This window comes from Strix uralensis, chromosome 12 (assembly GCF_047716275.1).
Source record: "Strix uralensis isolate ZFMK-TIS-50842 chromosome 12, bStrUra1, whole genome shotgun sequence".
Lineage (NCBI taxonomy): Eukaryota > Metazoa > Chordata > Aves > Strigiformes > Strigidae > Strix > Strix uralensis.
This window is the reverse complement of record NC_133983.1, coordinates 10261464-10369554: the sequence shown is the minus strand read 5'-3', so window position 1 is coordinate 10369554 and position 108091 is coordinate 10261464. Positions and strand designations below refer to the sequence as shown.

Here is a 108091-nt window from a genome sequence, read left to right as displayed (position 1 = left end):
CACCTGTATTTCCAAAGTTAAAAGGCAGTAATACTGTTTCCTCAGCTACCCTTCTGCCCTTTGCAGTTACTGACTGAAGTATGACCACCTTGAGCACAATTTTACATTGCATTGATTTAAGTGTTTGAAAGGTAAAACACACAAGCATCTGAAATCATGTCAGATTGCACTGGAATTAAGTGAACGAAGCGTTCATGGACAAGGGGCAGCCTCCAGCCACTCACAAACATCTGAGAGGACTTGAGCATGCCTTGGCTACCGACACACACTCTTGGAAACTTTTCCCAAGTAATTGCAAAAGCAGTTAGTGCCATCATTCTGAGCCTCATGCAAGCTGGAGTCTCAGTTATTGATTTTTTTTTCCTCTTCCTCACATTTCCATCTAACAGTTGCCATTGTGGTACAACAAATAGCAAGTACTTGTGCTCAGTGTTCCTTGCTAATAATGGTCTTTACAGGAACCTAACAACGAGGGGATTTTTTATTTTATGTAAGAACAGTCCTTAACATTGCTATTCCCCACTAATAACCAGAACACCACGTTAAGGAAATTCTAGATCGAGTAAATGGTCATCTGTCCTATAATGAAGTCTGCTATGTGCTATATTCACCTGCTGATTTAGATCTCTGACATTTTGCTTTGACGTCATTCACAAACACAGGAATAACTTCATCAGTTCAGGCTTAGTCTCAACACAAACTCTGCTTTGAAAAGGATTCAGAGTAAATGAGTTTGTGTACAAAAGCTGGCAGTTTTGCAAACTCTCCTCAGTAATTACTCACAGAGAAGCCACTTGCACTCCTTTAGGTGAATGTCTAAACATCTGGCAAAACCACAGAAAATGCTGCACCCATTTCAGACGTGCAAGATATATCCACCTAGATTTATAATGGTTTTCATCAAGTTGGAAGAAAGATACAGGAAACAAACAAAACAATGTCATCTACAGAAAAGCTTGTCTAAAATAAAATTATACCACAGGCCAGTGAAATTGAAAATCAACAGGTATCAAGCTTTCCAGAGCAAGGAATGAGAAGGCAATTTTTTAAGTTTATCTCTCTAAAGCATACAGTGTAAGAACAGTTGGGTATGAATTAGAAACCTTGAGTTAGGGCCCCAGTGATCCATTTTTCCACCTGAAGTCGGTATCTCAGTACAAATATCTAGTAAAAACAGAAATCCAGAGCACATTTGGTGCAGCCATTTCCACTTCCAGAACAGTAACTATCCCCTAGTGTTTCTCTGCAAGGCTTCTATCAGAACTCAAGAAGTTTTGCTTCTGAACCACCTTGCTACCTTAAATCAACAGTCAACAGATTCCAGAGTATTAATTTTAAGCAACCACACAGAAGGTTCCCCGCACTCATAAGAAGCTCCTGAATTAAAACTACTAAACTATCCATTTTGCAATTCTGCTATTAGATCAGTGACAAATTAATCTCCAGACACACTACAGAGACAGCTGTACACTGATTATCAACGCTACACTTAAAAAAAATAGCACCAAGTCCTGGCACCATAAAGCAAAAATCACTCAGAGAAAAACAAGCAAATAACACTGTTCTTAACAAAATCCAGGATATAAATGGTTTGGATTTCACATCAGTTGGTATCAGGAGTATTCATCACTAAAGCATAGTAGGGCAGTGCCAGCCACACATCTAGTAACAGCACATCAAGATCTTCTCAGTGTGAGAAAATAGGAGAGTAGATAAAATGCTGGGCTGGATGCTGGAAAAGACTGCAGTAATATTCTGCAAAGAGGTGAGCAAGTTACACCTGGCAAGAGCCTCTACATACAGTCCATGAAAATGGTGCAATACAGAGTTCCCTGGCTCTTTTTCAGCCACAAGAAGGACAGAAAAATTTTGCAAAAGTTTCTCTAAACAGAATTTAGTGAAGAGTGGATCTTACGAACTTCTGTACTGACAACAACCCCATTCAAAAGTGTACTGAGACACGTTCAATGCCCCACAGCAACGACTGGCAGCTTTCTACCTGGCTTACCAAGACAAACGACCACCAACAGCCATGGTAAGAACTGCCTCACAGAGCAGGATGACCCAGTCAGTCATTTGATAACTTGTGTCAATATCGTCTGGCCCTAAGACTGATAAATTTGTATAAAGCAAAACCCAGAAACAAGAAGGTCAGTCAATCACCAAATTTGTAGCAAACTATTTTCTTTTTACAGCAAGAGAGGTCAAGGAAGATGTAATTCAAACTGTGCCAAGTCCTAAAGAGGTGCTGATTATTAACCAGGACCTTGAAGCTGAAGCTTCCCACACTGGGTTTCTGGGAGACTTCAGCTGAAACTGGGAACAGAAGCCCACCAAGAAAATATCCACAACAGAGCTATTTATAGTAAAAGGGCATTTCTTTTTAGTTCTACCCAGCCCCATACAATACCAGTGATCATGCAATGACAGTTCTGGAAGTAGTCAGGTCTCTGAAAAGAAGCATTCAGGACAGTATGTATACCTGAACTTGGAGGCATGCATAAATAAGTTGGATGCGCCAGCAAGTACACGTACTGCTCAAGCCTGAACACCAAAATGAGGACAAAAATGAGAGAGTAAAAGGTGAGTCACAAATATAGAAGACAACAGCAGGAGGACCTGCTAACTCCTGATATCTCAATTCAGCCATGGGAGAAGGTGAAAACAAACCTGTTTTGTAATGTCAGAGACTATATATAGTTTACTACTCTAGTTTCTGGGATATGAACTGTCTGAAAGAATACTCAATAGAGTATATTTAGACTGCAAACCACTATACACTGGTGCAAAATTTAAATTGGAGCATATGACATTCTTCTCTTGAGTTCCCACAAAGCCTGGGAAGACAGTGTTAGCAACTGAGATGCTCAGAAATTTTCTGGCCATATATTTTTCTAAAAATCCCAATCCTTCAAAATGGCTTAATACTTTCATCGATTTTTTTTTTCCCAGTCTGTCTGCCTTCCTACTAGTTCTCCACAGCGTTCTGCACATAACCTGACAAGACTCTGGACCCAAGGATGGTAGTTCAGGCCCCCCTGCAGTATGCAGACTGTCCCAGAGCCTGGGATCCCAGATCTGGTCTGATGAGTAGAGGAACGACTCTCCAGGTAAACAGGAGCCTGAACTGCAGGTGTCAAGGCCTGGTCTCCATCAGGCCTACCCTAGCAGCTCTGTAATTCAAGCATCAAATAGCTACACAACTGTACACTACTGAGACAACTGTTCAAAGAGAGATTAAAAGAAAGGTAACTGTTGTTCAGTGCAAGACATTAAAAAAATGAATACACAAAGATCAATATGTGAACCAAGAGTACCTGAGGAGTTCCAAATAACCCTTCTCAGGACTCCCAGAAGTAATCAGTCTGAGTAGCAAAATCAGCAAGATGTTACCCAAAAAAATGAGTGGAATGCACACCCCCTACCACAAACAAGAGGTAGCAGAGGAACACCAAGATTAGCTTATGTGAAGGACTAGGGGACTTCAGATAACTCATTAAGTGGCCACGTCCTAAATAAAGAGTCAGCTCTAGCAAGCCAGCAGAAGAGAGCAGCACCACCAAGTTAAAAGGATTGATGCAGCTGAACACGAGAACTGTTCAGCTTATCAAAAGGAAAGGTCTGAAGGAAGTATAGGCAACTTGATCTTCAGGCACATGCTAGAACACTCCTATCAATTTTGGAAACACAAAATGCCTCATCTTATTGCATGAGCATGAACTACACCCTCTATTGTACATCTGAGCAATAACACAAACTTCCAAGCAATCTGTAAACACACTCAGGTCACTGTTTACAGAGCTGCTAGTGTTATGAGTCCCTCCATAACACCAGGAGCAGCTGAGGCCAGCCACTTACTTGAGTACAAGCAGGCAGATCATCAAGTACTATGCCAGAAAGAGACTATAGTCAACAAACATGCAAACAACAGGTTCCACACTGCAACCACTGAAATCAGAAGTGTACATACACTCCAGCTCCTACCGGAACAGGCTCAAGCCCAATTTACAGGCGGCCATTCTGCATGGGAGACGAGAGCTCTCACTAAGGTTGACATTAAATTTACAGATTAGAGCAGTTCTCGCCAACTTTAAGAACCGCATGCATAGTCCAAGACAGTATTTATCCTTACATGCTTCTCTGCTGGTCATATCCTCCAAAAGCATCCTTCCCTTTATAATGTTCCATGAATTTGAGTGCTAGCTTTGTGAACAAAACAAAGAATGATTTTCCAAAAGATAATGAGTTTGGTAAACTGGTTGGAGTGTTGTAATCCCATGCAAGACATCCAAAACAAAGTTATTTTTGATTCTTAGCTCACTGAGGACTAGGAAAGCTAATAAATCAAACTAAATCTAAAATAGCTTTTACCTGTGGGCCTTAACATGTTTTCAGAAAAGAAGAACCATTATCACTAGTTTTACAGAAAGAGAAATTGAAGTAATAAATATGAAATAATTACTCAAGTCACCCAACAGGTCAATTACAGAGAAACAAGATATTCTCAATTTCATTACAGCCTTTGTACTACTGCAAAATACTAACTCTGATCTGCGCAGAGCCAAGCCACAGAATGCCTTGTAGACAGATAACTGCAGTACTGACTTTTTTTCCCCACGAGGCATGGCTAGTCCAAAAAACCCTGGATCATTTGCTTCGATGGTTCTAACGCCGCCTTCTGTAGTCTTTCCTGAAATATTTTTCATTGGTAGTCCTCCATCAATAGTCAAAAGAAAGCTACATGTATTTCAGGCTGTTCAGTATCTTTCTTTAAGAAAAAACTGAACATCAACAATTTAAACACAACATTATCTGTGCAGCATGAAGAACAGTTTAGTATATCCAAATTAACAGACCAAAATGTTTTCCTTCCAAGGATTATTGCCATAAATAAGACAATAAATCATGTGGCCACAGGGTTATGAAACATATCTAGTCTTCTGAGCCATTCTGTTTCTTATGTAACAAATGATAACCAAAAAAAAAATCATATTGTACTCTTGGCTATATTAAATCCATTACATTATATGAATTTAAGGCTTTGGAACAATAGCCCACTTGTTGAAATTAGTAGAAATTTTGTCCTTTTATTCAACTGGGCCAGAATTTGGTTTATTACTGTTGATTTAGTTCATTTACTCTATTGGCTCTTTAAAGAACAAAGATGATTACCAATATAAACTCTTCAAGAAAACCCATTAGAGCTATTATTGAACAAAGTATATGAAGAAATCCTTTCTTCAAAACTTTGAAGAATGGTCTTAAAAACCCCACAACAATCTGATCCATTCTCATTTAAAATGCAACCTCCTACATTTATTTTTTTTAATTACTTGTACGTTACTATATATACATAACATTCTTTTCAGGGTTGCTTAAGTCCATTTTCTCCTTCTCTCTGGATGGTAATGGTCTTTTCAGCAACTCAAAAAGTAGGCAAATGCAAACAAGCTAAACAGAAATAGTGTTTCCCTAGACTTCGTACTATTGTAACAGCTGAAACTTAACTCCACAGATAGCTTTAAAACACAGTGTGGTTTGATGAATAGCTCACAACGGTAGAAAAGCAGATTCCTGTTCTCTTTTCCACCAGCGGTGTCTCTGTCTCCCTCCTCTTGCAGGGTTTGTGGTCTGTCCATGGGTCATTTAAGCTTTCAAAGACAGACTCTGTTTCACTTTGTTTCCTCAGACCCTTGAGCAATGGGGTTCTGATCTCACACCTACTACCACAGAGCACACCTTTGAGGCATTGAGTGCCCACTGCTCAAGCTGATTGAGCTGCTCTTACCACAGGTCAAATGGGCTCATGCAGAATTTGGCTCCTCACTGCATCTCCTCAGTGTGAGCCTGCCTGACAGATTCATTGTCTTAAAACTCTCAGACTACGACAACTAAAGTGGAAAGCTGTAACAACCAACCTCCACATAATTTGAATGGCAGTCTGTCATCCTATACTGCAAATACACCACTGAGAACAAAAGTTTTACTGTGCCAAGGCTCTCACAAAAAATAAATTTATTTACCAAGGCAAAGCCTGCACTCATCATTTCAGAAACACCTCCTTGACATTGGCAGGTGTTTTGCAAGCCAACAGACTGCACAACCTGGCCAAGAATGTCAAACATACAGCACTTTACAAAAGGCACAGCAACCAATACTGCATTTAGAAAATTTTTACTTTCAAACTAGGCTCACAATAAAACACTAAGGAGTCCCTTACCGTAAATCTCTTTATGTAATCCGAAACACAAAATCCTCCCATGCTCAAACGAAGAGATCTGTGCAGGGAAGATTCTTGATATAAAGTTCCCATCCTGTCTGGCTTGTATGGTGGTCACCCAGGTAGCCTGCAGCCTTTTACTGAATAAAGCTGCACAGCCTCCCTGGATCTTGCTAGAATTCTGCTTGTGTGATAAACTAGGCATTTCATCTTATCTAACACTACACCAGGCATTTCAATCATTTCACTTCCTTATCAGCAGTACTAAGTTCTATCCGTATCCCAGCAGCTCACTTCCTGAATTACTGATAACAGCTACTGTAAGGCACGGAAACAACAGAAGATGACAGCCAAATCTCTCAAGTCACTAAAGAGTCCCTTCTTATTTCTCTGTTCTTTATTTTCGCCCAATTTAGCTTTGCTTTAGCTGTAACTTAAGGACAGCATGCTTGCTTCAGCCAAACAGTGACAAGGCTGTCATTTATCTGACTGCTGTTTTTTTTCCAGTGACACTGATTACTGCTGCAGGCTATTTGCTTTAACATAACATGATTATTATACATGTGGGCATTTATTTTATTTCCAGTTTCTTAAGCATAGGAACAGACAGAACAAAAGAATGGACAAAAACAGACAAATATTCATCCTCCATCAGAATTCACATACCTATTTATGCCTTCAAGACTGTTTCTACAGCCTGGTGCTATGCACACAGAGCCATTCACTTCAGTCTGTAAAACACCTTACAGTAAAACAAAAGTACTCACACAAGTGTATGTTGCCATGAAGTCCATGGAGGCATATTTTGAGAGCCCTTTGATTTAGAATCTTTTAATTTTTTTCTACCTACACAGTTAGATTAATAAGCAGCCATAATGCACCTAAATGATGTTCCTCCTCACACATTTGTTCCTCAACTAATGAATTCCTTTTTATTTTGCCCTGTGTAAAATACACATTTTTTAAATTGAGTTCTTACCCGTAAAACTGCATCAGTGGAGTACAAATATGCAAAGACAGCAGGTACCAAGATGCTGGATGACCTAAGAAGGAAGTTAAGTTCTGGAGAAGTAGAAACAAGTCTACTTTCAGTTTTTATCTGTGCTGTGTCTTCCCTTCTCACTCTGCCAACAAGCTGCAGTAGAATTAGCTCTGTTTGGTTACTAGCTTCAAGTGATCTAACATTAACCTGACTCACATCAGGCATGGATATACTAAATGACAGCCACTCACTATGGACCAGCAGGCTTTGAGCAGATGGACAAGCATCTCAGACAGCAGTATCTGGGCTTAGCATGGGCCATGTCCTCACTGCTTAAATCAAAATAGAAGTGTGTTTTACCACAGGATGAGTGCACATGTACTCTCAAGAAAGCAATGGAGATAAGACACTGTACCTTTATCATTACGATTTAAGAGACGTCAGGTCCAGAAGTGTGGGTATAGATCTGGCTACCCCTCTCACAGCAAAAATACGTGCTTCGTTTCCACTTGAGTTTGTACAGCAAGATAACAAATATGCTGTTAAAAAACAAAACCAATGTGAGTACATTCAAAACCAGTGAATTAAGGTGAATGAGAAATTCTCGCAGGGCAAAAGCCAGGCAGGAGATGGCCATGCTTGCTGTGCTGCAAGTATTTTTTACTGCCTGACAGAATGTTTTTCAGGCCGTTCAACAAACAAGTGAAAAGGCCAGGGGTTGCCTGGGGTAAAGGATGATGTGACCACAGCTCATATAGATGAGATAGTTCTACCAAGAGGTTAGTAGTCCAACATCCTGATAGAGGGACACAGACTGCCTGAGATGCTGGACTTAGACCTCCAGAAATCTGAGATCAGTCTCAACTTCCAGATTCTTGTGTAATTTGTGACTCAAACTCTGTGCCTTGGCTTTTCCACCTGTAAAACTGAGTTAAACTCTTCCTAGCTCACAGAATCTCTTATTACTATTTCCCTTTTAAAAGGCAAAACCAACTAATAAATCCTAGGTCAAAATTGCCCCCCAATTTTTTATGTCCATCAGCTAGTTCCATGTCGTGGCACAGGAAAACTGGTGTTGAGCAGTTAGTAGTGAGACTGCTGCTGAGCCATTTTGCCTGGACAGGGTGAGACTGTTGCAGGCTTTGTGGCAGCACCTCAAGCATCATTCCTGGCATTCGCCCAAGGAACACTACCCAGCCATTCTCAATGGGAGAGGAGACTGTCCACATGGGCATCAAGCTCTTGAACATGGCCTTAAGCTTTTTTATTAACATGTAACCGATTATATGAATTAAAGACCCCTACTCCAGATCTCAAGAAAACAACAAATACTACAGCTATTCAAAAGATATAGTGCTTAATAGATGAGTCAGGAGACCCCCGGACCCAGGGGAGGAAAAAAAGTATTTTTAATACATTTGTGACTTACTCTAATAGCACAAATCATCATGTTGTTACTCCAGATTTAATAAAGAGGCACTATTACTTAATGTGGCAGCAGAGGCATGTACAGCATGTAAGCACCATGCCACGGGGAAAAGCTTGCATGACAAAGAGAATCCTTTAGGAAATTTGGCAAGCACTCCGGAACAAGCAATGCTCAGCCTGCAACCTTCTATTAGCAGATCTAAATACAGAACTGTAGTGTAAAACAACACCTTCCTGCAGTATTTTCATTAATTAATACTAAGAATATAATTATTATGATGATGAGCTTCACCAACTTTGCTTTTTCTCCATTTTAGCTTCTGAAAAGAATAAATTTGGAGTTTTTCCTCTCCCCCATTTTCATTTCAGATCTTATGATGTCAATGCTGGACTGTGTTTTCAGAAGAGTATTAAAAGCAACAAATCAGTAGCAACTATGTAACATTCAATCCACAAGGAAACAGTCCACTTTTCACAAAGTTACATGTATTGCTATGGATAGAAAACAGGCAATGGACACAGGACTACATTTTCTTTAGCACTAGGGAAAAGTATAGTGGATTTTACACACAAGGAAAAAGAGTTAGGTGCCTTGCCCTAAAATATTAAGATCTAGAGACAAGGAAAGTGCTCACTTTGAGTACAGGTATTCCAGTATAGGCTTTGTAGATGTCACAAGACATCAGTTACTTATAGAGTAAATACAAGGCTTTTCCAAAAGTCATGCAAGTAATAGCCAAGATCAAGGTTGGCATTTTAGCTTTTAGAGCAACTCTTTGAATATGCTATACTTAGACTTCAAAACTCTTTCAAACCAAGAGAAGTTTTAATAACTAAACCAGTACATTTGGAGTAAAGACCAAGAAAAGGAAAAAGGTAATGTTAAGAGGCTATTAATTATCACTAGCTTCCCCATCCAGCTGCTGACAGATACGCCAATTCCTGCACTAACTACAGAGTAAAATGAAAGGGCTCAGCATTTTTGAGGTGACCCCTCTCATCTCCCAGCATCTGCCTCTGGGAATTAGGAGGAGGTGCACTGCTCCACAAACACTTTCCATTTTGAGGGAATTTATAATCTAAACAACATCCTTAGTTGAAACTGTTAACATGGCAGTTAATACAGATTACCTTCCTTCCTGAAAACAAATAAGGAGAAGTTTTAGTCCCTTGGCACATTTTTTTCACGCACACTTAAGAGTTACTAAATTACTAAAGTATCTCAGAGCCCTTCTGGCATTAATACTAATATTGATGTCACCCAGTTTAACTTATCACGACTATGCCCAAAACACCTAATTGAAGGTTCACAGTTCTCTTCCAAAAGGGATTTCCAAACTCTACCAATAACTTACCCTTTCATTACGCTTCCATCCATGCAACAAGCTAGAACTGAATGCCAGCATACAGGAGTGTTCCCAGGGAAATGCACGCAGAATCAGCAGGCAGAGTATTGATACCAGAAATGTTCAAGTCCCCTTCTGTACTTGATCAGGAGTCTGTGAAGACTTTGACTGATGAGGTGTTTTCTAAGAGCAGTCAATTCCTCGTTGTCTCTGTGCCAGTATCAGCACATTTCTAGAGCTGCTCCACTCACAATGGATTAGTATTAAAGGCCAGGTCTGAAAGCCTCCCCACCTCATTAATATTAATTTTATATTTTAAAACCCATTTACACAAGGACTCACCCCCAAGGCTAGAAGCCATAAATTATATCCCATCTTTAAACCTGCAGTATTCACTCTTATTGTTTCAGAAGGAAAACACCAGAAGACACAGCTTTAGGCAGGTTACTTTTGTTTAAAAGAACAGTATCATTAGCCCACAAAGATTTGCACTACCAGGAGCCCTGCCTGCAAAGCACAAACACAACTGTCAGCAGATTTTCATTCTTTCTTTATTCTGCTTTTGTTCCAGCTGCCAAAGCTGGTGGGTATAATGTCTGCAGCTGACCAAACTCATGAAAGGCAACTTACCTGGTTAACACTTCGGAAATAGGTACAATCACCATGAAAACAAATTAAAAGACACTAAGTGACTCAGTATTTACTTTGTCTCCTGGAAAGCATGGGTAGATGATTTTGCATTCAAAGCATACCACATTACAAAGCAACCTGGCTTTGATGGTCATAAAAAAGGTCCAAAGGAGAACAGATTCATGCCTTCTCTGTAAGGATGAGGACAAATTTTCAGGTAGCAGTCTTTATGTCTGTATAGTACAGAGACTTGTTACACACGTCAAGCCTACAGCCAGCAACAAACTAGTTTGGGATGCTGAGGCAGACAGCATCTGCACCCTTCTAGTCTCCACTAGTGAAAGAATGAACAGCAGAAGGAAAAAGAAAGATGAATTTTTCTAGTTTTACCTTATTCTCCTACACAAAGCATTTGTTGTAACACAGATTTACTGTTCAACAGCCTGTTGGTTTTTAACACGGAGAGGTAACCTTTTGCAAAAACCTGAAACCAGAAGAATTTGACAGCATTCCTCCACTTGCCCTCAAAAAAGCCTACAGCAATAAGAACAGATCAGGCGTGTTTCCCAGAAGATGGGATAAGTAGGCTATCACTTGTATTGGATGATAGATTTTTATCAAGCTCCTATTTTGCACAAGCACTATTCTGTACTTTTTATAAAGAACTAACACATACTCTCTTGCTCACCCTGAGGCAGCCACAAAGCATAGTTGGTAATTACTACCTCCCATTTCAGTGGTCCATTAACTAGAAAAGATATCATTTCTGTAAGCCCCATAAAGTACACATGCAGCACAAAAATTGTATGTCCAATGAATATACACGTGGAAATCAGATTTATAGGATCCTTTACAATTGAGTTTGAAATTCAGAGGTATTTTAGATGCATTTTAACTTTGGCAATCTGGATTGATGACTTTTTTCTCTCTTTTAATCAGTGTGCACTAACTAGGTTCATTCTGGTACTCAAAAACCTTCTTTACAAGATATCTCCTCATTTTGAATCAGCTCTGAAAAACAAAGATTAACACTCTCAATCCCACTTCCAGTGGTGGCAGGGGACCTTGTTCATCTTCCACATTGTGTCTGCATCAGTTTCCCACAAGAAAAGCCCAGTAAACTCACAACTAAGGATACAGATGGGGAAACCCAAACAACACAAGGAAAGAAAAAAAAAGAATATAGCCTCTGGAGAACCCCTTTCTCAAACCACTGTAAAAGGAACTGCTCAACTCTGAGAACAGCTTGAGTAGCAGTATCTTTACTCCTCCTACAAATACAGCACCTCTCCAGTCACCTCTCCCTCATTCTCCAAATTGCCCTGCTCCTCCTCACATCTCCAGAAATCCGAAACACATGCACTGTTTTCTCCACCATGACATCCTACAGAAGGTCTCCATGTCTCTCTCCCAACAGCCTTAACATTCATCTTTAATTCTCGTCATTATACCCTTCTCCATTGTCTAGCTAAGTCTAGATTTTCTTTTTTCTACCCTCACCATTCCTAGCTTGGTCACTCTGGTCCCTGCCTCCTTCTCATGTCTGGAGTGAGTGCAGTTACCTTACTCCCTTTGCTACATAAGAAAACTCCACTGCAGCTGTAATGCTGGCTAATAATGAGAACTGCGTGCCTGAAATCCCAGAAATTGAGATTAATGTAATCATCACATAATAACAATCTACCAATGGCCTTTCAGGTCATTTTGCTTTTGAGTATTACTGCAGTCAGAGAGTGCAAGCTGTCAAAACCCCCTTAAGATATCACAGCTTGATCAGCGAAGAGGCAGCAGTAAACTGACAAACAGCAAACAACAATCTCAGAAATAATTAATAGAATATAATCTCAACCCATCTGTTAGTATCACAAAATATCTATATATCATTTTTGGGACTTTCTAATATTCCCCATGTTCAAATAATGAATCTTCTTGTTTCCCAGGAATGCATTTGTAACATAGGCATTCAAAACAGAATGCGTCCCTTGCTCTCTTCTATTTGCTGTATTTTTATTTTTGATCTTTCTACACTGGTAGGAGTAGGGTTCTGTTAATTTTGTTTTCAAGTTCTTGAAATACATTAACAACCTTATAAAGATTTTAAAAGACAAAACATTTTATGAGACACATTTTCCTATACACTATTGCCATCAGTCTCAAAATCAGAATTGCTGAACAGTATCTGTTTCCTCTTCCAAACTCTGTACTCCTTTAACCTTCCCCCCCCCCCCCCCCCAGAACTACATTTAGATGCATACACGAGCTGTACATAAATGTGAGCTTCACTGTTGCTAAGTAACTCTGTGCCAGCAGATAGCACTGCAAATGTTGCAAGCAACATCATACAAGTTGACAAGTTCGCAATTGGGTCAGTGCCAAGAAACGTAAGCTAAATATTTTGGATGAGACTCTCAGTCTTAAAAACAGGCATGAGTAACAATGAAAGAAAAATACATTGAGAAATCACTGGACTCATGAGTAATCCTACATGCTGTGGGACACTTTTTCCCTATCAGGACAGTTCAGCTATTCTTCAGAATGCAGCTATTCGCATTTATATAAATTAGGCTGCTTTCTCAATTTCCATTCAGCCCATTATTTACTGCTTTGAAGTACTATTTTCAAAACATTCCTCTATATAAGTGTTAGAAAGACATTACATAATTTTAATCATTCAGTTAAATAAATTGTTTTAAAAGCACCTTCTTGGAAACCTTTCATTGGATGTCAACACCTGTCGTGAAAAAAAATACTAAGAGCAAATTCTAATGCTAATTTTCAAATCTTAAGCTGGATTTGTTTGCTCAGTTTGGTAGGAAATTCTACTTGTACAGTTTTTATGGATTTTTTAAAGTTTTTAATTTAGTTTCTTCTTTTTCAGCAGAGGTAAGAGGTAAAACTACAGGATCAGACTCTGAATCAGTACTTGGCCAAGACTCAGTATCTCAAGCATTTCATAGCTTACTGTATTATTTTTCATTCTTTGGAATTGCTGTCTTAAAGAACAGAGAGATTTGCTACTTTTTCAAGATGACAGGAAGTAATCATTACCCTCCACTGTTTCAGAAAGCTGAAGTAAAAAGCAACTATACCTTAATTCTACATTCTAAAGTAACACAGGTTCCTTAGTGAATTTTAAAAAATTGAGCCTTGCATTTCTAACTTCATTTGAGATTACACATCAATTTACCATAGTTTTAATGCAGTCCTCCAGCTGACAGTCTCATGCAAAATGAACAGCTATTGTTTTCAAGAGTTTCTTACACTCATGCCTTTTCTCTGACTTCTGTCTTGTGTTCAAGACAAAACCCTCTGTGTAGTTTCAATAGACTTAATACCTAGTGCACCTCTTAGACGTTATGACAACACTAGATCATTCATGAACTATGCTGTTAAACTGTATCCCTTTACTTAAAGAAAACTGTCCTTTAATACATGAGAATTATTTTAATTTATTTGCCAAAGAAGTAAACTCCATCAATAAACATTACTTTCAAATACATTACAGACTATCATGCAGTGCCAGCCAAATCAGGTGTTAGGACTCAGTATCATTTATTCATTTTACTGAAAACCAGGACTTCTGGTTCACCTCTTGCTCCAGCTAGATCAGCAGCCTTCGATGAAACACTTCTTTGCTGTCGTTGAGGTTCAGGACCTGGGGCCCAGACCACCCACATAGCAGACTCCAACCGTGCACCTCATCATTACGCATGCTCACATGCACATGTACACAGACACACACATTCTGACCCACAACTTCTCCAAATAAAGCAACTCTGATCTCAGTCTGAAGATTTTTCTTTATTAGCAAGATATTTTCAGTAAAATACTCAAAAGCTGTTTATTCCAAGACAAAACAAAAACCACTGAGACTTGGAAAACTGCCAGACTATTCATGTTTGTACTCCTGTTATCTGGAACAGTCTCTGTTCCTAACAGCATTTTATGATCTTCAACACTGTCCAGGATTAAAAATAAAATTTATTTCTTAACCCTTACGGCAAAAATTAAAGACTAATTTATGTTTGACAGAAATAATGCATAGTAGGAGACAAAGGCAGCAAACTAACCTTTATAAGCTGGAGTTTGGGTTCCATGTACAAAGCTAAGAAGCACCAAGAAAAACACCATGCAGGGGTGGGGGGAAGATGAGGGAGGGGTACCTGACCTTTTCCTGGGGGATATGCTGCATGATGACACCAAATGATTCATAAGAACTGTGCTCTGAGCTTGAAATTAAACAACTTTGGTGAAAGCAGGTTTAAGTTTTCTTCTGAAGGAAAAAAAAAAATACACAGTTTTATTGATTTCCAGTGCCTTCTGCCTAATCAATTTCTTGCTTTTTACTTAGATTGCACATCCCAATCCACAGCTAGCAGCTATGAGCAATGCTTTTTAAAGTAAGAGCAGAAAAAACCCTAAACCATGCCAATACATTGATTTACAGATACTTTCCGTTCAAATAAGAGAAAAAAAAAAACCCAAACCACGCCAATAGATTGATTTACAGAGACTTTCCATTCATTATGAACTCACAGTATCTACTGAAATCATGCAGTGTATTTCTGCAGCATCTGATCAGCCACAAGGCAGCAAAATTGACCATCTTAATCTCAAAAGAAAAACTGCTTAAGCAGATATAACTGTAGGGCAGTCAGACTGTTAGAATTCTCTAACTACTAGTGAGTTTTGAAAGTGACAGCCTAAAAAAAGAGGAAAAAAATTATTATTCTACTACTTATTAGAGCTGTCCTACCACCACTGCTACCTAAATGGCAACCTCCAAAAAGGGTGGGCAAATAACTGTGAAAAGTAACATCCTGAAATCCTACTGTAGATTCACTAGAGGTTATTTGCCAGAATCTACACTGAAGTAAAAAAGTAGGAAGTCTACTACAAAACACTGATGACATTGTTAATACTTTGAAGGATAACTTGCTTTTAGAGTCACCTGAAAGCATTGGCTAAACTTATTAACATTTGCTCTGCTGTATTTTCATAATAAGCAAGAAGCGAGGCACAACAGAAAATCTGTAGAGTGAAACAGTTGGTGCTGAAAGCCCAACACCTGCCACAGGTAGTCCTAGTCCTGCAGACCAAGCACCCACTAACAGCTGAAGGATGTCTTCAGGGTCAAAGGAATCTACTTCCTGCTCCCCAAGACCATTCCATGATGCAAACATAAGCGCTGGAAGTAGAGACTATCATGAGATTTGCTTGAAACACATACTCCTAACCCAAACAAAACCACTTGCGTAGATGCACCCAGAGGTACATAGGACACCAGCAGTAGCTGCACGTGTTCATGCATGCAGAGGAACAGTGTTCTGGAGAACAGCAACTCAAAAAGGCTTAAGCTAAACAGCGGCTTAAGACAGCTTTCTGATTACACTGTTTAATTACAGGTTATCAACACCTTAAAGGTTATCAGTATCTTAAAGAACAAAAGTCAAGCACCACGTCCAGTTAGGCAATAAGATGCTAAGCATCCTTGACAGTACAGTCCAAGATACATGGAACAGACACAGTGCTGCCAGCAGCCATGTCAATCACTGTTCCACTCTAAAAACCCTAGAAAAACTCAAAAAAATTAAAAAGCACCAAGTAAAAACAACCCAAAGACCTTGTCTGGGACCTGCTATCTGAAGCAAATAATTCTAGTTTCCCTCTCTGTAAATCCTGCTGCCCAACCACAGGGTGATGATAATTTGTGAAGTATTCCCCAATACTTTTGCCCCATTTTCAACCATAACAGTATTAGAGTAAAAATAACAGGATAATTAGAGATGTCTGTAAAATTTGCTCAAAGAAAACTTACTTATATAGGACTTCCAGGGGAGGTGAAGAAAAGTTTCCTTAAACCATTTTTTATTAAATTACCAACTGAAAGTTCAGATTTCTTTGGTCTTGACAAATTATTCATCTTTACCAATTTTCACAGCTCAAGAGCTAACATCCCACACAACTGATGAAGCTATCTACTTTCAGTGCAGATAGCCAGCAACACCCATTAGCAGGATTTTAAGCTCCCAGTTAGATATGAATGAGTGATGTTCTAAAGAAAAATAATCTTTCAGTGTACTTTCGCTGAAAACTGAATACTATGCTCTTCCTAGTTTGAACAGTAAGAATGCCTGCATAGACAGCAGCTGTCTTTAGAATAAGGCTGCCATCTAGTAGCAGAATAGAGTAAATGCAGAGCAATCTCAAGCCAGAATTTTAACTGTGAACCCGCTTGATGGTCTGACACGCTATTACACAGAACTACAAACACTGGAAGCATTGTTCTTCAGGAAAAAAAGGGAAAAGAAGTGGCAGGAAGCAGAACTTGCTAGATGGTGGTTTATAAACAGAAGTTCTCCAGTACAATCCTAACCTATTCAGTTCACAACAAAGTTTATCTAGTCAGGTAAGTCAACATGGAAACGCAGTATAGAGGTGGAGTGGTATTTTTTTGGTGGTGATATACTTCATCGTCTTTCAAGTTAATTAGAAAACCTGCAGCCTAATTCACTTTTTCTGAAGGACTTTTTCTGTGTGAGGTCTCATGCTACAACGTGCAATGAAACAAATTAAGTTAGACTGAACCACGAAGACATTCAAAGGCAGGGCCTAACATCTTATACTGGAACTAGAGTCACACACAAAAAATTTTGCATAAGCAACTTCCTGAAGCGTTACCATATTTATTCTCGCTTCTTGGCAACTATGCAGTTTCCAAGTCAGAGTTGCAGTACATAAAAATTTTACTCCCTCATCATTTAGCTGTCACTGGCTTTATTTTAGTTTTGTAGACTGAGAGCCAATACATTCTACAGCTATACTGCACAATGACTTGACACAGCATTTCATCCATTGATCATCTCTAACAACACAAAGGAAGAGCTCTTGAGATGTCATCACACTGATGCCCATTTCATACAATGCAGATGCTTTCCAGTTCAGTCACTGAATATATTCCAAGAAATCTATGTCTTAGCATACCACAGCCAGAGTTACCAGGGTTTTTGGAAGATGCTGAAGTGTCCTGTCTATATAGGAAAGACTGATTTGTTTCTGGTTTGTGAGAAGAGAAAGCCAGGACTCTTGTTTTGCAAGATCCACTGGCAAAGAACCACTCTCTCCCTAGGACATTTTCAAGGCCACCTGCTTCCACTGCAGCTTTCTCAAAGAAACTGGAAGTCAGCAGGAGAAGAAAAATAACATGATGGCAAGGGGGGAAAAAAGCTGACAGCAGAGACCTGACGAAGACAAAGGGAAGAACCACAGAAATAGAATTCAACCGCTGTTTCAAGTGTCTCCACCAATGAAGGAGAAAAAACAGCCTTGCACTTCTGAGAGGTATGAACATATTTTTCAGTACTTATCAGAGAAGGCACCAATCTAGATGTAAAATAAATCGTAAAGTTAAATTTGGTCACATCTAACAACATTAACGTCAGTCCTCTGAAGATAATTTTAATTCCATGTACAGGAGCAGAAAGAAGTAGATACCTGTAGGAACACAGGTTAGAGTGTTGAACAAACTGCATGAGTAGTTCCCTTTGTCCCTCCTTAACACAGTAGATCTTGTTCTAGCAACAGAAGCCACATAAGCCTGCTCACATCCTTAAGTTTTCAAAATTAGAACTTCCCTTTTTTCATTCTGACTTTAATAACTTACCATGCAAACATATCCTCTATCCTTAAGAGTTACTCATCTGTCCTTACTACTGGTATCTGTGACAGGCTACAGTTCTGGAAAGCAGAAGTCTACATGACGTAGGGAAGTAGGTCTTGTGTTTGCAATTCCTCATTTACTGGAACAAAGACAAATGTATATTAGTGGTTCAAGCGCATTTCCAAGCCCATCCCTCTCATCCAGTGTGAAAAAGGACCCCAATTACTCTTTAGCAGTTAAGAATTCAAAATCACTTCCCACGTTTCCTGCTTCTGCTTACAAAGTTTGCATTTGATTAGTCCCTTGTGGATTAACTCAAAACTGTCACAGCTTCTTCCTTGAACCAGTAACTAGTAAACATTCAAAGCCAGACTAACAAATAACAGTATTTGTTAGTCTAGCTTTACTAATAAAATATCTGCTTCCACCCGGAGATCAGTTCTGTAGCAGAATCTCATTAGGTAACTCTATTAAAGTAACGTGATACTGAAAAGCACGACTAATATTGAAGAAAACACAAGACATTTAGTTGCATTTCCCTTCTTAGAAAACAGTGAATGAAAAGTGACAAAAAGCTAGTATGTCAGATTTTATGAATTACCTCCTACACCGCCTTCCTCAGAACTTTACAGGGCTGGAGGTTTTTTTTTCTTGGTAAGACAAAACCTGCATGTATTTGCTAAAGTAATAGTGCAATTTGAGCCAAAACTCTATCACTTTAACAAAGACTACTGTGTTGAATGTCTTCCCCAAACCTATTTCTACAAAACCAGTTCATTCTTGCACTCTCAGGTAGACTTTTGCTTTGGTATTTACAGTCAACAGTTCAAAGACTTTTAAAAGACAGACAATAAAACTATTGAGAGTAAAAGGAACTAGTATATCCTCATCTTTTGGAAATACCAGTAAGATGTTAGCTGCAGATCTACATCTCTGACGCCTGCTTCTCCCCCTCTCCAGTAAACAAGGGGCCAAGAAAGAGTATGGGAGAAGTACTTACCAGCTGGACAAGGCAGACACCCAACAAATAGTTGTGACAAAACAAGTATTCAGCTCTCAAACTTCAGGAATCTGACCCCAAGAAGTATATGTGATTTTTAAAAAAACCAACTCTATCTAACAGGGAATAATTTTCTAGAGAGAATTCATAAACAAAGTTGTCAAGCAGAGTAATCCCCTAAAATGAAACCCCTTGAATTTTCTTCCTATCAGAATTATAATCACACCTATTAAAAAAATGCAAATTTAAAGTCATCCCTAGGATGAATACCAGATTTCTAAGTGGATTAAAACCAACATACCCAAAGTATCATAAATGTACTTCATTCCCAGTTCAATAAAATATTGGAATATCAATTTATTAAAAAGTTATGTGAACTGTACATACGTAAACTGCAATATAGCTGAAAAATCTGAAATATATAATTTTAAAGGAAAATCATTTATTTCTGAAAATATTTAAAATATTGCATTTCTGGCAGCAAATTTAAAAGAAGTGCTCTGGAATGGGTGCAGTCTCTCTGTGCATTTGTCTAGCATTTGTCTTCAAGGCGTAAAACATATCTGCTTTCTGATTTTTCATAGCACAATCCTGTGAACACTTCCTTTCTCACTTGTGGAGACAGAATTCGATTTCCAAGAACAGCAGCAGAATTTTAAGAGGAAATACTACGGTCCTTTGATGGTGCAGACAACACGCTTTCCGAGTCCACGACACCTTGGAAATATGCTAGCCATTCTGCATATAAATGCATCAGATTGTGCTCACAAGTTACAAAATAAGTCTTTGATTGATAATTTTTCTGTTTATTTCCGCCAAGGCCACTGAAAATACGAAGGCCTTTTCATCTGAAAGGTTAGCATACATGTCAACTTCCTTTTCTTGTTTCTCTGTAGAAGAAAAAAAAGTCACTATTAGAAGCTTTTTCCATTATCCGAAGTTAATGCAAGTTACATAGTAGTTAATAAATTATGTGAATGGAGTACTGGAATTGAAAAGAAGTTAGACAATCAACTCCTATTCATGGAAGGATTGAGAAAGAGGAGGAAGAAATGGAGGCACACAAAGGTGCTAGAAGAGTCACATGATTAGTCATTCAAAAGCATGACTGATTTTCTGTTCTTTAACGATGAAGAAAGAATGAGTCATTAACATTATATTGATGCCTGACACAAACGAGTATTCAAGTGTACCTCCATTTTTTTTTTGCTTTTACATAAACAGCTCCCATCCTAGAAAACAAAGTTATTTTACAATATCCTCATTAAATAAGACATTTCTCCCCTTATTTTACATCTAAATAACAGAAATCCAATAGTTTAATTACAGTGTCCAAGACCAAAGAGCAAATACATGGCAGAAGTCAGGTTCCAAATTTGTCACCATGAACATTTCTGGACCTTCTATACTGCAGACTTTCAATCTTATCCCAGATAATGAACAGTGCTAACACCTCAGTAAGCAAGTGAAAGCCTCTGAATTCCCTCTGCTGGCATTGGCTTGTTTCAATGCTACAGACACACAACAGCAAGCCATCAAAAATTTCCATACTGCAGTGCTGAAGTACACTGTTAACACTCTAGCATGTGACAAAACTCATAGAATAGTACAATTTCATAAATACCACTTACTCCAGATCATGACTATTTATATCCCAGTTTAGCTAGCCACAGGTAGCTGACACAACTCATTAAGAAACAACAAACAAACAAACCCCCCCAAAACAGCTTTGTCAGCAGAAGACCAGGCTTGTAGACACAAAGAAGAGAGAAATACATATAGAGCTTTAATGTTGTTGTCTAGCTGTGGAACTGCATCTCTAATCCCAGTTCCACAGTGGCCTGTACTAATTTACAATCACAACACAACGCTCACCTGACAGAGCCCTCTGTCTCATTAACACACAGACACATGGTGCACACTCATTTTGCCCACAGCACGCTCTGGCAGACTGCTCCACCAAGACACCTAATTCAGCAATGGTTAAGTGAAAGACAAAGCAGCATTGGAACATAATGGAAAGCACCATGTGGAAAAATCCCAGCATCTCCTATCTCCATCTACTCACACGGTTATTCCTTCAATGGGTCCACATTCATAACAACATTTTTAGATTTGGTTTCACATCTGTGTTACAGCTCACAGACGCTATTCCAACAGACTGCCTTCCCTGTGAAGTCAAGTGCATGTGGTAAACAACTAAGTGGGAGAAACTGAAAAATCACTTTGTTCTGACTTAACACTGATAGAGACACACAGCAACAAAACCCTCTACTTAAAAACTTCTAGAGAACTGAAATCACATACAAGCTCACCCTTCCCTGCAAGTAAAATTGCTTAGTGAGGAGCCTGGACACAGAAAGATGTATCAGTTTTTAATCTGAAAACAGAAACTTGCTTAGCAAACTAAGCCTAATCAAAGCACATTTGATATTTAGAGTGTGATTTCTGCTGGTTCCCTGGCTATGCAAGACAATATCCTCTAGTGTATTGAGTTTGAAATGAAAGCTAAGAAACAGAGTTTCACTTCAAGTCCTACCCTGTAGTTCAAGACAAATCAGTTTCTATATGTACACTCAGTCTGGGTTGCTCCACTTCCTCCCTCCCACCATTTACAAATTAACAATGCTGGGAGTTGTTCTGAGCAGAGACACTACACACACTGGTTATTCCACATTAACCTTTTCTATTTTCATATCTAAACCTCTCCCCTTTTTTTCATACTTCCCAATTCAAACAAACCCAGCCATCACCTGAATATGTCAGCACCCAGCAGATTTTTTTTTCTCCCCCCTGCTTACTGTTAACAGATTGTAGACCTAAAAAAAAAAATTCTCAAGTTTCCCTTCCCCCTGTCCTCCAAAGGACTGGCTTGTTTTGAAAGACTTCAGCTTTAAAGAATTTAAATCTTGATATCAAACAGTATCAAGGATTAACACAGGTTTGGGAGCTTTATGCATTCTTAAAACAATTCCAGTTCTCACCGTAACTACTGAGGAGCTTGCCCTGCATGATGCTTTATCATATGCTACTCATAGGATATCATGGTTTCTACAGACACTATCAAAACTTTCCGCTTCAGTCTTATCTGAAAGTAGTTTTGACTCATTTCTCTATTATTAGCAAAAGACTGTCTTGCAGAATCACAATAGTATTTTTAACATCTTACAAAAATGGTAAGTCTTTTGCTATACAACTGAAGGGCTATTTAGGTGAAAATCTTCAGTCTTTCTGGAGAAGGTATCTCACAACCCCAGATCTCCAGCAACACACTAGACCCACAGCCCTTAAAATTGTGATTATGTATAAATCAGATATGGACCCTACCCCTCAAAAAATTTGTATCGATTCAAAATCCAAAGTTCTGAGATTTACTATCCAGGACAATAAGTTAATTCCAATGTGCACTCTGGGAAAGCAAATGTATGAGTGATACACCCTGAAATTACTGAAAAAAGAAAACTTCCATCAAGAAATTTAATTCAGCTTAAATTTTATCAGGACACTGAGATGTAGGTTATCTTTATAAAGATTCATACCTTGTTAAGTATCAAGTATGCTTTAGTAAGGCTCCAGCCACTTTTACTGGGTCTCACTTGATGGTAACCTCTTTCAGAACAAACAATACCACTTCCTCCAGCATATGAGGGTTTTTGTGTTTGTTTTAATATAATCAGAGTTGTTACCTAGATAATAAGGCAGCCTGGGAACTGGTTTAGCTGTGTATCACAGTCCCACACAGTAAAACAAAAAACATACCACCACCACCACAAAAGCAGAATCAAATGATTATGAAGTGTTTCTATTTTTAAAATATATTGTAGCATTTCTGACAAAGAAATTGACAATTTTGACAAGCCAAGCCTGCAGGGACAAGGTCCTGTTTTCCAGGGTCATCACATGGCTCTGAAACATGTGACAGGAGTATTGTCTGGGTCCCAGCACTCTGCCATATCCCCTCAATCCACGTCAGCTTCCTCTTTCCTCCCCCTCCATTTCTTCTTACTAAATCTGCAGGGAAAATAGCTTATTTTAAAAAGCCCTTTTGCTTCTCCTATTCTCCTTAATTGCTGTTCAATCCTGCTGCTCTTTGTTCTAATGTGAGCCAGTCACAAGGATACAAAAGAACTAGTCAAAGGCACAGACATAACTGAGAACAAGCAGCTATGTATGAAAAGAGCACAACAAGCTACGAAGCAAAGTTGCAGATGTCATGGGTGTCCTCAGGAAGAAAATTTTCACAGCTGGATGGTCTTCAAATGGACAGTTTATCTGCTCTGGAATGATATTATAATACAGGTGTTCTCTGTCCTAATTTTCCATCTACAAATGCAGTAGGCATTGCAGAGGCACCAAATATTTAACAGCTTTGCAAGCAGCAGCCTCTTTTCAAGTCTTTTGGGGGAAGAAGAAAGCACAATCTCTAGTGGCAAGTAATGTGTACCGAAAATATCCTAGAAATATACAAGAGGCAAGAAAATAAGATAAAGTCTAACACTAAACCAATGTCTTGCATTCCAGAGCTGACTTTCAACACTATGTAGACTGATACAAGGATATCACACAAGCAACGTGTCACACAAAAATCACTTTAACTGTAGTAGAAGAATTAAAGCTGCTTAACATTCTTTTACACAAACAAGACTATCAAGCAGCAGTTTTGGTAAAGGAATAATATGTTTAGAATTCCCACTGATTACACATAGTAGTTATGTCAATTTTATAAGCCACTTGAAAAGGGAGAAGTCAGTGTTAACTTGTTTTATAGTAATTACTTACAAAATGATGGGTTCTCTGCTGAATTTGGTTTTATAGCCTTGACAGCCATATATATCAACTTTTTGTTTGTTTTGTTTTTTTTTTAAATCTGCCCAATAATCACCACAGTGGTCTACACCCATTACAGTCTGACATAACCAGAAATAAGAAGTAAGAGAATATCCTAAGCCCACTTATTCCTAGCAGCAAAGTGTGCTGTACTGATGAGGAGCAAAGATAATTACAAATGGGCATGAACCCAAGCTCTGTACCAGCTCTGCAGAAGAATTCAAGGAAGAAATAGTAACAGTAGTCACAATACCAAGTAAAGGGGATGGTAGGACAGGACAAGAAGATGAACGCAATCTTCTCAAGTGAGATTCAACTTTAAAAAAACAAAAAACAAAAAGCAAACCACAACACCAAACACCACACAGGCACTCTTACTCAAAAATCTCACTGCATCTGTACTTCTAGTTTTCTGCCTCAGAGCACTGGTATATTGTCACACTTTGGCATATGCAGCAAGAGCTTAAAAACATTCAGCCTAGTTTTAAATATGAAAACATGTTCTCTAAATATCCCTCACGCTTTCAAATTCTTGCTTTTTGGAGACTATAAAACATGCATTAAGAGAATGGATCTTTTCTTTTGATTGCTTTCCTCTTTTTCCAGGGGACAGGAAAGAAGATTTACCAGGAAACCCAACTAGCTTACAGGAATTTTCTAACCAAAGCTGTGTGCAAACTAGACTGGTGGTAAAATGCCTAGAAATGATCCTGTAGGTGCTAGACAAAGTCTAGCTTGGATCAGTAACAAATAGGGAAACTGTATTCTGTGAAGCTACGTACATCATTAAGCCATATGCAACAGTGAAGAGATAAGTGTATCCCTGTTACAGTAAAGCAACTGCCGCCCAGAAAACATACAGAAATCAAATTCTATCTCCTCTTTCCACAGCCAAAGCACTAAACCAACAACAAACCCCGATTTATTCTTTGGTTTTATAGGAAAGAAACTTTAAGAACAGATTTACATTAAACAGCAGAGACAACAAAATTGGTTTGAAAACTTAGATGTTAAAAGGAACTCACTTTGCAATATGGATTCACACCCGTTTGTTAACAAATAAGGTGGCAGGGAAAAAAAAATTGCATTTCTGAGTTGTGCCACAAGGTACGCTTGAAGGTTTCAGTAGTTTTAAGAACAAGATCTTCTAAATATTTATATGAAGCCTTGATCTTCCCCTCCTACCTGCCTTCCAGACTTTTAAGTCCATGATAAGTTCTGGATTCATAATTCAGGCCTAAAATTACTATCTCCAAAACCATAGATAGCAAATGCACTGTCAATAGGCTCTGAAAAAAATAGGAATCATAAGCAACAGTCACATACTTGAAGGGCTCCAAAATTACCCTAGAACATGTAACAGTCTCTTTATTGTATAAAGATTAAAAACAGCAGGTCACCAAGGAACCTTAATAAGCAAGGAAGAATTCTTTCCTCTACAGTACTATTCTGTAGAAACATGGGACAAAAATTCAGGTCATAGTACTGACTCAAAATGCCCTTTTTACTTTGACCCTTTGAAAGGTTTCAAGGAACTTAAGCAATCCAGTCATCCTAATCACTCTGACAACAGGCATCATTATATTGTTTGTCCTTGTGATATGGAGCAGCGGTACCTCCAAAAAAAAAAAACCCAAACCAAAAAACTACTAAGCACTACAGTGCAATGGCTTTCAATGTAAATGTTGAAACTTGATATGGCGGCTAAAAACACAGACTTAGTTCTTTGCAGTCAGTTCTAACCAGACACTGAAACATAAAACCAGAGGTCTCTATAGATGTGAAACAGTCCCTTCCCCATATTAAGATATCAGGTATTGGGTGAGCTAGCCTAGTTACTTAAATGATTTGAATGGTATAAAGGTTTATTGATACAAAAAGAAAACCCAATGAACATTATTTCTCCAGTTCTCATACCTCTTTCTTCCTCGTGCTTTTTGGCTGAGGCACTCTTAGGTCTTCCTCTTCCTCGTCTGCTATGATCTGAATGGCTGTTAGACCTGGATCTTTTTCGGTTTTCTAAGTCTTTATTTACTGCAGAATTTATCTTCTCTCGCTTAACTCTCTCTGTCCGTCTCCTTTTGGCCTCACTCTTGTTTTCTGTGCAAATGAATAGAGATGGTATGATCTAGGGTTGTTTTCATCTTTGTTCTCAATTTATTCTTAGTGCTTACCCTACCCAATCACCTTTTTTTCTTTAAATATCTTAGCAAAAGTGGTTAGATGTCTGTACCCTTACACAGCAATTACATCTGCATGATATCCATGCAAAAATTAAGGTGTCAGATCTAGAATGACACTTCACTTCTTGATTACAAGGATCAAGCCTTTACGTAACTACTTCAAATGCATTTTGCAACACGAGACATCTGCTAGTGTACAGGAAGTTCACTGTTTCCCATGCAAAGATGGAAAAAACTATCAAGACAGCCCATTGCATTTGTTTCCACTAGCCAAAAAAAAAAAAATTATCATATAGGTAAACAGCAAAGTACTTCATCTTTTAACACTAACAATGAAAACATTCCCACTGCTCACAGAAATCAAAATGCTGAGTCAACAATGCTGTCAGTAAATGCCACATTACACAGCATACATGTCCCACCAAATCTAGCCTATGACAAGGCCTCAGAATACTTAATGCTGAACAGGTGTATTGTTTTCCTACACACCAGGGTAAAAAAAAAAAAGTATTTACACAAGTGTTAATCAGCTTGGGTACTGAAAATAGTACAGTCACCACAGAACATTATTCAACACAGGCTAGTTGCACAGTTGCAAGGCTGCAGCACCGTTCTGCAGTAGCTATATTGTTGAAAATAGTGGAATATCGTTTTCTAAAGAAGTTGCAGTTACCTTATGAGCACAATATAGACATACATGGTCTCCCACTATACAGTCCTGGGGAACTGGTTTCCTTTTGCTGCAGTTGTCCCATTAATCTTGTATAGACAAAGGATACAAATTGGACAGTAGGATAACTTCTCACTAACTGTAATACAAATGCTGTATTTCACAGTATCACAAAAAGCTTGAGGTAGCAAAGGACCCCTGGAGACCAACCTGTTCAAGCCTGCTGCTCAAGCCAGGCCACCAAGAGTCAGTTGCCCAGGACCACATCCAGGTGGCTTTTGAGTATGTCCAAGGACGGAGACTCCATAACCTCTCTGGGCAACCTGTGCCAGTGCTCGGTCACCATCACTGGGAAAAAGTGTTTCCTGATGTTCAGAGGGAACAGCTTGTGCTTCAGTTTGTGCCCATTGCCTCTTGCCCTGTCACAGGGCACCACTGAAAAGAGCCTGGCTCCATCTTCTTTACAACCTTCCTTCAGGTATTGATATACATTGATAAGATTCCCCTGAGCCTTCTCTTCTCCAGGCTGATCAGTCCCAGCTCTCAGACTTTCAGAGGAAAGATGCTCCAGCCCCTTCATCATCTTTGTAGCCCTTCACTGGACTCTCTCCACTAAGTCCGTGTCTCTCTTGTATTGGGGAGCCCAGAACTGGACACTGTACTCCAGGTGTGGCCTCACCAGCGCCAAGTAGAGGGTAAGGATCCCTTCCCTCGACCTGCTGGCAACACTTTCCCTAATGCAGACCAGAACACCGTTAGCTGCCTTTGCCACAAGGGCACATTACTGGCTCACAATCAACCTGCTGTTCACCAGGACCCCTTTCCTGCAAAGTCCCTTTCCAGCAGGGTGGCCCCCAGCACATATTCGTGCATGGGGTTCTTCCCCTCCAGTGCACTGCCTACATACAAAGCTGAATTATACAAGAGCTCTGCTCTACCAGATTATGGCCTTCAGGCGGAGGGGGGACTTTTGGGGGAGAAAATTGACCAACACTTCCCAACTACCACAGACATTGCTTAACCTCCTCCACCTTGAAAGTTCAGTTATCTAACATAAAGTCATATAATTCCTACAAACTGGTAGACTACAAGTATCCTTCAAAATAGTGATACAAAGTATCAAATATTTAGCTTCCATTTTGTAGGCCTGGTAGATTATTTTAAAGAGTAGAATTTATAGATAACATACTTTTTTTTAAAAAAACATCTTCCCTGACAGATGCTTGTTCTGACTAATTCCTACTAGGACTGAAGGAAGTGATAAAAACGAACACAAGGAGAATGTTAATCATGCCAAAACGCACGTTCAACTGACTTCTTATCGAGCCCATCAACAACAAAAGACATACAAATTAGACAAACAAAAAATACACTATTTTTTAATTTAACCCATGCAGACAGAAGCAACACCCACCTGGTTTTTGATTAAACATATACCAATTTTTACTTTCAGAAAACCCAGCTTCAATCAGCATGTACTCTGAAATCTGATCCCTTTGGCACCCCTAGACGTTTAGCTTCAAAATAGGATTAACAGAAAGCTTCCTGTAAGGAGTTATTTTGTACAGTGACCAATGTGCACAGCTAGAATATACACAGAATAAATGCCAACATCACAAGTGCAAAGGAAGTAAGACTGAAAACACCAGTTTCCCTCTCCCTTAAAATTCAAGGAACATTTAACATATTCAAGTCTACCATGCACAAATTCAAGGGAAAGTGAACCTGACAATAGTCAATTTACACAGAGAAGTAAAATACTCTATCCTTTGCCTCTAAGAAATAAGGGGAAAGAACCGTTGCCCCCTTCTTCCCAACTCTAAGTATTACCTGTGATGGGTGGCGATCTCTCAGCACGTTTAGCATGCAAGAGTTTTCGACTAATAAATATGTAGCCACAGGGACATGATTTACATGCAACAGGAACCTAGGAAAACAAAAGACAAATATTTCAGTTCATTTCAAATTATGACAAATTTCCTGTCCAATGAAGAAAAAAACCAAGTAACTCACATTTTGTCCTCACAGATTCAGTCTGTACTGCAAAGTATGGCCTGTACTATTACACAATTATATTTAAACACAGTAAAAACAGGCTCTGCTGTGAATCACCCAGCAAGCCTTTTCTTTATGCAGTTGTTAGAAAACAAGCTTGAAATGTACAGCTGTTGTGACTGCTTTGTACTGCAAACCCTTTTCCCTAGACTGTCAGGAAGGGGGTGGGGGAAAGTGGAAAGCACTAAAGCAAGGGTGAATTAGGATAAAAATACAATTTCTCTTCAGAGCTCTCAAATATCCCCAGTCAAATCAGTCAGACACTCCCAGTTTTGCTTCCTTCATTTACTTCTAAAAAGAATTTAAAGAGAAAGTATGAGTTAAAACTGTCAGTACATTCTGAATACATCCACTTTCAGAAGCATCTGAAAGCAACTCCTTTAGAAAGCAGGAGCAGCTTTAAACAGGAGGCACAATAGAGCCCGAAGCAAAACAGATGTATTTGTACCACACTCTACGCCGGTGGTTACAGAAGGACCTAGTTAATTCAAAATGCAAATAACCTACCACAGCTAGTTCCACCACCATAAGACAATTTAAAACAAGATCAGAAAATCTAGAAAAGCCACACTTACATGAAAAGTGATCAAAAAAAAATCTTACTCTGAGAAATTAAAAAAGTGATACTGATTAATTAATTACAAACCTCATTACCTTCACTTAAAGCCAAGATCTTCTGAGATCTTTTAAAGTAGTAAGGAATACACCATATTGCTTTGATTAGGTTTAAGACCGAAAACACAAATCAAAGCAAGTTTAAACAGAGTTCTGGAAGAGATTAACATAACACACATTAGAGTCAAGTCATGTTGAAGCATGACAGTGGGGAAAAAAGCAGGAGGTAATTTCTCAAATGTAATTCTTTAAGACAGGTCTCTACAACTTCACCAATGTCCATTGAAACAAACAGAACCATGACTGCCTGCTCAATTTTACCAGACATGTAGAAGAACCAAGTTCCAATGTTCTACAGGCTAGGAAAAAACCTGCCAAATTAGCACATGAATTTGTAAAGGGCAACCTAACTGCTACTCAGAACAAACAAATTATTTTGCTTTATGTAGCACATCTTAACTCCTGTACTTCACCCTTTGAACAGCTTACAGACAGCCTTTTGATATTGGTTTTATATAACTAGAGACTTTTTAATTCCCTTTATGGAGACATTGACATAATAAATACTAACCAAGGTTTATTGAACCTTAAAGCTCAGAATTTAGCAGACTTGTGTGCACACTTATCTCCTTGTTGATATGTCAGTGTAAGAGTACCGAAAAACACTACCTAGCAGAGTTCGTCTATATTGCTAAGGTGATATAGGAGTTCCATTTAAACCTATTTTTGAACATCTGGGTCTTGCTGATAATTCCATTTCCAGGCTCAGCGTGAAAAAAAATTGGGGAAAGCCACCCAAGGGGATTGGAGCAGACCCAATATTTTTCAGTGAACTTAGCCATGTTTAATATTGTTCTCCTGTTACAGGTTTGGCATGTAGGAGCGTGTGCCATTGCAGGGGGCGGGGCGGGGGGGGGGGGGGATTAAGTAGGAAGGGGCTTATTCACTGAAATGTATGGCTTATCCTTTGAAGATCTACCCTGATAACATCCTGTGACATAATTAAGGCAACACAGCCCTACAAACACTATTTTACTGTTTAACATTTTCCTAACCAAAAAGAAATTTAGTTTCTCATACAAGAAAGTTTATGCGAAGGTAAATTAAGAAATTATAATTATTTCTTCTGATTGACTGAAAGGCTCCCTAGTTTAATGGGGCAATGCTTTGGCTGGGAAAATATAATCAAAAAACCTTTTTTTTTTAAATTTTAAAGAAGTCTAAATGGCAACTATATATCATCTAAATTACAACAAAAAGTTTAAAAGCATAAGAAGTGTTACTCAATATTATGCTCCAGTATTTGTGGCTGTCTAAGTATTTCCATGCGTGCCACTTCTAGTGAAGAAATCAGAAACAAATGCAAAGCCCTTGTTTATGGAAAAATTTAAGAAATGCTAGTACAGGACATAACCACTTAAGAGTCACACAAGAGCTTCCCCACACTGTGCAAAGGGCTGACTTGTACTGCAGGTTTTAGGTTCTTGTCCTGTCTCAAACATTTGGCACTGGAAAACAAGGCCTTATGAGCAATGCTTGTGCCGGGGCAGAACACATATGCACATTAATTCCACATTAGCCACAGAAAAGCTGCTAACAGAAAATCTATACTGACATATGCATATCATGTGTTTTAGTTTTAAAGCACAGAACAAAGTGAAAGTTTCAGCATCAGCTTAAAAATAATGTTTGCTTACTTGCTCTTCCTATTGTTGGTGGTTTGACATTCACTACATTTATTTAAAAAGAAAAAAAAAAAAAAGGCAACCAAACCCAAAAAAGCCTCACCACCACTTTCATACTCCTCACTCAGTTTCTCCTTTCACCAACTGAATAACCAGAACTTGGCACACAATTTTTTCTCAGAAATAGAACTTGAGTGACGTGCTTAACATGTGAGCATTTGCAGTGGTTCATCTATTGCTTAAAAGATGAAAAGAAGGCCCCACACAGCTTAACATTCCAAACTGTTCCAGGATGAAACTACAAAACCTGTGCAAGTCGAAACAAGTAAGATGACTTTTTAAAAATCTTTTTAAGAAAAATGGCACGATATTATTTGAGTATGGCTGAAATAGCATATACCAGTCAAGTTTCAGGATCAAATAACAGAACCGTGTTTCCCCTGATGACATGTGGAAGCCTCTCCCCCTGCCCTGAGCCCCACAGCAGCCTTCTGCAGCGCTGCGCTATTGTTCCAGCAGAGGAGCACTGCTGTAACAAACCGGCCTATTTTTAACAGTAACATCATTACCAGTAAAGACCGTAAATGAAGGCAAGCTCATGATTGAGTAGCAGTGAAAATTTGCTGTTGTTAATGTTTAAGTATCTCCATTTTTCGCACGTAACAAAACTGCAGCGAGACATCAACAGTTCACGTATGCATTTGGATTACACGATAGAAATTGCAGTGAAGGTCTCAATTTTGCTGTTTCTAAACTACTCCGTGAGAGAACACCACAACTGAACGCTCTTCCGACTAGCCTTGGGCACATTAGTCATCCAAAGGGCGAACTGTACTGTAAAATTACTAAGTTCATAGTATTTTTAATAAATTGCATAGTTACTAAACAATACTAGCACATAAACAAGCAATTCTGCACGTCGTAAAGAAATCCTTCAGCATAATGTAACTACCACGCTACCCTGCAAGCGGAACACGGTATTTAATCCACATTCCAAGCAGAGACGGCAAAGGGAAACCATCATTTACATCATCCAAACATCGCTCCACAGCGGCACCGAGACAGCCGCGTCTTTCCCCTTCCTCCCTCAGAAGCAAACCGCTCCGCCGGCAGCTGCCCGCCCTGACCCTGCGAACGCGCGATGCGCGGCGGGGGGCACCAACCGGCGGCCACAACCGACGGCCGGCGGAGAGAACAGGAAGCCGGGGCTGCCCGGGCCGCCGCGGGGGGCTGCGCGGCGGCGGGGCCCGGCAACGCGGCCGCCGAACTCCGCTCGGCTCGGCCGGGACTGGGGCCGGGACAGCGCGCACCCGGCGCGCCCCGCGGGGACGGGCCTCGGCCGGGTCGGCGGCGGCGCCGCCTCTGCGGGACGGTGGCTCGGGGCGGGGAACACCGGGGCTGCGCTGAAGGAGCGGGTCCCGCGGCCCCGCCACCGACCGCAGCCGAGGGACCCGCACCCCACCCAGAGACGACCCGCCGACGGGGGCTTCAGCCCACCGTCCCCCGGTCCGCCCGAGGCTCCCAGCCCCTTCCGGAGCCCCAGCGCCGGGAGCACCTGTCCCCGCGGAGGTAGCCGGCAAGCCCGCCCGCCCCGGCGCACCCGGCCGGCGGGGCGGGCTCCGCACCCTGCCCCGGGATGGGCAGAGGCAGCGGGACCCGCGCTCCCCCCGCTCACGGCGCCGCTGTTTTAACCCCCGCGGCCACTAATTGCCCTTCCCCGGCGGGGACGGCCCTCGAGGGGAGCGGGCCCGGCAGACGCCTCACCTGCTGGTCGCACTCCGGGCAGGACTTGGTGGCCATCTTCACTTTCTTGGCCCTGCTCGAGGACATGCTCGCTGCTGCTACTGCTGCCGCCGCCGCCGAAGCGCCGGCCGCCCCGCCCCGCGGTGGCGGGGAAGGGCGGGCGGAGAGAGAGCAGGGGCGCGGCGCCGGCCGGGGGCGCACGGCCGCCAGGAGCCTGCGCAGCCTCCGCGGGCCGGTCTGTCTGTCCGCCCGCCCCCGGCGCGGCGCTGCGCTCCGACAAAGGAGCGGCTCGGCTCGGCGCCCCGCCGCCACCGCCGCTCTGCCCGCCCCGGCGACGGCACAGCCGGGGCGGGGCGCGTGCGCGCGGAACCGGCTCCGCCGCCGGATTGGCTGCGCGCCTCGCGCCGCCGGGGCCGCGCGCGCGGGGGGAGGCGGGGACTGGCGTCACGGCCGGGCTGCCGCGGGGCGGGGGCGGCTGCGGGGCCCCGGGCGGAGGTAGCGGCGGCGGCGGGGGCGGAATGGGGACCGCGGCCTCTCCCTGTCGGTCGGCCGCCCCTCTCGGGGGAACATTGCCCGCCGGTTCCCGGCTGTCACGTTTCCACGGTCCGGGGCTTGACTCGAGGTAATCGGTGCCAGGGCAGCAGCTCCTTCACTGCTTCCCGCCACCTGTGCCCCTCGAGCGGCGCCACCGGGATGAAGTTACACTGAAACGCACAAGCAGTCGGGAAGTCTTAAATCCTGTTTTTCTGCTCTTCATCTCAATTCAGAAAAAGACTGAAGTCGAGAGGGAGGGTTATCACCTGCTGTTCCGTTATCTTTGGGAGCCTGGTGGTTCTACAGTCAGGGCATTCAATCACGCCTCTGGAAGTTGTTATCCTTGCAAATTTGATGTTTTTACATTAGTATGTTAATTTTCCTGCCACTCCCACCTAAAAATATGAATAGCAACATGTAAGCTAACTGCACTTTAATGTTTCTCAAAAAATACATTTTTAAAGAAATACAGCAGCTAGAAATACTCATTTCAACTCCAAAATTCCTTCAAGATAGAGCTCTTGGACTGAAACTCCACATCAGCATGTAAAAGCTTTGTATTCCTACAAAATGTTTATATCTGAATCACCTCTGGAATTAAAAAAAGAGGAAGGCGATCATGACAATACTGTGATTAACAGGAGTCTGGATGATTATTTTTTTTTACTACAAAATGTCTACAGGAGAAAACTGCAGCAAAGTCTTAACAGAAAATTCTTTTTGAAGATTACTGTTTAAAATAGCCTGAAGTACTGCTGCCAACTAATATTTAAGAACTGTACAGGAACTGTAATGCTTTCACATGGGTAGCGATGAATGCATCTGTGAGGCTGGCTCTGGGCCCAATATAACAGAGTTTTTATTTTATGTTTGTAGTTCAGTCTTGAACTCAGTTTGCTGAACCTACATATTGAGAAAAAACACTGGAGGAGAGGCAGTTTTAGTAAGACTTTTGTCTATACTTCTCTTTCAGGGAAATAAACCTAAAGTTTGAGGGAAACTTTTTTAAAGTGATTTTTTACAGCTATTTAAATGTTAATACTGTCTACTAGCTCATTACTGAGTTACTTTGATGCATTTGGTCAGTTCTTGGTGGACAGGAATCTAGAGGGAGTATTTATTCATCTGCCAAGACAGCTCAAATAATTTTTCCCCTGCCAGGCAACTTAAAAAGACACTTCTTCCTTCAGGCAGAAAAAGACTGGCACTTGTCAGAGCTCCTCACAGAGGAAAATTCTCCCTACAGCTGAAGGCCCAGTGGTCTTACATTCCTGTGGCTTGATGACCCTCCCTACAGATCAGATAGCTCACGGTATCCTAGTTGCCAAGTAAGCTTGTCCAGAGTCTCACTAGTGCTTGATTTATTCAGCTTAATTGTTGAGGCTAATTTATTACAGGTTCTGTGAAACCTGAAAATGGAGTTTCAGATTCAAAAAAGACACGCATGCTCTAGATAAGCAATATGTTTTTATTACAGATGTCTAAGGGACATGATTGTGGCACACACCTTAAACGTAGACTGTAAAAACTAAAATCTTCTGAAAGGCCACATGGAGTAACAAATACATATATCTTTTCTGAGGAATGTCTGAACATTTAGGAGATAACACAGGGAAGTCATGTGATATAATAAACTTAACAACAGTAAAGAGGTACATCCTCACCTGCATCATCTGAAATATGGTTGTTCTTAGCCATCTTGATGGTTAATCTTCTCATACAACAAAGTCCACAGGTGACAATCTTAGGGTAAAATTTTCCTTTTCTCAATTTTAAAAACAAGTGTCTTTCACTTCATACTAACCATGATGTCCTCAGAGTAGATTCCTCACATGTACTGTTTGAAGTGGGAGGTTGCAGTTCTGGCTCCAAGTACAATCACTCCAAGTCATTTACTATCTTCTCTTGTTGACAGCTTGTCTCTATGATTGCCAGGGGCAGATCTCCAATGAGAGCTCCTGGACAAAACAGAATAACAGAACTCTGGACTATGCTATTTTTCACATGCAAACTGAGGAAATGCAAGGGTTTTAATCACTTCTAATCTATTTAGGCTTCACTTTTCCCACCTGGCCCAGGAGAACATCTTCCCATCCTTCCTTTAGCAGTCACCCCAAAGAGAGAGAAGCCATCTCAAAGCATCCTAGAGGAGAGGGGCATATCTTGACAGAGACACCATGAAGACAGCCCCTAAATGAAGAAGATTATGATCCATATTTGTACAAAATACTGTACTTCTCATTGTACGTTTTCAGAAGTCTTTCATATAAATATTTATAACTTTGTGTATTCACTAATATACATGAGTTAATTAAAGACACTGAAAAATCTGTTCAGTAATAGACCAGCTGTACTGTTTCTTTGTTGTCCCATGTTCTGGCCACACTCTTCCTAAATTAATTAATGTAAAACTGTTCTGAGATTTAAATGACCAGAAGGATCTGTTTGGGGAATAGGTTTTCTACCTGTTTTCCACTGGAAGTCCTACATGTCACAACTGGCTGCAGTAGAAGCTTTCACATTATTTCACAAAAGATTTTGATTTCAGGTGATAAAACAAATGCATATAGAGGTAATTCCTCCAGATAGCTTTATATTTTTGCCAGGGTAAAAAGTAAATACAATAAAATAACCTCAACATTTTGATTCTAAATTACTCACATAAAGCAAAAGAGGATGGATGCTTATTAAACTATTCTACAACTAAGCTTTTCACCACTGGAATACACAGTAGTAGTGAATTGTAGGCAAACAAAAATAAACACATAATATGAAGTACATACAGTCAAAATATAATTAGAAGTGGTTTAAATCCTGAATATTGATAGTGGGGGAGCATCACTGAACTCTGATTATCATCTCTCCACACAAATACTCCAAGTGGTTTTCTAGATGCTGTGGGTATCTAGGTGCTGTAAGTTACAATGAGCATATGTAAGTATTAACTTTGTCTCTTATAGATAAATGTAACATACACAGGTATACAGTTTTGTTTGATCTAGTTTTACTGATTCTATGCCCAATGCCTCAACTATAATACCACCCTTACTGCAGCCTCATACACGAATTTCTCTTCCTGAAGACCGCAGTCAGTGTTCTCAGACAGCAGCGTGCACTACCAGGACCAAAGCAACAGGAAAAGCACTTAGACCTCTGCTATCTCAGCAGGGCCTGAATTTCTGAGAGGTAAATTACATTTATGCCCTAGAAAGTATCCTTCACATTCCCAGTTTGTCATGCCAGCCTTCTCCATCCCTACTACCAATATTGTATGATGAATAAAGAATCAAACATCATCTGCAATATCCTTTCCTGTGACAGTACAATCTATTGATTTTTTTCTATCATTCCTCCTGCATGAGTCTCTGTCTCGAGCCCAGTTCCCACGCAGGGCATGAGAACATACTCTTCTGTACTTGTGAGCATCGCTCCCCCATGTATGGTGGTTTCTGCATGAGTACAGAGTTACTGAATTGGCTGATGTGCCCTTTTTGCTTTTCTTCTTAGTATTTAAGCAATGTCTCAGAGGGTGGGGCTTGTTTTCCTGTTCTCTCTGCGTATTGTTTTCAACCTATACTGAATTTCAATCCATTACCAGCAGAGGTCTTTCTCCAGAGATACACAAAGACAAGACAGGTTTATTTTTTATATAAACTGTGACTGTTGCCAAAAGCACAAATGTGTTCTATGTACGCAGGACATTCAGATTTCATTCCTGAATCGAAACGAAATCCATGCAACCAGGACCTTGAGACTACTTTTGGGTTGGTTTGGGTTTTTTTTTCCATCTTAACCAAGAAGGTCTAGGCATAGTAAAACATAGAAAGACTCTTCTGGTATTTCAGAGGGTCTTTATAACAGCAGGGGGCTCTGCTGTGTATAGTAACAGTATCTAGTAAAGAAGTTAATGAATATACAAGAGAACTAACAGTGATTTATTACAATACCCTGCCTTTCTTTCTAGAGCAAATAAACCAGTCAGTGACAGCTGTTCAACTATTCTAATACAAACAAAAATATTTTCCTTGTTAAATGCAAACAAGATAGTATTCGTAGCTAGACATCTGATTATTAAGAGTTGCCACAGACATCTTTTTCTTGTTACTCTAATTTATTACCACAGTAGTTTTGAGTTCTGAAAGTCCAAGACTATTTCTTTTGCACTATTTCAGAGATTTAATCCAGCACCGAGAAAAAACAAAACAAACCAAAACATTTTTAAGGGTATACGTACCTCCTCTCTTAAGAGAGTCAATAATGAGTGGCACTTTGCAAGACCAAGCCTCTTTTAAAATGGGTTTTACACTAATTTAAAATAGGAAATAAGAAAGTTGTGCCATTTCTTTATTTAATGAATAGCTACACATGCCTCTGTACGTGTCTATTCCTGATGGCTTCTTTTCTTTGCTGTTGTCACAACAGAGTCCAGCTGACCTGAATGGTCTGAGATCTTGGGGTTCTTTCCCCCATTCACTGGAATGCAGTGTATATGTCTGCTACCTCTACTTCTTCCACACTACAGTATTTTGGCACGCAAGTATAATTTTACACAGAAAAAATCCCAAAGGAGGAACAATTCACATATCTAATCCACATTAGAGTTGGAGAGAGAGGGACTTCATAAGTTACATTTCTGCTCAGCACTACAGACAACTGGAAGCATTCTTCTCTCCTGCAGCAGTTCCCTGTGAGCTCTCCTGCGAGGGCTGACAGTCTCAGACTTGCCTAAGAGCTGACAATATGCAGCAAATTGAAAACTTAAATTTTTAAAATGCTGTGCAACCTTATGTCAGAAAGGTTATAAAATGCATCCTGATTAAGTAACGACTTCCCAGTCAGCTATATTCAGTGGAGGTTTATTCTTTCCACAGATAAAGTACCATCTAGAGAAATATTATATTATTATATCTAAAACACATGGATATTCATACCATGAACAGAATGTATCAGAGGAAAATTACAAATAATAGGAACAGCTAGATGATATTTGCAATATTACCATGAATGAATTGTAGTGTTACAGTGTACAGCTGGTAAGAGGAAAGTACTATAGAAAAATCAATTTCTTACACAGACAACCTTTAATCCTGTCTTCTATGATTCTGGTTTGGGCAACTTCAGTAATCACAAGTTTGCAATACTTAACACTATTACTATGCTCCTCATCAATTAATTTCAGGGTAGCTGTAATCTGAGTACCCTCCGAGTCCTTTCATAAGAAATCGAAGCTGTGCCTAACAAGTCCTTTGAGATCCCATTACTCTGAACTTGGGCAAGAACAGCATTTAAGTGGTACAAATGTTGGCTTTGTTCCCCACATACAGCTAAATATTGAGCGTTTCCCACTTACAAAGCATTGTGTTCTTCAAAAGGTTGTTACCCATTGATGTCTTTTGGTTTCAGGAAGCCCACATTCAGGTTGCCTTCCTGTCTCCAGTGCATATTAGAGCTTGCCTGAAAAAGAAGACCATGCCACCAGTGAAAGTATGCCAGCTTCTACCAACACAGTGTAATTGCTAGCTATTTCAGACAACTATGACATAGTGATGAGCCAGCTTCAAAGCGTTACAGCATCACCAAGCTGCCCAGGTAATCAAGGCCCACTCGTGCTTTACAGTCACTGCAGCACTTTCCCACCTCTGTACCTGATTGTTCACCACAATCCCTGGCAACAGAGTCTAATCAAAGTGAAGCCCACTTCAGTAAATGACATTTTGCATTTTTTTAAGAAGTCGTATCTTTTCTATACTTTGACTGTGCTTCTTGAAACATTTTAATTTCTAGCTCCTGTATTTTAGTAAGTTGCTATATTAGTAACGGGAAAAAAACCCTTTTCCATTCAACTGCTTGATTTTACTTGATTCTTAAAGCAAATGTGTCCAATACAGTGACCTTGTCCATATATTTTATAACAAGGAGTTATATGTTGTTGAAACCTTCTAGGGGTAAAAACTTGGTGGGAAGATCCCTCTTTAATTAAGCTGAAGCATAACCTACAAAATGAGTCTTATGGCCCAGGTCAACAATGGTTTTTAAAAAAGATTTGCTTTGTGAGGCAAGTCAGCTTCAGATGAGATTTTTAAAAGAAGCTGTTATTAAAATATTAATAATTTAAATTCTTTAATGCCTGTAGCAGCTACCATTCCATAAAAAAGTCTTCCAACATTTTATTCTCATGTATCAGGCCTTTTTCATGGGAAACCTTATTAAAATCCACATGTTGTTCAGAACAGTTTGGTTCCAACAAAACCATCATTTTTCACTAAAAACCTTCACAGCAGTTTTATTTTGAATGTAGTTTGTATAAAAAATGCCTTGCAAAATAAAATTATATTATTTTCATTGAGCACCTTTTGAATTAATTCTTACAAAGAGAATTCAGTAGATATATTACACATTTCATTTTGGGTTTGTTTTTTGGGTAGGGGGTTGGGCTTTTTTTTTTTTTTTTTTTTTTTTTGGCTTATCATGAGAGAATGAGAGCTGGTAAACATTAAGATACCAAGTCACTGAACTGACACTTTTTCCACTGACTGCACTGAGCTTTGGACCAGATCTTAAAGGTTTATGTTCAGTCTGAAGAACAGTAGGAACAGTAACTTCTCTGAAGATGCTCATTATATTCTGAGCTGCTACTGTCAGCAGTATTTCACAGGAAACAACCATCCTCCATACTTGTATAACACAGAACTCAGAAAGGGTTTGCCCTTTTTGCCTAAAAAACCAAAGTTTTTGCAACGTGGTTTCCATCTATTTAGTGTCCTCAAAGATTCCTAAATATCATTAACAGCACTTTACCATTTTAAGCTATTAAGCATAGTTTTCTATCTGGTGCCTTTATTTAAATGAAACAGCAGAAGAAAAATGAATGCATAGTTACCACATGCCATTATCGTAATCACGGGGTTTAAACCATGCAAGTATTCATGACAAAGAAGCTTGCTGAAGGCCTGTCAGAATGGAAACATGTGACAGTAGCTGTTAGTCTGTTTATCAAGGTTTTTTCTCCAACTCTCTACCTACCTTTCTATGTATTTATGCATTTGCTGTTGTTCTGTCTCTCCAACTCCTCACCATCAACATGAAATTTATTATTTCAGCTTCTTATGACTGCACAAAAACCATCTTATGTCTTTATGGCTAAAGATGGAATGCAACCTGAGGATCAAGGAACTGCCCTCAGTAAGCAGTACTTGCCACCTTCTTTGTCTGGCTTGTCTGAAACTTGTGTTCATATGATTTGTGTAGGATACATAAACTCAGAGGGCAGGGTGGAGAGAGAGGAAGATTTCCATAAGTAAATACTAAAAGATACTTCATCCTTAATAGGCCATTGCACAAGATTTTTACAAACATGCATTAACCAGTTTCACAGCTCATGAGGTAAGTTTTCTTCTCCTCCTATGATACGTAGATATGCCAAGCCACAAGAAGTCGAAGTGGCATGCACAAAAACTGTCACACTGGCATTGGAGCGGAATGCTGACTCTCCTGAAGTCATCAGGAGCTTTGCTGCTAACCTCAAAAAGCAAGAAGATAGGCACAACTTTGCCTCAACGTTGCAAGTTCACATACACTCTTTGCTTTCCTGAAAGTATCTGTATTAAAATAATGTTTGGAGATACATTTATCATAATTAAAGCAACAGATACTTTTCCTATAACACAAACACCACTTTGTAATATATTGAACATGGAGAGACTTTTTTTCACCCTATTTATTTCCTGTGTGCATTTCTAAACTTAGGAAATTAATCAGACTATTGAATTTCAAATCTACAAATATTAACTTAAATGTTTTACTAAAAATGTATGCTTTGGCTTGTGCAACATGCTTTTTAAGATTGTTAGCCTTATTCCAATGCTGCCATGCTATGTTACGTGTGAACAAGCAGCATTACAGAATTTCCAAACAAGGTTCCATGTCTTGCCTGGATTGCCAGCTAGAGGCAGAAATGGAGGTGTCAGGCAATCTGTACCCTTCCTTCCCGGGGGATCAATCAGAGATACTGTGGCAGTGCTGGCTGGAAACTTTCTGCTACGCCAGCTGTTTCTGGGGGGTGGATGGGGGGTGGGACAGTAGTGTGTGGACCAAGAGCAAAGGTTAATTTGTGTTCTTCCCCTAGCAAATTAGTGGTTCCAAATCCATTGGACTGCAATTTTTAATATGCTGGGTAGCATTTCAACCTTGATATCTAATGAACCCTGAAACACTCACACTCAAACCAAGACGTCTGGGAAGTCTACTTGTATACAGTGAATGTAAATATTAGAATTTAAAATAAGTAGAACATTCAAGGTGATCTGATTAAAGCTTACTGCAAAATCAATTCTGGTTTTGTTTTTGTGGTAAATTTGGCCTTGACAAGTCTTACCACAGCTTGAAATCTTTTCTTCTGAACTACATTTTATCCAACCTGGAAAAAAAGCACCATGACACTGCTTGTTAACTGTCAGTCAGAAAGCCAGATTGAGGTAACACTCAGCTTTCCAGATACACGACTGATGTCGACTTTAAAGGAAAAGTGTTGAAATATACAGGCTCCAAAACTTGACATTTCAAAAGTTAAAAAGGTTTTAAATATGGGAAAAAAAAAAATCAATGAGAAGAAGATGCAGACTGCAGTGTCCTGAAACAGTTATTGAAGCTGCAAACAAACAAAAATGTCCTTCTTGGAACTTCAATTTGTAACATATAGTGCTTCACTGGGTCACTTTGTGAGCAGAATTTTGGAGGGAGGATAAGCAGTGCCAGACATACTCCACTCAGCCTTCACAAGCTGAGCAGTAAACAAGAAAAAGCTTTCAGTACAATGAGTGCAATGACTGGAAATACACGAAGTTTAATTCCTGAGTAAAAGAAATTAGTTTTCTGCACCACCTCGAGACTGTCCCTTCAGCACAAAAAACCCAACCCATTTCTGCTATTTTGTTAACTATGAATTGACTGAAATTGTCAAGTAGCAATCATTTTTAAATTAGCGCAGACCAAGAGCTAAAACTATTATACTTGAAATAGAATAAGGACTGGAACAAATTACTTATGAAACTAAACACTATGGCCAGCAGAATCTTGTTAGGAAGAAGAAATAGTAAAGACAGAAAAAAGACTCAAGATATAACTGTATGGGACAAAATGAAATCAAACTTAGCAAAAGCAGCTTGCTTTCTCTTAATTGAGCAAGGAAAGATACAAAAACACGCAGAACAGAACCCAAGTCTCAAACCATCTAATTTAGGCACCTAAAATAAGGAGCTGGTTTTCTATATTCTCTGTCAGTGGAGAAAGAGAAAGTAAAAAGAAGGTTCTACAAAAACAATTCACAAATAAACCTGATTTACAGCCCAGGCTCTTACTCAGGGAGGTAACATTAGGTCATAGGAATATTCCTGAGTGAATGATCCCTTATTCCACTCTCTGAGCACAAACAAGGAGTCTCTTCTGGGCACCCAGGACGGGTAAAACGGGCCTTCTCCTCCCTAGGGGCAGCAAGGAGGAGAGAGCGTTTCTCTCTCTCCCCTGAATTCTGCTGCTGTTGTATTTCATGGCAGATCTCCAGTCATTTGCTATGAAAGCTGAACCGGACCCGAGAGATAAAAACATTTTCATCATCTGGAAACAATGAGGAAACTGTGAAAGAGGACCGACTTGTTCCTGCGGGGGGGAAGGATCCGGAGCGAGCGCTCGGCTGGCAGCGGGACAGCGTGAGGGGTGAGGCTGCTGGCGCCCAGCCCCGCCGCCCGCGCTCTGCCCCGGCCGGGCTCTGCGGCAACAGGTGACCCACCCGCGGAGCCCCCGCCGCTCGCCGAGCCCCACGCCGCCTCTCCATCGCCCCCACGGGGCTGGCAAGCGAGAGCGGGGGGCTTTCTTGCCCAAGGGACAGCTGAGGACCAGCGGCGGCAGTCTCGCACCGCAGAGCAGAAAGCCGAAGGCAGACAAAGGCAGCGCGCTCTGCCGCGGGCAGGGGCGGCACGGCCCGGCCGAACCCGCCGCCGCCCGCTCCCCGGCGCCGCTCCGGGGGCTCGCACCGGCGAGACGCGGCTTCGCCATTCCCTCGGGAACCGCCCCGGGGCTCGCCCCCCTCCCCGGGTCCCCCCGGCACCTCCAGCCCCGGGAGCGCGCCCCGCCCGCCGGCGGCGGCAAGACAATGCGGGACCGGGTCGGGCCGGGCCGGGCGGGGAGGCCTGTGGGTGCGGTAGTTCCCTGCCCATCACCTGATGCTGTGGGCAGGCGCAGCCGAGGGCTGCAGGAACTACGGGGCCCGCCAGGCAGCGCGCCCGGCAGTCTCGCTGGTGCAATCCGCACCTCGGCAGGGCGCGGGCCGGGGCAGCGGCGGCGGGCGGCGGCGGGCGGCGGCCTGGGGAGGATGGCGTTATCCGCCGCCTTACCGGAGCACTAGCGCGGGCGCTTCTGCGCGGGAGAAGGGGGTCTGCAGCGCTGTTCTGATGCAACGGTGGGATCGATTGCTCCTCTGGTGGCATCGCAACACTGCAGGATCACTTGTATCCGCCGCAATTAAGTTTGCAGGATCTCGACATGGGAGGGTCGAGCGTGCCCGTGTAACTGTGCCAGCGCTCGGGCGTTTCTCGGGCTGCATCTCCTGCCCGCGCGCGGCTGCCTGGCGCCCGGCTCCCACCGCACCATCCGCCGAGCCTCAGCACCAGCAGCCTTGATCTGGCGGCGGGAGCTCCCCGAAGGACCATGCATCGGTTTGGCTGGGTTGCCAAGCGAGCCGCGGCGAGCCTGGGCTGCAAAGGACCGGGGGTCCGCCGGAGCGGGGGCAAAGACACGGCTTTGCGCTGCGCCGCTTCGCTGGCGGCGGCGGGGGGGGGGCGGCCGCCGTGTGCCCGGCTCCCGCCGCCGGCGCGGGGGGGCACGGTGCGCTGGAGCAGCGCTGCCAAGGCCTCCGCCGTGAAGATCAACGAGAAGGCGAGCAGGGAGAAGATCCTGACGCTGGAGTCCATGAACCCGCAGGTGAAGGCGGTGGAATACGCCGTGCGGGGCCCCATCGTCCTTAAAGCCGGCGAGATCGAGAAGGAGCTGCGGAAGGTGAGGCGGGGGGCCAGGGCAGGGCAGGGCAGGGCAGGGCAGGGCAGGGCAGGGCAAGGCAAGGCAAGGCAAGGCAAGGCAAGGCAAGGCAAGGCAAGGCAAGGCGGACACCCCGCCGCTCCGCTCCCGCGGCGTGCCCGCCGCCGCCCGCACTGGCCCTGCCCCCGGGGCACTCCTCCGCCGCCGCCGCTCCTGATTGGGGCGTCGGGGGGCTCGGCAGGACGGCGGCCGGCGGTGGGGCCGACGTGGCAGGCGGTGAGGCCGGCGGGGCCGCTGACACCCCGCGGGGCCGATTCGCGACCCTGCAGAAGCCTCGGGAAAGCGGGCGGCCGGGGGAGGCGCGGCGGCGGCGGCGGCGCTGCCGGTGCCGGGCAGTGCCTCGTTTCGAGTTAAAAACTCGCAGACCACGAGCAGCTTGTCCCCCATCCCCGTTGCTGCCCGAAGCCGCGGCCGGACGCGCTCTCCCCGCGGGGGGCTGCGGGATGGCCGGGGCCGGCAGCCGCCTCCCGAGCCCGCCCCGGCCGCTCCCGGCCCCGCTCCGCTGCTGGACACCCCCCACTCGCGCCCCTTCCCACGGGAGGCGGGAGAGGCACAAAACAAAGAAACCCGCCCTCCGGCTACTGTTTATCTCGTGTCACCGATTGCGTAAGGTAAATACGGTATACCCCCATAAAGCAGTGTTTACATTTCTTCAGCCACTTTGACCCTTTGCTCCAAGCCCACGTCCTTCGTGTTATACAAGCGGGTGACTGACCAGCTTTCATCACGCTGAGAGAGCGTTGAAAACGTTCCCGAGGATTCTGCAGACACTGCCTTGGCCGGGGCAGGGAGGCCCCGCTCCAGCCGGCGCTCTCCTGGCAGGCGAGATGGAGCCAGGCTGCCCGGGCACCGCTCCGCAGGCTCCCCCAGCACCCCCCCGCCTCGGGGTTTTCCAGAGCCGGGGGGACTGATGCTTTCTGAGGAGACCACTTGATACTGTTCTGCGCTTTTTCTAGTAGCACAAATTGAGGTACTTAAGGACAAGAAGCCTTCAGAGCACAAACGCTCTCTCGGTAACGCTGCCCGAAGTTTTAGGTGGTTAGCACTTCTAGGAGGCTCAGGCGGTAAAGCCTGATACACGATACTCCCGAGGGTCTGGGCCAAAATGTACTAAATAAAGCATCCAAATCAGTCATTGCTTACATTTTGTTCTTCATATTCTCCTATTCCTTATCCTAATACTAAGACTTAGCATTGAAAAAAACCCAGCCAACCCTTAGCAATTCAGGCATGGCTTTTTGCTTGTACTGTTCACATCACAGCTTCCCCTGTCAGCATGAGGACTACTTATTTTTGTTTTGAATAAAGCATCTGGCAGAGTTACTCTTCTGTGATTTCAGATATTATTCCCTGCCTTCACTGCTTTAGAAAGTCTTGCTAAAATGTGATTAGAGATACTGCAAGACCAATTTGATTGTGTGTAAAATGCTTTGAACAAAACCAGTGCCATAGCAATGCTAGCGAGATTATTTTAATTCTTCGGTCTTTGTGTTACTTGCTTCCCTTTGATTTAAAAGGTGAAGCATGTTTTCAGCTCACTGAGTATTATATACATAAATTACTTACATCTAACTCAATCATTATTAAAAACAGCTTCTTTTTTTAGAATTCTACTTAAAAACTTCAGAGTGATGATGGAGATTTCATTTCAGAACATTTGTTTTGACTTTTGCTTAAAACTTGTTTATAAAGGTGTCATTGACTTTATGCAACTAGGTTCTCTCGTGGGTGCATTTTCCAGAGTATAAAATCTTCCAGTGTTCTCTCTATGTTTGTTTTCAAGCTAACATCACAGGGCAGGAGATATTACTTGACAAAACAAATATAATATGACCTTCACTAACTCCTCCCAACTCCCCTGCTTACTTCAATTACCAGCTGAGTCACTGGCAGAGAGAATAATCTTCAGTGCACTTCTTAAAACATGCAAGATCAAGTCACTGCCAATGGCTTTATTAAAAGATTGTTATGGCAGTTTTGTGCCCACTTATGTGGCATTTTCCATTTAAAAGTTTTTTTCTTGAACCAGTTTCATGGAATATTATCAATGGCTACCAGCATTCATAGACATGTGACTGCTCTAAGATGAGTAAAGAGAACAAAAGCCTCCCTGTTGGCAGGGAAGGGGGACAGTACCGCTGCAAAAGTTGAGACAATGTATCTGCAGAGAACACTAATCAACTAATCAAAGGAAGCAGCAATGCTCAAGTTACTCAGTCCTCTTCTCCTTTCTGATAAAAATACTGTTATTCCTTCTATTGTTTAATCAAACAGTCTGGTAAAGGATACAGCCTTGAGTAGTACCTAGGTTCCTCATAACTGAAATACTGTAGGTTATCTAAATGTCTATTTTTTGGTCTAAAATTGACTTCTGTGTGATCACAGGTCAATGGCACTTCTTCATTTACTTTTAATTAAAACTGGTCAACTGCTTTTTTCATCCGTCTCAACCTTAGCTCACAGAGTGAAGTCAACCACTGCCAGCAGAATTAACACTGCCTGATAAAGAGGCTGAAGTGGTTGTCAGAGAAAGGATTGATGCCCCACAGCATCTCTAGATACATGATTACTCTTCATTGACAGCAAACAGGTTGTGCCATAGCAACTCTACTACATATGATGGGGAAGGAGCTTTACACAGGCATGAAAGCATGGACTCCTTAGTATGATGTAGAGGTGCTGCACTAGCTGGTGGTAGCAAGTGCAGGCAGAGGTGAAGCAATGAAATGTCCACTGGTAAATCTGCATTTGTCCTGTCCTGCCAAGATGCCTTTGAGTCATTTGCTTCTAAACTAAAAGCATCATAAATGCAAACACTGCCTAATCAGATGCAATAGAAGCTCTCCCTGTTTAAACTTGGTTCAATTCAGTTAGACTTCATACTTTTGTAACTTATACAACTTGTTATGTAGACTATAAAATAGCTACTTGAAGCTGTTTGCACAGTGTAAGGTTTCATCTTCTTTGAGGTTTGTTCTGCTGCCTCAGATTCTAAATAGCAGTTCCTCTGTTATTGTATCTGGCACTTGTTTCTTTTGTGTATTAACTGCAAATGATTACAACAGGAGCTGTAACTCCATGGTGCACATAGAAATAAGGACTAAAATGTTACCTGAGAAGTCTCTGACTAGGCAACTGAAGGGATAGTTCTTAAAAAATAAATAATAATGAGGCATTAATTTCAGCTGATGTGCTCAGGATTAAGTCAATGTAAGTGACAAATTAGAATACTCTCTTAAAGCAGAATAAGGTTGATTGTTCAGGAGTACACATGGGGCGTGCTGTACTTGGACTTCTAAATTTTGTTGCCCTGTGACCTGTGTTCATCTAGGTGGAAAATTGAGGTTTTGATCTACATAAAGTCTTTCCAGCTGGAAATCTTTATGCAAAATCACTTACTTGAATCACTTCTCTGAGTATTTTTTTTTATAATTTTGAAATTGCATCATGCTTCAGAAGTGAAAACTGATTTCTCTTCCCCTTTGCTAATGGTAATCATCATCTGATTCTGGCTTACTAAGGTGATACAGGGAGAAAGAACTGACTTCAGCCATTTTCCTTGGTGTTTCTGGAAACTTTTGAAAGCAAGCTAGAGCACAGGTGTATTTTAATAAATGATTATACTCTCAATAGAATGTAAACAAGTGAGATCTTTTTTCTATCACCCCTTTTTAAAGACTTGCTAACAGATGGCCACCGTATCAAGTGTTGACTTTATTTACATTGCAGACTAGAAATTTTAGCCTGAACGTGAGTTCAATGCAAGAATAACGTGATCTCTGGACAGAGCCCTTCTCTTTACTTAATCAGTAATAACAAGCTAGCTTTATCTTTACATAGGCAGCACACACACCTGATTTGTTACTTTGTATTCACGCTAATTTTAACTGACCTTGTTATGGAAAGTCCCTTCATATCTGTTACTCTGACATCTCTCTCCACTTACACTCTCCTTTTTCCCCCATTTCCTGTTTAGGTTTTACATAATGTTAAGTTCTGTCAGGTTAAGTTGGCCCACACGTACTTGCAAAGCATGTGCATATTAAACAGCATTTTATGATCCACAAGTCAACTCATGTAACATTGGAAACTGTGCCTGGCTTAGTATAAATCACACAACATTAGGTCCCTGTTCAAAACTTTCAGGTTACTGAAACAGAATTGTAGGGCAGAAAAAGGTAGAGGGATAGTATGCAGAGATATATTGGTAGCATGTAGAAAGTTCCTTCAGTTCACCACAGGTGGTTAGCATATTCCGCCACTGCGTCTGGAACTACGTGCCCTTAAAGGCAATACGCAGTCTCTACACATTGAAGCCCATTTTTTTTCTGAACAGCCACTGTAGTCTGAATTACTTTTGCAGTAAAAGTACACTCATCTCCTGTGTCGATGTTTTTCATTTGCGTAACTATTGCAAATAGGTTCCTGTTGCATGTTTATTCTTCAAGTCACTGGTTCACTCCCTACATTTCTGTTTAGATAATACAACTATCAAAATCCCTTTTACTTATGTGGCTATAATCTCAGGTGTCTTCTGCTAAAGCATTTTGGCTAAAAGATTGTAGAGCTTTTTTTTTTTTTTTTACTAATTCTTCAGGCTTTTAAATTGAATAAAGAAAGGCTTTTAAATTGAATAGAGAAAATTCTGACTTAGAATCCAGACTTAATTGTAAATGTGAGTTGACTGTGTCCCTGGGAGTTGTGGAAAGATAAAACACAGTTTAGACAATGACATGCAGAAATATAATTTGACATGCCAAAAAAAGATACAAGATTGACTGGTACACCCAGTAATGAAAGATGTTAAGTTTAAATTACCATCCTATAATTTTCTGCTTTGAATACGTGACTGTGTGCACACTAAGAAAGTATCTTCCAGGCAAAAGCATTTGACCTCATTAAGACAGAACTGTGGTTCTTCAGTTGCCTGTACATGTTGTACATGGAAGCAAATCTGTAGTAAAAGCCATGGTTTTTAACAGGGTGAAAACTACTGCAGATGAAGATGAAAGAAAATCAGTTTCAAGAGTATAATTACCGAAATCATATGTTCAGAAGCACACAGTCCACAAGATCCAGTTATTTGATTCTTTTCTTGTTGAATACAGTAGCAAAATCTATTCCAAAATAGCCCTTTTCCAATAGGTCTTCAAGTTAAGAGGGTTCTAATGTCTAATCTTCTTCTAATAAGCATTATTTTAATTCTGTTGTTTATAGTCACATTAAAATCTAGGGCTTTCTTCATAGAGGCAAAATTTCTGAATGCAAATGCACTCTGAACAATGTATAAGGCAAAAGCAATTTGAGGACAACTCCTGTTCTGTAATCCCCAAATCAGATCTGCCAATTAATGGTCAGCCGCACCGATTTTCTCATCTGATATCAGGGGGCATGCAAGTCATCACTGCCATTTCAAGTCAAAATCCAGAATTTGCCTTCTCCTTCCTTCCAACAACAGTTCATGTCAGCTTGAATTACACATGCATAACACAAACTCAAAGCCTTACTTCGTGGTAAGCAGGTCAGGTTTATTTTTCTGCTGTGAGCTGTTTTAATAAGAAGATTGGAATGCTAATTCAGGCCTTCAAGTCCCTATTAGTTAAGAGCCTCTGGGTAGTGCTTTCTTGGCTTTTTGAGAGAGGAGAAAAAAAAAAAAGCAAGCAAGCAACTTGGCTACTACGGCGTAGATCTCAACTATGCTGAAATGTTTGGTTTTGCCAGCTCTCTTATTATACAGCTTGTTTGTGCAAGTCACAGCAAAAACAGACTAGCATGATGTTTCATAGTGTGATGTTATTGCCTGATAACCATCAAAAGGAGGCACAAAGGAATGGCAATGAAAATGAAACAATGAGGAGCAGCAGCCAAGAGTGGACAAATTCTGAAATTCAGAAATAGTTGAAATACCATGTTGTTCTGGGATTAAAAGCACCTCACATTTTCATGGGCTCCTCAAGGGAACCCTTTTCAATTATTTCCTATCACCATTACCAAATCCAAATCTCGCAAACCTCTCTACAGACTGAGGGTTTTCCTTTGAAATTTGCTGAAGACTTTAGCAAAGACAGCTTTAGGTCACCTTGCACCCTTCTTTACTCTTTCTGGGCACAGTGTTATTTCGCAATTTGCCATCCTTCTTAGATGGCACCGTTGTAAAGGGAACCTCCAGGCATACTAAAACTCCTGAGAGACAAACCAGCTCCTGGCAGTGCATTGCCTTCATGTTAGTTCTTTGGGATAGTGTATGTTCTGGCATCACATGGTTTCTCTGATCAAATAATTCTCCCAACACTTCTTGCATGGTGACTCTCTCCTTGAGACACCATCATTTCATACTGTACTTGTTACCTGCTGGGTTTCTTGAGGCCATGGGGATGTCTAGGGGAATAGGAAGCTTCTCCAAACCTGGTTAACAACGTAAAGATTTGTATTGAATCTGCACTAATGAATTCTGGTTCACATATGAAAATCCCTTCTCCCAACTTTGTGTGATACTTAGGACACAGTTGTTAGAATAATTCTGTCTGATCTGCTTCAGGTTTCAGAGGCTTTTCATCTGGTCTTTTAAAAGACTGCATTTCCTCTGAGAAGAGGAGAGTGACAGAAGTAACTGCTGAAGGAACTAATTTCCGAAGAGCTTATTCCAAATCTGTGAAGATTCTTTTATTCCATTAAAATCCTTTCATTAACAAGAAGACAGCAACTGAAAAAAAATTAACACATTTTTATATTTTCTGCTTTACATCTGAATTTGAAAGTGCAAGATGGCTTCTTCAGCTTTTAAAATGGCTACTACAATTAGTCCCTTTGCTAACAATTTCAAAAGAATGGCAGAAGATTGGCTTTGTTCCTAAGATGAAGATGAATTATGTTGTTAGGACAGTGTGAGGTGCCACCAAAGGCAGAAGGCTGTAGCAGTGGTTGTTTTATAGGGCTGGGGATTGGTTTTTCTCCTTGATGTGGTTCATACCCCTTCAATAGACATGAGTATCAATCTGGTACTTACTGCTCCCAAGGTTGTTATTAGAGCTCCTGTTCTGCAAGCTTCTCTTTTCCAAATCTCTGCCTGCTGGCAGAGGCCAATTACAATCCAGTCAGACTGCCCCTGGAACACACCTTGAAAGCCTGCCCGTAGTGAGACAGAGAGAGAAAGAATACAGAAGAGAGTATGAGAGAGAGAATATATGAGAGAGAGAGAGAGAGAAAGAGAGAGAATATGAGAGAGGGAGAAGCAGGGGCTGGGGGGGAGCAGCTCTCCATCACTAGAAGAAAGCAAAACAATTCCAATGGCCTAGTTTCTACTCCCCCTGTATGTTCCTTGGCTTGCCAGGGACTTAAATTGTCTCAGCACAGGCATGTTGCTGACATGGTCAAAGACTGCTTAGCTTTCTGCAGTGAAATAAACCTTGCCCTAACAAACGATGTCCTGTCGCAGCACTCTTCCTGCTGTTCTACAACCTGATGTTGAGGTTACCAACATCCCATTCACACTTCCTCCTTTCATACAGATCTTTTCGTAGACCTTCCAAAAAGTATTTGACATTAATCTTCCCTTGGATACCCATGCACAGCAGTGCCATCACCATAGCAGAAACCTTGACACAAGTAACAATGACTAATGCCACTCTATCTTAAGGATTTAAGTAGAATTCCACCCTGAACTCATCTGCAGAGTCATAGGCACTGTCTAGACTTCCTTGATGCTGGCTTCTGATATTCTTGCTTTGAAACTTCAACTCATTAGCATTCGACACTTGTTCTTGCCTGTTACTGTTCCTTTCTGAAATGGTAAGATGTGACTTTTTGTTCTGAAGAAATCAAAACTAAATCTGAACAACTTTGATATTCCTTCTTTCCATAGAAGGACTGGAAATCAAGTCATAGAAAAAAATGAGAAAAAAACCCAAGTAGTTGTAACATTTTTTTTCTAGATTTCACTAGGAGGGGATATAACGAACCTCGTGAAGACAGTTCTGAACAATTGCTGATATTAACTCATTGTCAGGGAAGGCAAAGGCCCCAGTTATTTAAAAGCATTTCTCTTTTGAAAGACAAAAAGGGTGACAGCTCTTGTAGCTGAGACCAAGAAATACACGTTAGTCAAAAGGACCAGTGGCCTTTAAGCAGGTATGTGGGAACAGTGTGTACAACACAGAAAGCCTAACTGTTCCTTCTCTACCAGGATTTTACAGTCAGATAATTGTTATGTATGTTTTGCTATTTTCTCCATGTTAGTCATTTCAGTAGCAAAGGTACTGTGTGGGGTTTATGGAGTAGGGGATGATTATACACTTGCAGTTGATGCCCAAAGGCAGTGATGGCATAAACACTGAGTTTGGCACTAGCAGATATCTGGATGGCATCAGTGCTAATAAGCTACAACATTATTTACAATAAACCTGACGGAGACACCGAAAAGGTCTGTTACCTTTGTTGCAAAGGCTGTACCACTATAAAAACTACAAAGGTACATTATGAAATGCAGGGTACCTTTCAGCATTTCACTAATTCAAAAAGCAACTATTTTTTTATCGCAGATCACAATAGTATTTGCGTGCAAAAGGCATCTAGTTTGTCTAGCATATTTATTTTATCTTGTTAGGGGTTTCGCTTGCTCTGGTTTTAATCTGGTAAAACAGGGTATTTCTGTTCCACCTTACTGCTGAGAACTGCAATGCTTTTTTAGACTACCTTCTTAAGGCATGCCTTATTCTTTAACAAATTTGTATTACTGTGCAAATCCAGTGAGACTGCTTCAGTTTGCTGTAAGAAGAACTAAATGCAACCAAAATCTCTGGGAATTTTTCTTAATTTCATGCAAATTGAATTTGTTTTCCTTCTACATGTATCTTTATTTTCCTGCTTATTTGTAAACTGGAATGAAACAATGTTGTGCTACCAATGGACCCCTCTTATTTAGGCACTTAGATCAGCAAAGATAAAAGCAAAGGATGTGAGGGAGTCAGTGTGACACTTTCAATTATTTTAAGTGAACGTTTTTTTCAATTCCTGCTAAATTTAAGGCCATATAAAATTGACACTTTTGAGTGAGGATGATGTAAGTCCAATTGTATTGTTTTAATGCCATTTCTAACTACCTATTTAATTTCAAAAGAAAAATCTAAATGCTATCACTTATATGATGGACTGGATCTGTAGTGGGGATTTGAATCACATTAGCACATAACCTCTCAGCCACATTATGCAGCTGTAAACCTCCAAATCTTGGCATACCTGGGAATTTGTATTCCCGGTGACTACTAATGTTTTGGTCATTGTTATCTTTGCACATCTGGGTTCCAGTCTGTCATTGAAGTCCAACATATAATCCATGGTAGAAAAGCAAAAATTAGTCAAGGCTTGCCAGACATATATTCTATATCCAAAGCCAGTAACTTGCTGTAAATACATAGGCCAGGAAGAGGCTTTGTGAGTTCAGTCCACAGCCAGAGCAGGTTGTTATATGTAATTTTGTACAGAAAACTAATTGGTCTAATTTTGCAGTTCATTAGTCCACATGAAAATTCTGTCACTGTTAGAAGGCCTCCCTACTATCTCTCGTACTTAATATACATTAGAAAAGCTATAAATTTGTTCTTGCCTACCTCATTTATTCTTCTTGTAATGTTGGCCTTTACTTTCAGTTCATCTTTTTTATTTAAATCAATGGTGGTTTTTTCTACCAGTCAGTTCCTTTCCTTTTTCCCCTTATTTTATTTTGCTTTTTTAAAGAGCTGTGATTGCTAATCAACATTCATTAACTGTTTTCCCTCTGTTCTCATGATGTATTCAGTTCCTCACAGGAAAAATGGCTGGCTGTTCAGATTTCAGAGATTAGGAAGCTTTTAAATATTCATGGTGATATTTAGCACTTCTGCTGTTTATCATATACAGCCTCACTATGATATACTTTGTATAACATCTGTATATGGAAAAGTGGGGTCATCACACAATGAATATTTAATCTAAATAGAAAATAAATAAGCAAGCAGTATCTTTACTCTTTTTACTCTAAAAAGTACTAAAGGTTTCCTTTGTTGGTGAGTTTCTCACATGTCCTCAAATCTTTTTAGCTTCTTGACTGATGCATCCCTCCCTGAGGTGTATCAAACAAGTTGCTCTAATACTGACAATTCAAAATGCCTCTATTTAATCTTTTCTACTTCAACATGTAGTTTCTAGGCAAGTCAATCTCTTACTTGTAGCTAGCAGAAAAAAAAGCCAGCCTCTCATTTAAAAATGTGTCACACTCAGCATCATTTCTGTAAAGCATTTAAGATTTACAGGCAGTATTGTATAAGAAATGCATTAAGCTTTACATTAAACACTCTCTCTGTTCTGAGATTAGGCACTGTTTAGTTACAGCCATATGACAGTTACCAAAAAAGAGGAATTCTTTATCATCTAGTTCAGCCCTAACAATACATTGTGAATTATCTCTTTTTAGGGAATCAAAAAACCTTTTACTGAAGTAATTAAAGCCAACATTGGAGATGCACATGCAATGGGACAGAGGCCAATCACCTTCCTCCGTCAGGTAAGAATATTGTAAAATATGATTCTTGATTTTTTGTTAGATTACCAAGAATGCCTTAAAGTCTGTCTGATGCGTATATTATTATAAATGATTCCCTACATGCACTTAGACTTACAATAGTTCTTTTGCAAAGAATTACAAATTTTGATTTCTGAGATGAAGTCTAAGATGGAGTCTAAGTTGCCTGGCTTCCTGAGTGTCCTCTTTCAACACAGTAGCTTTCCTTACTTTTCAGATCATTCCCCATCCATACTGCCACTTCTCCTGTTATCAGTCAGCACATTCATTATCAATAACGCACTTCAAAAAAGAAAGCGGTTGTCTTCAAAGAAAAAAGCAAATGCCTTTCTTCATCTGACAGTATACTTTAAGATCTGTACACAGTTGGGTGCAACTAGTTGTACTGTTGCTGATTTTGCACATTTTACCTCTGGGCAAGCTAACTGGTAGGTTAACTTTTAGGAAAGACTACAACAAAATCCACATTTGTATGCTATTTCTAAAACACAAACTAGTATGACGCTATTTACTGAGCATCCCTTACACATGTAAAATCCTCAGTCTATAATAATGTAAATTCAGTGAGTTGCAGGACAAACTGAAGCTGTATCAAACTGGGGGTCCAGGTGATGGAGATTATAAAATTGAGCTATACAGCAAATTGTCGGCAAACTAGGAAGACCAGAGCTTCTTACAAATTATTCAGATCTAACATTATTAAATAAAATATTGGGTAAATGGGAAATCCTTTCTCCCCATGACTGTGTGCCCACAGTGAATTAATTCTTCAGTCACTATCCCACAAGATGACAACAGCCTATCCATATTACACCATGTAAGTGTAAAAATGAGAGAGAGACTGGAACAAATTTAGCTGATCTCAAGCAAGACCTCTAGATTCTTTGTGTCTTACATTCCTTCATAAACTTAATTCTGCTAGGTCATGTTTCTACTTTTACTACGTCCTATATCACCACTTCTTTTTTAATTAAATATTTCCCACAAATTCAAATTAGTAATAACTATAAGTTATTTTTGGGAAGTGTAGGAGTCTGGGCCGCGCTGGGAGAAAGTTAGTGCAGACAGAAGAATGCAAGGACGAAGACAAGGCCAGCAAAATAAGGCTGGCAAAAACACACAAGACAGCAGATAAGTGAGAAACACCTGTGGTCAGCAAAAGCACACAAGTCTGAGCAAAACAGGGTATGAGATAAGGGAGTTTTGGCAAGTTTTGGGCTTTACGTGCTAATTGCAATTAACCAATGCAAATGCTTGTAGAGGCGCGTGAACAGCGCGTGTAGATGACCTGTAGCCTATTAGAAGATAGATGAGTGCGTGTACGGAACTTAGTAGAGTATAAATGTAACCAGAAAAGGAATAGAAAAAAACTAGAACAATAACTATAATAAAAGATGGACGACCTGATCATCACATTGGTGTTGCATCGTTTCTGTTCCCGCACGGAGAAATAAGGACCCCGGCTAATGGTGACTCCGACAGGGAAGGATTATTAGAACGTGCAACTGGGACTTCAAAATTTGATCATATTTCTCAGTTCTGCTCCATATTTAAACTCTTGATTTCTTGTCAATAAAATGGGCTAGTAATACACAAAGAGTGGAGGATAGAGCTGTTTAGAGATAACATATGAATAATTAACTGCATTTTACTGTGTTCACACTACACATAGCTCACGTGGACTCCAATCTTCACCGTCCATAGCACAAATAGTTAATAATTCTATAACTGTTTTTATCAACAGAACTTAGAACCTGATAAGATTTCTTCACTTCTATAAGCACTACCCTTAAAAAAACAACTGCAAACTCTTCATCAATAAACTTTGTTTGAAATTAGCTGGTATTTGTGATCTTCATTTCCAAGGAGAGTTAACAGTAATATTACCAAATTAAAATAACCATTGAGAAGTGGCCAATTTACATTTTCTTGGCACTCTAGGTAGTGGCACTGTGTACATACCCAAACCTGTTGGACAGTCCAAGTTTTCCAGAAGATGCCAAAAAGCGAGCCAGACGGATCTTGCAGGGTTGTGGAGGAAACAGCTTAGGTAAGCGTCTGTTTCAATTGCTCCTGTTGGTATTAGAATCAACAAAGGTAGTTTCAAGATCTGCAGTGCTGAAATTTCTTAATTGTGTTTTATATGATTACAAGTCAAATGGGAAATGGCCTAGGGCAAAATGATAGTGGGGAGGGTTCATGGTGTGGCCTACTGACAAGCAGTGACTAACAGCACAAATTTTTTATGAGACTTGTCACAGAAGAGGACAAGATGAGGATCATACAGTTATGGAGCCCTCATCACAATAACATCTAGGCATAACCCTAAACAGAATGCTGAGCTTTGTATTAGAAAAGTAAGTGGCAGAGAGCACTAGTGAAGCTTGATTACTGCTCTTATGACATCTGTTAATCCTGGGCTCTGACAGCTATGTCTCCTGCTACGTCTAGGTGGGGCTGTTTACAATTTTATCATCTTGAGATGTTTCTCTGCCCAGGACTCTACTGTCCCTGTAATGATGATATCAACAAACAATATATGTCCATCTCAGCTGATCTAGTTCACAGTCCTGTATCTTAATTTTGAACCATCAGTCCCAGTATGTTTGTCAGAATATGAACTGGGTTATGAGAAACTCAGGTACCAAGGCGATAATGCTCTGCAAAGGGAAAGCTACACAGCTGAAAGGTGGGTTTTTTACTTAGCTGAGATAGTTTTAACTGAAGATGTCAATGCCCTGTTTCTCCAAGGCAAAATAATAACCCTTGAAAGAACTAAAGAACTCTGTTCTTCAACAACTATTCCTGCAAGAGTATACATATAATATACAAATAAATAAGTACAAACTTTGCATATTGAGTAGGGAGGAAATGGAAGAGACAAATTCTTTATCATTTGGCAATTGTATTGCCTACTTGTACCTGGGAAATGCCACTAGAATTTCTGCTCTGCAGATAGGGTTACAGCTGCTGGGTATGGCAAAGAGTCTGGCACACGTAATTCTTCTTTCAGGTACGCCAACAGTGACATTTCAGAGTACGTATTAGAGTAAGTGGCATATTGCTTAATCTTTGTGATTGCAGTGCCTATTTGCACTGGCATATTTTCAGAGTAGGTGCTGTGAAACTTAATAAAATAAACAAAACCTCAATAGTTGGTTACGTTAGCAGTATTTCAGCTTTGGACTATTCCTAACAATGCAGCCTAATACAGAACGTATTTTATCTTCACCTTTTTTGCATTGGTTTTGTTTCTATATGTAGAACCCTAAAAACACATTTATCAAAACTGAAAAGTTCCTCTAGCTCCATGAATTCCTTTACTTTGTAACAATTAATTCACATAGTACTAGTTGTCATGTAAGAGTTACTGGGGATACATCTGAATTTTGCCTCAATCTTTCTTTGTAGTGATTTTCAAATCAGGGACATGGTAAGAGTTCTGAGAATGCTGGGTCTTGCCCCCATGCTGGAGCGAAATGAAAGGAATTCAGCCTTGCATGGTATTTCAGAAATATATTCACTTTGTACAAAATCCCCTTTTCAGCAGAAGATCACATATTTCAAGTAATTTGCATTAGTTCAGTAGACGCTGAGGAAGTAGGCCTGAAACAGTTGCAATATTCAAATAAGATGATAATTCTGAATACACCCTTTTAATTTCAGTGGATAAATTGGTAAGTAAGTAAGTCTAAACAATTTTTTTCCTTATATTATATATATCTATCATATATATAATTATATATAATAATTATATCATATACCATATATCATTATATAAAATAATTATATAATTATACCATATATCATTATATATCATAATTATAATGATATATTATATATATTCCTGTCCCTCTAAATTCCTGAATACTAAAACCACCGTAAGCCTTACTGATCTGCTGTACTGATTTATGCCTTCTCTCCACCCTCCCTGTCTCCAGTATCAAGTATCAGCCCCTTCTCTTGGCCTCAGTTGCTCATCAGCCTCTGCACAGCACTCCATAAACACGTGGTCTGAGGCAAGTGGATGTGCAGCTGAATGGAGGTTACTCCTATCGCTTTGTTGGTAGTCTGACAACTTACTGCTGTTCTCTTCATGGCCCAGAAGGAGAAATTGGCTTTCTTGGGAAAAATCAAAGGTCAAAAACTGATCTCTCCATGCAGCTTTAAGTGCTGTGTTGTGTTCTAATAAAACCTTATTTTCAAAAAATTTGTCAATCCAACAGAGAAGTGGCTTCAAGACATATGGTCAAGCTATTTGAAGTGTTGTACCCACATCTATACCAGCCTATTTAAATGTATTAATTGCAAAGTTAATATGAATGTCTTGACCGCTGGGTATGAACTAGAATAACCTCACCTCCAAAGAATGTTCATTTGGCAAAACCCTATTCATAGCAATGAGTCTTCCTACTCCTAGACCATCTGTGAAGGCTCATATATGTCCTCAACTTCTGTTGTGTTCGAATACTCTGGGATTCCTTTGACATCACTAACTTTGCATGTGGGATAACTGTCATATCTTTCCAGGCAGTTGAGAAACTTACCTCTCTCCTATATATAAAAATATCTAATATATGCACGTGCAGCTTTTTGGGTTGGGTTTATTTATTTGCATCCTGCAGTGCAAACAGATGGGTGCTAGTCAAAGCTTTCAGTTGCATACAATCAAGTGTAGAACACCTGAAAACTGAATTCAGGTCTTCTGTATATCCTCACCGAGTCATGGGACGCAGCCCTCAGTGGAGCACAAGACAGAACGACAGCTTAGGTTTGTTCTCCTACTTTAACAGTAGCTTCCTAGCTGTGGTCAAAGGCCCATGTATAGACCCAGTACAACTTTTAAAAACTTTTAAAATTAAACATTCAGGACATCAGGGAACTTGGTGCCCTGAATTACCATTTTGTCCTATGCAGTTGTGCAGTACTTGCAAAGGTTCTTTGTCTATATAAATCACGCTTTCACAGAAGTATTATCAGGCAGACTGCTAGCATATAACTTGAGTGATAAGAGTTAAGTCTGGCACAATTATTCCACTCCACCCAACAAGCAAAGAAGATTCTGCAGCTTCATGACAGTGTTCTAAATTAGATGTACATTTGTCACTTCATTGTCCATCACTCCCAGGCTTCATAGCTTGAATCCATTCATCACCTTGGGTTAGGCTTATTTTTACTCTTTAATTATTGCACACACTCAGCTATGATGCACACAGGCATCTAACATCTTACTTTATTTAAGATTATTAGTTGTGCTCTGTAAACTGCACATGAGGCTTATAGATTGGAGTGATCCTAGATGTTTCTGCTATAAGTAACTGAAAAGCGTTTGTGGGAGATGCTGTAGGGAGAGAGAGTAGCAGTTGACAATTTTTTGCATTTCAGACTGTGGGAGAAAATGGTATTATATTATCTTCATATTGCAAATAGAAATCTTATTTTTGTCATGGATTTGAAGAAGTTATTTTCCTTTCTATTGCACATGCTACCTGTTCCTTATTCCCATTACTTAAATAGGTGTTGGTTGATATTCCGAAGTGGTTTTCAACATAAAGAGAACAACTAGGAGATAGTCAAAATGGGATTGCTGTCCCAGTTTGCAAAGTGGCCTTCAAATCCTACTTTTTACCAATTCAGTACACTATTTTTGTATTTTAGTAATACTTATTATATTTGCCTAATTCCAAATGAATTCTTTTGCTCTGTGAACAAACAAACTCCCTTTCCTACTCCTTGAAAAAAAAAACAATCCTGGGGATCCAAAGCCCTCATATATACAAACTACTTGATACAATACTAGCTCAGGAGTTTTGCTAGCAAACAGAAAATCTGATGTTCATTGTACTCAAGTCTCATCTCATTCTCTATTTTTCACAGGATCTTACAGTGCCAGTCAAGGTATAAATTGCATCCGTGAAGATGTTGCTTCATACATTGAGAGAAGAGATGGAGGGGTCCCTGCAGATCCAGATAACATATATCTTACCACTGGGGCAAGTGATGGTATTGCTGTGAGTGTTGAAATTAAACCTGTCTTGTCTTGGTATAAACTATAATTTACCAGTTACCTTTGGAAATACAAATCTCTGTGGAACATCTGGTCTCACAAACTCCTGTGAGTTTGATCTAACAGCTACTGAAGTCACATTAAATGGATATCCAATACACCCAATTATGTGGATGTAAGATGCCAGCTAAGAAACAGGTCTATGGAGACAAAGTCTCTTAATATACATTAACTTGTACCTTTTGTAAAGGTAGTATAACTACATAGGTGCCTAAATATAAATTTAGGAGATTCAGACCATTCAGACTAAATGATGGTGTCCTCAGTGGTAAAGATACATAAGCATTGAAGACTAGAGGGTATGAATCAGTAGCAGAGAAAAGAGGGAATGACCTCGGAGGTGAGAAGTCTCAGCAGGTCTTCTTTCTAGTAAACTCTCTGCTACTGCAGATTAATGCCAGTGAAAATTCCAGAGATCTATTTCAGTAGTCAGGTTGTTTGGGAAAAACTTCAGGTTTTGGCTTCCACCAAGGTTCAATGATGGTCCTCAGTTAAGACAGGAATAACTGTCTCTATTAGATTTTTCCTTTACATAGACACTTTTACTGATATTGCAACAACTAGCAGTTCTTTGCTTTTATTAAGGCAGCCTTTTATTGCTCGTTTGTAAAAGTGGGGTTTTTTTAAATGACATCTAGTGGCAGAATTCAGAATGACAATGTTCTGACATGAACAATTCTCCAGATGTCTTTAGTGAATTGGCTTTCCAGAGTTATGATGCCAAGTGCTATACTGGCAGCTGGTCAGGAATGGCAGCATAGCATATCAGATCTGTACCGTGCTTATTTGATTGAGTCAGTGATGAAAAGGCAGCAGTACAATGAGTCTCATTATTTGGCACTTCCAAGGATAAGATAACTATTGTTTCATAACTTGGGGGACAGAGGGTGTTAAAGAGTTTGTAAATTTGCATTTGGTCCTGATTATACATTTTGGATGCTTGGTGTTTTTAAACTAGTGGTGGGTACAAAATTATGTTGATTATAAATCATTAGCTTAGCAGCTGAGTTAGTATGTGATGAGGGGCACAGAAAGGCAGATTTTGTTCTAGAACCAATGAGAAACTTAAAGGATACCACTGTTATATCTGAAGAGATATTTTTGTCTTTACACTATCAATTACATGTTGATAAGGATGCCTGCTTTGATTGCACCTGTACTTCAGAGTTCTCCATTTATAAATGCAAGGAATCTCTCCACTTCCAGCACTAAATGCACTCTTTTGTTCAATTCACATGTAAAAAGCCTACACATAGATGCACACAGACACACAGCCGTTGGGCACAATCCTCTGGACTGACCTTAGCAAAAGCATTACATTTCTGTCTGTATCTTCTGGGCATAACCTACACACGATACATTACATTTCCATCCAAAGTTACATGCAGACTTTTGGTCTCTTCTATTGCTTGAAAATGAAACCATAATGCGAGTCTCTAGCTTTGTTCCCACCTGGCCACAACTGCTCCTAATTTAAAATAGGTCTTTCTGTTCCAAAGGAGAACCTTCACAGGTCCCAGTTCTCATTTCTGGTTTTGTTTATTGGCCTCTTGTGTTTAGTGAGAGAAAATGAGTGGAAGGCAACAAGCAACAACTAGCTGAGGCTTCTTTGCTTACAACTGATCACAGTAGAAAAATAATGATCTTGATGTTCCTGTTTCCAACTTTCCCTCTAGCCTTGTGCTCAGAATGCTTTCCCTAAATTTTGCAGTTGATCAGACATGATCTTTAGAAGCTGTGACAAGCAGAGGAATTCCATTAAGCTGAGTTAGACCATCCTCACTCAGCCAGTAACTTAACTTGAAATAAATGCATGCCCTTTGATATGAGAAAGTTTCTGTATGCGTCTAGAATAGAAATCTACTTTAATTCTAGATTATTTAGGAAGGAAGATCAGTAACTTATTCTAGAGTATACTATTAATTCTGATGTGTGACATACTATTAATTCTAGTGTTACTTTTTTTTTTTAATTCCTACTTTTTCTCCAGACAATTTTAAAGATCCTGGTCTCAGGAGGTGGAAAATCCCGAACAGGAGTGATGATCCCTATACCACAATATCCCTTATATTCTGCAGCCATATCTGAACTAGATGCCATCCAAGTGAACTACTATTTAGATGAAGAAAATTGCTGGGCTCTAGATGTGAATGAACTTCGCCGTTCCTTGAATGAAGCTAAGGCATATTGCAATCCGAAAGTCCTCTGCATCATCAACCCCGGAAATCCCACAGGTCTATAACAATTTTGTTTAACGGATGGGTTTTAAGACCATTTTTCTTCCCCCCTCTTTCATTCGTTTGACATTGCAGGCAAATCCTAAATACATATCAAATATGTAAAGCTGCGTTCTAGAGATGACTGCTCTAAGTAGGATAGTATGTCATACTTTTAGAAACTTATTTTCAGTAACATGGAACTCCAGGGATTTGGGAAGAGAGGAGGGAGCAGGTTCGCTTCACTGGATCCCATTTGAAGCCACTGCTTCCATTGAACTTTTGCAGACTTGTGGAATGACTTTCAATCACTTTTGGTCTTTATCAAAGATTTTGTCTCTGACATGGCCTGTAGCCTCTAGCCTCTGAGAGGCAATGACTACGGATACACTCTAAACTCAGTGGCAATCACTGCCTCCCTCAGAAGAATTTAGGGTTTTGAGTAGTTGAGGCTGATTAATGAGAAACTAGCTCCCCCTAAACCATCATGCATGTGAGTATTTCAAATGATCAGTTATACACAGAGTACTCTTAGTAAGTTATTGATTGATTACTGTATCTCACACTTTGAGATGGACTAAGTAACCTTGAACCATCATTCCTCCAAAAATGTTCCTTAATTTCACACTCAGTGAATTGAATTCTAAAATTCAGTAGCACTTTTCTGAGGAAGAGGGTTATCTCATTGAAAAACTAGTAGTCTAACTAGGTCTGGGCAAAAAGATTTGTATATATATGCTCCACTAACTTTCTTCTTGCTTTAAAAATCAAACTGTAGGACAGGTGCAAAACAGAAAGTGCATTGAAGATGTGATACACTTTGCCTGGGAAGAGAAACTTTTTCTTCTGGCTGATGAGGTAATGGAATATTCTGTTCTCTCAAAAGCATAGCTAAGAGTATGCATACAAGGTGTAATTTTGTTCCATGTGTGATATTGGTATTTTTTAAGTACAGGGAGCAGATTCTCTGTTATCATATTAAGACACGAACAAACATGCAAGATTCTTAATATCAGAGGATTAATATGAGACATGGCTTGACCTGGATTTGAACTAGACAGAAAGTGTAGGGGACACAAACAAGGAGACACAAGGAGGAACTTTGCTGAAACTGACCTAAAAACCCATGTGATACTCAGAATCACAGAATCATCTTGGTTGGAAAAAACCTTGAAGAGTATCTAGTCCAACCATTAACCTAACAACGACCGTTCTCAAGTCCTTGGTCCACACAACTGGTCATACCACTTCAAATGAAAGAAACAGAAGGAAAAGCAATTTAAACATACAAGTAAAGGTTAAATTATACCAAGAAGCTCACTGTTCTTCCAAAGGCTAAACTATTAAGTAAGGCCACATGAGATAAAATGTATCATTACAGTAATTATTACTTAACAAAGAACCTTGTGTCTTCTAAGGGCTTTAAGTTTTGAGTGTTACCACTCTTTCTTCAGTTCAGATCTGGCTCTCTAAAAGGCCATCTTTTATCCTTAGTCGGGGGAACAGAGCACATTAATGTCTTCTGACTGTTCAGGTTTACCAGGACAATGTGTACTCTGAAGGATGCCAGTTTCATTCTTTCAAAAAGATTCTGTATGAGATGGGACCTGAGTACTATAACAATGTTGAGCTGGCCTCTTTTCACTCCACCTCTAAGGGATACATGGGCGAGTAAGTCTGTTTTTTATTTCATCTTCCTCATTAATCTGGTTGGACAGCCATTTCATGTTAGTGACCTGAAGGTAATCACTAAAAACTATAAAGAAAAGGAAAACAAGCATTTAAAGCACAGATTAATGGATTAGTTCGGTGGTTTTGAAAGTACCAAATAATAAGTGTATTTATTTCAGACACCTGATGCCTCAGTTCCACAAAGGTGAAATCCTACAGTCCTAAACTGGACCTGTGATAAAGGAAAATAGTCTCCAACATTCAAGGGAACAGCTCAAGAATCACTGGGACGTTTGATATTACAGATGTTTGGGTTTGGTTCTTTTGGGGAGGAAGAGATGGAAGAAAAAGAATTTTCTGATTAAGTGAATGCTGCTACGGCCATATGCTCTTGTTCTGAAGAGCAAACAATCCAAGTTAATCATTAGTTTGCCTAACAGGGAAGCTGCATGTACATGATTTTCTCTGTATGGGATACTAGGGCTTAATGACATATCATTTAGTTCCATCTTACATCATTACCAGTATAGCAGCTGTTTCAACAGCCTGTGTATTACATATTGTAAGATCCTCATTAATTGTTTTTCCACTTCTGCAGTTATTTTTATTGCTTTTCCAGCATTTATACACTTAAGGTTGATCAATCTTTTCTGTTCACTTTAATCACAGATGTGGCTACAGAGGTGGTTACATGGAGGTCATTAACTTGCACCCAGAAATTAAAGGACAGCTTGTTAAACTGCTTTCTGTTCGCCTTTGTCCTCCAGTCTCAGGACAAGCAGCAATGGACATTGTAGTTAATCCTCCAATACCCGGAGAAGAATCTTACTCACAGTTCATAAAGGTCAGCAATAACATGCTTGTTCTTTTGTGCATTTTCTAAACCTATCCTAAGTATTGTGAACTCAAAATATGCACAGAGACCAGACTTCTTTCCTTTCTTCTGGGATGATCCTGTAGTAACACCAATTTACAGAACTATGCAGGGTATTTTAAATTAACTCAATATGACTACCTTTAAAAATATTTTTTTATTCCTTTCATGGTTTCTTTGTTTAGGAGCCAAAAAAAGCTAAGAAGGCATTATCAAATCAGCTTTCTTGCTGATTCAACTTTTCTCCTGTGTTTAGCATGACAAAAGAATTACTAAATAAGATTTGTTTTTACTAAAATCTAAACAGGAATGTAAGTTCAAATACAGTTATAAAATCAGCCTTGTTCTTAGGTATCCATTGCCTCTACATACTGAACAACATGATATTCACTATTGAAGTATACATATAGTTTCTCACTTGTAAAACTGAAACTAGATCTGGCTTAAGAAATTACAGTATTAAGTCAGATCAAAGGTTCAGCTAACACGGTCTCTAAAGATAGCCAAGAGTGGATGCTCAGAAGGAAGAATGTAAGAAGAAGGCATGCAGATAGAGTTCTACAGGTTGTTGTCTGTCTACAACACTTTCTAGTTGTATCCTGCTAATGCCTTTTTGCATTGCTGTCTTTAAGAGTATGACTGAATTAGGAACATCATTTGCTCTAATAGCTCAGCAAAGCCCTAGAAGTGCTTAATTCAGGGAAGGCTTCTTCAAGATTCATAGTTTTCTCTGGCATTTTTATTGCCACTTTAAATATGACAAACTGAACACCTTCCTTTTAAACAGGAGAAGGAGTCTGTTTTGAACAATCTTGCCAAAAAAGCCAAACTAACAGAAGACATGTTTAACAAGGTGCCAGGAATTCACTGCAATCCTCTTCAAGGAGCTATGTATGCTTTCCCACGGATCTTTATTCCTTCCAAAGCCATTGAGGAAGCAAAGGTCAGTCAGTCATTTTTACCCCAATCCATTTTAACCTTCACACACTTGTGCCTGCCACTTCTAATGATGAATTTTTATTCCAGAGATACAGTAAGGTCATGTAGTTACAAAAGCAGTACTTCATTGACTACGTATGATCTTAAATATAACATGACCTTTATTTTAAGAGAGGAAAACAAAACAGAGCATTTCATCACAGTGGTAAGGCTTCCAGGTTGAGAATGTTACCCAAGGATGTTAGGTGGGCAAGTAGCTAGACCTCTGCAAATTCCAAATTGCTGCCCATGCCTGGGTTAGGTAGGCCAGCACATGCGAGGGGGATTGTGAATGGCAGCGTGCTACCAACCCTGCAAAAGAAGCCCCGTTCAGCAAGTGTAGGAAAGAGGTGGGGAGGTTTCCTTACAAATTTTACTTCTGCACAATACCTTTTTGTATTTAGAGCAGTAAGCTATATTACTAAATGACAAGTCTTTTTGATCCTAACTAGAGCTCTATTACCTAATGTGTAATATTAATTTTTGTAAAGGGAATTTTATCAGCATAGCTGAGGACAAAAATAGGGCTGTTTTTCATCTGATTATTTGATTAGGCATATAACCTGCATGTATTTAAGAACTTCCATAGTTATTAATCAGGGGACTTTCTAGTCAGCAGATAATTCAGGGGAAAAAAATAGTAACTGCCAACAGAACTGGAACACACAGCTCTCTTAATTTCATCTTGTCAAATGTCAGTGGCTTACACTTTTGTAAGTACAATTTTGAGACTTTTGACAAAAAATTACAAGCAAGTCAAGGAGAAAACAAAAAATATCTAAAACCTTTCTTCTGAAGCAAGTGTTTTGTGTAGGTTCTTCAGCCTTGTTTCTCCACGAAGTAGTTATTTAATTCACAGTGTGTCGCATTAGCAATTCTTCTTCATCTTCTGTAGTAAACAGAATAAGAAACTAATAATGTAAGATAAGGTTTCAGGAAGAAAAGCAGTTATGGAACTCTATATATCTGGAATATTTTGACTTCAATAATTCCAAAGCATCTGTTCCCTTAGGCTCATAAAATGGCACCTGATATGTTCTATTGCATGAAACTTCTGGAGGAGACCGGAATATGTGTTGTACCTGGAAGTGGATTCGGCCAAAGAGAAGGAAGCTATCATTTCAGGTACAGTTTCTGTTTGTTTAAAATCAAATTAATTGTAATAAGCTAAGTACCATCCCAGTACTTCCTCTTCTGATTAAATACAAGGATTTTTATTTCAGTTTATGTTGTCTCACTTTCTACTGGACATTTTCTGCGGACTGACAGCTAGGTCAAAGACCTGGTCTGCTAGATGAGCTATTCAGGTTTTTATGGTTTTCACAGCTTGCTGACATTCTATTTTTATACACTGACATTTAAAATGCCTTCTCCACAAACACAAACAATAATAATAGCTGATACTCTAATCTTAAAGTTGGCTAAGGCGTTACAAAAATTGCCCTGCTTTCTTCTGGGGGGAGGGGGGATTAAACAGTGTTTTCATATGAAGAAACTGCATGAAAAATACAGTATCTTCCCTATAAATCTGCTCCTTAAACATGCTGAATAACTATTCACTTTACCAAAACAAGATACTGGACTAAATCTTCTAATACCAAAACTGTGAACATAAACTCTATTGCTTTTGCTTCCAATAAAAAGCACTTCACTCCTGCAAGCCACTGATACCTAGAATTTTATCATGGAATTTAGATCTGAAGCAACGTAACAGAGGGTACCTTTAGCCATGATAGGTCTGCAGCACAGATAGCTGGGTTAGGTATCCAGGTCCACGCAGCTCCAGAAAAAAGCTAGTGTGAGTCCATTTCCTGTACCAGTGTGGGAAAAACATTTTGTTCTGTAGGTCTTGCATGCAGTCTTGCATACATACTCAACATGATTTTCAGGTTATGCAGAAGAAGGAAAAAAGAGACTAACAACTGCAGTGTGGGATGTTGCATTGTTTTAATGCTTCTGAGTTAAGATTTCAATTCAAAAAGAAATGTACATTTACTCATAACTGCCTGCCCCTAAAGCTCAAAAAACTGGGTATAATTTCACATAACTGCCCCAAAAATAGAAACTGAATTGCTGTTATTTCTTACTGATAATCTTCTTTATCACTCAACAGAAAATAACAATTCTTGAATTCCTGTATATTGACCAATTGAACCAAATTGCTCTAATAGTATAGTTCAATTAAAGCAAGAATGCAGAAAAGAGAATCACATCAAAACAGATATTAAACTTAACACGTTACTCACTGTGCCCTGAGAGTAATCAAGATTTGTGCAAAGATCAAAGTTTAGTTTGTTTTGAAGATAATGTGAGTTGGTTTTTTTTTCCTTTAAATATTATTTTTCAGAATGACCATTCTTCCTCCAGTAGAGAAGCTGAAGATCCTACTGGAGAAAGTGAAAGACTTCCATATAAAGTTTCTTGAAAAATATGCATGAAACTACTGTGGCTTTTTCCCCTCATCCCGTCCCCTTCAAGGCAAATGAAGAAAATGAACAAAGATGTGCTGAGAATGTGCTGTTCATCTAATTTAACTAAATTCAAAATAGATAGAACGAATCTCAGATACTGCTACAACTTACTGGACTATTAAATTTAATGTCTGGTATAGAAGACATTGCTACACCAACATTTTTTAAAGGGGAAGGGGAGAATGTGAAGAAAGCGGTGAGAAGAAAGAGACAGTAAATGATTTTGTGCCTTGATTGGAAGTTACATTCGCGAACTTTTGACTCAGTAGGTCGGGGAAGGAAGTTGCTCATTAAAAGTACTACTGTTGTGTGGTTTTTTTTACAAAACAGAAATGCCAAGAGCAATTGTTTAGCTAGGAACATGTTTCCCATCTTAAAATTCTACTAAACAAAAATTCAAAAGCCTACATTATAAGTATTGTTTGGTTTAATTTTAAGTTAATGTTAAGTATGAAGTGTTCTCCAAATCGAAATAAGCATGTAGGTACACGTGCTTATTTAAAAAAATATCTTTAGCAGATGTGCGCAGATACGTTTGAACTTCTGTTAAAAAGAAATCCTGCCACCACAGCATAATCTGAGTGGAATATACAGTTTACATGAGAGGACTGAACATGGTGTCTGCCTGAACCCTATTTTTATGAAACTGAAATATAATGAGGAATATTAGCTTCTTATTCCTATGCTATTCAACACATTATCCCAGCATAAGATAAGAGCACTGAACGCTTCCTCTCACGACTCCGTAAGGCTCCTGTTAACTCACATCTTCTATATACATGGAACATGGGAAGTTCCTGTTTCAAAGCAGGTGTGAGTACTATCAATCCTTTCAAGTAGGGCAAAATACAACACTATTTCAGAATCACTTTATCTATGAAGAACATTTGTTTGGAACCACATGACTGAGCGACCCGTTAGCTGGCCAAAATCCAGCTTGAACTGGCAAGGACTAACAAATGTTGTTACCAGGAGAAATGCTGGGGGTGGTTTCTAATGAAAGAAAAGGTATTTAAAGGAAAATGTCTTGCACCAAGCATAATGATAGTTCAGCTCACACATAAATCTTCCACAGTCATACTGCTGGCTGAATGATCCTGGGTGCTTATTAAAATCCAGCCAAACAAGGTTGCTATCTAGGAGTACAGCCGTAGTACTCTACTAATCTGTGCCAGTTTCCCTGCACAACAAAAGAAGGCTTCTCTCTAGAACTGGAAGCTGGACACCTTCTGCTAGCACTGATAAAGGACTGAAGGAACATAGCTTCCAGTATTCAGCCATGACAGCATTAGCATTTGTTAGGTTTAGGGTCAACTTTACAAAAGTTTATTCATTAAGAATATCTCATTTAATCTAGTCATTAAGTTATTATTTACAAGTAAACTCATTTTAATATCTACTAGCACTTTGTTAGGCTGCCTCTGTAGCTGGTTCAACATCCTATGCTGATCCAGGTTACTAAAGCCAAGGGCTAGAGAATCACCATATGGAATATGTGCCAATCTGTTATGTGTGGAAGACAAGAGATGTTGCCAATAATTGTCCTTGCAACAGCAGCTACTAGCCTATGACATACCGTTAGCAGCTGGTGTACTTCTCACAGTTCCTTAATGAAGTCTGTGAGAAGAATTTAGTACTTCTTAATCACCTGCCAGTGGTCACAGGTTCATCAATGAGAATGGTACGCTGTTACACAAAGTTACTATGGAGTCTTGGAGAAAAAATTTATACTTTTATCCTTGCAGAAATGGACTTCTTGGAGGACAGCAGACTGAGAACACTTATGTTGCTACTATCCATTGATAAATACAACCTTTTCTCTGTTAGCAGTCTCCACTTGGCATCCTTAATATGCACTAATAAAAAAAATCCAGAAAGCAAAACTGTAGTAAGAGGTCAGAATATTGGTGTAAAAATAAGACAAACAGCACTTTCCTATTCTAGGAATGTGTCCAAATCAGATCTGGCTTTGGACTCATAATGCAGTGTAGATTGAAGCTAAGATCTAACAATGGGAGTTAGAATATTTTTTTATATTTTTGTAACTACAGCTTTTTCATGGGGTAGTATTTGTAATCTAATAAGTCAATAGATTTTATATTTGCCTTGCATTTGCACCTGATACTTCTGGAAAAACAATGTAAAGGTTTACAAGTTTCTAATGATAATTTACAGGTGTGAAAGGCTTTTTGTTTTAAGTCAGGACAGCAATTCTTACACTTTTAAATCAAATTATAATGGCATAAACTGAGTTTTTTCTAAACATTCTATTATGGTGCCTTTTATGTTTCTGACATTATAAGGGATAACACTTTGTTCTTGATGCATCTCATATGGAAGGGTGGTGATTTCTATTGTCCATCCACAATATTTGTATGTACTGTGATAAGGTTAATGTGCATTTTTGTGGAACAATCCTGTAAAGCTCAGAAAAGAGGCTTATTTTCAATGTCTTCGAAATATTTCATTAATAACAGACAATCCTTACTTTCAAATGCATGCTTCTAGGTTTGATTTTCCTACAGGTGCTCCTTATAATGGTATTTCAGATGTATGAGACTTCCAAATAATAAAGCACATGTTAAAAAAAAAGGTTATAGTTCTCCATTTCCTATGTCAATGGAGCAACACTTGCTGGATTGCACTATAAGGCATTTAACTTCATGTTCAAACTAGTACTTACTTTAATCCATGTACCAGATTATAAAATTTCTGCATCACTCCAATTTATGGACTTGACATTTGTCAAACTACTCCTTACCAACGCAGAACTGTACATAAAGATGGTCTTAGGCATGTTTTAAGCTCATAATTAATCATATCTTTTAACATACGGAGTTGTAACAAGCTAGGCTTCTTTCTTCCTAGAGAGGATCAGTCAGTTAAGGCTGATCAACCATGGCCTGACAGCTTTGGTAAGGGGTTTCTTTGGTATTGTCAGTTGTTTCCTTTTTAAAAAACTTCTCACACAGCTTGTATGAGACTAAATTTACAGAGCAACACCATCTTGTCTTTTTGCTGTGACACGTCAGAATGACTTTAGTGGTGTTTGTTTGGTAATTCAAAAGAAAAGGAAGTTTAGGGAAAGGGAAGCTAGTCCTGCTTCTCTAAACATACATGCATATCCCAGCATCACTACAAGAAAGCAAAAGCAGGCTAAGCACCACTAAAAAAAAGTAGAAGCAGGCTATTCTCTTCTTTGTATCAGGTATTTGAGTGTTTTCTGGAGCAGAAAGATTTACCTGGGGTTTTTTGGGCGTAGGTTGTTTGTTTTATAAACAAGAACATGGTCTGATATAAAATGGTTTTATTATGAATTGTCAGATTTTTTTACAGTTTTTGAGTGACATGGGCTGTCCCATCTGGATCAGTAGATAAGAATACTGTGCCAGACGCATGATACAGAAAAAGCTACTAACTTCAACATCAACTTGCTTGCAACATCAACTACATACACTGTGTGAAAACCACTAGCGTTTTAAAACATTATCTAAATTACTTTTGACACAGTTCCTTGGTCAATAAAGAATACAGGTTTGGTCATTTGTACAAAACCTAAGATACTCATACCTCTGGTGTGATTTTTTATTTGGATGCATGAAGATAGTAAGTTTCTGCAAGGAACTCTACTTTTAAGGATATAGCTTTGAAAGATTTTATAGATTCAGTGCTATGTGTAGTCATGCCTTTCTAAAGTTCCAGGTTATTACATGTTTATTAAATACTCTCTTCACCTGATTAGAGTTTACATGTCCTGTAACCATTTGCATCGGGCAGGTTATTCACTTTGCCAGCTCTGAAGCACTGCATATTCTGAACACTGAACAGCTAAGCTGCTAAAACCAAACCTCAGCTCTGAACCAGGCTCCTTCCCACACAGCAAGAAGGTTTCCCAGTGCCTGTCCAAGCCGTGGCAGCACAACCGCTGCCGGCCCTGGCCCCAGGCACCCCCCGGCGCCGGGCCCTACTCACCCCGGGGATGAGCCGGCACCTGCCCTGCCGCAGCTCCTCACGGGCCGTGGTCAGCAGCGGCCGCTTCAAAGCAATGAACAAAAAAGCACAATTAATTCAGTGGCACCAGGACAAAGCGGGTGTGCGGGCGGATCCCCGTAAGCCTGCCCCGCTTCCCGCCTTTGCGCCTGTCCGGCCGCGGCCCGGCCCATGCCTGCGGCCCCACCGACACGGGGGACCCCACGATCCCCACCCTCGCCGCCTCCCCGCGCCTCCTGCCCTCCCTTCTGACAGGAGAGGCCGGCGACCCCCGGGGTACCCTCCGCCCCCCGCCCGGGCAGCTCCCGCCCCGCAGACCGAGGCCTCCCGGAACGCCCCGTCCCCGCAGCCCCTCACAGGGGGCCGGGTCGCCCGCTCCCACCGCCCCGGAGGGTGTGTCCGCCCGGGCCCGGGGGAGGAGGGGAGGGAGGGAGAAGCCCCCGCTCTTACAAAAGCTTCCCGGGCGCGGAGCGGCGCGTTTATCCCGCGGGGTGGCAGCCATGCCCCTGAAGAAGCCCGCGGGCAAGCGGCGCAGCACCGACTCGGGCGTGGAGCGCGACCGCGGGGCCCTCTCCCAGGAGAAGAAGGATCAGCGCATCGCGCTCTTCCTCCGCGACTTCGACCACCAGGGTAGGGCTGGTGTCCGCAGGTGCTGCGGCGGCTCCCGGCGCGAGTCGGCGCGCTGGAGCTGCCCACACGGCGCCGCGGCGGTACCGGGGCTCTCCGCCCGCCCGCCCTTCCCCGCCCGGCGGGGAGAGCCTCTGGGCCGGGGCCGGGGCGCGGCCAGCAGCTAGGAGAGCGGAGCCGCCCGCCGCGGCCCCCGCGGGGCGCCGCCAGGAAACCGAGCCCCGGCTGGGGCTGGCTCCGGCTCCGGGGCGCCGCCGCTCCGGGAGGGGGCGCCCTGGCGGCCGCCGGGGCCCGGGGACGAGCGGGCTGCAGCGCTCGGGGCCGCCGTTGGGAGCCCCGCCATGGCGGGCGGGCGGGCGGCCCCCTCATGGCGGGCCCCCTCATGGCGGGCGGCCGGGCGGGGGCCCCCCTCTCCGCCCACTTCGCCGCCGGACTGGGGCGCGGCTCCTGTCGTTGCCTGCGCCGGGTGTCTCGTTAGCCCAAGGAGTGTCTGACGGCGACTTTGGGGCGCTCGGACTCCCCAGTCACGTTACCCCCGACGAAGCATTGTTCTGTTTTTTAATGCAGTCTATTAGTGCTTATACTTGGAAATACAAAACACATATAGCAATAAAAGCCTGTTTGTTTTAAAGCCAAGGAAAATATCCAGGAAATGAAGAAAGACCTTGATTCGCTTTTGCAAACAGCTGAGAAGGCGTTTACAGTGGAGCTGCTGAAGATGCCGCTTGCCATCAGGAAAATGAAAAGACAAGACTTGCTTAGTAAGTGTGTGTGGCCTTACATTTGCAAGGGATGGAGACATCATTACAGCACGATGTACCCTTGTGAGAAAACCTGTAAACTTGGGGACTTTTATGAAAAAGTTTGCTCTGTCTGCTGAATATTTTAAGCTCATCAGCAACGGTATTACACAGCAGGTGCTCAGTAAGCACTCTTCTTCAAGTAGACTGACCTGTGTAACACAAGGTGTAGAATTAGTAGGTAACAGTGTAGAGAATCTGGAGCCGCCTTCTATGTGTGCTCTTAAGTCATCTTGTTTAAAGCCTGAGAGAGAAGGAATAATTACAAGTCTAGTATTTTCTGTGCATAAAAACTTAAGCACTTCTTTCCATGTGAATCTGTTCTAGCCACAGAGATGATTGTTTTTTCAATAATTTGAAGTCTTTTACAACTGAGCCTTTCTCATCTAGTTGTTTACCTGTGATGATAACTGAACAAGTTTAATTTTAACCTTATTTATGCAGCAGTTTAAGCTGTGGTGTACAGTCAGTGTCAGATGTATATTCTGGTGAGAACTGATGTTTTTGGAATCTATCTTGCAGCTGGAAATTGCAGGGGGCGCACAAAGATCAAACCTAAGACTCTTGAAGAACTTGAGTTTACTGTAAGCCTTTGCTGAGTATGTATTTCAGTGTCTTTCTTGAAAACTTCTGCCTTCGGCACAGTGTATGAATTCAGGTTATATACTGTGTGACTATGCTTAGTATCCTTTCAAAGATTAAACATACTGAAATGGTCCAATATTTTCATTGTTGTTTTGTAGGAGAGACTATCCTGCAAGACTTGACTCTTGTTCAAACACATGTGCTAGCTGAGGTTAACTATTTAAGCAACAGTAATCCTGAATTACTTGTTTAGCTTCATAGCCCATAAGATAAGAACCTGCAGATAACAGTTATGCAAGTAATAGTATATAAACAAGTTACATTTTCTTGAGTTACAGATTTGCAAGGAGGGGAGGAAATGGCTCTTGCTGCTGTGGTGGTAAGTGTGCGTTTTCAAATTCTATCACAGCTTAGAGGAGTCATCTTGCTGTAAAAGTTTCAGTCAAATAATTTTGTTTGGCTGTCTGCTTAAATAGAAGATGATATGAAAAGGCTAGACAGCCAGCTGTGGTGCAGTTATCAACATTACCTAAAGCCTTAGGGTCATCTTCTAGCAGAAATCCAGGTGTTTCTGAAAAAATAAACTGGCGTTTAGCCAATCCCAATTCTGTCACTTTCTCTTATGCCCTTTTAGTTCACTGCCTTTTGTAGGATAATATGCATTTACTCAGCTAAATCTGTTGACTTTCCCTTGTCGGATAAACATTGTTTCAGACTGACTGCTCTGTAGAAGACACACCAAATCCAAAACTGGTGAGGACCAACAGCAAAAAAGGCAAGTCAATCCATTAATATATAGCTTGGTTCTTAAATTTTCTGTATTGGTTTGAACTGAGCATTTGTAAAGTGAATGCTAAGCCTGGAGGATACAGGAAGGGAAACTGTATAACTAGAAGGACAACATACAAGTCCCCCAGCATTCAGTGTGGAGGATCCTGAGCTTTGCTACTGTTGAGGTACATTAATACATAAGTGTTCCTGCCCTTTGGATTTATCACTGAAAACGGCAAGAAGAGACAGATTTAAGTGACTTGTCAGTGCTTCATAGTATAGCAGAAAAGCTAGGAAAGTTGCCCATTTTCTCACAGGTTTCCCTTTGACCTCCTGCCCATTGAGGTTTGTAAGGAAAATACTGTTTCTCTTCATACTCCAAAGCACGCAATAAGAAGGACACTACCACCGAAATGTAAATCTATTTTGTCTGGGGATTGAAGGGTTATCTTGTGTCTTTTAACTGTCCCATGTGTCACAGTGTCTGTGACGAACACACATAGTTTGTTTTGAACTCTGTCCCAGGAGAATGACCATCGGGTAGCAGAGCTGATAGATAGCTGTCACTGGGTAACGAGGCTTCAAATACATGAGTTTGGTGTTTTGAGCTCTTGATGACATTTTCCCTGTCTTTCTAATGTATTTCTAGTGAAGGTAACTACAATTGTTGAATATGAAGATGCCAAGCATATTTCTGCAAAGAAAAAAGTAAGTTTATTCTGAACAAACAGCATGAGGGTTTAATCAGTTCTGACCTGCTATGAACCCTGCTAGATCCATGACTGGGCAGGCGAGTGGCCTGCTGCTTGTTTGAAAAATCAGTTGGTTTAAATTCAATGTATTTTAAGTTAAGCAGGGCCAAACCATATAGTAAATTAATTCCTTAATGATTTCTTAATTTCTGCACTTCTAGTAACTCATTCATACCAAATTGCAAATACTGGCATAGCCGTTCTCTCTTGACTTGCCAATAAGTCTTGATGGTTTGAGGAACGATTTTTTTGAAGAAATTCAATTTCATGTTTTAATACATGCTTTTCTATATTTGAGTGACTTGTGCATTCTTTTCCACATTTCTAAACCAAATAGCACAGGTGTATTAATTTTACCACCTCAGTCCATCTGTGCCATGCAGTGCCTCAGCCAGACACTGAAGTATGTGGCAATATGACAACAAAAAGATTATATGTAGAGTTACAGGCATTAATGATAAGAGGGGTTACAAGTTGGAAGGGTGTATATTATAAAGGTGGTTGGTTGTACAGAACTTCAGTATGAACAAAGATGTCTTGGCATTATGAAACTCTTGGTTTGGAATGCATATTTGCTATTTTATGTATATGTAGAACTATAGAAAAGGCAGCACTATGGGGATTAATTGTTCTTTTCCAACAGGAAATTCTTACAGTGTTGTTCCCTGGAAGTATCTGTCATTTTGCCTTAAAATGCCACTTTTAACTGCAGTCTTACATTTTCAGGTTTCCAAAACAAAGTCGTTGGTTACTTTGGCTTCTGGTTTAAATAGCAAACTGAACCCTCTTTCTAGGTAAGACTGACCTTTGATAGCTTATTTAACTCAGCTGAACTTGAGAATGCTGAATAAAAGCATTTTCAGATGAAGTAGCTGAGATTTGAGGCCAATAGGAATCCGATAAAGATGTCTTCCATAACTTGAACCAGATACATTGTAGTGATGTGAACCCTGAACAAAAAAGCACCTCTAGCTGATGAAGGGATGTAGTTCTCTCTCTCACTCACTGAATGGTGCACAGTTCTCAATCTATGTAATCAGTATAGATTTCCAGACAATATGTAATGGAAGAGAGTGTAAGGGAAACATCTTTGTTGCTCTGTTCAGACTAATGAATTGTTCCGTCATAATTTTGGCCTCATACAGAGCTGAAAGGGAGGTGTCATTAGCAGGAAAATACATGCTTGCAGAAGCACGTTAGAGCTACTTGCAGTCAAGATGGACCAAATTCAAGTTTCATTATAAGATCTAATAAATTAAAAAATTGGTGGATATCTGCATGAAATTTCTTTTGAGAAGCTCCTGCTACCACTCTGGCTTTGGTGTGCATACTTGTACCCACTGGCACTTATTTTAATACATTCCAATTGTCTTCAGAGAAATGCAATATAAATAATTTATCAGTGTTTAATGTGCTTAAAAGAAATTTTAAAAAAATCTTAGCCAGGTTTAATTACTTTCTGGAATTGGGATTATAGAATTTTGGGCTCAACAAAATCAAACTAGAGAAGGCTGCTTTGCCTGGGAAGTCTAACTTTTCAGTCTTTGAAGGTTGCTTTTATTAAAGTTCACTAACACCGGGCCATAAACATGTGCCCTTACAATATCTCCAAAATGTGTGTGGGAAAAGGGAGATAAGAGGAAAGAGTGAGATAAATGATCATCAAGATTTCTGTGAACTGAGTTAGAATCCAAAACCACAGAGGTTGATTTGGGTCACCCACACAGGACAAATACCCAGAGAAGTAATAGTGAAAAATTAATTCCTGCTGAAAAAGAAACTTCCCAAGAAACTTTTTCCAAACTCAAATAGAAGGCTGTGGATGCTCCCTTAATTATACCCAACTCAGGTATTGCAGCCCTCTCTTATCTACTAGCATAAATGATCCTTTCATTCCCCTATGGTGTTAGGTCCCATCGTATCACATCTATCTCAGGAGGACTACTTCACATGTATATATACTAGATCTCTACCATGGAGCACTTCAGCATTCTCTAATTCACCAGTTGTCTATCTTCTTCCTAGCTAAAACTCTACAGTAGATGAGGAGAAAATAAAAAACCCAAAACGAACAACCACTTTTTTTTTTAAGGTCTGTTTACTCTTCTGCAAATGTGACTGAGACCATTAAGTCTCTTGCTTCTGATTGCAGTGCCACAAATTTCAAAGCCACACCAAAGGTATCTAAAAGGTAAGGGGTTTTCAGCTTATTCTTAATAGTTTTGTTAAATACCAAGACACTATATATCTACATTAATATCAATCTCGGTATTAATCATGATCAATCTAGATTTAATTGGTCTTTATGATCTGCTACTAAATTTGGTGGCAGGGATGGTGAACCAGTCACACCACCTGTTTTGATTGTGGTTGTTAACTTATGTTCTCATGGAGGTACAGGATTTCATGTCACAACTAAGCCAGTTTAAAAAAAACAGATTTAGAGTATAAATTCTACTCCCACCCACTGTTGTTTAAAGGTATAGTTTAGAGCTTAAACTAATTCTCTGAGCCCAAGCTTGATTAAAATGTGACCAATACAGCTTGCTTTTTTTTTAAAAAAAAGCAACCCCCCAAAGAACCCCAATCAAATAAACTGACAATCAGTTCTTTGCATATTGAACAGTTAAGGTTTTCCGTTATTATCATTCTCCATACGCTAGAGTTTGGTTTTGGCAGAAGTCATCAGCTGAAGTGAGGTGGTTATGAAGCTAGTAAGTGGCTTAGTTTCACCTTGGCCTGCTATAAATTTCAGAGGTGTGTTTCCATTCAGAAGATACCCAAATCTTACATTTTTGAAGTGGAATAAGAACAATTGTATCATGAAGGAAGCTTAGCAACTTTGGCATAAGGCACACCTTGTACCTCTGAGAGCTAGCAGCTTCAGTATTTTTTGATATCTCTCTCTATAGTAGACAGATACAGCACATGTCTCATCTTAAGCCCTGAGGCATGAAGCTTCCTCTTTCCAAAACTATAAGCATTCACTGTTGATATTGGAGTGGATATTCTTGTTACTGAGTGGTCCAAATGTCAGCTTGCTCACTGGCCTGTAGGACAGGCTTAGAAAGTTACTGCAGTGTTTCAGGGTCATAAAATGTTACCTAGTGGTGCTAGTAAATGCTGTGATGGTTGGATTTCCTGTAGTCTTCTGGCAGAACTGGGAAAATTTAAATACTACTGTCTTTCTATTAGGTATGTTTGCTACTACTTGCATTTGCCTCATGCTTGGAAATTCCCTGCAGAGCATAGGAAGATAACCTCAGAGGAATATTTTTATTGTATTCTAGTGCTAGACTACAACAGACTGTCTCCAGAACTGTACCTACCAGTGGAAGAGGTCAAGGCATGTTGCTAAGAAGTAAATCAGTACCCCAAGATAAAACTCTTCCATTTGTAAACATTCCCCTGGCTGATGGACAGGTATCAAACCTTTTTTTTTTTTTTATAAAACCATTTTCATCTTGTAGTAGCTGATAAACTGTGAATAGTCTGATAGCAATAGCTCTTGCTATCCCTAAATGAGCTGCTGTTAAACAAAGGAAAAATGGTTACTTAAGTTCTGTAGTGTAGAGGGAATCATGTGAATTTCAGAAAAGCAGGCCATGCAAGTAAAAACTTTCAGAATCGTTTTTACCTTAAAACTGCTTCTCTTTATGTTTAGACACTCTGTACGGCTGGTGGAGACCTCCATAATATTGATGTGCAACTACTAAATCAAGATACAGTACAGCATATTCATAACTTAGTGGTAAGCTTAAACTACTAGGCTTACATATAAATACGCAGACACCTAGTCTCAGGTTTTCATGTGAGATACTGCTATGAATGCAAATTCTGAGTGCTTTAACAGTTCTGAAGTTAAGCCTAATCGGTTGGCATAAATTGGAGGGAGAAATAGGGCAAGGGAGGAACAGGGAGGGGAGAACTGCTGCACACAGATAATGTGTAAAAGTAAATGCACTTAAATAAGCGTGTGAGTTTGGTAATTGCCTGGGGAACCACAGAAGCATAAACTCTTTCTTATAGATTGCTCTGGTGTCTCTCCTACCATGTGAGCAAACTGCCATTCTCTATCTCATATTCACAAAGGCTTACAAAGCTGCAGCGAAGTTCTGATTCTTGTTATAATCTCTCTATTATTCTACGTCCCTTGCTGAGTAAGAACTATACTCCTGTTAATTCTCTGCTGCAATTGAATGGTAATTGCCTTACCTTTGGTTCAGGGAAGTAAACTGTTTTGAAGCAGGATGAAGTTGAACAGAACTTCGTAGCACATAGTGCCTGACTCTTCTGAAGATGAGGGTACCTGGGCTTTTGGATGAAGTAGTGTGTAGCACTAGAAATCTATCTGGACATAAAAAAATATTAATCAGTTCAGTCTTGCAGATGTTTAGACTTGAGTGCAGCTATACGAGTTGGCTGTTTCATAACATGGACCTGCTGCTGTAGGTAGAGAATGGGGGAGTGCTTGCTCACTGCTTGCTTTAGCAGTAGTGACTTCTCTTCTGTTGGGTAGCTTGAACTAAAATTAATTTTTCCCCCCTTAGAGTGAGCTGACTGTACTATGTGGAAAAGCAACTAAACCAAGTTAATGGAACTGTCTTGTGACTACAGAATACATGCTTGCTGCCTCTGAAGTGTTTAGAGAATGTCTATAATGTCTTAATAAAGCTGTATACTGCCCAGTAAATGTTTTTATATAAAAGCTTACAATGTGATGTGTATTGTTAAATTCCTATTATCTCTGTGAAGGATATGAAAGCAGAAGAAAATAATTCTACTTTTTGAACTTCTTTATAAAAGGCTTAGCTAATATCTAATCTCAATTCACAGTAAAATGAACAGTAATAGGTTGTATGTAGGAAATAAGTTTTAACTCTGATACTCTAAATAGGACTTTTGGGGGGTTTTTTACATGGCTGTTCATAAGTATAGAGCTCTATAATGTTATTTTTCCCATGCATGCCACAAGCAGAAGGTAGTGTTGGTTTACTACTCAAGTTTAGTCTTCCCAGTATCAGTCTCCCTCAATTTAACTCCGGAATTAAGCTGAAGTGCAAAGCATTTCAAGACATGTATCTTTAGTTCTGTGGTGGCATACATGAATCTGACGCAGGAATTAAATGTATTTCCAGTCTCATGCTGTGACATGACAGTAATGGGAAAAATGACAGGTACTAATGCAGATGTACTGTAGTTTGTGGTGGTAACCCAAGTTTTCTAGTACTTATGTACTTCTGAGTAATTTGTAGGAAAGGCTGTTAACATCCCTCCAGGTGAAGATGCCAGTCCAGCAGTCATGCTGCTGTGGGTGCTCTAGTATTTTCAGAAATTGAGGATGCACTTGGCTTTTACTCTCCCAGTGGTGACTTAAATTAAAGCGTTTTCATTGTGGTAAAGGATGGTATGAAAGACTCCTACACTCATTAAACTAAAACAATAGTTTAAGAATGAAATCTAGATTAGTTTTTCTTCTGTTTCTACCCTTGTTTCACTTAGGGAAACAGAAGTCACAAGTTTCAAATAAGGAAAAAGCAAGCTTTCCAAGGCCTGGGAGACAAAACTCAAAGAACATGCGGTTAAAACACTCTCAAACCTCTCTTAAACTATGCTCTCACTTGGTAACCAAAAAATACAGGAATAAACCTCATTCAAGTTATACATGAAGTTTATAGAACACTCATGAAGAGTTAGTTCTTCAAGGCAGTAGTTTAACCTGAATTAACACCTGTTCTCCCTTAAATTGATAAGATCAATCACATCAATGTGGCATCAGCTTTGATTATTGCAGGTAAAGGGGCATTTCAACATGAGTGATTTAACAATTGGACTAATGTAGTGTACTACACTAATGTAATAAAAATTGCAATGTAGTACTGAAACCTTCAGTTTTTTGAATTTTTGGAAAAGGTATAGTGTGAGGCATGCTTTGTAAGACAGGCCAACACAGCTTTATTGTGGATCTCAGTTGGTGTTTAGTTGTATTACAAAAATAGCTGCTAGTGTTTAAATCGAGTCTCCTCTTGTTAAAGGGTTGTCTGAGGTACAATTTAGAGATTAGCTTTTTTTGTGACAAAGACTATTACTAAGAGCTAGGAAAGTGTTTCTGGGCCCTGACACAAAGGACAAAAGCACAGAATCTACCCTGGAATGAAACATAAGGACTCTTCAATCAACTGAAGTCATTCTTATGAATTGTCACCAAGCTAGGAAGTCTCCAACACTCCACTTATATCTACCATCTTCCTTTTAAATTTGTAAGAGGCATACAATTTAATTCCCCACACCTTTTCAGTGATTGTCTGAACTTCTTGCATCAGCCTGAAGCTACAGTGGAAGGTTATGGGTTAATAACTAAAATACAATTTTCCTATTATATGCTATTTAGAGGGCTGAGAAATTGCTGCATGTTAACAGATAAATCTTTGACATTTCATTTTTTTGAAACAGCAGTAATCTTTCTTTCACTGATTACTTCTAACTTCTCCGCAAACCTATTTTTCAAAAGAAGATAGCCTCATCCTTTTATGTGAACAAGAACCACACCAGTGTCACTATCTTAAAAATAAATATATGCTGTGAGCACCTTTGTACATTAAATGCACTGAGGACAGATAAGACTTTCTATAGGAGTCAACTTTAGGTCAGTTTTAGTCACTGCATATACAGAACTAAGTATGTCACAAACTAAGCTAGACACGACTTCCTGAGGTTCCTTCTTTTCAGCTTCTTGAGGCCAATGGTAAAGACAAAAAGTCATCTAAAACAGTTCTGGTGATCACATTTTCTTCCCCAACATCCCAACTACTCATTTGTTTATAGTACCACCTCTAACTGAAGTACTTAGTTGCAGCTGTTGTTACTGAGAACACTCAACTAATGTTTATTCGATTATTCATTCAACAGTGAAAGCATTAAAAGCTATGTTAAGCATAAAACTCAGTCAACTGCTAAAGCATTAGTAACCGTAGTAATATATTACTTGCAACTTAAATATTGAAGCCAAGACAGTGTAGACTCTGAATTTGTGAGGTTTTTCTGAATTACAACTCTGTAAAGGGATACTTAGTAAAGTAGAAGATACATATAAGGGCAGCTCTGAATAAGTCACCACTCAGTGAAAGATGCTGCTGTCAGGAGCCTAAATTAATGCACTTTTGGGACTGAAACAGAACTAGACATACAGTGATTGGCTTTCCCTCCATCCCTTCACTTCAGCATGCTATCCAAAAAGTTACCATAAATCCTCTTCCTCTCTCCCCCCAAAAAAACAGTTTGCATGTAAGGAGATAAAAAGTTTAGAATACATAATCTGTTTTCCTCCAAGGAGGTAAATCCTAAAGCTACGCCTTAAAAGCAGAAGACAGACGTTTTAATCATTCATGCATTACAGGGTAACATGACCGACTTCTTGGAAATATAAACTGGGAGAAATGATCAGTATGTAACCATGACTTCATGAAAAGCAACCTGGAGTTTTAATAACTGAAAATAAAGATTCACTAGATGCGAGTACCACGGCGTAAGAAGTCAATACTGAAATACAGATCAAACAGTATTTATTCTTGCTTCAGTTTTAGAGTCTGTAACAAGGATGTTCAGCAACACTCAAATGCCAATGCCTACCCAAGCACATGGAAACCCCTGGAGTTTGTCCCTCCAACCTCATCAGTAAAGTGTCAACAACTATCTGAGCAATAATTAAACAAGTCACACTTCAGATTTGTAAAGTAAAGTAGAGGCATCTTTCAACTTCCTCGCTTCAACGGGGAGAGAAACCTCACTAGAGAGAAGTAGCTTACCAACAGAAGTTCATGCACAGTAACATTGTAACAAAATGCTTAGATAACTAACTGTACCTGATAATTATTTAAGGTCACATTTTCACTTTGTTGTGGTATTTTTACCAATTAAAAGCACATAAAAAGGAACAGAACTGAAGCTAGAGAACTTAATGTCATAATAGTTAAAACAGAAAGCTCAAACTATTGGAAAAGGAACAAAACCATCTACATTTAGTGCTTTTCCAGGTCAAAAATTTTTGTCAAGTACAATACTAATCTCAATTTCTTTACAAACTGTGTTAATCCAACCACAAGTTGCCAGGCATAATATTCATTTTAAAGAAGACTTTAAGACTGGAAACATGTCTGGAAAGTCAGGCCAAATCAGGCTTTGAATTTGGATTCAAAGGCTAAGATAAAGACACCATTATTTGGGGATTTAATCATTTTCATTTAAAAGGTTTTGTTATCTTCTGATTGAACTCATGATACCCTTGTGTTTTCTTCACACAAAGGGGACATGGCTGCAGACTTCCCTGTGCCCACTTAGTCATATCTCATTTCAAGAAAAGACTTTTATGTGGCACACAATTGTTGTCTAACTGCAACCTGGTCTTAAAGCAGCTTCAGCCTCCCTGTGTTTATAACATGTCTACCATCTACATAATCTCTTTGTACACAGAGTAGTTAAAGCCACTGGAAAAGTAAGAGTTACAAGGCAAAAGAAATATATTATACACCAACTGCTTTTATTTAATTTCAGAAACCGTTCACAAGATGGTAGAAAAAACTTACAACCACTTCTAATTTAGTCTTCCATTGTTCCCAGTCAGCTCTAAACCCATTATGTGCAAAGCCCATTTACCATGCATCTAGATGATAGATACAGGCTATGAAATTCTTTATTCTACTTGTAGCAGCTTATGCAGGTGCAGCCAAATACCAAGCCTCAGGACAAATTGTACACAAACTTTACAATGTAGAATTTGAATTTAAAATATGAAACTTAAAATCTACACAAAACTGGTAAAAATCAAGCACAGATACGAGGACAAACTTAAAACCCATTGTGAAAAGGAGTCTCGTCTTCCTTTCAAGTGCTTTATTCTGCTACACAGTCAAAATGAAGATGTAAGCTTGTGGTTAGTTTAAATTACACTCTGTAGATACTATAGACCAATTTAAAAGTTACACATACAGCAATAGATGTCCATTGGTTCATCTGGATTACTTATACAATCCAGCTGGATTGTTGAAAACAAGTCAGGCAAAATTTGAAAGAAAATCCTTGTGCAACTTTTTAGACAAACGTTTACTGATGGGCACACTGTACCCCAGGTCCATGATGGCTGCTTTCTTCATCGGAACTATCGTTATAAGCTTCACGTCTCTGGCCACCACCTGAACCACGAGTGGTATCAAATTCCTGAAGATCTACCTCTTCTGCATCACCAATTACATTGGGAAATTCTGGTCTAGCTGGCAGAAGATCTTCAAGTTCCTGCCCCAAAAAGAGAAGTGTATTCAGTACTGCATCTACAACTGTTAAATAAAGCGACTGGTTTCCCTCAACTTCAAGACTCCCTCCTCAGAGCAGGTTTGGTTTAGAAGTCTAAGCTGACGTAAACCTGAACCGCATACTCATTTGAAAGTATTCGGTATCAACTGGAAGATGCCACTTAAAGAAAACCAACAGCTTCTCGTATCATCCACCAAAAGCGCAATCAGTAAATACAGTTGCACTCTGAAAACTTATCACGCAGCAGCAGGAAGATTCTTCCTCCTGCCCTCATCTGCCCAACATATGCACAGTTCTTAAATACAGGTTCCATAAATTCATATTCCAAATAGGTATTTTCAAGTTACACGTTGCCCATAAACAATGTTAAAAACAACTGTACTGGCATCTAAATTTAAGCACTGAAAGCAAGCACATGAGGTACAACAATCACACTTTGCATACACTGTGAAATAAGACCACCACACTTATGCTTGAAAAACTACTTACTGAAAGCTTTTCTGGGCTAATCCAGTTATTTTCAGGAAACTGAACATCAAATTTAATGTAAAGATCCCCCTTCTCAAAAGGATTGCGATACTGTGGCATTCCTTCACCTCTGACTACACGAACACAACCTGCAATTCAAAGAGAAGCAAGCTGGAGAGTGCTACTTCAGAACAGATTTTGCTCTACACAATTCTCTTCCATTGCTCTAGCCTAGGTTCAGTTAACAGGACAAGAATGGGATTAAGTGTTCAAGAATCACAAAAGCACAGTCAAAGAAGTCCTTATCAGGTCAAGCTTACCTGGTTCAATTACTTTTCCAGGAGGATATTTAACCACAATTTGACGTCCATCAAGGTGCTTAAACGTGAACTGAAATCCACACAGTGCTTCAACAAGTCCAATCTTGTGCGTCATATGCAAGTCATTCCCATCCCGCTGGAACACCTAAAAAACAAAACCAAGAGATATTTTTTCTAGTCCTATAAACTTATCTCCACAAGACTCATTATTTAGAATTCATTATTATTTATTCTTAAAATTTGATATCAGAGCAACAGCCTTTGTACAAAGTTAACTTGATTCTGTAAATTCAAATAGCTTAACATACTTGGAAAGTTTGTGCCTGATGAAAGTGTCATCTAAGATAAAGCAAACCACACTATATATATCTGATGTAAGGTTCAAATGAAACAAGAAGGCCTGTATAGCCGTAGTGCTTTTACCCCCAAGATCTTCTACACAAGCAACCTATAAACAAAACTTATGACAGCTTGACACTACTTCCCCTGCACCAGAGTACAACACACATGTCTTTGTTTCTCAACATTTAACTAGTCATCATGTATATCTGCTTCAGCTAACTTTATCTACAGCAGGGCTCTGATCAGTTAGTCCACAGCTGTCATAAGTGATTTTTAAGCCACACCACTCAGGATTCTTAGTCAAAGTAGATGTGAGCTTTATCCACTAGCAGAACCATGACTCTCACCTCAAGGGAAATTTTAAGAACACCAAAAGCTTCACTAAAAGTCAGTCTAGTTTTATTCACTAGGACAGAAGGTACAGTATTTTTCAGAATTGTTAATACTGTAAAACTACATGTAGTTCATTAGAAGACTAAGACAGAAGTGGCATCCACCATCTGGAATTTGATGGCGTCATGCACATCTGACTGTTCTGTACGCTTACAGACCATTTCTCCCTTAAAGTTAAGATCAACTACGATCCATGTTTCAACCTGTATTACAGAAGAAAGAAGAGAGGAACGTGTAAAAGCTACGCAAAACTGATTGACAAATTATCAGTCCTTGACACAGCTTTGAAAAGCTTACAAAGTACCTAATTTTCAGATAAGCAACATTATATCCCTCATATGCAACTGGAATTTAAATTTGTACCCAATGCTATTCTTTGTGTCACAACAGAACTTGTCCACTACCATCACTCCAACATTTTTTCCAGAGCATATGTCCTGGTTTGTGTGTGTGGTGGGGTTTTTGGTAGCAGGGGAAGGGGTTACAGCAGTGAGCCCCTCTGAGAAGCTTCTCAAAGCTCCTCTGGCTACACATCGGACCTGCCTTTGCATCAAGCCTGAGTCAATTAGCTGCACTGCTGTGATAACATATTTAACAAGGGGAACCTGGGAGGAGTTGGGGGAGTTGTGAGGAACAGCTGCAAGGAACATATCTGAGCAAACACCAAGGTCAGTGGAAGAAAGGAGGAGGAGGGGCAGTGTGCTGGAACAGAGACTCCCCTGCATCCCATGGTGAGAGGGCAGGGCCACCCCCTCCACCACCCATGGGGGTCACCGGTGGAGCAGATACCGATTTGCAGTCTGTGGGAGGCCCCGAAGAAGGCCAGGACCCCATGGTAAGAAGACCCTGCTGTTGTAGTTCAGCACTGGGAGGACTGCAACGCTCAGGGGTGACCCACATGCCCATGGGAGTGACTCATGTCACAGTTGGTTTGTGGAGGACTGTCTGCTGTGAGAGGGGGACTCCGCTGGAACAGAGGAAGAAGGCCTGAAGTTCCACCCTCCCCCGAGGCAGAAGAAGCAGCAGGACTGACTGCACCCCCATTCCCTGCGCCCCTGGGGGGAAAGGGGTAGAGATATTAGGAGTCAAGTTGAGCTGGGAAAGAAGGGGGGATGGGGCAAGGTGTTTTCAAGATGCGGTAATGCCTCTCAGTCCTACTCTGTCTATTAAGTGTTATTGTCATTAGTGTCTGAATTAAATTTATGTTCTTTTTTCCTTCCCCTAATGAGTCTGTCTTTTGCCCATCACGATAATAAATAGGTCATCCCTCCCTGTCCTTATCTCAAAACCACTGAGCCTTCTGCTTTATTTTCTCCTTCTCAGCACTGGGGGGAAGGGGAGAGTGAGCGGCTGCGTGGTACTCAGTCACCCTCTCAGCTCAAACCACAGCAGTATAACACAAACTACTACTAATTTCATCATAGTAATACCTAGCCTTTCTAAACAAAAGCATTCGAAATAGGCAGCAAGTCACCTCAGTTTTAACACAGGAAAAGATAAATTACAATATTTAATTCAGAAGTGCAATGTATGTACTCCAGAAAAAAGTAAGCATAAGCCTTAACAAACTAGTGTAAAATAATTGTGTGTGTGTTTCGTTAAATACATCATTCTGTGTTACATTTCCACAACCACAGTAGCAGAAATAAAAAGCACCATCTGGGGATTTTAATAGGAGTTCCATGCCATACCACAAGACATTGGAAAAAAAGCAACACCTAGCATGTTGTTACTGTCACAAGCAAAGCAGATTGAAGTTAACGTCCTGAATGGTTCTTCACTGTGTCCTCTGTATCAAAGTCAGCCTGAGCTTACCTGAGAAAGCTACATTTTATTAGCATTAGGAAGCACCAGAATCTGCATGTCCTCTGGCTACAGTCTTGCAAAGTTTTTTCTGGCTCACCATGAAAGCCATGTTACTTGCTATAAATCTATTTATTAAAAGCTCTTCACCATCTCTCCCAGAGCTACAACTACATGAATTACTTTAAAATGAACAGCCGTCTATATCACTTAAATATTAAAGACTAGGATAAAAGGGATTTAAAATATAAACTCAAAAGCATTACCTCATTCTCCTTTTCTTGGAGTAAGAGGACAATATCGCCTGGTTCCACACCTGGAGCCTGATCTGCTTCTCCACTGAATGTAATTCTTTGCCCATGTTTCATGCCTTTGTCTACATGGACTTCAAGTATTTTTACTTCTTTGATCACCTTCTTCCCTTCACATTTTTTACAGCGGTCTTTTTCATTAATTACTTCACCTAAAGAAAGACAAATTTTGAGTTTAGGAATTTCCTCCTAATTGTATCTGATTCTGAAGAAAAACTATTTTAAAGTAGGCTGAAGAATACATGCAACTAGTGGTTTAGAAGTTGCTTTTATGAATTCCTCACAAGAGAAAAGCAAGGCTCAAATTACCCTAGCTGGAAGAGGGGGAAGGAAAAAATAAAGGAGGGAAGGGGAAATACAAAGATACACATAACCTTCCAAGCTATCTTATCAAGGATTTTGAGAAGTGACAGTGCTTTCGAGAAAGGCAAAACCAAGCCTTTGTCTATAGCTTCTAGTGTTCCTTAGGTCTTGATTTGACTCCAGTATCCTTACTACTCCTAAAAAAAGCACCTACTTTTCTATTCCTTGTATGCTGGAGGATGACAGCTATAAAAGAAAGGATGAAGCTAAAACCAAACTGAAGCACCTTCCTGCCCTTAAAAGTCAGAATACAAATTTCAAAATATTTCAGTAAATTTAGGAAGCTTAATTCCAGTTCTGTTAACAACAGTGAAAAAAGGATTACTGGTGGGGTTTTTTTTGTTCACCAACAGCCACATTTTGCAATATACCACCACCACAAAGTAGTATGTAAATGCAGCCAGTAGAACTAGAGTGCATACAAAATGGGGGGGGGGCAAAGATAGCCGGTCAAATCAGTTTAATGCAAGAGCAATACACAGGTTTTCCCATGAAAAGGAACAAACATTTTCTAACACATAAGGGATTTCACTTTTATACTCTGAAACTGAATAGTTTTGTGACATTGTCCATCACCTCTAGCAAGGCAATGACTTTTTCCAACAAACTGCAGGATAACTATCCAAAACAGCTTAAATTCTCTGTTCTACTTCACCTTTATTTTTCAAGTAAGCTTTTGTCTTTGTACAGAGTAACCAAAATATTAGGCCACATGCACTGCATAATTTCAGTACTTATTTCCAATACTCCTCTACGTGCCACAAGCAGATGCACTTGGCTTAAGACATTAAACTTGCCAGTTTAAATCATCTTCCTGTGAAACAAAGTGTAACATTATGATGCAGCTGAAACTACTAAATATGTAGGTTAGGTATGTAAACTGGGAAAACCATGTTCAAAGACAGCATCGTTTATGAAATGTGTTGACTGCTCACAAAATACAACACTAATTTCTGAGTATTGCGAACAGTAAGATCATCCACAAGGTGACATTACTACTCTGTACGCAGCTCATGAGCTCAACTTGTTCCCCCAAACACAACCAATTCAGCAAAAGGTATCTTCTTAATTTGAAGAAGTTAAAATCCAACTTTAGGTTTCCATTTTTAACCTAAACCTGCCCTTGTATATTAGGAGACTTCAAAAAGACAAAAAGCTCCTAAACCAGAATCTTGGTTTTTAACACAAGAATAATAGCAATAAGTAATATTCACATCTAAGCATTTTTAAAAACAATCAATCCCTTCTGTTCAAGCTTTCAGACTGCTTTTCAGTACATTAAACACTAAGTCTTGCTGTTGTTCCAAGTAAAATAGTTTCTCCATGGTGAGATCAGATTGAGACCTATCTGACTAGATGGGAGCAAAAATGTCCTGGATAAGTTCCTCCTGAGATTTAACCAGGAGGTTGAATCCAACTAAATCCATTTAGTAACATAGAATAGCTTGGCCTACCTTCTCCGTTGCAGTCAGAGCATACAGACTGCATCTGCTGAACCATTCCAGGAGCCAGCTGTCTGATCATGATACGTACACCTCTACCCCGGCATGCATTACATTTCTGAACAGCTCCAGCCTTCCCTCCCTGCCTAGAATAGAAAGCACCAGTTGCATGAAAAGTAAGTTTTTCAGAAACATACGACAAAAAAAACCCTGCATCAGTAGGTTAACATGCCTAATTGCACTGCCAATTATGATTAGGTTCTCTCCTCCCCCCTTCCCCCAAACAAAGCCCTTGAATAGTTCCAGTTCCATCAACAGTATCATTCAAGTTCAACAATTTTCTAGTCTGAGAGCAGGCTCCAGTAAGTCAAAAATGATAAAGATCTGACATAGGAGATGCTTCATTACACTATACACCAACAAAGCAACCAGAGAACTCAAAAATATAAACAAAAACTTACCCATTACATGCACTACAAAGGACATTCTTGCTAAGTTGTAGTTTAGTTGTCTTTCCATTATACAGGTCTTCTAAAGAGACTCTATAAAATAGAACATTTCTCCTAGGTTATCATTTAACAACTTACTTTCCCAATGTAATTAAAATACTTGCCTAGGACAAATTAAAGAAAAACAGATATTCATAAAAAGACTAAAACTGCAATTTTAGCTTTCACAAGGAATCACTAAAAATTATTCATACCTATGAATATACACATGTAATCCTGAACATAGTTTCAGAGAACAGTTGTAATATTTAAATCAGAAAAAAACCAGATAGGATTGCTTGTGCTTCTCAATAGGAAACAAGCTGATCTAGCATTTTAGGTTTTATTATATAGTCATAGTTGGTTTTTTCTTTTTTTTTTAGTTCTACCAGGCAGGTAAGAAACAAACCTCTCTAGACGGTCCTGACAATATTTATAGCATGCATATTTAAGAATGCATACAGAACACTTATTACTGTATTGGGCCTTCCACATGAGAGAGTTTAGTGGTGAGGGGTTAGCATGTCCTCAAGGCCTCTTAATTCTTTACATCTGTGGGTTGGTTTTTTTTTTTTTTGAAGCTCTGGAATACACCTTCAAACTCCAATAACCCCAATAACCTTCATGTATTGAAAGAAGTTTATGAACACATTTAGTGCTTCTCCTGAAAAGGTTTGTTAGCAGCTAGAAATTTCAACTCAATGTACTGAGAAAAGGTTGCCTGGCATCAGTGTTTACAAATAACAACAAAACGAAAGCTGATTAATAATATAGCGTGCAGTACTAGCTACTAAACTAGGCAAGCATGTAACACTAAACAAACTTTACTAAGCACAGTTTGCCAGCCACAGGAAAGATGCAGCTTAGCTTAAGAACTTAGAAAGGACCTGCTCAGCAGGCAAATAGCCAGTCATGACTGCAAGTAGAGATCTACAAAACACAATTAGATGTGACATTCAAGCATGGCTTTAAAAAAAAACAACCCTAAACCAACCCAAACTCGCTACATGCACTTTTCCTTTAATTATGCAGTTCAACTTTAGTTCCAGCTGGTATTACACTATGAATGCAAGCCAACTTAAGTATTCCCAGAGCCTTAGTACCTCTGCTTCTCCTGAATCCAGCTAGTAATACTTGGTTGTTGAATGCTTTTTTCAGATTAGAACTTCCAAACATAATTAAGGAGCAAAACCAAGGAAAATAATGCTAATGAAGTACACACAGGGTAATAACTAGGCAAAAGCAAAGCATTAGGTAGTCTATAAGATTAACCAATCATGGAAAGTAGCTCATGATGACTGCCTTCTGGGCTACGCACAACACGCAGGTCTGAAAAGCAAGTACAGACTGCAGAATATCCCAACTGAGAAACACAGCGAGAATACAAACTAGCAGAGTCAAGTACTGATCAGGAACACTTGAAAGTAGAAATTGCAGTATCAAGATACTCACTTGAGTGGATGCATCATATCTTCTCCTCTTCTTCTACCATTACGACTTCTACTCTGACCACCCATGAAATTGAACAATCCACCACCAAAGATATGGGAGAAAATATCGTCCATTCCACTGCTTCCACCGCTACCTTCTCGAAGACCCTGTTCTCCATATCTATCATATAACTCACGTTTCTCTGGATTTGACAATACTTCATAGGCAAAGCTTATTTCTTTGAACTAGAAGAGGAACAGAGTCAAAACAGTGCATGGTAATTTAGAACTTCAAGGGAGCATTTTACCACTGTTCCTTGCCCAGCATGACCACGCAGTTAAGAAGGTACACAACCTCATTCTAATACACAATACTTAAAAGTCAGACCTGGGCTTATGTTGTGTTACCTCACCGTAAAATATGACATTTTATTGCAAAACTTCATTGACTTTGTTCTTTACTGTGTCTAGCATAAGACAGTTTTCTTACAAATAAAAAAATCCAACCAGAGAAAACCCCCAAGTATGCAATACTGCAGTAGCCAACAGGCAAAAAGCCCCCAGTTACATACTAATGGCAAAGACTTCAAGGTATGTTAGGCACTTAAAATACACTAACAATTGAGCAACTTACCAAAATGCATATTAATGTGTTTGTCCTCAAAACAAATGAGTATCTTTCCATAGTCATTTCTGCTCACCTCTAAGCAACCATTAGAGCCCGAGCTCTATTAGAGAATCAGCTGAGTCAACTTAATTGACTTTTTTTAATTGCTATTAGCATAACAAATCTAATTCAACCTTCCCACATATGTAATTTGTTTCATGCTGCAGCAGTTTCAAGAACCACCACACATACATTTTTTTCCACATTGGAAAAATCTGGAAAACTATCTCTATCTTTTACAAATACCCATGTCAGCCAGTGCCAGCTGACATAATCTCAGCAGATGAAGAGAGGCAGTTTCTCCCTCAGCATTACCTTCTCAACCAATTTGCCTCAGCCAACTGCTGCATTTTTTCACGAGGTACACTGGTAAATTGAGATTAGGAAGAAGTAGACAAGACAGGGTTCCCTCTCAGTTATTATTTTTCAACAACTTGTAACAGCAAGCTCTCAACACCTGCATTTGGTCCCTTAGATGCTACTGTAATAACAAACATCAGGATTTTAAACAAGGAAAGTCTTACTTTGTCCCCTGCGTTTGGATTCTTATCAGGATGATATTCCTTGGCCAGCTTTCTGTATGCCTAGTTGAAAGAGGTACAAAATTAGTTTCAATTTGGATTAATCGGGTCTTTTCTGAGAAATTCAAGTAGTGTCTTCAGGAAAAAGGAAAATCCTAATAAAGCAAAGTGAGAAAATGAGTGTTTTGAAATCACTCATATATTGAAATGATACATAAAAAATTCTGACATTGCTATATGCATAAATTAACTACTACTTGGATTTAAATACACCTATAGCCCTCAATAGCTAGAACTAGTTTTCCTTTTGTCTTCATTAACTTACAGGAAGAATCACATTGGACTTTCATTAAAATTACTTACTCAGCAGAACCCACTCAAAACCTACAATATGACAATTTAATTTTCAACCCATTTGTCTTTCACTTCAATCACAGCAATACATTAACAACAAAATGGCTGCCTCAGCATCTCATTCAACCCTATCAGTCAGTTCTCACAATAATAATCTTATTCTTCCTTACTTATCAATAATGGGAGATTTCATCTCATTTTCAACTAAGTATGAGTTACATGTGCAGAAACGTACAGATCATTGCTTTTATTTAACTTCATTCTTCTAAAACAGGAGGAAAAGTGAGTACAGCCAAATCTCCGAAAGATTTTCCAGAATGGTTTTTTTTTGACCTGTACTTTGACTCTCAGGACCATCACTTTTTCTACAGCAGTACTTCACCTGTTTTGCTTATACTTTAGAGGATCAAAGCAAATAACACGACAGGCAGAGACGTTTCCTACAGTTTGAGTTTTTGACAGTAGAGACCTCAACTCTTCCCTCACTCCACCTCAACCTTCCCCCAGTAGCAACTGGTGAAAGATATTAATTACATGGTATAGGGTTTTTTTTTTAAAATGATACATGTGAAAAAAGCTACAGTGATGCAACTGCAAAAAACTGAAACACTGTTCTTAAGAGTGGATTTTTCAAAAGCTCTGAGCATCTAAACTAGCTCTTTGGAACTACAACGTTAAAAGAACTTTTCACACAAAACTTTACAGAGATCACAACTTTCCATTTTGTACTGGAACGAGTAAGATTCCTTTTTTATATCTGCAGTTACTTCTCTTTACTGATTATCTTTAAATACTCCGTATTTATGCCCGCAATCAAGAAATAAAGTTTGATTAAGGTACCAATGAAACAAAAATAGAATATCGATACTACAAGCCAAATATTCAAAACCACAGCAAGCACAAAGAACAAAAATCATAAGTCTTACAGGACAATTACCTATCAGTAACAAAGCATAATCTTCCACAAACCTACATATTCTGTAATAAAAAAGGATTTTCCCCACATATTTTAAGGAGTCTAACCAAGAAAAAAAAAAACGGAACACTAAACCAAAAACCTACACAATATTATCTAAACAGGAAAAAGGGGGCTTACATAGTGATCTTTAAAAAGAGAGCACTCACATCTTCGCTGATACAGCATTCCAGTTTAGAGCAATTCTTAAGACTACTCATGGCCCAAAAGGAAGCTACAACTACTTATTTAATCAGAAACTGATCCAGAATCAAGGTCTACACTGTCACCATGTAACTTCAATAAAAGTTAATTTAACTAACCCATGTTAAAGCGTGTTCTCTCAGGCCCTTTTCACTATTTGTTTACCTATGTTTTCACTTTCCTATACTGTTATATAAGTTAGAATATCAGATTAATGAAGCATCCACATGACCTCTCAGTGACAATAAGACATAGATGAACTTATTGCTGTTGCAGACATTTGGAAACATTCCATGATAAGGCTAATCTATAGCACAAAGTTATCTGCATGGAAAACTCCTGTTGGTTTTTCATTCTTGCAGGACAGATACCTTTAAGAGAATTCAGTAAGAAAAAAAAATTCTACTTGATTGTGCTTGGTATACAGCACTATCTTCCCACTGCATGCTTTCCACCTCTAACACTGTTTCAACACTGCAATTGCCTATCCCTGCACAAATTAGGCTGCCACATGCATGATGGGTAACACATAGTTGTTAATACCAGCACCACCCATCAGCGGAAGCAGGTCACTGCTAGTAAACTGTCTAGTTAATTACCCTCCCTCACGTGTAAAATGGTCATTAAGTCCTTTTAGAAAAGAGTGGTTTATGCACCACAGAATTAAATGGACTGGTGAATTGTTACACTGATGACCTGGCTCCAAGGTTTCGCCTCTCTCCTTTGTTTACCTTACCTTGTCGCTTTCGGCCTGTGAGGGATCACATATATGAGCAAAACGAAACCTTACTGAGGCCCACACGTGGGGCAGACAATGGCTCCAGCCAGAATCTACTAGTCCTTCACGAGGACTTTTACAGCCAAAAAGCCAAAACCGGCTGCGGATACCGCTCCGCCGCGCGGGAGGGACGCGGCGCTGCGGGGACGAGACGAGCAGAGTCCCGGCGGCGCCCGGAGCCGACGAGACCCGGCGTCGCCGGGCCAGGAACGCGGGGAGCACGGCCGGGCCCCGCCGCTCCCCCCTCTCGCCGGCCCCCCTCCGCTCTCCTCTCCAGGGCCTGCCCGCGGCCTATCCCGCTCCGCCGGCGCCCGCCAAGCCCCAGCGGCTCCGCGGCGCGGCCTACACCGGCGGGCTAAGGCGGCACCGGGCGCTTTCACCCGGCGCCGCACCTTCCCGCACCCCACCCCCCCCCGCAGGCCTCAGCCGCGCGGTCGGGCAGGCCGCCGCCTTCAGGCCACGCTGCCCGCGCCCCGGGGCCTTCCCTCCACTCCGCTCCCCTCCCCTCGCCTCGCCTCACCTCCCGCCGGCCCCGGGACCGCCCGCCGCCCGCCTCAGCCGCCCCGCGCGGCCCTGCCCGGCGGCGAGCCCGCCCCCTCCCCCACAGCGCTACCGCCCGGTCTCCCCGGGCGCCGGCCGCCGCCACCCCTCCCCCGCACCTTCTTGAGCTCGTTGTCGGAGGCCCCGGGCGGCACCCCCAGAATGTCGTAGAGCTTCGTGTCGGCCACGTTCGCCATGGCGGCAGCGGGCGGCGGGCGCGGGCCGAAACGGGCCGAGGGGCGGCGAGGGCGAGACCGGGAGCAGGACGAAAGCCGCCGCGACGTCACGCGCAGACGCCTGGCGTCACCACGCCGCGACGCGGGAGGAGCCCGCCCGCCCCCTGCGCCCGGCGGCGGCGCGGCCCCGCCCCCTCGGCCCACTTCGGGCGCCTGACCCAGTTTCGGCGCCGCGCGGCAGGGGGCGCTCGTGCCGCGGGGGGAGGCGGGAAGCGGCTGTGAGGGAAGAGGCGGGAGGGCGAGTAGGGGTGCTGAGGCGGGGGGCTGGCTGTCCCGGGCAGGGCTCCCGTACTGATGTTTGGACCAGCATCCGGCAGAGAGTTGCACGTAAAAAAAAGTAACCTCAGCTTCCCCCTCCCGTGATTTCGAAGCCTGAAGTGCCGCTGCCTGTGTGTGTGCTTCCCGGAGCCCTCTGCCTGGCGCTATTTCTCCTTGCTCCTGAGGTACATCACTGAAGTTCATGGGGCAAGGGGCACCCATACACCAACCTGCTGTCTAACCTCAAGCACCAATATATTTTTCTTCAGGGCCATATTGCTAAGGCTTCGATAGTTATAAATAGCGTTGGTGCCCATCTGCTCCATTTTTGTGTTTTGCTCCACTTCTGAGATCTTAAAAAAAGCACTAGTTGCTATGCTAGGCCTGAAGTGACTCACAGGAGCAAAGTGTACTTGAGTGGTGCAGAAGCCCTGAGGTACTAGCTAGACACCACTTTCAGCACGCAGATAAAAAGCCCAGCTGTGTTTAATTAGAGCTTTATCTCTTAAAGCCTAGCCAGGAGAGCAGCTACTGAGCCTCTCCTCAGGTGTGGTCTTTTGGCTGTTAGCCCCTAGTTAGGCAGGGGCTGCCAGAAAGTTCTAAAAGCTGTGGCAGGTGCCTGGCTGAGGAAGATGGGATGGAGTCTCTGTAAAGACAGAAAAACAAAAATAGCTTTCTGGCCTTTCTGTGGGCAAGCTCGGGGTGTTTTGGAGAGGGTGCTCCCTGAAGAAGAGGTGAGTAAGGCTGAGCTCTGAGGAGAGTCTGCTGGGACCAGATTAGTGACCTGGCATATGAGAGAGAGCAGAAAAGGCACTTTGAATGGTTTCATGGATTTGTGGGGTAGAAATTTGAATAGACTCCTTGCCTGAAGGGAGCAGATCTGAGTGCTCAAAGGCTTCTTTCTTCATTGTCTGTAGGGGGATTCTTCATTTTTGGTTCCTTGACACAGCTTGTTGCAATGGCCGTATTGGGAAATGCAATCTGCTGGTGGCTTCTCTGCTCCTTCTTAGGCTGGTGTTTATGGGGCCCTAAATTCCATCATTGTGTTTATTTAGTCTGGCATAATCTGATTCAGTAGATGATGGTAATATCTGCCTCTGGTATTGTAGGTGTGGCAGCAGTCAAGAGCTTCAAAGGAAAATAGAGACTAGTTCTAGAGTGAGAAAAACAGTGACAGGGCAGAGAATGGCTACTGGAAAGACAGTCCCATGGACTGTAATTATTAGTCTAGTTCAGAGATGTGCAGAAAAGAAAAAAAAAACTTTCATAAGTAGAGAATGTTTCTTTGGTGTTTTTTGAAGGCTGTGTATATAGCCTTTGGTAATTGCATGGTTCAACATATGTAGCTAAAGCCAATAAGGCTTCACAATTTGGTTTACCAAGTTTTGGTTTTTGCACTACTTGGCTTTATCTTTTATTTTGGTAAGGCTGAATTCAGCTACTGTAAGAACTGTCTGGCATTTATACCTAGCTTGACTTTTCTGAATTGTGTTCACTTACAGATTGATATGTTTCTAGAGAAGATTATGGGGGTTTTTTGTCACACAGGATTTTCTTTTTAGTGGGCAGTCAGGTAGAAAGAAAAGTTTGGAGTGTGTGGAGGAGCAGTTCTTTGCCCTACAACTCAGACTTATAATTTTAGGAGTTAAGCAGAATCAGCAGGACTGATATAAGCAGTATTTAAAATACCATAGGATAGCATTTATATATGTCTTTGCATTTAAAAAAAATAATTTGAGGATCTGAGAAAGTGGGGTAGCTCAAGCCAGTGGGGTGCCATTCATATCTATGCCTGTAGGGGTGAAGTTCACCAAAAGTATGATTCAGGCCAGATTTACCTGTCCTGTGAGTTGAGCGGCTGGTTTGCAGCTCAAGCCAGAATGGGAGCCAGCAGACTGACAGATAGTAGGAATGGTAGGTGAACTTGGTGTATCGGCTTGAGCCCAAGCTAAGGAGGCAGTTTAGAAGCAGTGTTTGTATACTTTCTTCTCCCTTGCCAAACCATCCTTGTTACTGCTGGCCTCATTTATGTCTTATACAACCAAAGCACGCAATAAATAATAAGAAAATGCCTCTGGGATGAAACTTTGCATTTTATTTTCAAGTGGAGCTAAAGAATCATAAGTTTGCATGATTAACTTTTTATTAAATTAAAATGCAGATGAATAGCAAGGTAGAGTTTCTTCTTCCTGCATACAGCTTTTACCATCGACTTGAGAGTTGTACTGACAGAACATGTTAGGCATGCAGCTGAAATGTTGTGTCCTCCCCCACATTTTTTAACACTTGCATGTTGCCTTTGTTTTCTTTGTGTGTCTTTGTCCATTTTTAAAAATTATTTTCCTCCTCTCCAGATAAGAACTTTTTCATTTAGTTTCTAATATTATTATCACACAATGGGATGAAAAGCAGTTGCTATGTGAAGTTTGTTTTGAAATAGACTGCACAGTTTTTAGCTCTTTGAGGTATTGTTTTGGCCTTACACAGGCCCTAAAAGGGATCATTCAAATTCAGCTCTTGTTTCAGACTTTTTTTGCATTCTTTACATGAAACAAATTTAACTTCTTTAAGAGGAAACATTTTACAAAGCATTGATTATGTTTATCACTAGAGAATCGAACAGAGATCAGTTTCATATTACTGCAAAAGAAAAATAACCCTTTCAAGTTTATCAAGTTATTTTATGTGTTTAACATGGTCTTAACATGAAGATATGAGCAGGCATTGCTGACTCCTGCTTAAATCTAATACTATACAGTCAAATTTAAAGTCTTTTGTTCAAATACTTCTGAAGAGGAATGTAGTTACACTGTAAAAAAAATTACAGAGCCTATGTGGCCATTGCTTTGAGAATTTTTGGTATCAACTTTCATTAGATAAGGCAGTTGGTGTATTGTGCACATTGTCTGATTTCTAGAACTTTTCAGCTACAGAAAGATAGCAAGCCAGTAAAGAGCAAAGAAAGAACCTGAAACCTGTTGAGAATTTTAAGACTCACTAACTGAAGAGCCTGATGGGAAGTGGGCAGCTGCCTGTGCCGGCAGGTGTAGAAGGTGCAATGACCAGGCCTTAGGCCAGCCAGCCGTTCTCTTGCTGATCGGGAGGAGCACCCTGCCTGCCCTGATCCCAATTCTCCTGACCACAGAAGCAGGCTTGGGTTTTGAGACATGGTCAGAAGAGCAGCTTTGGTTTATTGTCCTGCCCCAGCTGTGGTGATGAAACCTGGGGCTGCCTGACAGGTACCTCTGCGTGGCACTGGTAATATGAGTTGCTTACATTTTGCCCTTTCCTGGCCCTAGCTTTTGCTGTCCTTACACTTCTGTTTTCCCATACCAGTCTTCTCCCAAATAAACAGCCCCTAATTACTTATTCCCTGTTGGTCCCAGTTTTGCTACATCCTTATTCAGATTTGGGTTACTTAGATACTGTTACTTAGATAATCTCAGCCTTATATGGTATTACTGATATGGTTACCTAGGAGCTGTTGGCCTTGCATGACTCTACTCCTTAAAAGATCCCTAGTAGTCTCTTCCAACTATCTCTGACGTCTGGCAATTTCTCCTGTAACTCCCCCATAAGCACCTGTGGGATCCAGCCGCCCTCACAGTGCTATCTGTAACTTTTGTTACTGTCTCAGTGTTATTTGTAATTCCTAGTGATATTTTTTCATGTCATGTCCAGTAGTTTCCTACATCTTGTTAACTGCATCTTGTGCCAAAACCTAGTCAGTCACCTGTTGTTTGTCTGCAACCCTAACTGAGGGTAGCTAATAGAAAATCTGTTAGAATGTAACTGATAGAAAATCAGAATATTAAATGCCTACTCAGTTTTAACTGAGTTTTTGTTCTTTTTATATATATAAACATTTAAGTGCTAAGAATTTTCTCATTACAAAATGAAGGTAGACATCAGCAAAGGGGTACATTGGCAGGTAGTGTCATAACAAGCTCAGAAGACTGTACTGTAGGAATCTGTTGAGGGGGAGTGGAGAGGGAGATAGCTGAAGGGATTTTCCTTAGTTAGCAAAAAGACAATTTAGGAGTTCCACATTTTTAAATGCCAAGTTATCCTGGCAGTTGTGCTCTACTGTATTTTTCCATTTGAAGGGTATGTGACAAATCTTTTTTTCTTGCAAGTGGAGTGTTTTGAGTTTGGATTTAGGTTTGGGTGTTTTGAAGTGTGGTGTTTTGGGGGTTTTTTGTTACTCAGGGAGTTTATCCTACTATTTGCCTGCATCACAGAGCTCCCAACAGATCCCATGTTAGCAACATGGGGAAAGGGGGTTCTTTAATTTCCTCCTTGCTGAAAGAGATTTCCATGTGATGAACAAACGGTGTTCAGTGCTATGTATTAGACCATTTTGAAGATTGGGAGGGGATCAGAAAAATATACAAAGAAAATTCATCAACTTTGTCTTTTCCCAGGTATCTTCCTTTGTGAGTCAGAGACAGATAAATTGAACGTTCCAACACTAGCTTGGCATACAGTTTCTGAGCTAAAGGTGTGAAGTACTAAGATTATTGGGCTGAATTTGTAATGGTCTTTAGCAAGATGGAAAGCCTTTTTTCTAAGCTCAGGAGAAAGCTCAAAAGGATTATTTTATCCTATAGTAAGAGCTGGATGAGTAAATAAGAAAAAAGTGTGTGTGCATATATGTATTGAAAAATTGACATTGCAAGAAGTTTCCTTCTCCATCTGAGTTGCAGTTGTTTGGGACCCATATTGTAAGCATTGTACTAAGCAATGTCTTAGGATAAACTGTGTATTTGCATCTGTGCCTGTCTTGGAGATGCACTGGAGAAGCATTTAACACGAAGATTCCAGCTCATTTATCCTAAACATAATTTTTGTTATTGTTTGACAGTTTCATTATCTTGTGTATTTGCTTGGCTTTTCTTGTCTGTTGTTCCTCATGTGCTAAGACTGTGCTTTGGGGGGATTTTTATGGACTGCAGAGCTGCTTGTAATAGGAACCTGATACAAGTATGTTATAGGAATGTCAATAGTAAGCAAAGATGGTGTGAAAGTTAGTTTGGATAAGGAATCAAAGCTTTAGCTTTGAAACAAGAAGACATGGTTGTTTAGAATTTTTTCTTAATATGTTTTAAAAAGGTTAATTTAAGACGTGAGAATCTTGTGGGATGTCTTCAGTTGGAAAAATAAACCTTTTTCAAGTTCAGGTTATCCAGTGAGAGAGAAACACCACATGGTTAACTGGCAAAGAGAGCAAGGAGTGAATAGTACAAAATTTTGGTCACAACTCAAATATACACTTAATTTTTGACAAAAGAATTTCTAAATTTCAAGCCCATCACTTATATTAAAAAAAAAAACCCTCATACCAAACTAAAACAAAACACCTTTGCTCAAATATAATTTTGAAGGAAGAGAAAAAATCATCAAAAACAATGCTGAAAAAAATCAGCCAGCCCTATTGTGGTCTCTCTATTATTTAAATTCCTGAATGAGATCCACCTTCCTTCTTTTTCTAATTTGAAGATCTCAGTGTTACTGGGAATTATACTAGACAAAATGTTTGTACTAAGGTTTTTTTTTTGGAAGAAGTGTTTCAGTTTATTAGGATGTTACAGTGCATGTAACAGCTGACATGCAAGACCCTTGACATGGTGTGAAGTGGCCTTGCCAACTGTTGTTCTTTTTAGTTATGTTCTGTCATATAACTGAGTTACACTTGCATTCACTATTTTTATACAATAATTTTCTTGTTTCTGGTGTGCAGCAAGTCCAGTGGTACTTCATACTGTGAGTCCCTGAGCTGTAAGTATCTAATCTTTTAATGTTACTAACAATTTAAGTTCACTTGCACTCTGAGAACTCTTTGTGCACTACTCGGAGGTCCTGCTTGTTGTGTAGACATTTGCCTTTAACTCTGTGTGGAGCGGAAACTAAAGGCATTCTTAAGATAAAGGCTACAATTTGTAAAACACATGCAAAGCCACAAACTCTGTATACAAAGACAGATTTACACAGGTGTTATGTTTTCATGCTTAAAATTTGGATGCAACTAAAGTTTACCTATTCTATACATATTCTTATTATACTTTTAACAATCTGTCCTACTGGGTCCTGTTTTCTTAAATACGTGCAAACATTCTCTGTGAAGAAAAATATACTCTTGTTTACTACTTTGTTGTGTCTATTCTTTAATTGAAGGCCTCTTCTCAACAAATGGCTTAATTTCGAAGGAGAGTAACAAGGACATTTTCTTGTCACATAAATGGAAAGACACTGTTATACCTCTATCTATTTACATTTTTCGTGAAGTATGTTGCAACTTACAAAATTGACTAGGCCCTCTAAATGTAGGGTGAGAAGGTAACAACTGTGAAAAGTGGTAGCTAGGTAGTGCTGAGCAGACTGTACAAAGGTTTAACAAAGATAAAAAACCATAGGAGGAGGTAACTGGGGACAAACAGCAGTTGTTTAATGTTTACTTAGAAAAGACAACTTGTTTCTGAGAATCATCCTTAGGTAATCCCTAAGCAGTCATATGGGATTTAGTTCTTTCCAGATGCAGTTAAAATACAGATGAATGATGACTGGCTGCTGAGCCACAGAACTTGGGATAGTGTGCAGAAGCCTTCTTTAAATTGCCAGGTCTACCTTATGCTATTACAAGGCTTTTGAAGGAAAGTGAACAAATGAGTGTATGTGTGTAGGTACGCTGAAGAAGGAAGTACTTACATGGGTGGTGGAAGCAGGGGAGAATGGGAATTGAGGGATGAAGAAATATTATACAGTTTTAAGAATGCTTTAGGAAAAAAAGTAATGTGGCTTCTTGAGGTAATAAGCTGCTGCTGAATGTGTCCATCTGCAAGAGTGTATACCTTTTTCAGAAGAAGGGAGGCAGCAAAGGTGCAGATAACTAGCACTCTGTAATATTTTGAGGCTAGGACACATATAAAATGCAATTAAAGTACTCTGTAGAAGCAATCAACTATTCACTCAATAGCTTATTCTATAGAAGAAACCACAACTGTTCATTAGCCTACCAATAATCTGTCAGTCAGTGCTTGTCTTAAAAGAAGCCGATCCAGCTTTTCACAGAGCTTGTCCTTGAACAAGGTAAACACATACCTGAAACATGTTACTGAATTCCAGCTTGATGATCGCTTGTGGCTGACCATTTTCTCTATGCTTTGAGCTTATATTTGTAATTAATCTTACTACAGCCAAGAGTCAAATTATTGCTAGATCAACATTTTTATAGTCACTGTTTAGAAAGTGCATAAAGAATTTATTAGACAATGTTGAATACCAGCTTTTTATAAATATTTCCCATTGCACTTGCTTTCTTCATTTATATTGTGTCTCGGATAAAGTAGTTTACATGAAATATTTCACTATAGTTATTTCTATGAGTACAAAGACTGCAAAACAAGTCACAGGGAATAATGATTCACCTTAAATTATGAAAGTATCTGCATTTCTGTCCTTCCTTCATATAGCCAAAATTTTGATGTCAAGAGTTATGTGTTATTTTGGAGAGATAATCTGATAAAAGGTTTATGTAAGATAGATCTTTGTGTTTAGATAAATGCAGAGGATTGCCACATTTGGAGCTTTCCAAAATGAAACAATTTTATAAGCTGGGGCAGTATTTCTTGACCAATTTAAGAGTGCTATTTCAAAGCTGTGCACTAAAGGGCACATCTATCCTGATACATAGATTTTTATGAGTTTGTTTAACCATCCACCAATATATATGACATTTTTTGGTTTAGTTCTGAAGGTTACTTCATAACTTTAGCTTCGGTCTTGCTCCAGTTGATCTGAATTTTACTGTTGACTTCAAGAGAAGTGGAAGTCTGGAGTTTAACCAAATGTCCGTCTAAGCTTTGTCAATTTGAAACATGTTTGAATAACAAGTTAAAATGGGAATAGCTTTTTATCTGTCCCTGAATTAATAATGGGGACAGAGTATCTGAAAGTATGTTGGTAGCTGAAAGGCAGACATCTTAAACTCTTTAGCCTTCAGGAACAATATGTGATTTAGTGGAGAGAAATATTAAAATTGTCTTGCAGATCCTCTCTAGTATTAAAAGCAGATTTATTCATCTATCTATTACCTTTGTACTCTGGGAAAATGTGGAAAAATAACTGTGTAAACTTGTCATCGTATTCCTTCACTTGAATAATGACTTGTTTCTGACTACTTAGGAGAGGTTTGGGAAGGTGGAAAGGTGAGTAAATAGTATGTCTTCCTGCATTATTTAATGACCTTTCTTTCTAATTCAAAGTGGGGGAAAAAAGGCCTGAATGAAAAACGAAATGGTTTGTTAGAAACAGTAAGACTTAAGATTTTCAGACTTACAGTCCTCGAAGATGGCTGTGATGATTTGGTCACATTGTTCATGTAGAAGATTGGGAGATTTAAGATCATCTAATCAAACTTTCTCTGAAGTAAAGACTAGCTTCTCATTCTCATCTAAGACTATTTGTGGTATTAAGCTGCTGCTCTGAAGAACTTGTCCCAAATATGCATTTTGGTTAGTACTTTAATAGAGCACAGTAGTTATCCCTTTCATGAGATAACTGCAGTGTCTCCAGCTGAAATGTGAATTGCAAGTGAAACAGGAAAGGGGAAGAGTCCAGACAAAAGGGGGCTGCCAAGGGAGTCTGGCTTTTTTCTGTGTGCAACTTTCCTATCTTCAAAATGTCATTTATATCAGCTGTATTATGTTGGACATACAACCCAGCATATCAGCAAGGTATTGAAGGTTTCTTCTCCCCCCCCCCCCCCCCCCCTTTATTTTTCCTTCCTTACCTCATCTCTGTAAGGAATAAGGGAATTTTGCATCTGATCCCTGTGAAGAAAACGGCAAGAGAAAATACAGAAATGCTTAGGGCCACTTTGTTTATCTCTGCAAGTAGCTGTCCGTGGCAACCCCCTGCAAGTGTCCACCGACAGCCTGGCAGGGTTTCCTCTAGCAGGGCTGTCTCTAGGCAGCAGCCAGGCCTTTGGCCTCTGAGCCCTGCTGAACTGGAGATGGGGGTCACTTAGAATATACCTCATGTCGACTATGAGGCTTGAGAAAGGTCGACTCTTCTCAAGGCCAGAGCTCTTCCCAGAATGCTTTCCAACCATCTCTGATTAAAGCTAAGAACAGTTCTTTAAGATCATTTGCCAGAAACACTGCCATCATCAGGTGGTATGCTCTGTGTTACATTACATGCTAGTGGTTCCCTTTATGAAAAGTCTGTGGTAAAGGACTTTAACTGTTCTCTTTTGCTGCTTTTGAAGTGGGAAAACTGTTTTCTGGATCTCAGAAACTTGCCATGTGGAGGTTAAGCAGAGGCAAGCTGTCTCTGTGGTGAGGAATGTGCATCTTCCAGTGCTGTGTTAGATCAGGTAACGTACTGCTGAAAATAGTGCAGTCTTGCCGAAGTATTCCTCTTCTGCCTTGGTTATCAGAGAACCAGTCATCCTAGTAAAGGAACAATTATTGTGGTTCATCTTGGATATCTTCAGATAAGCTTCTGAACTTTGAAATCTATTATTTCTATCAGTAAAGAAATTAATCCCCCTAAACCCCCTAAATGGGCATATTTCATTTCTGAATAAAACTGAAGTGTGCAGCTCAAAGGACATTCTTGTTCCTTTCTCATTTTTATCAGCAAATCTTGGTGGAAAAAAAAAAAAGGGGGGGGGGAAGAGAAGCCTGGTATTTAAAGTGTGGCACTTTTCCAAATTTAAGTAATTTGTTGTTGGTTTGGGTTTTTAAATACTGTATGTGCTGTGACACTTTGGGATGCCGCTGACCACCTCGGAGTTGAATTCAGTTGCCTGGAAGTGATGAACTTCCTTCTCTTCCGGTTACTGTTTTGTCCCCCCCAATTCTCGTCCCCTTTCCCTGGAGGAGTTGTG

General features: G+C 40.3%; 4 protein-coding genes and 1 long non-coding RNA gene across 10 annotated transcripts; 2 read left to right on the top strand and 3 right to left on the bottom strand.

Annotated features, from left to right (window-relative positions):
- Nucleotides 1–19608: 19608 nt before the first annotated feature.
- C12H16orf87 (chromosome 12 C16orf87 homolog) lies at nucleotides 19609–33356 on the bottom strand. Of its 2 annotated transcripts, XM_074881661.1 has the most exons (4): nucleotides 33066–33347; nucleotides 28777–28873; nucleotides 26011–26193; nucleotides 19609–20156 (listed from the first exon to the last, which is right to left on the bottom strand). In XM_074881661.1, exons 1-4 carry the CDS (start codon nucleotides 33129–33131, stop codon nucleotides 20038–20040), a joined length of 465 nt encoding a protein of 154 aa, XP_074737762.1. In that variant the 5' UTR covers nucleotides 33132–33347; the 3' UTR covers nucleotides 19609–20037. The 2 variants fall into 2 exon arrangements, with proteins under 2 accessions (XP_074737762.1, XP_074737763.1); XM_074881662.1 differs by lacking the exon at nucleotides 26011–26193 and having other exon boundaries at nucleotides 33066–33356.
- A 1670-nt stretch (nucleotides 33357–35026) lies between these two features.
- On the bottom strand, nucleotides 35027–74148 carry LOC141948791 (uncharacterized). Of its 5 annotated transcripts, XR_012630548.1 has the most exons (7): nucleotides 73939–74148; nucleotides 73471–73533; nucleotides 57184–57294; nucleotides 51673–51791; nucleotides 38929–39032; nucleotides 35648–35768; nucleotides 35027–35536 (listed from the first exon to the last, which is right to left on the bottom strand). It is a non-coding gene; the product is annotated as an uncharacterized LOC141948791 (long non-coding RNA). The 5 variants fall into 5 exon arrangements; XR_012630549.1 differs by lacking the exon at nucleotides 51673–51791; XR_012630552.1 differs by lacking the exons at nucleotides 51673–51791; nucleotides 57184–57294; nucleotides 73471–73533; nucleotides 73939–74148 and adding exons at nucleotides 40459–40528; nucleotides 43967–44067.
- On the top strand, nucleotides 43877–72090 carry GPT2 (glutamic--pyruvic transaminase 2). Its single transcript, XM_074881658.1, has 11 exons — nucleotides 43877–44627; nucleotides 55114–55203; nucleotides 57163–57271; nucleotides 61099–61232; nucleotides 63279–63522; nucleotides 64283–64362; nucleotides 65039–65175; nucleotides 65845–66019; nucleotides 66837–66992; nucleotides 68040–68152; nucleotides 69375–72090. Exons 1-11 carry the CDS (start codon nucleotides 44280–44282, stop codon nucleotides 69463–69465), a joined length of 1677 nt encoding a protein of 558 aa, XP_074737759.1. The 5' UTR covers nucleotides 43877–44279; the 3' UTR covers nucleotides 69466–72090.
- On the top strand, nucleotides 73945–81744 carry LOC141948790 (borealin-2-like). Its single transcript, XM_074881660.1, has 10 exons — nucleotides 73945–74118; nucleotides 74748–74876; nucleotides 75839–75879; nucleotides 76215–76275; nucleotides 76921–76979; nucleotides 77750–77817; nucleotides 79116–79214; nucleotides 80314–80446; nucleotides 80688–80774; nucleotides 81574–81744. Exons 1-10 carry the CDS (start codon nucleotides 73989–73991, stop codon nucleotides 81616–81618), a joined length of 852 nt encoding a protein of 283 aa, XP_074737761.1. The 5' UTR covers nucleotides 73945–73988; the 3' UTR covers nucleotides 81619–81744.
- A 2824-nt stretch (nucleotides 81745–84568) lies between these two features.
- Nucleotides 84569–98005, bottom strand: DNAJA2 (DnaJ heat shock protein family (Hsp40) member A2). Its single transcript, XM_074881659.1, has 9 exons — nucleotides 97828–98005; nucleotides 94881–94940; nucleotides 93712–93935; nucleotides 92233–92313; nucleotides 91784–91917; nucleotides 89922–90118; nucleotides 87118–87262; nucleotides 86819–86946; nucleotides 84569–86311 (listed from the first exon to the last, which is right to left on the bottom strand). The coding sequence occupies exons 1-9, from the start codon at nucleotides 97903–97905 to the stop codon at nucleotides 86123–86125; spliced, it is 1236 nt and encodes a 411-aa protein (XP_074737760.1). The 5' UTR covers nucleotides 97906–98005; the 3' UTR covers nucleotides 84569–86122.
- Nucleotides 98006–108091: the final 10086 nt, after the last annotated feature.

Excerpts from the sequence above, each read along its gene's own strand:
- GPT2 (XM_074881658.1), top strand. The coding sequence starts at position 44,280 with ATGCATCGGTTTGGCTGGGTTGCCAAGCGAGCCGCGGCGAGCCTGGGC. Across the intron at positions 61,233-63,278 it reads GGGCAAGTGATGGTATTGCT|ACAATTTTAAAGATCCTGGT; the intron begins GTGAGTGTTGAA and ends CTTTTTCTCCAG. Across the intron at positions 64,363-65,038 it reads TTTTTCTTCTGGCTGATGAG|GTTTACCAGGACAATGTGTA; the intron begins GTAATGGAATAT and ends CTGACTGTTCAG.
- LOC141948790 (XM_074881660.1), top strand. The coding sequence starts at position 73,989 with ATGCCCCTGAAGAAGCCCGCGGGCAAGCGGCGCAGCACCGACTCGGGC. Across the intron at positions 77,818-79,115 it reads AAACTGAACCCTCTTTCTAG|GTCTGTTTACTCTTCTGCAA; the intron begins GTAAGACTGACC and ends TTTTTTTTTAAG. Across the intron at positions 80,447-80,687 it reads TTCCCCTGGCTGATGGACAG|ACACTCTGTACGGCTGGTGG; the intron begins GTATCAAACCTT and ends CTTTATGTTTAG.
- DNAJA2 (XM_074881659.1), bottom strand. The coding sequence starts at position 97,905 with ATGGCGAACGTGGCCGACACGAAGCTCTACGACATTCTGGGGGTGCCG. Across the intron at positions 92,314-93,711 it reads GATATGATGCATCCACTCAA|AGTCTCTTTAGAAGACCTGT; the intron begins GTGAGTATCTTG and ends TCTATTTTATAG. Across the intron at positions 87,263-89,921 it reads TCCAAGAAAAGGAGAATGAG|GTGTTCCAGCGGGATGGGAA; the intron begins GTAATGCTTTTG and ends TTTGTTTTTTAG.
- C12H16orf87 (XM_074881661.1), bottom strand. The coding sequence starts at position 33,131 with ATGTCCTCGAGCAGGGCCAAGAAAGTGAAGATGGCCACCAAGTCCTGC. Across the intron at positions 26,194-28,776 it reads GAGATCGCCACCCATCACAG|AAAACAAGAGTGAGGCCAAA; the intron begins GTAATACTTAGA and ends TCATTTGCACAG. Across the intron at positions 20,157-26,010 it reads AAAGCACGAGGAAGAAAGAG|AGAAACAAGAAAAGGAAGTT; the intron begins GTATGAGAACTG and ends TTTCTTCTACAG.